The sequence below is a fragment of the Lynx canadensis genome, chromosome B4, assembly GCF_007474595.2.
Source record: "Lynx canadensis isolate LIC74 chromosome B4, mLynCan4.pri.v2, whole genome shotgun sequence".
In the NCBI taxonomy this organism is placed as follows: Eukaryota; Metazoa; Chordata; class Mammalia; order Carnivora; family Felidae; genus Lynx; species Lynx canadensis.
In genome coordinates, this window is record NC_044309.1 from 43,589,324 (window position 1) to 43,720,560 (window position 131,237).

The 131,237-nt window shown below is 37.9% G+C and overlaps 3 protein-coding genes and 2 long non-coding RNA genes across 10 annotated transcripts; 2 read left to right on the forward strand and 3 right to left on the reverse strand.

The window, feature by feature from the left end:
* Positions 1-25,507: 25,507 nt before the first annotated feature.
* On the reverse strand, positions 25,508-33,304 carry CD69 (CD69 molecule). Its single transcript, XM_030321660.1, has 5 exons — positions 33,167-33,304; positions 28,664-28,786; positions 27,190-27,389; positions 26,745-26,848; positions 25,508-25,724 (listed from the first exon to the last, which is right to left on the reverse strand). The coding sequence occupies exons 1-5, from the start codon at positions 33,228-33,230 to the stop codon at positions 25,616-25,618; spliced, it is 600 nt and encodes a 199-aa protein (XP_030177520.1). The 5' UTR covers positions 33,231-33,304; the 3' UTR covers positions 25,508-25,615.
* LOC115518253 lies at positions 32,279-64,876 on the forward strand. Its single transcript, XR_003970204.1, has 4 exons — positions 32,279-32,910; positions 35,979-36,065; positions 42,366-43,206; positions 64,837-64,876. It is a non-coding gene; the product is annotated as an uncharacterized LOC115518253 (long non-coding RNA).
* Positions 64,877-64,896: 20 nt separating this feature from the next.
* LOC115518251 (killer cell lectin-like receptor subfamily F member 1) lies at positions 64,897-88,022 on the forward strand. Of its 4 annotated transcripts, XM_030321656.1 has the most exons (7): positions 64,897-65,115; positions 75,198-75,330; positions 81,844-81,942; positions 83,071-83,226; positions 86,097-86,236; positions 86,820-86,932; positions 87,441-88,022. In XM_030321656.1, the coding sequence occupies exons 2-7, from the start codon at positions 75,246-75,248 to the stop codon at positions 87,547-87,549; spliced, it is 702 nt and encodes a 233-aa protein (XP_030177516.1). In that variant the 5' UTR covers positions 64,897-65,115; positions 75,198-75,245; the 3' UTR covers positions 87,550-88,022. The 4 variants fall into 4 exon arrangements, with proteins under 4 accessions (XP_030177516.1, XP_030177519.1, XP_030177518.1 ...); XM_030321657.1 differs by lacking the exons at positions 64,897-65,115; positions 75,198-75,330 and adding an exon at positions 78,446-78,522; XM_030321659.1 differs by lacking the exons at positions 64,897-65,115; positions 86,097-86,236 and having other exon boundaries at positions 73,945-75,330; positions 87,441-87,544.
* LOC115518254 lies at positions 80,878-83,803 on the reverse strand. Its single transcript, XR_003970205.1, has 2 exons — positions 83,681-83,803; positions 80,878-81,205 (listed from the first exon to the last, which is right to left on the reverse strand). It is a non-coding gene; the product is annotated as an uncharacterized LOC115518254 (long non-coding RNA).
* A 7,716-nt stretch (positions 88,023-95,738) lies between the features above and the next one.
* CLEC2B (C-type lectin domain family 2 member B) lies at positions 95,739-112,656 on the reverse strand. Of its 3 annotated transcripts, XM_030321666.1 has the most exons (6): positions 112,419-112,502; positions 110,005-110,213; positions 105,385-105,486; positions 102,269-102,432; positions 97,942-98,045; positions 95,739-96,459 (listed from the first exon to the last, which is right to left on the reverse strand). In XM_030321666.1, exons 3-6 carry the CDS (start codon positions 105,464-105,466, stop codon positions 96,351-96,353), a joined length of 459 nt encoding a protein of 152 aa, XP_030177526.1. In that variant the 5' UTR covers positions 105,467-105,486; positions 110,005-110,213; positions 112,419-112,502; the 3' UTR covers positions 95,739-96,350. The 3 variants fall into 3 exon arrangements, with proteins under 3 accessions (XP_030177526.1, XP_030177525.1, XP_030177527.1); XM_030321665.1 differs by lacking the exon at positions 110,005-110,213 and having other exon boundaries at positions 112,419-112,656; XM_030321667.1 differs by lacking the exons at positions 105,385-105,486; positions 110,005-110,213 and having other exon boundaries at positions 112,419-112,656.
* Positions 112,657-131,237: the final 18,581 nt, after the last annotated feature.

Sequence of the window (131,237 nt, forward strand, 5' to 3'; positions counted from 1 at the left end):
GTTTTCTGCCTAAATTTGGAATAGTTTTCACTTTTGATATTACCACGGATGACCTCCTGCCATTTTTTCTTCTATAAACTACTTCCTGTTTTAGTTCAGACATATATTCTCTGGCAGAAATTCTGTGACCATTCAGCATTTTCTCCAAAGTGGAATAGCAATTTGGAAGGGAGGACAAAGAAAAAGAATGATTTAAAAAAATGTTTATTTATTTTGAGAGAGAGGGAAAGCATGCAGGGGAGGGGCAGAGAGAGGGGAGAGAGAGAATCGCAAGAAGGCCCCAACGCAGGGCTTGATCTCATGACTGTGAGGTCATGACTTAAGCTGAAATCAGGAGTCAGACACTTAACCGATTGAGCCACCCTGGTACCTGAAAACGAGGGATTTTATAATGGATGTGATAGAAATAACTGATAGACTTCTCATCTTGAAATGCATCGTATTTACCTAGGTAATACCTTTTTCACCTAGGTAAAAATTCCCTTAGACCTATTCCTTCTTTTCTATGTTTTATAATATGAGCATCAAACTGAGTTAAAACATGGATCATGCAGAGGATTTCCAAGCTGATAATTATATTTAAGGCACGGAAATAAATTCTATGTCAAAATAATTCAAGGTTATGCCATTAAAGAAAAAAATCTTATGTTTAAACAAGGTGCATAGAAATTTCCTGTTGAATGCAATGTATAAAACGTAAATTTTGATCTCCTGTTTTTTCTAAAGTTACACTAAAATTACATTAAAGGAATAAAAATGTAAAAGTCTCAAACAATAACAAAAAAGAAGTGAGTTCTAACAGATAAGGAAAAAAAAGTCAATTCGTGGAAGATAGAGATATCATCACTGATGAAACGGAGTAGAAGAAAGTGACGTCTAGAATATTCATAGGGAAATAACTGAGGAGAGAGCCCAACTACCTGTGAAATTCTCATAAGTCTCAGAGGTCAGAAATGCCAGATATGAAAAATGACAGAAAGCTTTAGTTCATAAGCAGTAGATTAAATGGGCTTCTGTACCGGAAGGAACTGGTTTCTTCAATATTCACCCAAATACGTTGCATGGAATTATTTAAACTGTAGTCATCCTTAATCCCTCAGATTCAAGGATTTTACCTATATTAACCAAATAGCTAGAGAACAGATCTTGGTTTTCTGGTATGGAGGGTTTCCCTCATGGCTTCTGACTCACAAGGCTTCTGACCCAGGATGGGCTATAAGTTGACCTCATGACCACTGTGACACTCTCTCTTTCTTGGGATGTTCTAAAACTCTATATGTTGAACTGAATTTTATACATGAAAACCTGACTTTGAGAGGTTATACGAAGATGGTTGCATGACCACAAATTTTTAGAGTGAGGATTTGAACTTACATCAAACAGCCTGAAGTCCATAGTATAATACAATAATGCCTTCTAGATTTTGAGGGTGAGAATGACATTTTATTCTTCTTCTTTGTTATATCCATCACTCAATCTATGCTTGAAAACATAACAGACACTTAATAATTATGTATTGGATTACCAAAACAGTTAAGGCTACACTGAATTTTATTAGCGAACTCTTAACATTTTTCCAGAATGAGAGCAATCGGTTTTGACTAAAAAGTAGACTTCTATTCGTATAAAAATATTATCGGAGATTCAGCCATCTAAAACTAAAAAAAAAATCCTAGCAGGTGGAGAATTTATTATATATAAAATCCTAGCATGTGGAGAATTTATGTAATAAATCCTTGGAATTTACAGTTATATATATATATATAACATATATAAATAAAATAAATATATATGTAATTAATATATATTGTATATATGATTATAAATATATATAAATATATATATTTAATGTTTATTTATTTATGAGAGAGAGAGTGCTCAAATGAGCAGGGAAGGGTCAGAGAGAGAGGGAGACAGAAAATCTCAAGCAGGCTCCTTGCTGTCAGAGCAGAGCCCGAGGCAGGGTTCCAACTCACAAACCACGAGATCATGACCTGAACCAAAACCAAGAGTCTGATGCTTAACCAACTGAGCCATGTAGCAACCCCCACATTTGATATTAATAATCTCTGCCTTCTCTCCTTGCCCAAAGTAAGTCACCAAGGTATGAGTTATGGAGTAATCTCTAAGTTTGTTGAGATTTAACTTTTGATTGTCATGATTCTTGTAGGTATAGGACTCACTTAGCCAGAAAAACCATTTTATAGGTAGTCAACTTATGGACTAATTGAAAAATGGGATATTAAAAGTTGTGGTGTCTTGTGGTGTATGTGATTAAATAATAGAAATATGTCTGGAAACAAAATAGAGCTATTCAGTTAGGTACACTAGACTCATGAAATATTCATCAGTAAAGCCATGAAAGAATAACAGATATTTCGTTATGGCTGCTGTATTTTATAAAGAAAATTATATGCTTACAATGACGTTCTCAAACTTGGTGACAACTTCCCTGGGCTATATTTTTGAATGTTGAGTTGTTCCGTTACCATTGTTATTCAAAAACATTTTTTTTTTGATGTTTATTTATCTTTGAAAGAGAGAGACAGAGCATGAACAAGGGAGGAGCAGAGAGATAGGGAGACACAGAATCCGAAGCAGGCTCCAGGCTCTGAACCGTCAGCACACAGCCCAATGCGGGGCTCGAACTCACAAACCACGAGATCATGACCTGAGCCCAAGTTGGATGCTTAACCGACTGAGCCACCCAGGCGCTCCTTTTGTTACCATTATTGATAGATGCCAGTTCTAAGTAATTAAGTAGTATGCATTTGAAATATGTTTTATTACTGTCCTAACTTTAATCATAATTTTATTAATCATGGCTCCGGGCCTGGATTCCAAGTGGAATCCTCGATCTTGGCCCACTTCCCGGAGTGCAAGTCCTCATTTCCAACTGCCTTCCAATATCTCAAACTCAAAATAATCCAAAGTAATCCAATGTCACCTCTCCTTCCACCGTGTCACCTCTTTCTTTGGTGGCCCCACTACTTTTGCATAAACTCAGACTTAATATCCCCTTTGTATACCTCCTTCTGTCACGTTCCAGTGTGCATGTGTGGGTGAGTGATGGAGAGTCGTATATAATAATTTATTCATTTAAGATGAAAACGTTCTCTTCACCTCAGACAAGCATGGGATTGAGAACATATTCAGAGAAATATAATGCCGTGGGAGGGCAGGGAGATAAATCTGGAGAGTGATTAAAAGCTTACCAGTCAGATAAGTAACTCTTCCTGTGATGGTAAGAGTGAGAAATAGAAAAATGTACATGTTTTCTCTGAATATTTCTGAGGGGAAAAAGGTTTTATTTTGCAGGTTGGCTGGGGCATGGGGACAGGGAAATAATTGTTTGTTCTATGATATACTTGTATCCATTTATATGTGTGTGTGTGTGTGTGTGTGCACATACATTTTTAAGGTCAACTATATATATATATATATATATAAATATATATATTTAATATATATATATATACACTTTATAAAGTGTGTGTGAAAAGATTTTATTTTACATGCAAATGACACTTTTGCCCTTTTTCAGTAATCTATAACATTATCTAATTATCTATTATTCCGGGTTAGTGGTTCTTAACCTTGACTGAACATTGAAAACTTTTGGAAAGCCTTAAAAAATGAGGATGTAGAGAAAGAAAAAGGAACGCTTGTGCACTGTTAGTGGGAATACAAATTGGTGCAATCACTGTAGAAACATATGGAGATTCCTCAAGGAAAGTAAAAATAAAAATGCCATATGATTCCGTAATTCTATGCTGGGTATCACCCAAAGAAAATTGAAAAAAAAATACTTGCAACATTACATGCACCTCTATGTTTATTGCAGCATTTTTTTCAGTAGCCAAGAGATGGAAGCAACCTAAGTGCCGTTGATAGATGAATGGATATAAAGATGCGTATATTATGTATGTATATATTTATCTATTTATAATGGAAATATTCCTGAGCCTAAAAAGAATGAGATCTTGCCTTTTGCAACGTTTACAACAACATGGGTAGACCTAATGGGATTCATGCTAAGTAAAATAAGTCAGAAGGAAAATAAATAGCATATTATTTCAATTATACGTGGAATGTAAAGAATAAAACAAACAAATGAAAAACGGAAACATACCCCAAAGACAGAGAACAAACCGATGGTTGCCTGAGGGGAGGGTGGTAGGGGGGGCAAAATGGGTGGAGGAGAATGGGAGATACAAGCTTCCGGTTATGGAATGATAAATCATGGGGATGAAAGGTGCGGCAGGGGAATACAGTCAGTGTATTGCAATAGTGTTGTGTGGTGACAGATGGTAACTTCCACTGGTAATTACACATCGCAGATAGAGTGTCAAATTACTACGTTGTACACCAAATGTAACCTTGTGTGTTAGCTATACTTCAGTGAAAAATAAATTGAAATAAAAATAAAATTGAAAATGAATGAAAATTATCACCAACACAGCCTTCATCTATCTCACTCCTATTAGTAGAACAAGAAACTTGAAAAAATAAGACATGAAAAAAAATATAAAGAGTCACAGGGATGTATGCACAGCATGGTGACTACAGTGAGAGTACTGTATTGCATATTTGAAAGGTGCTAAGGTAGTCGATCTTGAAAGAGCTTTCGTCGCAAAGAAAAAGAATTTCTGTAACTATTATGCATAGGCAATTATGCTAACTAGACGTAATTGGTCATGATTATTTTCCCATAAATACACAATAGTGAATTATTATGTTGCCACCTGAAAAGGAATATAGAATATATAACCATTATACATTTATCAGAACATATGCATCATTCATTTATTTATTTATTTATTTATTTTTAATGTTTTATTATCTTAGAGAGGGAGAGAGAGAGGAGTGCGAATGGGAGAGGGTCAGAGAAAGAGGGAGACGCAGAAATCCGAAGCAGGCTCCAGGCTCTGAGCTGTCAGCACAGAGCCAAATGCAAGGCTCGAACTCATGAACCCGTGAGATCCTGACCTGAGCTGACCCTTCCCCTTCCCCCTTCCTTCCTTTCTTCATCCCTCATGGGTCAAGTTACCTGCAGATAAGTTTAAACAATTTTGAACCTGTTTTTTCATTGTTGTTAGGTTAGGTACGAACTAATGTCAGGGTTCCTTTATTCCTACCACTAAGATCTGAGGCTTCTGTAGTGATGGCCCTGGTGAATACTAATGACTCTCTAGTTGGGCGAGTAAGAGCTTGAATGTCTCCTCACCCTGTTTGGGCTTGAGAATTGGTTGCAGATAAGCGCTTGGTTGTTTTTTACCCGGATTGGTGCATTTTTATTTTATGTATAAGCGTCGTAGTATTCAGCAGAATCAAGGGAGATTCTTTTTTGAAATTCTGCCTGCAACTTCCAGCTGCCTCAAAGTCCTACTCTGTATCTGTGTGTCCTCAATTTCAGTGACACTGCTAGCTTCCTTTGGATGCTCTTTCCTGTGCCTGCATTATGAAGATTATTCCCAGTGAAATCCGGAGTCATCTTAGTGCCCACCTTACTTCTTCCCTTTTCTGACACGATCTGAGCTATCTGTTGTACGATTTCTGAAAGCGTTTTTGGTATGTTGGCTGAATTTCTACTTGATTACAATGGGAGGTTAAGAATGATTCTTGGTTAATTCCATCATGGTCAGTGGTGTTGTACTTTTTAAACATATTTGCATTCACATTATATTCTATAAGCAAATTTTATTTATTTATTTATTTATTTACGTACTTAATTAGGGGAGGGAGGGGCAGGAAAGAGAGGGAGAGAGAGAATCCCAATCAGGCTCCATGCCATCAGTGCAGAGCCTGATGCAGGGCTCAATCTCACAAACCATGAGATCATGACCTGAGCCAAAATCAAGAGTCAGACGCTTAACCGACTGAGCCACCCAGGGCCCCAATAAACAAATTTTGAAAAGATGACTATCATATTGCTAATCTTTGGTTTTATTTTCTCTATGATTTGTTTTTGAGTTTCCATCATAATCCATTATAAGACTAGGGAGATCGGAATTAAAACACCTGAGCTTGAGTCCTGACTTCAAATTGTTTTAGGTAAACAACTTTGGGGCCAATTTATCTTTTTAATGCCAATGTTCTCATCTATACAGATATATATAAATATTAAGCACTGTGTAGCATATGCGACATTGTAACCGTTAGTGAACTATACAAATATTGTTGTTTTTCTCTTGCTCACTACTATGAGGAAGGAAAAATTTTCCTCTAACCCTTTAAGCTCTTCCAGCTAGTGTAAGAATTACATTGCCATAGGCAGTTTGATAGGAGAAAAAAACCCAGAGTTTAATTAAATGCACACAGAGACCCAATAACAAATTGATACCCAAAGACGATGACCGAGGGCGGGCAGTTTTGAATATATTTCCCGACAAAGAGGCAATACATTGTAAAGAATTGGCAGACAAAGAATGTTATGTTTGTGAACTTCAATTAGTAAGGATCTCTAAACAGAATTTGGCTAAGTTGGTAAATTAGTAAAGAGTTACAAGGTTTATTTTAAATGATAATGATAGCCCTCTACCTCCCGGTACATGGAGAGTACCTTTCACATGAAATATTCCTGTTTTAGCAGGACAAAGGAGGGTCAACATGTCCTTCTTGCACTGGCTGTTTCCTAAATAGCTTTAATTCAAAGTAATCAATATCCCATTGTGGCAAATTGTTGCCTGCCCTGGGTCACACAACTGACTTGTCGGTGAACATTTATTCTAGTAGTTTTAAAGACCTCCCTCAAGCTCTGGTGCTTTATTTCATTTTCCCTCTCTCATTAATCTGATGTTCTCAAAGAGGCATTTTTGTGTTTAGAAAAAAGAAAGAACTGAGCATAGTGACACTTAAGGAAGAATATTTAATAAAAATCGTATTAAAAAATAGTGTTATTCTAACACATCGTAAGAATTTGTAAAGTTCCCTTTCTCTCCCAGTGTCTTTAAAGTACAAGGCAGAAAAATAAGATACAGCATCACGATAAAAGATCCAATGTCAATAGTGCTGAAATGTCAAAAACATCAAAAAATAGTGTGTTAAGTAATTAACCACATTTAGGGGAAGTCTGAGGAAAAGAGAAGTTGTGAAATCAGGAGTGTTAAACAGTTACAAAAAGAGGAAATATGTTCTGAAACAGTAAATTTTAGCTTAAGAGAAACCATAGAATTATTAACTTCGAATGCAGATAAGACGTTAGGTTTAATCATCAGTGGAGGGAGCGATATTGTCTAACGTGATGTTGAAAGTAACTCAAAGACGTTTACCTTACCAGCACAGAAATTTGTTTCACATTAGGGTTAAGAGATGTTTGTCAAGCATGAGATATATATGAGAGAGAGGAGACAGAGAGAGAGAGAGAGAGAGAGAGAGAGATTACAGCTTTCAGTAATTTGGTTTGAAATGGATTTTTGTTATACGTGTGAACTTGAAATACAGTTTAGATACAAAGTTAAGATTAGTAATCACATTTCCCTCTGAATTTTAGTGGCACTTTCTGTCAGATGGCATATCGTTATTAAAAATTACAATTATTGTTCCAATTTCGGAGTCTGTGTCTGTAGCCTAACTTTTCTTTTTTTTAAGTTAATTTCTTTTGACAGAGAGAGAGAGAGAGAGAGCGAGCAGGGGAGGGGACAGAGAGAAAAGCCCAAGTCAAGCGCCACCCTGCTGTCAGCACGGAGCTGGACCAGGACTCAACCCAGAACAGTGAGATCGTGACTGAGCTGAAATCGAGTGGGACACTTAACCAACTGAGCTACCCAGGCACTCCTGTAGCCTAACTTTTTCCATATGGAAACTTTAAGAACCTTATTTTGTCCTTGAATTCTGAAATTCTGTAATGAGGTGCCCTGTCAGCCTATTGTCCCTCTTTCTGTCGGGCATTCAATGGGACGTTTTTAAATGGAAACATGTCCTTCGTTTCTGAGAAAGTTTTCTTTCATATTTCTATTATAATTTTCTTCCAACTTTTCCCTCTGTTCTTTTTCTGGAATTCCTTTTGGTGAGATATTGGTGCTCTTGGGTTGATTTTCTTCTGTCTGTCTTTTTTTTTTTTTTTTTAACATTTATTCATTTTTGAGAGACAGAGAGAGACAGAGCATGAACGGGAAGGTGGCAGAGAGAGGGAGATACACAGAATCCGAAGCAGGCTCCAGGCTCTGAGCTGTCAGCCCAGAGCCCGACGCGGGGCTCGAACTCACGAACGCTGAGATCGGACCTGAGCCGAAGTAGGACGCTTCAACCGACTCAGCCACCTAGGCGCCCTTGATTTTCTAATATCATTAAACTTTTTCCCCATTTTTTAAAATCTGTTTCTCTTTAGATTCTACTAGCTAGGCTAGTTCCTCAAGTTTTTCCTCCACTCTCTTCATAGAATCTCTTTCCTGAATTTATTATAACTTTAATTTCCAAGCATTCTTTCTTATTCTTTAAATGTCCTCTTATGTGATGAGTTTTTTTTCCCCTACTTCCCCACCAAATATATTAATTATAAGAATATTTAGAATTTTTCTTGTTGTTCGCCATCAACTTTTACATGACTTTATCTGATAAGTGCTTGCTTTGGCCTCTTTATGTTGTTTGTTTGTTTTGTTTGTTGTTTGGAGGGGGGAGGGGGCAGAGAGAGAAGCGAGAGATCCCAATCAGGCTTCATGCCCAGCGTGGACTCCCATGCAGGATTCAATTTCACAACTGTGAGATCACGATCTGAGCTGAAATCAAGAGTCATGTGCTTACCGTACTGAGCCATCTAGCTTGCCCCTGGTCTCTGTTCTTTTAAAGGGACTTTCCTAAATATCTAGTGTCCCATAAGTGCCTATTAATATGTGAGGGTGAGATACTAAATAAACAGTAGAACATTATGTATCTGGAAACCCGCGGACATCCTTACGGATGTTAAGGCAGAGACTGTTCATGTCCTTCTTATTCTCAATAGGTTCTTTTGTATTCGTCACTTTTCTCAGAGAGCAATTCTCCTTTAGGCTGAGTGAAATAACCTCAGAAAGAGTAAGACAAATACGATAGGATCTCATTTCTGTGTGGAATCTTTAAAGCAACACAAGAAGAGAACTCACGGATATAGAGAAGAGATTGGTGGTTGCTTTAAGTGAAGGGTTAGAATGGGCGTAGTGGGTGAAGGTGGTCAAAGATACAAACTTCAGTTATTAAATAAAATAAGTCCTGGCAATGTAATTTATATCCTAGTGACTAGAATCAATAATCCTGTATTGTATACTTGAAAGGTGCCAAGATAGTAGAGCTGAAAAATTCTCATCACGAGAAAAAAAAAGCTTGTCCCTACGTGTGGATAAGATGTCAACTAGCAACTTGCAATGATTCACAGTATATACACATATCAAGTCATTATCTTGTACACCTAATGCTAATATAATGTTATCTGTCAATTATACCTCAATTAAAAAACAAAGAAAAGAACAATTCTCTGGTTTGCAGCCTGGTTGTGTTAGCCTGCATCTTAAGGATCTTGAAACCAATGAAAGAGTCTCTGATCTTATTATTCATAATACAGTTAATTTCTCTCTTTTAATAAAATACATCCTCCTTTAGCCTTTCCTAAAGACTCCCAACCTGAATTCAGATTTCTTTTTGGTCAGCTCATTCCAGGCAGCAACTTCCAATCTCCTGCAGCGATCAGATTGAGTTTGGTTGTTCAAGGTGGAAAGGAGCTCAAAGACTGAAACATGCTTATGTAGTATTTTCAACTAATACTCCAGTTTTCCCCCTACGGTATTTGTTTTCTACTTCTGACCAACAAATTACCATAAATTTAGTGGTTTAAAATAATTTCACTATTTATTATCTCATTTTGCTTATGCCAGGAGTCTAGGCTGGCTTAGGCGGTCCTATTCTTCAACCTCTCACAAGGCTGCAATTCAATGTGTTGCTTGGGGGCTGTGGTCTTATCTGAGGCTCAACTGTGGATCTACTTCCAACCTCGTGTGTTGGCAACATTCAGTTCCTTGTAGGCTGTCAGACTAGAGCCTCCATTTCTCATTGACCATAGCCTTCAATTTCTCACCACAAAGACTTTTGCAACATGGTATCTTGCTTTCTCAAAGCCAGCAATAAAGAGAGTCTCCTCCAGCAAGGACAGGCATTAACAATCTTATGTAACATTATTATATTTCATGTATTTTCTTTTATTTTATGGGTAGAGCAAGTCATGGTTCCCACCCACACTTCAGAAGAGGGGATCGCGCAAGGGCACAAAGACCACAACAGAGAGATTGTGGGGCTATCCTACAGTCTGCCACCACATCCAACTTTAGAGGTGCATAGTCTCTCTAATTTCATAGCATTCAGAGTTCTATGACTTAAGTCACTTGACATATTCTAAAATGTATAATATTTATCTTTTGTGTTCATTTCCTCCTAATCCTTTCCAGTCCATTATTTGTTTTTGAATGAATGTTGTTTTAATGGAGTTTTTGAACAAAGCAGAAACAAATACAGCTGTTCAATATTATGAATACACCTGAAAGTCCCCTACTGAATTTTTAAGTAAACTTTGTTCAGCAATTAAAAACAAAAATCCAAAAAAAAAACCAAAAAAAAAACCAAAAACAACAAGAACAACAACAAAAATCCATGATATCTTAAGAATAACATAGACACATTACACTTAATGCTTCATTTAGTTTTATTAAAGGGCAAATAACTTACGATGTTAACTAATTAGGTTTGAATCCTATATGATATCTATATAATATTATAAATTTATATAAGTATAAATACAGACCTTAAATTATATATATATAGGTGGTGTGCATATGCATATATACCAAAACATTTTCTATTCAGGGAAACATTGGGTTTATTTGTATTGATAGATGATTTTCAAAAAATGGTATATAAAGTTTATAGTATTTGTAATGAAATTTGCACAATTTAAGGTAAACATATTTGAAGAAAGGGAGTAACCTAAATTTACATGAAACCTACAAAATACTCTGATGATTTTATTAGCAAAGAGCTAACATTATTAAGATTATTATATACTTCAGATATTAACTTACTTAAACCTCCCAGCATCACAAGAAATATAAGAGCTATGTACTTTGACTGTCCCTATTTACTGATGAGGCACACAAGGCAATTTACCCAAAGTACACAGAAATGTGAAATCCAGGGCTATTTGACATCAAAGCCTATACATTCAATAACTAAACTTAACTGCTTCTCTGAAACTAGAAGCTGAGATTGAATATGGTTCCTCCCTATAAGAAGTCAATTTTCTAGTGAGTGAGACAAATCATTCGCTAACAATTAATATATAAAGCAAAAGAATTCTGCCACAGAGTATGCACAAAGTTCTACTGCCACCTAGAAATACACCAGAAAGGAACTGACACTCACAAGCAGGGGTGAATTTTGAAAGAAAAGAACCTTTCAAAGCTAATGAAGAAACAAAGCTAATGAAGAAGTGCCCTAGTCACGCTGCAACGCGCCATCAAATATTTTCAGCATATGCAGCCTTTTGTGTTAGGATGGTTTCTCGCCACTCCAGGACTTTTTAAAACACTTAGTAAAAGCGGAATCACACAATTGGAGTCTTTTGTGTCAGCTTATTGATCATCGGTTTTTTGGATACATTTGTGTCCTGCCGTTGTGATAAATACAGTGCTTTATGTATAGATGCCACCACAATGTATCTATTCTCAGTAGAGGGACACCTGTGTGTTTCCAGTTCAGGGCTAGTATGGATAAACTGCTCTGAAATTTTTGTATCTTTCATTGCATGCACAGACACGTTATTTGTGCAGCAGATGAATTGGAATGTAATGGGTCATAAGGTTGTCCCATTGGTAGAGACTGCCAACCAAGATAGTAGCTGTCAGTTAATCTCCCTCCACAAGTGCAGTGGGCGCTTGAACTAACACATGGGTTAGGGGGACAGACAACCCTACAGAGTTGAAAAATCTTGTGACAACTTTTGAACGCCCAGAAAACGTAACTCCCAATATCTTACTCTTGACAGAAAGCCTTACCAATAACATAGACGATCAATTAACATATATTTACGTGTTATATGTTATTATATACTGTATTCTTTTTTTTTTTGTCTATTTGGGAGAGAGAGAGAGGTGTGTGGTGTGTGTGTGTGTACGTGAGTGGAGGCAGAGTAGGAGAGAGGGCATCTCAAACACCCAAGTTCAGCATAGAGGCAGACGTGGGGCTCAATTCCACGACCCTGGGATCATACGCTGAGCCGAAATCAAGAGTGGGTCACTCAACTGACTGAGCTGCGCTGGCGCCTCTGTACTGTATTCTTACAGTAAAGCAACACAGATCAGAAAATATTATTAAGAAAACCAAAAGGAAGGAAATACATTTATAATATTGTACTATACTTATTGAAAAAAAATCTGTGTGTAAGTGGACCCACACAGTTGACACCCATGTTGTTTAGAGGTCAACTGTACAGGAGTTCCAACTGATACAAATTCTCACTAATGCTTGGTAGTCTCTGTTTTTGATTCTTTTTCTAAAAAAAAAATTAGACATTGTAGTCGGTCTTACAATAACTCGTTTTAGTTTTAATTTCTATTCGATGACGATTTGATAAGCATATTTGCCATTTCAGTTTGTGTGTGGTCTGTGTGTGTGCGCGCGCGCGCAATGACCTTTCAAGTCTTTTTGCCCATTCAAAAATGTGCGTGTTTTTCCTTCTTGCTGATTTCTCGACTCTTCATCTACAAATCTTTCAGTCTTCGCTGAGGGAGTCTGTGTGCCTGTCGAGACACATCTGCGACACTCGGGCAGGCAGGTTACAACTTTTCTCAGCCTTCCCTTCCTGTTTGTGCAGACTCTTAAGGTCAATCAGAGGTGAAAGCTTAGCCCCCCACCCCCGCCCCTCCAGGCCATTCCTGGGCATGCGTTCCGATTCTGGCCTCATGTGTATCACCTTTTAGGGTCCAGGAATATGTTCAAAGCCCACTTCTCAAAGTCCGCTACAGGTGTTCAAAGCCCACATGCAGCAAAACAAGTATCAAAACTCTACTAATGAACAAAATTTTCGCTTGGATGTTTTGGTCAGCTTTTCATGCCCATTGTGATTATTGTTGCCACTGGAAGCAAAACAATTGCCACTGAAGTTCTGAACAAACACCTGCAGGAAATGGGGAAGGACTAGGCGGTTTTGACGAACTCTCGTTTGAAGATGACTAGGCAAGCTTCGCAGCAGGTGTAACCTTGAGGAAAAGGAGCTGTTTTGTCGGTAGGGGGCCCTAAGTGATTGTGGTTGCCATAAACTTTAACAGCAGTGACCCGTGACGTTCAGCGTGACACATTCTCAATGGCTATGTCCCAAGTGTCAGACGGCCTGGGTATGAATCCTCGATCTGAAATTTTAAGGCCTTGGGCAAAGTACTTACTCTCTATGTAACTCGGTTTCCTTATATACAAAATAAGACATTAATAACACCTAAGGCACGGGGCTATTGGGAAGATTAAATGAATTAATTGTATGGTAAGCGTTTAGTCTCTGGCTGATAGAAGCACGATGTAATGTTGGTTATAATTATTGCTATGTTTTTATTATCCTTATTAATCATCATATCATCATTCAAAACAAATGTTCCTTACTTTTATATTTTTGGGTGCTTTGCATAATGCAGGGAGCGAGTATCGGCACATTTAGCAAAGTAGTAGGGTTTGAAGGCTGTACCACGTGGATGCAGCAAAATGTGACTCTTGGAGAAGCCGGCAACAGCAATTAAGGGTGAGAGGTATTAAGCAACAAGTAACTTTTTGAGCACTGAGTCTGAGAATTTCTCAGAAGATTTCTTAAAAGCAGGAGGAGACTTCCACTACTTTCATTTGGTTATTCAAAAGAAACATGGTGATTTCCTCCCTAGGTAATACCCATCCTCTCTCCACAAAGGAAAACGTGTTGAGCCAGTAAAATATTCTAAACATATTAACGGCGTCAGTGAGATAGCAAATTAGTAAGTAACCCCAGGCAAGTCCAAAAGAAAGTTAAAACCCAGAAAGAAGAGCTGCCTGTCCTGTACAAGATTCTCAAAGACAGAATCAGAGCAGCAGAAGAGGGTTTGGGGCAGTCTAGGAGCTTGGGCAGGTGTAGGGAGATTGAAAAATCAGTATATCTGGTTGGTTCACCAGAAAGCTACACCCCAGGACAAGATTGTCTCGCCTGGATACCACGGACATTTTGAATCAGATTATTCTTTGTTGTCGGGAGCTGTTCAGTGCCTTGTGTAGTTTGGAAGCGTCTCTTACTTCTCCCTTCTAGAGGCCAGTATCAAGCTTTCCCCGGCATTGACTGCCCGCCATGTTGGACAACCAAAAATACCTCTAAACACTGCGCTAGGAGTAAGGCTGAGGAAGAGTGGCTGGTCTTTGAAGGAGATGAAGGTCAACTTCAAACTTTTCAGTCACTAAAATTGAAGGGAAATGATGCCAGATTGCCAGTGTTGAGGAAGGAGAAATTTCCTTTTCTTCCCCACCCCCAGGGTTCTTCTAGCTAGCGAGGAATTAAATTGATATGAGATAGATTAATAGGAGGAAAAAAAAAGACACAAGTTTTATTACATGTCATACTCAATTATGACATTGAGATGCAAAGAAATGACCAAGGCAGACAATGTTTACACATTTTAGAAAAGAGACAATAGGAATTGACCGGATAAAGAAAACATAGGGACACCTGGATAACTGGGTCAGTTAAGTGTCTGACTTTTGATTTCAGCTCGAGTCATGATCTCACAGTCATGGGATCCAGCCCCCTGATGGGCTCCATCCACACTGGGCATGGAGCCTGCTTGGGATTCTCTCTCTCTCCCTCTCTCTCTCTCTCTGCCTCTCTCCTGCTCACGTGCTCTCTCTCAAAAGAAGAAGAAGAAGAAGAAGAAGAAGAAGAAGAAGAAGAAGAAGAAGAAGAAGGAAACAGGTGTTTGGGAGCTTTTTTTTTTAATATGAAATTTATTCTCAAATTGTTTTCCATACAACACCCAGTGTTCATCCCAACAGGTGCCCTCCTCAATACCCATCACCCACCCTCCCCTACCTCCCACCCCCCATCATCCCTCAGTTTATTTTCAGTTTTTAAGAGTCTCTTATGGCTTGGCTCCCTCCCTCTCTTTTTTTTTCCTTCCCCTCCCCCATGGTCTTCTCTTAAGTTTCTCAGGATCCACATAAGAGTGAAAACATATGGTGTCTCTCTTTCTCTGTATGACTTATTTCACTTAGCGTAACACTCTCCAGTTCCATCCACGTTGCTACAAAAGGCCAGATTTCATTCTTTCTCATTGCCAAGTAGTATTCCATTGAGCTTTAATTAGTAGCTTTAATTCTATGTGGAATTTGGGCTGAGGTCATAGATTACAGTAAAAGAGTAATGAGAGGTTTTTTTCTACAAATTTCTCAACTTCAAAGTCTCTGTCTTTGGTGATAAGGAGGTCTTTTTCCTTCCTATTATGGGGAGGGCATTTTTTTCACATGGGGGATTTATTTCCTGCTTTCAGGGGGACAAGGGAGAGTCTGAGTGTCCTTGCGTTGGTTGTTTTCCAAATAGCTTCAATTCAAAACAATCAATATGCCATTGTGGCACATTTGGGATGGCCTGCCCTGGGCCTCTACAGTTCCAGTTCCTGCCCTGGGCCCCTCCAGTTTCCAGCTTCCCTGGAAACTTCCACACTACAAGCTGATCTGGTGACTGTGGAGAGAGAAATGGAATTAGTAAATGCGTGGTAAGAGATCTGCAGAGAGTAGAAAGAACATAGATTAGAATGAAGTTGACAGGGGCGCCTGTCAGGAGCACCCACAGGAGCCTGGGTGACTCAGTCAATTAAGCATCACTCTTGATTTTGGCTCAGGTCATGATCCCAGGGTCATGGGAGGGAGTCCCATGTCTGGTGCTCTCTCTCTCTTTCTCTCTGTCTCTCTCTGAAAAAAAAAAAAAAAGACTGAGGATGAATAAACAGAAAAGAACAAATCAGAGCCCATTTCCCACATCTCATTAAGCCAGTCCAAGCTCCAGAAAAAGATCAGGTCTATAGAATACCTGTACTTCTTTTGTCTGACAAAAAAAGTTTAATTCTTTCTTTTAACAGATTTAAATTAGATATTATTTGTCCTGCTTTGTTTACAGAGAAGCAACATTTTTCACTGATGATGGCATAAGCTCCTCTTTGCACGACAGTGTTGGAGTACCATAAAGGCTGAGCTGTTAACTTCTGAGTATTTATTTTTTTTAATATGAAATTTCTTGTCAAATTGGTTTCCACACAACACCCAGTGCTCATCCCAACAGGTGCCCTCCTCAATGCCCATCACCCACTTTCCCCTAACTTCTGAGTATTTGTAAAGTTCACTTTGTGGTATTGAATTCCAGTTCCATGACCATGGAGAGACTTAGGATTGCTTTTCTGACTGATTATCTCCCAAATTTGACTAATGGGACCTTTAGTGCTGAATAGAATTTGGAATTGTGACATACTAATGGATTTTCTATGATTTCTTGAGGGACACATTTATGTGGCACAATTTTAGGAACAAAGGAGCACAGGTTTGTAATTTGGCAGGCAGTTAGCTGGAGTGCTTACTCACAGAAAGGAACCAGGTATCCAAGATCACATTGTCCTGACCACGTAGTTAGGAACCCCATTTATGCTTTGTTGCCGCATAACATAAGGAGATTTTTATGGACAAGATTAAGTTGAAATTTTGAAAGTCTGGGACATCTCATGACCTCTGCCACCGATAATGTTCACATCCACATGTCTCCATTTCTCCTGTGAGAGCAGAACAGGTTGAGAAACAGCCGACATAAGAAGCCTGTAGTTACCAATCACAACATTATTTAAATAGGAGTAAAGGGATTCAGAGCAAGTCTCTCCAAAATGTGCCACGTGGGCAAGCAGACTGTTGCAAGCTGAAGTCAATCAAGACCCAGCAGACTCAAGAATACCTTTACCTCTCCCTTAAACTATCTAAAAAATATTTAGATACGGGACCTGGCTCAGAAAGAGAGCCATTAACAAGAGATAACATTTTTACGTGAATGACTTATTTGCATGGCAGGTCAAATGTCTGTTTATCAAACATCTCTGTTCTTCTCATTGGTCTGTGAATTATTCTTCTTCCCTTTGAAGCCCCAGGCCTTAGCTTAAGATGACACAGAAGTCTCCATTGCCCGGCTTGCCCTTGGGTCTTACATTTTTATGGGGTCCCTGCACATTTGCAATTAAATTAGTTTTTCTCCTTTTACTCTGTCTAACGTTAATTTGATTGCCAAGGAGGTTAGAAAGGTAGAAAGAAATTCTTTTTCCTCGTCCACAGTAAAAAACAGAAAACAACCCAAATATCAATCAATACCGCCTATTCATACAGGAAACAACATATAAGAATGAAAAGTAATTAACAACAGGTACGCCTAACAGCGTGGATGAAACTCACCCATGTGATGTTGGCTATGAGTTTGACCTTGAGATATACCGAGGGAAACTAGACACAGCGGAACACTTACCATTTCATTCCATTCATACAAAGGTCAAAAAGAAACTGCAAACATCAATTTTATGATGTTATGAAAACAGGTATCTCTGTATTTCTGGGGGAGATGAAAGGAGTAGGGATGAAAAAAGGGCAAGAAGGTGTCATTTGGTGCTAGCAATGTTCTGCTTTTTGATTTGGGTAGAGTTTTCATGGATATTTGTTCTGTAAAAAATTGTGAAACCTACATTTATGTGTTGTACCCTTGTCTGTATGTTGGTTACAAGTTATTAAATATATTTCATTAATATTAATTAATACAGTATTGTGTTCATTGCAAGCTATTAAACACATATAACATGTATAAAATAAGATATTAATATTCACTATAGTATATACTATATTATTAATATCACATTTATATAATATTCATTATTATATTAATATTGATAATTAGTCACATTATATACTAAGAAAAATGTGACTTTCAGGTCTCAAAAACAAGACATTTTGAAGTATGTTTTGGTAATATAGACTTTGGTAATAGAGGCTTTAGCATATACAAAGTACTTTAGCATATTTGCACATATTACATAATAAATAAACATTAAAAAGCTTTTGAAAAGTGAGTTCTTTGGAGAAGTGTCTATTTAAGTCTTTTGCCCCTTTTTTTTTTTTTAATTTTTTTTTCAACGTTTATTTATTTTTGGGACAGAGAGAGACAGAGCATGAACGGGGGAGGGGCAGAGAGAGAGGGAGACACAGAATCGGAAACAGGCTCCAGGCTCTGAGCCATCAGCCCAGAGCCTGACGCGGGGCTCGAACTCACAGACCGCGAGATCGTGACCTGGCTGAAGTCGGACGCCCAACCGACTGCGCCACCCAGGCGCCCCTGCCCCTTTTTAAATCAGGTTATCACTATTATTATTTTTTTGCTATGAATTAAAAAATATTCTTTTATATTTTGCATATAACACTTTATCCAGATGTATGTTTTCCAAAGATTTTTTTCTCATTCAATAGGTTACCTTTTCAAATTTTTTTTTAAGTTTATTTATTTTTGAGAGACACAGACAGCATGAGTGGGGAAGGGGCAGAGAGAGAGGGAGAGGGAGAGAATCCCAAGCAGGCTCTGCACCGTCCACACGGAGCCGACGTGGGGCTTGAACCCACGAACCGTGAGATCACGATCTGAGCCAAAACCGAGTCAGATGCTGAACCAACTGAGCCGCCCAGATTCCCCAGTTACGTTTTTATTCTGCCATTCCCTCTGCTCTGCAGAAGCTTTTAGTTTGATGTAATCCTACTTCTATTTTTGCTTTTGCTGCCTGTGCTTTTGGTGTCATTCAAGAAATCATTGTGGAGACCCATGTCAAGAAGACTTTCCCTTATTTTTTTTTTTTCTGGGATTTATTTTCAGGCCTTCAATCCATTTTGACTCAATTTTTATGTATGGTGACATCAGGTAAGGATCCAATTTCATTCTTGTAGATGTGGAAATCCAGGTTTTTCAACACCATTTATTCAAAAGGCTATTCTTTCTCTACTGTGTTTTCTTGATACCCTTGTCAAAGATCAAATGACTCTATATGCATGCTTCCCCCCACCCCCCGGGCTCTCTAGTTCCACTGATCTCTATGTCAGTGTTTATGCCAGTACCATACTGTTTTGATTACTGTAGCTTTGTAATATATTTTATTATTTAAAAAAAAATTTTTTTCTTAATGTTTTTATTTATTTTTGAGACAGAGAGAGACAGAGCATGAGCAGGGAAGGGGCAGAGAGAGGGGGAGACACAGAATCGGAAGCAGGCTCCAGGCTCTGAGCCATCAGCACAGAGCCCAATGCGGGGCTCGAACTCATAGACTGCGAGATCATGACCTGAGCCAAAGTTGGACGCTCAACTGACTGAGCCACCCAGGCGCCCCTGTAATATATTTTAAAATGAGGATGTATGAAGCCTCTAGCTTTGTTCTTGCTCATGATTGCTTTGCCCATTTGGGGGTCTTTTGTGGTTCCATCTGAATTTTAGGATTGTTTTTTCTTCTATTTCTATACACTATATCTTTGGGATTTTGATAGGGGTTGCACTGAATTTGTATATTGCGCTGAGTGATATGGCCTTTTAATAGTATTAACTCTTCTAATCCGTGGACACAGAATGTCTTTCCAGTTATTTGTATCTGCACTAATTTCTTTTATTAATGCGTTCACCATGTAAGTCATTCACTTTTTTGGTTAGGCTTATTTCTAAGGTTTTTTTAATTCTTTTTGAAGCTATTGAAATGGGATTGTTAATTTCCTAGTGTTTGTTGTTGGCGTATAGAAATGCAAGTGATATTGTATTTTGATTTTGTAACCTGCAACTCTACTGACTTTGTTAAGAGGTTAGATTTCATGCTGTGATTTTTTAAATGTTTATTTATTTATTTTGAAAGAGAGAGAGAGAGGGGGGAAAATGAGTGGGGGGAGGGGCAAAGAGGGAGCAAGGAAGAATCCCAAGCAGTCTCTGTGCTCTCAGCGCAGAGCCTGATGCAGAGCTCAAACTCATGAACGGGGAGATCATGACCTGAGCTGAAACTAAGAGTCAGAGGCTTAACCAACTGAGCCATCCAGACCCCCCCTCATGTTGTGAGTTTGAAACACAAACAAGCAAACAAAGTCCAAAAGAACAACTTTGGGAGGTGATGGATATGTTTATCACCTGGATTGTGGTGATGGTAACATGAGCATATATATATACATGTGACCAAAGTCACTAAATTGTACATATTAATTACGTGCCATTTTCTGGCATACGAATCATACCTCAAATAAATCTAGAAAACAAAACAAACTAAAACAAAGCTACACATTAGGTAGTGTTATTTGTGGTGTAGATCATCTCCTTGGTCTGCACTGTGGAGCAGAAACTAGATGCAATGTCTTTATAATGAAATACGTAAAGCTGATTATACTACCCACGACACTTAAACTGTGTTTAAACTGCGTTTAAAAAGAAAAACAAACCTGCAGTTTCTCTCCCGTTAAATACATCTTCTGAGCCAAGAAACAACCCAACAAAACAAAAGTGCAGTGACTTTGCCCCGCCACTAGGTGACACTGCACCATGCCGTGCCCAGAAGAGTGGGGGAACTTGAGTTAAATTAGGATAGAGGAGATTCTTGAAGCAACCTTATTTTTTTTTTTTTTTCTTTATTGAGGTATAGTTGAGGGATGCCTGGGTGGTTCAGCCAGTTGAGCGTCCAACTTAAGCTCAGGTCATGATCTCCCGGTTCGTGGTTTCGAGCCCCACGTCGGGCTCTGCACTGACAGCACAGAGTCGGCTTGGGAGTTTCTGTTTCCCTCTCTCTCTCTGCCCCTCCCCGACTTGTTCTCTCTATCTCCCTCTTTCTCTCTCTCAAAAATTAATACTAAAAAAAGTATAGTTGACACAGTGTTGCATTAGTTTCAGGTGTACAACAGGGTTATTTCACAAGTCGATCCATTATGCTAGGGTCGTCACAAGTGTAGCTACCATCGGTCACCATACAGGGCTATTGTAGTATCATTGACTATAGTCCCTGTGCTTTCTTTGCCTTTCATGACCAGACTTATCCATTCCATAACTGGAAGCCTGTATCTCCCACGCTCCTTCACCCATTTTCCTCATCCCCTCATTCCCATCCCCTCTGGCAAATATTAGTTTATTCTCTGTATTTATGGGACTGTTTCAAAGCAAACTCATTTTTTAAAAATATTTATTTTTGAGAGAGAGAGAGGAGGAGGAGGGACAGAGACGGGGTGGGGGGAGAGGACCCAAAGGGAGCTCTGCGCTGACAACAGGAGCCTGATGCAAGGCTCAAACTCAGGAACCACGAAATTATGACCTGAGCTGGAAGCCATCCAGGCACCGCAAACAAACTCATTATTACATTTTTTTTAATGTTTATGTATTTTTGACAGAGAGAGAGAGAGAAGGAGAGAAAGGCAGAGCCCAAGGGGGGAAAGGGCAGAGAGCGAGGGAGGCACAGAATACGAAGCAGGCTCCAGGCTCCGAGCACAGAGTTCAACATGGGGCTTGAACTCGTGAACGGTGAGATCATGACTTGAGCCAAAGTTGGATGCTTAACCGACTGAGCCACTCAGGTGCCCCCAAATTCATTTTTAATATTGGTAATTGGTCACATAAATTTCTCATAGAATATCTTGAAACTATGAAGAAACATAAAGAAGAAAACAAATGTTATCTGTACTCCTATTACTCAGGGAAAACCATTGTCTTCACCTTTGTAGTTTTCTCTAAGATATAGAAACACAAAATGTGTGTATTTCTATTTAATATTTAACAGGATAAAATCTTACTGGATATATATTTTACCTGGCTTAACAATAATACTTTGCACATTCCCCCATATACCTAAACATTTTTTTATTATTATTTTTCATTGTTGTCATATTATTTCATCATGTAGTAGAATCATATTTACTTAACTAAATCTTTAATTCTGGACCATTAAGTGGTTTCTAATTTATCATTATTAAAAATAGCTTTTTGATAAACATTTTGTGGTTATACCTTGAACATCAGAGATTATTCCTTTAAAGTCTTCTCTCTTCCCCCCCAAAATGGTCACATCAAAAGAAACATGGAATCTTTTTAGGGTTTTTGATAAGTGTTTTAAAAACTGCATTCCAAAGGTTAAACTATACCAATGTGTATGATCATCAGCAATCTTTCCAATCATATATATTCCAACATTTTCTCTAGAATTTTATTAGCATAAATTTTCATGTGTTAAAATCTAGTCAAATTTATGAAAACTGAGAGCAAGCTTAGAAAGATCATTTCTATATTAGAATTATAAAAATGTTGAATCAGTTCAATACTGACTATAGGATCCAGCATTTCAATGGCATTCTATCATTTTAAAAGTAGTTGTCATTTTATTGAGTCCCTATATTTATGTGAAATAAGCAGGTGAACTGTTATTCCTTTGTCCAGAGGAGGGAATTGAAATTGTGTTGCAAACGCCAAATAAAACACAGATAATTGGTAGGTACCTTCAGCAGGCATTAACATAATTATCCAAGGTGAATATAGCCTGCAAATTCCACATTTTAAAAATTACGTAAAAGCTTGAACACGGGAGCAAATCGAGTATATATATCAGCTCAGGTCATGACCTGGCGGTCCTTGAGTTCAAGCCCCAAGTTGGGGTCTGTGTTGACAGCTCGGAGCCTGGAGCCCGCTTCAGATTCTGTGTCTCCCTCTCTCTCTGCCCCTCCCCTGCTCGTGCTCTGTCTCCCTCCGTCTCAAAAATAAATAAATAAATAAATAAACAAACAAACAAACATTAAAAATTAAAAAAAAACATGCTATAGAAATAAACATATTATGTAGAAATGCTGCTCTATGTCAATACTGGACCTTTCATGACATAGGGTTCCCGTTTATAACAATCATCATTCAAAGTTAATACATCCTGGGGGTTCACTTTGAGGCAGGGACTCTTCTAAGTTCGTTTCCATGTATTAACTAATTTAATTTCTACCCAATTGTAAGTTTCTAACTAGTGCTAACTAAAACAGCTGGACAACTGGTGACGGTGACGGTGCGGGGCGGAGGCAAAACAGTCAATACTTGTCCTGTGCTTTGACCTTTAGCTACACTTTCCGCCTACACATTTCATAACAGGTAAATCACAGGACATTGTTTTCTAACGTGACTCAAGAGTGCTTTGTTATTATTAACGATAGGATATTAGAGTTTGAAAGCCATTTGTTTTATTTTGCAGCTGTGGGAACTGAAGGACACTGAAATTAAGAAACCTCTTTTTTTTTTAATCACTATAGGCAGTGTCTGGAACCCACATTTCTTTTCAATATGGCGTTCTAGTGATAACAGTTTAGAGATATCAGAATGGCATTCAGAGAAGTCTTCAGAGAAGAATATGATGAAATACATTGCAGCTTTCGGAGAAGCATATTGTGAAACGCATTCTTCAAACAATTTTGAAGGTAACAGAATTTTTCCTGACTCGAGTGTCTCGTAGAGATTAACATAGCGCCTTGTTTCTACTTTATGGATTATTTTGTGTAAATGACTAAAATACAGAGCATCAGTTATGAGGGCCAATTATACTTTTATTGGAGAGATGAGCTTTATTTATTTTTAAAAAAATTTTTAATGTTTATTTTTGAGAGAGAGGGAGAGACAGAGCATGAGTAGAGGAGGGGCAGAGAGAGAGAGGGAGACACAGAATCAGAAGCAGGCTCCAGGCTCTGAGCTGTCAGCACGGGGCCTGAGAGAAGATGAGCTTTATAAATAGGCCCTTGCAAAATAACTCTAGATGTCTCCTAATTTCTCTATGTCTCTTTAGTATGAGGGTGATGAATAATAACAGAAAGGAAGAAAATAACAGAGTAAAAAATTTAAATGACCTACATTCCTCTCAAGTCAATTTGAATGTTCACTGCACATCTGCTCTACAGAAAAATAAATAGAGCCCTTTTGGAAGCACATATGAAAACAATTCAAAAAGTACAAACTGGGGGCGCGTGGGTGGCTTAGTCGGTTGAGCATCTGACTCCGGCTCAGGTCATGATCTCGCGCTCTGTGAGTTCGAGCCCACGTCGGGCTCTGTGCTGACAACTCAGAGCCTGGAGCCTGCTTCGGATTCTGTGTCTCCCTCTCTCTCTACCCCTCCCCGGCTCACGCTCTGTCTCTCTCTGTCTTAAAAATAAATGTTAAAAAAAATTCCAAAAACCAAAAGTAGAAACTGTGCTATAAAGCTAAGTTTTTACTGTAGATAAGTTTAAAAAATGTTCTAGTGTTCTGTTTTCTGATACTATGACATATTATTAGTGCATTTTGAAGGAATGAACACTTCTTAGAAACCGTTTTGTGGATTCTACCTTTATTTTAACTTACACAAAATCAGCTTATAATGGCAGTGAATACAAAAGACAAAGAAACACTATTGCACTCAGAAAATACTTCATATGAAGCATTGCACATGGGAGAATTGATTAGGAAAGGTACAAATTTATAGTCAGATAAGACTTGACTATTCCAGGTTTGAAGAATACAGACTTTTTCCCCGATAGAAATTTACCACATCACATATTGCACATTTTCCAACACTTTCATCTGCTTCACAAATATCCGTTATAGTCTTTGCGTTTGTCTGTGTCTCTGTAAAATGCTACATGTAAGATTTTTAAGACAATGAAGTAGGTACCATTGGAAAAGATGAGTTACGTAGAACTAAAAAAAAAACAAGAACAAAACCCAACAAACCATATAAATACATGATTATCCCACTCTTTAGGCAGGAAAATGACAAAGTAACTTGGCAAACTTCTCTATAAAGAGAAAAATATTATGAAGCTTAGTTTCATAAGCATTTGTCCACTTAGAAATGTTGTCTGATTTTTTTTTTTTTTTTCAAAAAAATGCATTTAGACTAAATGTCTGCACTACCGGTTAAAATTTCTTATGTTGACGGGGCGCCTGGGTGGCGCAGTCGGTTAAGCGTCCGACTTCAGCTCAGGTCACGATCTCGCGGTCCGTGAGTTCGAGCCCCGCGTCGGGCTCTGGGCTGATGGCTCGGAGCCTGGAGCCTGTTTCCGATTCTGTGTCTCCCTCTCTCTCTGCCCCTCCCCCGTTCATGCTCTGTCTCTCTCTGTCCCAAAAATAAATAAACGTTGAAAAAAAAATTAAAAAAAAAATTTCTTATGTTGACATTTGGTTTTTAATACCACCAGTTAACATCTTCAAATAGTGCAAATATGAGGAGCACACTCAGTTTCGGCAGTCATTCAACAATAAATAATAACTCTAAGCCTAGTTATTTTACTATTTCTGAATTTTAAAATATAAAGTGCATCCATAAGGCTTAAAGTCATTCTCATTTTTGCGCGTAATGAATGATCAGGCAACCTGTGCCTTTTTCAGCTCATGTCTGGGTAACCTGGAATTTCTTTTCCTTTTTTCCATAGTCTCATTTGGAAGAAAGTTTCCAAAATAATACGAAGGTTTTTTTTCTTCCCCCAAAGTCTTTATGGAAAATTTCTGACCATAAAGCAGCATCCATCAACACAAATTTCCTCGAGTTCCAAGTCACCATAGTCAAGAAGCAAATATGTTTCCTCCTTATTTGAAGGGCTTACTACATATCCAGTATAAATTCTTTTCACATTCTGTGCTGATGACCCCTGTGCTATTCAGAAATGCACAGTTCTCAGATCCTGTAAGGTTGAACCTGGCAAACAATAAAGAAAGTCAGCATTATTTTCAGTTCATTATTTCCATTCAGTTACAGGAGAATGAACTTTGTGAGGGTAGTCTGTGATTTTTTTTTTTTTTTTTCGCTTGGTAGGACCTCATGAAGCATGTCAGCTGGTCAAGTTGACCATAAACTAACTTGTAAAGACAGTAGATAGGGACTGGAAGGAAGACGATGTGGAGGGTAGAAACAGAGCAGAGAGTAAGAGTTCCATTCCTTCGGTTGGCATACCGCCAGAGGAGTGATTCTTGGTTGTTTCTGAGTTAGGTTTATGGCCCCTAAAGCCCATCTGCATGTATAGTCCCATAGGACACATATTAAGAATTCCTTTTCTAGAGATTTAAATTTATTCTCCATATCAGTAATTATCATAAAACTATTTAGATAGCTAGAGATTTATTCAATTCTGAGTTTTCAGATGAAAAGATTAACACTAAACATATAAAATGTCCTTTAAACTTTAAAATGTACATTAATTACAGGTAGTAAAATTAGGCAATATCTTTCATTCTGAGGCAAGTTTTCTCTTAGGTTCACAGAGGCTTCTAATTCGTGATTAGAAATATTGTTCTTTATCTCTGTGGTGATGAGAATTGGGAGAGGGTTAAAGGGAATTATTTTCTAAAAAAAAAAAAAGAAAAAAGAAAAACTCCAGCTTATCAGGAAAATATTTATACGAGATTGGAAATGTTGGATTTTTTTCTTTTTGCAGCATTGTAATTATTTCTGGAAAATTTCTGAGTCTGTTACACTGAAATTTGCTGAGATAAACATACTAGAAGCATTTATTGTATGATTTCCAAGTAGATAAAAAGAGAAAAATGGCAATATTAAAACCTTTCTTTGAAGAATTTGAAAGAGTGTAAGCGTACAAAACAGACTGGTAAAACTCTGCTCATAAAGGGCCCAACCTTTGTATACAACAGTGATTTGAAAGGAAAATGGCTTCCCTGAGCTGCCATTCTGCGGAAGATGAAGAGACATCTTAAAACTTACCTGTTATTGAATACTTTGCCATTTGACCATTTCCATGTCCGACCATCTTCATTTTTCAGCCCAATCCAATGTTCGGCTCTACCCACATATCGTTTTAAAAAGATCTTGAAGAAAGCACAAAAAAGGCATATGTTAAACAACCCCTCTGGTAAGTATGTAATAAATTCCATTTCTCAAAAGCTGCAATTCAAGGCATGATGGCTAAGCTGCTCACTTATTAGCTCTGTTTGGGACCAGCTCGTTTGAACTTTTGGCCATTGAAGCTAAATAATCGAATCAAATTTACAAGGTTAAACGGAACCCTGATTATGACCTCAGACTGATTTCATGCTTTTCTGTAACTAAATTTCCCTACAAGGGAGATAGGTACAGTGTCTTCAAAGAAATCACAGATTATCTCTATCGAAAAATAGCAAATATTTAGGAAATTGTTTTTGAATCTTACCATGTCCTCTTCAGAATCAACGAAGGCAAGAGTAGCCCTGTGTTCAGAGCAAAAGTTTTGTGCTGACTTCCAGTCCTTTGTTACAGTGGAAATAAAGTAGCATTTCCTCCGGTATGCAAGCCAATCATCTGAGCATGAAGAAACAGGGCTATTTGATGGCACTGGGTGTGAACATTGTCCTGGACAGTTGTATTGGCCAACTGTGAACAGGAAAATGGTTTGTTTTAGTAATAAAAGAAACTAGCTAACAATGACAAGGATGAGAGGCAAGAAGTGAATTCTGAGAAGAGCAAGAAGGCAGGTTCTCACTTTATCTAATTTCCTGTTGTGCCTAACTACCACTGTCAGGATGCAAGAAATAAGAGGGTGTCCCTTGGGCCATAATCTCTGAAAGGGGTAGGAAAATAGAAAAATCCTGCCAGTAGTCTTTGGACTAAAAAGGGTAAAAAGGGCATTATAAATTCCAATGCAGCCAACGAAACACTAAATTGGGAGATGGAGAGAATAATTTGTAGGGAAATAATTCAGAATACAGAAAGAACTATGGCTGGGGACGTTTCATAAAATTGTAAGATTTCATGTTTGTAAAAGGCAAATATGTCTTGGTATTGCTATGTTTTGAATACCGTATCCCAATTAATTCTTTGGGAGCTTCTAGATATATATATTTTTTTAATTATGCATAAGCACCCTTCTGTGGCCCTTGAGATAAAAAACAAAAGACTGGTCAATTCCTGATTAATCTATGGCTTAGATATTATTTTTTTCTATCAAAAATAAATGTGAAGCCCACATTTTCCCCCTAATTAAATGTCTATTTAGTTAGACTCTAAATCAGTCCCTTTCACTTCAGATTTAAAAATCTGCTCAAGTGTAATCTTCTCCCACAATAATTTTTAACTTCTTTTTTTTCCTTCCCTTCCCCCATCCCACAATAATTTTTAAGTCATAGACACCTTTAATACTTCTAAAGACGTTCTAGGCAACTGAGAAAGCGTTGCATTGATTATCTAAAGAATATGGAATTATATTTGGGATGTTCAAAGAAATCAGCCATGTATAAAAAATGGGGGTGATTCTAAAAAAGAGAGAGAGAGAGAGAGAGACCATTTCTAGATTCCAAAGTATGAGAGTCCCCCCCTCTTTTTTTCCTTCATGGAGACCATATCCTCCTCTGTGAGGGTTCTGGGGCTAGAGTTGGGCATGTTACACATTTCACTTTCTGTACAATGGCAGCTAACAATTCCTGACCCTCCCCTTGCCTAAAGGCTTTACTGTTAAGATTAAACCAAAGGCTTTTAGATTAAGTTCCATGCAAAAGCAAACAAATAAAACAAAAATGATGCTTTTAAAAAAAAATGGGGGTGATTCTAAATTAATCAGAATTTCAGATTAATTAGTGCCAGTAATCCCTGTTGATTTCAGCTGGACAGGAATGCTAACAGCAGAATGAATTCATGAAGTACAGACCCACCTGATAAAGCGATGAGAGCAATGATTAAACAAGTGATAAAGACCACATTCAATACAGCACATGGGATAGGAACTTGAAGGGACCCTTCATGCTGTGTTGCAAACTGAGGGCTGGCGGTGGTACCTGCAGGGAGAAAGTTCATGATGAATTCAGGTCAACTGTAGAAGTAAGAAAGGGACATTTGATATTCTCCTGAGGCATTTGCATTTCAATACCTCCTTATCTTCTTAGATGAAATTTATAAGTTAATTTCCCCCCAATTTTGAGTGACTTTGGACAGTTTATTTTTGGCTAGAAATGAACCGATCCAGGGATAATGATGAGATCATAAAATATCTGCCTAATATGTGCACTTAGTAGCTACAAAAATTCTAAGTTTATGATAATTTTATTGTTTGAATCACAAGAACATTTATTAAATATCTGATTACCCTAGGAGACATATAAAAAGGACATCCTAAGCATAATCCCTTAACCTCTCTGTAGTTCCTGTTTAAGAAAGTTGACTTAAATGCAATAAATATGGATGCTGAATAAAAAATATTGAATTGATATATAAATATCTACAACCACCATGACTGAAAATTAAAAAAAAAAAAGACAGGTGGTACTTTTTGGTGAAGTCAGTACATATGTGAAGCAATGGAAATTTTCATATATTACTGATGGGGGAGTAAAATGAAAAGATAATTTCATTATCAAAACTGTTTTCCATACAATGAAATATATACCTATCCTCTGATTCAGAATTTGACTTGTACAAAACAAGAATGCTCATAGCAGCTTTATCCTTAACAGCCAAATCTTAGAAAGAATCCACATATCCATCAATAGGAATATGGATAAACAAGGTATGGCATATCTGAATTCTACTCAGCAGAAAAAAAACACAAAAACAAAAAAAACCCCACAAAAACAAACAAACAAAAAACCTCATCAATGCAACAAAATGCATTGGTCTCAAAAAATGTCGAGTGAAAAAAATGCAGCTACAACTATATACTATAGATTTCCATTTATATGACATTCAAGGCTATAAACTATAGATTTCCGTTTATATGACACTCAAGGATAGCTGAACGAAGTCAGACCAAGAAAGACAAATACCATATGATTTCATTTATAGGTGGAGTCTAAAAAACAAAGCAAATGAAGGAACAAACAGAAAGCAGAATCGGACCCATAAATACAGAGAACCAAATGAAGATTGCCAGAGGGGAGGAGAATGGGGGTATGGGCAAAATGGGTGAAGGAGAGTGGGAGATACAGGCTTCCAGCGATGGTATGGAGAATTCACAGGAATGAAAGGCACAGCATAGGAAATATAATCCGTGGTAGTGTAAGAAAGAGCATGGTGTGACAGAGAGTCCTACATTATGGTGAGCATAGCAGAACATAAAGGGGTGTAGAATTACTATGCTGTACACCTGAAAATAATGTAACATTATGTGTTACCTATACTCAAAAAAAAAAAAGTTGAATTAAACTATGGTAACAGAAATCAGAAAAGTAATTGCTTTTATGTGTGTAGGAAAAGTAATTTGGCTGGAAAGAAACACAGGGGAACTTTCTAGGGTGAAATTTCAAATCTTTTTTTTTTTTTTTATTTAAAAAAAATTTTTTTTTCAAAGTTTATTTATTTTTGGGACAGAGAGAGACAGAGCATGAATGGGGGAGGGGCAGAGAGAGAGGGAGACACAGAATCGGAAACAGGCTCCAGGCTCTGAGCGGTCAGCCCAGAACCCGAAGCGGGGCTCGAACTCCCGGACCGCGAGATCGTGACCTGGCTGAAGTCGGACGCTTAACCGACTGCGCCACCCACGCGCCCCTGAAATTTCAAATCTTGATTGGAGTTGTTATGGAACTCATTAAATGGCATACTTTTGATTTGTGCGTCTGTGGCATGTAAATTATGCCTCAATTAAAATGATATTTGAGTGAAGAGCAAAATATTTGAATTTTTCAAGAGAAGTTAGTAGAGGAAACATAACAATATTATACAGCAAATGTTAGGTAGAAGTTGATTTTTTTCATGTACCTTCTGTATAAGGCTGAAACGAAGCAAAAATTTGATTTGATTTCACCAATAAGAAATAATTTTGTGGAATATGAACATGATGTGAATGATGATTCTTAGTTTAAAAAAAACTATAAGAATATCTGCTTTAGAATATAAATAAGTAATCAAGAACGGAGAGAAGAAGATTTTGTGACCAGTGATTGAATTTGATTTTTGCTAGGATGACCCCTCAGGGTTTCTAAAATTTGGCCTCACAAGAGATACATAGCTCCCCATTAGGTTCTCAAAAACTGAAACGTAAAATGGCCACTTGAATGATACTAGAAATTACCGTACAAAATAACATCGAATGCAAACATATCATGTTTTTCTATATGCTATGATTTCCATAATTAAAAGCATACTAAAAGAGGACATATCTTGAGATTCTTGTATTTCTTTTCCTGAAAAACATTTCTCCGAAGTGAAACTGAGCACCGAGGTGTGTTTTCTTTCATTGTTCACTGGTTATCAACATCAGCTTTTGCTTCTGGGGATTGTTCTTTCCCAGCATAGGTCTGCATTGGGGTTTTGCAAGAGAAGCTTTTACTTCACTCCTCTCTAGCTCTATTTCTCTCAGCTTCTCAAAGCAAATCTTCCTTTTTTTTTTTTTTTTTTTTTACCAGCATACAACTATCACCGGAAGCAGCCCTTGGTAGATAGGGTAGCAAGTTCAGAACTGTCTGTCTAGTTTCACTTCTCCCCATGTGAGAGTCAATCATGCTGTTTAGACTCAATGCAGCAAGAGTTGTGGTTCCTCAGCAAACACTAACTCATCCATGTAGCTCCCGGACTCAGAGCCAGCCTAGCTCAGTCTATTGGCTTATCCACAGGCAAACGGTGGAGGTGATTCTCAGACTGTATGTTTCTCCATTAGTGAGGACTATTGTTGCTCACTGTTTGATTTATCACCTAGGCAACAAAACACTCCCCTTACAGGATACTTCTGCTCTGATTATGGGCCCTGTTCATTAATGAAGAAATTGAAGCTAAATCCACAATTAAATACCAAGTCATCCAAAGGTGATGCCCAATGATGGCTTATAGTAATAAAGCAACTACAAGGGCAGCATAAACTAAACACTCAATAGAAAATTGGAGAACTCGGGAAAAGTTGCAGATTCCTGAATTAGGTCCTTTGTTGTTCAACTATGATCTCTACTTACTGGGTGATTTTATTATTATATACGTTATTTCTTTTCAGCAGCTCAACTGGGCCATAACATTATTGTTACCTAGCTCCCAGGAATCTTTGCGGCTTGCACTTCTTATGCACACTTGATTGTGTGTACTTAGTAAAAGATGGGTTTATCAGAAGCGATTGGTGTCTTCCTAACATAAACCAGTCTAGCAGACACAGGCTCAGAAAACAATCCCCCTCTCCAGACTGTTCAGCTCTGCTGTTCATGTTATAACGCACCCCTTTATTACCAGGTAACTTTGCTTAAAAGTAAGTTTGGGGGGCACCTCATTAATTGGAGAGGAAGAAGGCTAAATTAAAAAAAAAACAAACAAGCCTCACAGAAACACATTATAAGAAAAAAAATGGGAGCATTCTGGTAACAGGAAAGAGAAGAAAAGTCTGTGGACAGAATAGGCAAAGAGAAGAGGGGAAAAAGTAAATAGCTAAGATAATCACATTTTGATGTATTTAGATGCAAAACAGAAGAAAGGAAGAACCATGTGTGACTCATGTCGAATCTGAAGCCAGTGATTAGAGGGTGAAGCAGAATGATGAAATAGAGGAAGAGTTCTATGAAGGGTGCAGAAGCAGAAGATTGCCCTTTCAAGAACTTTTCGTGACCTTCTCCTAAGAAACTACCACTGGGCCCGGTAAATGTTCAGATATGCATCCGTCTATCCTCTCAAAGGTTGGAAACCTTCATTGCCAGCAACTGGAGGATGCTGTCACGAGAATACAACGAAGCAAACAGAAAGCCTACAAAGACACAGGTGAAGACAACAAAGAATGTAATTGTTCATGTGGAAGGCCAAGAAAAGTTTTGTAAAGAGAGGCTGTGCTTCCTGAAGTGTCTACAGATGGATATGGAAAAAGGATGGGGAATGCACTGGGCCAGTGAGCTTTCCAGGTAAATCTGAAGAACTGATACGGCGTACATTGAAACAAAGGAACAGGTCTTTAAAGGCCTTCTGAAATCCAACGTTGTGGTCTCCTCTCATGTTTCAGGTAGATAGAGAAATAATTACTTGTTCCCATATTTTCCTTTTCCTGGACTGAAGCAAAATGTAACCAAGTTTTTCTAAAGACAAAGGCTCATTTTTTAAAGTACTGTAATATATAAGCTAGCTAGATAGATGATAGATGATTGATAGATAGATAGATAGATAGATGATAGATAGACAGATAGATGTATGTGTGTGTGAGGGACAGAGAGGGAAAAGGAATTTTGTTACAAGGATATAACAAATAAGGTCTGACTTACTTTGTTGTCCTCTCTCCGGATGCAAGGAGCTGTTCTCTGTTATGGAACAATCTTCAGAATTCATCTTTGCTCTAGTCAAGATTCCCTGGCTGATCCCAGGCCAAACCAACTACAGCAAAAGTCTTTGCTAGACCTCTTGTCCTGTCTCTGAGTCTGTGAGGTATCTCAGCGTTTATATTCAGTTATATTGTCTCCACCCCCTTCCTCTTGCCACCTATAACCGCTCAACTACATCAGTTCTCTTTAATTTATGCTCCAGCGGCCCAGACAATTTACACCGTGTTGTGGTGGTGAGCTGCGGGTTTTCCCTGCTGTCTGAAATGTGCTTTCTCACAACTGTAGGTGTAGCATGAAGAGACAAGCGGGATTTTTCCAGCATCTGAGACATCCTTCAAGTTTGTAAAAAACACAGATAGTTTAGGAGACGGTGTATTTAAGTAAAGAGCGAACGGTTAAGGCTTCTTATCTTTGAGGTGGAAATAATTTGGAGAGTAATATTTCCCCTAGATTCTGATTCATTTAGTTAATGAACGACTAATATTTATTGAGCGTGCACTCTGACCCTGACACTGATTGGGGCTAGAGGGGTCATTGTTAAGTAAGAATTTTAAGATCTCTGTCCTCATGAATCTCTCTCCACTCTGGAAGAATTTTACTTAGGAAGCTGTAAATCGGCTGTCAGAAGGGTATTATTCACGTCTTCCCCAGGGACGAGTTCTTCTACGTTACCATTTCGTACACGCTTGCTTTTAATTCAAGAAATAGAAACCTTGTGGTCTGGAACTTCCGATAGCCTAAAATTGTTTGTCTTAAATTACCTGTTTCATTTACCTCCTGTTAATTTTTTGCCACATTTTACTGTCATCTAGATTGCCCTTATTCCCCCTAGTATCTTATTCTTCTCTAATTTTCTCCTCTTTTACATGATTATTTTTCATGTATTTCTGAGGTGTCAGACATCTGGAGTATGATTGTCATAAATTTTATGTATTTTATTTTTGAGAAGGAGAGAGAAAGCACGAGTGAGGGAGGGGCAGAGAGAGAGAGAGAGGGAAAGAGAAAGAATCTCAAGCAGGCTCTGTGCTGTCATCATGGACCCCCGTGGTCCCCGAGATTATGACCTGAGCTGAAATCAAGAGTCAGAGGCTTAACCGATTGAGCCACCCAGGCTCCCCGAGGAGCATGATTATTATAAAAAATATATTGCCATGGCATCTAATACCATCTAAGCTATTAAGATCGACACAAAATGAAGCCAGAATGTCTGTGCGTGGTGACTTAAAGAGGGGATCAGAATATCACTCTTGTTACCAATCTTGCTGCCACAATTTTTGTCATTAGTACCTCTTCTTTAAAGACAATCTGGTTTCAAAAGAAAGGCTGCGTGAAAGTATTATGCTTAGATGGGTTGGCAATTCTCATCGACTGTGGCTAAGTTAGGCCATTGTATTTATTTGTTAACCTAAGACATTAAGAGTTACGCGTTGGTCTTAAGGGTTCTCTTTGCTTCCACTCTCGGCCCGTTTCCTGGTATGTTTTCCACACGACAGCAAGAAGCATTGTTTAAAATTAAGTCCTATCACTTTGTTGAGATGTTCATCTCCTCCCCACTCCTACCCTCAAAGCCTTCTTATCAAAATCACCATAAAAATCCAAAGACCTTCTTAGAGTTGAGAAGGTCTCTGATCTAGCCCTTGGCTACCTCTCCTGCCATTTTCCCTATTAGTCACTGTCCTCTCCAACTGTAACCTCTGCTATACCACAAAAATGTCAAGCATGCTCCCACTTCAGAATTTGTGCATTTTCTCTGAAAGGTTCTTCTTCCATCTGCTTGCATGTGTCTCTCTTCCTTTAACTCATTTCATTTATTATTCAACTGTGATCTGCCCAGAAAGGTCTTCAATGTGCTTTCTATATGTAAAATAGAACCTCACGCTCTATGCCGCCGTATACCTTTATCTTTCTTTATATCACATGGTGACAGCTGACATTATATCGTTGTTTATCATCTACTTTCCTTTCTAGACTAAGCTACTTGGGGGCAATAACTTTTTCTGGCTTACCCCCTCTGTGGCTCTAACACCTGACATGACAACTGGAACCTAGTATGTGCTTAGTACACAGAGTTGTTGAGTACCTGAATAAATAAATATGAACTAATGAAAGAATATGTATAAAAGCCATAAAAGTTCCACGGGCGCCTGAGTGGCTCGGTCGATTGAGCGTCCGACGCCAGCTCAGGTCACGATCCCACGGTTTGTGAGTTCCAGCCCCATATCGGGCTCGCTTGAGCTCTCTTTCTCTCAAAAGTAGAATACACATTAAAGAACTGTAAAAGTTCCAGAATACAGAGTGCCACTCAGGGAGGTGTGGGGGATTGCAGACCGCCACTGGGTAGCAAGGACACCCTTGAATATTACAGATGAGGGATGGAGGAGGCAAGTTGGGTATTTAAGGGAAACATCTGCTGCGTTCACTAATTTCTTTGTGTTAAAACAATTTAGATCCTCTGTTTATTCTCCTAAAGTTGGGAGACCTGGGTTGATGTCCACACCTTGGCACTGACTATACACATTGTATCATGAAGAATGTATGGGGTCGAGACAGTATAGAGAAAGCAAGAGGGACTTAATTCCTGTGAAACTCCTGGTCTGGGCCAAGGGTTGAAAGTTTCCATACTCTTAGAGACAAATACCTACTTCTGGGAAAGCAGACAAATGAGAGATAACAGCTGTTAGGGAGTAATGGTAGTCTGGGCAAAATTAGAAATAACAATTTAAAACCTGCTTGCACAAGGATTTCTATTTTTCAGGAGCCCTGAAAGGAGGTGGACCATGGAGAAAGTCAGCCTGTGATTGTCTCATGTCCGTTGAAAAGTAAAGACCACAAGATAATGACGGTAGGACTGAAGAATGCTTCCCCACTCCCAGCGCCTCACTCTTTGGAAGAGTACCTCTCTCTATAAGCCTTGCACGCTGCCCCTTTGGGGAGCAGCATTCCTCTTTCTTGTTGAACTCCAGCTGTTTCTTTTCTTGTTAAACTCCAGCTGTTTTCTTTCTCTTAAGTTCAGTGTTCATATCTATGACGTTCTTACTCAAGAACCTGGTCTTGGGGCTCGGGTGACGGGATAATATAACAGTTATAAATCTACAACAGTATTTGAACCCTTCCAAGTCTGTGGGGTATGATGGGGGGGAGAAAGCAAATATTCTTACACACACTAATAATCCTTGCCATGTGTGTTTCCCACCTACAAGCGATTTCTAGCAGTTCGTTGGGCAACCACAGAAATCCTGGTCCACTTTTACCACTTACTAACGTGCCTTTTCCCCTCTGATGACTCCCACGTAAGTGTGAAAATCAATTTTCTTAGTGGAACACCGTTTTTGAAATTTGAATATTCCAGAAAAGTTAGGTTGGTTAGCATTATTTTTAAAAAGTACAGATTTTACAGTCAAATAATCATCTCCTGCGATTTTCTCTCCTACTCCCTATAGGTCAGTTATGGTGACCTTCTTTGTGTTCCTTGAGAAGAGCTAAACTTATTTTGGTTTTATGGAGTGTGTTCTTGCCCTTGTTCTCTCAGATTTTCCATGGTTAACACTTTCTTCTTGTTTATGTTACCTCCCATGTCACTTTCTCAACAAGACCTTCCCCAACCCCTTGTAGAATTTACTTTCCATTGGCCACAATATTACCTCACTCTCTTCTTTTATAAAATCTTTTCTCAGGGGTGCCTGGGTGGCTCAGTCAGTTAAGTATAAGACTTCAGTTCAGGTCATGATCTCACAGTTCATGAGTTTGAGAGCCCCGCATCAGGCTCTGTGTTGACAGCTCGGAGTCTGGAGCCTGCTTGGGATTCTGTGTCTCTCTCTGTCTTTCTGTCCCTCCCCCACTCAAGCTCTGGCTCTCTCAAAAATAACTAAAAACAGTTAAAAAGAAGAAGAATGGTATAAAATATATTCTCATCTGAAATTTTGTAGTTCATTATATATATATATATATATATAACGAATACGCATATAAATGAATAAATAAATAATGTAAATGTATATATATCTAGTTTTGAAAATTCACCGTTATTATTCATTTCCCTTTTTAGAAAATAGCGTCTTTAAGAGCAGGGGCATGGCTGACTTTTTCAACAATGAATCTCTAGTATAAAACAGCACCTAGAACATAGAAAGAGTTCAAAATACTTACTGGGCAGACGCACGACGGAATGTATAAATAATAATGTATATAATAATGTATATATAAATATACATATATTTAATATATATATAATTTATATATATATATAAATAATGTATAATAATAATGTATATATAAATATAGATGTTATATTTATGTAATGCATCTATAAATAGGCCATTGGACAGAGAAAAGAAATGATAACCAGAGATCTTATTTTCAGAAAAGAAATATCTGGGGGCACCTGGGTGGCTCAGTTGGTTACAAATAAATAAATAACTAAACTTAAGAAGGAAGAAAAAGATCATCTGTAAACCTTATAACCATGATCAAGACCTGTGTTATTTCTTTTCTGGAGTCATTTTGCCTCTGTCTTTATGGGAGCAGCCCAAGTATTCTGTTGAATTCAGCACTTAGTATATAGGTGACAGCAGACGGCCTCTGCAAACATGAAAACCAGTCAGATTACTGAGAACGGATGTCATCAGTGGGCCTTCTAGGTATTTACTGGACCTCCTGCTAGGCAAGTCCTTTATTTATTTATTTTTTTTTAATGTTTATTTATTTTTGAGACAGAGAGAGACAGAGCATGAACGGGGGAGGGTCAGAGAGAGAGGGAGACACAGAATCCGAAACAGGCTCCAGGCTCTGAGCTGTCAGCACAGAGCCCGACGCGGGGCTCGAACTCAAGGACCGTGAGATCATGACCTGAGCCGAAGTCGGACGCTTAACCGACAAAGCCACCCAGGCGCCCCGAGTGTTCACTCTTGATTGCAGCTCAGGTCATGACCTCATGGTTCATGGGATCGAGTCCCCCACCAGGCTCTGTGCTGCCAGCGCGAAGCCTTCTTGGGATTCTCTCTCTCCCTCTGTCTCTGCCCCTACTCTGCTCTCTCTCTCTCTCTCTCTGTGTCTCAAAATAAATAAATAAACATTTAAAAAGGCATGCCATTTCACTTGCAAGAGGGTCTTGGTAGACATAATAGATTACATGCTCATATTGCTAATCAGTATTTGGTAAATCCAAGAAAGGCACCTCTGTATGTGGCATTGCAGGAAAGAAGACAAAGCAAAGTGTAGAGGGTCAGGATGAAGTGTGGGAGAGATTCTGGGGTCAGGTTTTTCAGTTACCCCTTACTCATCTAAATATGGAAGCCAGCTTCCTGTGTGGTCAGCCCCGAGGGATTCAACTCTCTAAAGCAAAGCATCGCATAGGAAACTAAAGCAACCAAACTAGCACAACTAAACGTTGTTCAACCTCTTCGTAAAATACACATAACGGTGTATACAAAGCTTTCAATTCGCTCAGAGATGCTGTATGTCTTATTTCATATATAACATGCCGAAGGCAGAGATGGTCATTAATATTTCATAGACTGGGGCTTAGAGAAAGGAGTGCCTGGGCAAAGTTGGAAGAAGCCACTCAGGACACCAGGAGTCAGAGCGGCAGAGCCTCTGTCGTGTTTGACCTTATATGAAGAATCCGGGGCAAGGTCCCCAACAGGAAATGAAGTAATGTGAGCTAGATGCAAAGTGATGCAGAGAAGACAGGATATACAGTCCTTATCAGACAGCAGCTCAGCAGGATGCTTTTGGTAGCACATGGTCACAGAGACCGCAAACTTCCGACCTAAGACAATTTCCGGAGACAGAGTGTTCATCCTTTTTCTTCCTCGTCTTCTTCTTCTTCTTCTTTTTTTTTTTTTTGTCTGAAACATTTTTTTTTTTCTTTCAATGGATGAATTAGGTTTCTGAATGGCTTTTAATCTTCTCAGGAATCAAAAACTTCAGTTTTTACTGTTTGGTCTCAAATTCGTATAAATTATGCAAATTGGTAACATTTATTTTTAAGTCACAGATGTGTGTGTGCCTTCTGATTGCTTACTCTACGGTCAACACAGGTAACCATGAGTAAGTGGGGGAATTTCCCATTCTAAACACTTTCCAACCTTCTGCTCTTCTCTTTGAATTTACTCTTTGAACTTTCTACCTCTCTTCTCTGGTGGAATAACTCCTAAAAACCAGAAATGAGTTGGTTTGGAAAGTATGAGCTGTTGTGTTTCTTCTCCCTGACTTGAGAGAGTGAAGGTAAAATACGGAGTTCATGTATACATAAACCTGGACTATGAAAAATCTGACACTTTTTGAAAGGAAAAGATGTAAAAGAACTATAACAAAGATGAGATCTAGTGCTTCACCATTCCTCGGTACTTTACAGAAATTAATCCCAGGCTTCTGACATGTAGCAAACATTTGGGGGGAATATTCTCAAAGACGATGGTGTGGAAATACCAAATGTAACGTATAGAAATTTTAGGCAGCCCAGAGCCTGAGTCACTGAGTGATTTAAAATGTATCCATTTGCCTTTGAATCTTGATAGATGCGTAAGGAATTTGAACAGAACTGCTTATCCTTCCTCCTATGGCTCTATTTGCACGTACTTATGTACTGAGAGAAGAGCCTCCAGGTAGAAGACGCTCAGGGATTATTACATTCTTCTGCCCAATCAATTTGAAGTTTAAATGCATTAAATATTTCTGAGGCATGTGGATGACTCAGTCCATTGAGCGTCCAACTCTTGATTTCTGCTCCAGGCAAGATCCCAGGGTTGTGGGATCGAGCCCTGTGTTGGGCTCTAGGCTGAACATGAATCCTGCTTAAGATTCTCTCTCTCTTTCTCTCCTACTCTCTCTTCTTCTGCTCCTCTCCTCCACTTGTGCTCTCTCTCTCTCTATATATATAAAGTAATTTTGTTTAAAGTTGAAATATTTATGATGAATTGGATTGGTCTTTACTGAGGCAAGATCTTAGGAAAGGAAAATGGAGCCCCTAAAAGGGAATTTGCCAAGGGTAGGAGAAGTCAAGGCAGACGCGAAAAATCATAATAGTGTATTACGAATAATTTAAGGCCAGCATAGTTGACAATTTAAGTAAAATGGACACCTCCCAGACAAACACCTCTTCCAAACTTGGAGCAAGAAGATATTTTTACCTTGGCATACTTCTGTAACTATTAAATAAATTCAATCCATAACTAAATACATCCTTTTGGGAAATAAATAAATCATGAAAACAAAACCAACAAAAACTCCGTGCCCAGATAATTCTGTGTTCCAATTTACCAAACACATATGAAAGAAAGAAGTTACAAATTCTTCCAAAGAAGATAAAAAGATCAAATCAGGAAAACACTAATCAAAACCTGGCCAGTCAATCTTACTCATGAAAAGAGATGAATAATTTTAAAAAATAAGCTTAGAAAACTGAACTCAAGATACGTAAAAAATAATATACCACAAGAATATTGGTTTTATCCCAGGAAAACAATGCTAGTTTTTCATTCAAAAATCAATCAACTGAATTTACCACATTAACAAATCAAAAGGAAAAAAACTAACTCAAAAAGTATAAAATCAAGTATTTGAAAAATTGAACCACGGGACGCCTGGGTGGCTCCAGTCAGTTAAGCGTCTGACTTTGGCTCAGGTCATGATCTTGCAGTTTGCGAGTTCAAGCCCCACATCAGGGTCTGTGCTGACAGCTCAGAGCCTGAAGCCTGCTTCAGATTCTGTGCCTTTCTCTCTCTCTCTCTCTCTCTCTCTCTGCCCTTTCCCCTGTTTACACTGTTTCTCTCTCTTAAAAATAAACATTAAAAATATATTTAAAAAAGGAAATTTTAACCATAAATTTCTGATTGATGCCTATAATATACTAAGAATTATATGAGCTTCTTTAATGTATAGATTAGAGAGGAATGATATTTATAAATATCATACTAAAGGATAAATAATTAGAAGCTTTCCTGTGAAATCAGAAATGAGACATGATATAATAATGCAGTAATAATAAATAAATATATATAATAAACGTAAAAATTGAAGAGTCAAACATTTTTAATTAGTTTTCTAAAATGTTGAGATAACTTTAGATTCAAATGCTGTTGTAAGCTTTAACCAATTCATACCAATAGCAACATTTTGAAAAACTATAATATAATATCACAACCAAGATGTTGACACCAAATGTAGTTAAGATACAGAACAAATCCATTACCTTATGATTTTTTTGTTTGTTTTTGGTTGTCCTTTTAGAGGCAAATGCATTTCCTTCCTGCCTCTCTCTTATTTCTATCTGCCCTTGCCCTTGTCCATAAGCCCTGGCAATCATTAACCTATTCTTTATCTCCATGTTTTTGTCATTCTAAGAATGTGATAGGAATGAAATCATATGGTACGTAACATTTGGGGGCCGGCCTTTTTTTTTTTTTTTTTTTTGCTCCGCATAATTCTCTGTGAATTGATCCAAGTAGTTGCAAGCATCAATAGTTTCTTCTTTATTGCTAAATAGTATTTCATGGTATGGATGTACCACAGACTAACCATTCACTCTTTGAAAGACATTTGGCGTGTTTTCAGTTTGGGGGCTGTTATGAATAAAATTGTTGCTATGAACATTTGTGTATACAGCCTTGTATGAAGTTAAGGTTTCATTACTCTGGAATAAATGTCCAGAAATGCAATTAATGGATGGTTTGGTAGTTGCATGTTGGCTTATTACGAAATTCTCCAACTCTTTTACTGTGGCTGCACCATTTTATGTTCCCATTAGCGCTGCGTTTTACATTTCCATTAGCCATACTGATCGGTATGCGATGACATCTCATTGTGACTTTAATTTGTATTTCCCTAATGGCTAAGGATGTTGAACATCTTTTCAAGTGCTTAGTTGTCACCTGTATGTCTTCTGCAATGAAATGTCTGTGTCTTTTGCCCAAATTTATTAGATTGTTCGAAACGTGTTTACAAATAGAGTAAAACCTAGGATTGCGAGTAGCTTGTTCTGCGAGTGTTCTGCAAGATGAACAAACATTTCTAATAAATTTTAACTCAATTAGCAAGCCATGTCTTGCAATATGAGTAGCACGGGATGCCGAATGTCACATGCTCACAACCGAGCCACTGATTCTCTCTCTCTCTCTCTCTCTCTCTCTCTCTCTCTCTTCAGGATTGTGGGTGATCCTCTCCCAGTCTTGGATGCTCAGTCAGGCTATGGTGTTTGCCAGAAATCAGTGATATTTCAGAACGTTGGAAGGTGACCCCAAGCGGAACTCGTGTATTTTTTGTCACTTCAAAGCACCTATGGACAGTCCTTTGCTTTACCATACAAGACTAAGCTTAGGAATGTTTTGTTTCATTCGAGGTCAGGCTGCCTGCCTTTCCTCTGAGATATAGACCCTTTCCTCTGCTGCCTTATTGCCAGGTACATTAAATACAGTATATGACAAGAGTTTATTAATACTGTACTGGGGTCAACATCCGTACAAGTTCATACAATGGCCCCCATACAGAAAAAGGTTGAAAAGAAAAGCAGTAAGAAAAAGGATGATTACGGTGGAGGTTAAAAGGATATCAGCAAGAAGTATGAATGAAGTACGCAAGTGGCCGAAATTGCAAGATTTCATAAGGAGTCTGCGTCTGCATCTCGTCTGCACATGAGGAGGAGAAAAAGGCAGAAGACACCCTCACTTCAACTGACATTAGGGAGATGTGTCAAATGTGGGAAACATTGCAAAATTTTATAGACAAGCACCACCCGAATAAAGATGTAGCAGTGCAAGTGATGAATCGGTTTAACGACAATGCAGCGTCACAGTTCCGCGAAATCCTCAAAAGGAGGCAAAAGCAAGTGTCGTTGAATAGGTTCTTGTTAAAGTTGCATGACAAGAAAAAAATTCCCTTGAGCCAATAGATAGCAGTGATTCTACGAGTGATAATGAAAATTGTCCCACACGATAACCCTCCTCCCTTGTCACGAAGGCTCACACCAGCCACGAAGGTTTTCAAAGGTAAGTGCAGTTAACTTGTTTATTTTTCTTTATATTTTGTATTTCCTTTATTATTTTGTATTCTATTCCAGTCTCACAATCATTTTTACATAAATATTTTTGGGTTGTGGAATGGATCATCTGAGTTTCTACTATTTCTTACGGGGAAATCTGCTTTGATATACAAGCGCTTCAGGTTACAAGCACGTTTCTGGAACCAATTATGCTCACAAACCAGTTTTAACACCCTTACTTCCACTCTGCAGTTTGCCTTTTCATATTCTTCATGGAGTCTTTTACAGAGCAAAAGTTTTAATTGCCATTTTTATTGAATGTGTATTATCTTTCTGATTTCAGTTTCATTAATTTTTAAATTTTTTTAAATTATTTTTTTTAGAAAGAGAGAGAAGAGTGCAAGCGGGGGAGAGAGGAAGAATAAGACAGAGTAGGGGGGGAGAGAGAGAGAGAGAGAGAGAGAAAGAGAGAGAGAGATCGAGAGAGAGAGAGAGAGAGAGAGAGAGAATCCCAAGCAGGCTCCATGCTCAATGTGGAGTCCTATGTGGAGCTTGATTCTACAACCCTGGGACCATGACCTGAGCTGAAATAAAGAGTCAAATGGTCAACTGAATGAGCCACCCTGGCACCCCTCAATGTCATTAAATTTTAATCTTACATTTATTATGTCCTTCCTTCTGTTTGCTGTGGGTTTATGTTGCTCTTCTTTTTCTATTTCTTGAGATAGTTTAGGTCATTGATTTCACTCTCTCTGTTTTATCATAAAAGCATTTAGTGCTATAAATCCCCCTCTTACCACTGCCTTAGCTGCATCCCACAGAGACGGATAGATTGTATTTATTCAGTCCAATATCTTTTCCCATTTTCTTTTTCTATTTGATCCAGGGATGATTTGGAAATATGTTGTTTCATTTGTAAGTACCTGGAGGTTTTCTTATCTTCCCATTATCAGCTTCTAGTTTGTTCCATTGAGGTCAGAGCAAATTCTGTGCTGGTTCCATACTTTTCAATTTATTGAAGTTTGTTTACTTGCCCAGGATATAGCGTACCTTGATATATGTTTATCAGGCTTTTGAAAAGGAAGTATATTCTGGTCTTGTTAGGTTGAGTATTATATAAGTGTCTATTAGGTCTTGTTGGTTGATGTGTGGTGTTGAGTGTTTCTATATTATCATTCACTATATGTTTAGTCATTCTACCAATTATTGAAAGAGAAGTGTTAATATCTTCGACTATGATTGCAGATATGCTATTGTCTCCTTTCATGCATGCAAATTTTGCTTCATGTATTTCACAGCTCTGTTTTTGTAACATTGATATTTAAGATTGCTATGTCTTCTTGGTAAATTACTTTTATCTCTAACTTATTTCTGGCAATAATTTTTTCAACTCAGAAGGCTATTTTACCTGTTATTAAATAGCTGCCCTTGCTTTCTTTTTATTAACACTTTTCTTTTTCTCTCAACCGAGGTGTAACATTATAACTAAAAATAATTAACTTTTTACAGCATATTTGGGTCACAGTTTAAAAAAATTTTTTTTTAACATTTATTCATTTTTGAGAGTGAGAGAGACAGAGCATGAGCGGGAGAGGGGCAGAGAGAGAGGGAGACACAGAATCTGAAACAGGTTCCAGGCTCTGAACTGTCAGCACGGGGCCCAACACGGGGCTTGAACTCACAGAGTGAGTCATGGAGTGCAAGATCATGACCTGAGCTGAAGATCAAGACCTGAGCTAGGTGACTGAGCCACCCAGGTGCCCCATTTGTGTCATAGTTTTTAATCCACTCTGTCAATCTCTATTTTCTAAGTGTTTAGACCATGTACATTTAGTGTAGTTGCTGATATGTTAGGGCTTTGTCACTTTATTTTTTGATATGTGTTTGTTCCCTGTTTTATGTTTCTCTGTTTTCTTTTTCTTGTCTTTTTGTAGATGACTTGAACATTCTTTTTAGAATTGCCTTTTGGTTTCTCTATAATATTTTTGAATGCATGTGTTTTTTAGTGATTTCTCGAAGTATTATATGCACAATTTACCACAATCTACTGGTGTTGATATACCAGTTTGAGTGAAGTGTAGAAAACGTACCTCCCTTTATTTCTCTTTGTCCTCCCCTAATTAAATATAATTTAAAAATATTCCCGCTAAATATATTTAGTACCACATCAACCATCAAGTGATTTGGAAAACACAAGATGGGAAGTCAAGTCTATTGCATTTATCCATATTTTTTTCTTATTGTGTTCTTTCTTCCTGCCTTATGATCAAATGTTCCTTCTTGAAGTGTTACCTTTCTATTTAGAGAACTTCCTTTAACTATTATTCCTTTAATTCTTCTTTCTTTATTCTACTTATTTAGGATAGGTCTGTTGGTGACAAATTCAAAGTTTACCTTTAACAGAGGATGTCTAGATTTTTCTTTCTGTCCTGAAGGATATTTTCATTAGGTATAAGATTCTGAATTTTCTGTCCTTTATTTCAGCACTTGGAAAATATAATGGTAGTCCTATTCCTGTCATTCAAGTTTTCTTCCTTATGGGTAGGGTTTTGTTTCTGTCTCATTGCTTTCAAAATTTGTTTTTGTATTAATTTTTAGAAATTTGACTGTGATATGTCTTGCTGTGAATTTCTTTGTATTTGCACTTTTTTAGGGTCTGCCCAGTTTCCTGGATATGAAAGTTTCTATTTTTTGCCAAATTTGAGATTTCAACCTTTAATTTTTAGAATACATTTTTAGCTCTACCCGTTTTCCTTTCCTTCTGGAACTCTAGTGATATGGATGCTACACCATTTGTTATGGCCCAACAGATCTCTAAAGCTTTCCCCCCTGCCCCTGGTCTATTTTCTCTCTGTTGTTCAGTTTAATTTCTCTTTTTCTGTCTTTAAGTTCACTGATTTTTTTCCTCTGTCCTTTGCATTCTGCTGTTGATCCTATTTATTCATTTAAACAAAGCTTTTTTTTTTTTTTTTGGTTATTGTAATATTGAGTTCTAAAATTGTCATTTACTTCTTCTTTGTATCTTATTTACTGAGACATTCCATTTATTCATTTGTTTCAAATGTGTCCATAATCACTGGATGAAGATTTTGTATGGTGGTTACCTTAAACTTCTTGTCAGATAATTCTAGTATCTAACAACTTTAAGATTATTCTCTCTTATCATAGTGATTGTAGCTATTGTCTTTTCTCATGCAAAAATCAATAGGCAAAAATCTATTGCATTTCTCTACACTGATAATGAATTATCAGAAAGAGAAATTAAGAAAACAATCCTATGTACAATGGTATCAAAAATAATGAAATACTTAAAGAATAAATTTAACCACGGAGGTAAAAAGCCTATATATCGAAAACTACAAGAAAAAAACCTGTACGTTGAAAATTACTAGGCATTAATGAAAGAAATTAAAGAAATCATGAATAAACGGAAAGATATTTTATAGCCATGGATCAGAAGAATTAATAACGTGAAAATGTCTTTACCACGTAAAGCAATCTACAGATTCAATGCAATTCCTATCAAGTTACAGACGTTTTTCCCAGGAATAGAACAAACTATCCTAAAATATGTGTGAAACCACAAAAAACCTTGAATAGCCAAAGCAATCTTTAGAAAAACAAAAAACAAGTTTTTGGCCACTTCATTTAAGTTGTTGACTTTGTTGGTTTATTATATGATTATATGCTTTTATTATCCTTTTAATGTTGACATAATAGGTAGTAATAGTTGTTTCAGGATACTGATGATTTCTGTTCTCTCTTCATTTCTTTCTCTCTCCGTTTTTTTTTATTACTCTTATTAGTCTAACTAATTGCCCATCTTTAAAAAAATAAATAGGTTTTTATATTGTCAATTTTCTGTTTTCTGTTTTGCTGATTTCTACTTTTTATTATTTCTTTATTTCTACACACTTAGAGTTAAATTTGCTTTTATTTTTCTAGCTCATTATGGTAGTACTTTTGGTCATTGATTATAGAATTATTTTCTTCCTTTATAATCATACACAAAGTAGAGACTGGCAAGCTGTGGCCTATGGGCCAAATTCCATCTCATACCTCATTTAATAAATGATGTTTTATTGAAGTACTGTTATGCCCTCTTTTTACATATTATCTATGGCTGCTTTTGAGCTAGAAAGGCAAATCTGAATTTTTGTGACAAAGATTATATGTCCTTCAAAATTTAAAATATTTACTATCTGGCTTTTTATACCAAAAAGTTTGTGGATGTTTGATTTAAAATTAGAAATTTGCCTCTAAAAATTGATTTTTATTTATTTTTATTTTTTAAAGTTTATTTTGAGAGAAAGAGAGAATATGAGCAGGGGAGGGGCAGAGAGAGAGGAAGAGGAGAGAATTACAAACAAGTTCTGTAATTCCAGCACAGAGCCTAACATGGGCTCGAACTCATGAACTGTGAGATCATGACCTGAGCTGAAATCCAGAGCCAGAAGTTTAACCAACTGAGCCACCCAGCTGCCCCACCTCTAAAAATTGCTTTAAATCCATCTCCCCAATTTTAATGAAAACTATTTTTTAACTGCTTTATGACGATCTGTTATCCAGAAGAAAGTTGTTAAATTTGCAAATATGGGTTTTTCACTTTGCAGGGGAGATACTGAGACTTGTTTATTGCCCAACATACGACATATCTTGGTGAATGTGCCATGTGCATTAAAAAATAATGAGTGTTCTGGGGTGCCTGGGTGTCTCAGTAGGTTGAACGCCCAGCTTCAGCTCAGGTCATGATCTCACCCCTGGAGAGTTGAAGCCCCGCGGAGAGTTCTGTGCTGACAGCTCAGAGCCTGGAGCCTGCTTCAGATTCTATGTCTCCCTGTCGCTCTGCTTCTCCCCCACTAGCACCCTGTGTGTGTGTGTGTCTCTCTCTCAAAAATAAATAAACATTAAAAGAAAGAAAGAAAGAAAGAAAGAAAGAAAGAAAGAAAGAAAGAAAAAGAGTGTTCTGAAATTGTTAGATGCATGGTTCTATAATTATCAGATCGAGGTGGCTGATAGTTTTGTTCAAATCTCCAATGTTTTATTGATGTTTTGACTAGCTGTTCTATCAATTATTGATAGAAGGAAAGTTGACATTATTTGTGAAGATTATTGAATTGTCTATGTTATTAAGCTCATTCATATTTAAAGTATGTAAACATGTCCTGCGCATGCCAATTTCAGGGACCAGCCTGGGTATTTTATGATGCTTATACATAGATTATGAAAAAGCATTTTCTGGCTTTCTCCTTTCTGGGATTCTCTTCTCCTTCTCCTTCTCCTTCTCCTTCTCCTTCTCTTTCTCCTTCTCCTCCTCCTCCTTCTTCTTCTTCTTTCTTCTTCTTCTTCTTCCTTCTCTCTCTGTCTCTCTCTCTCTCATAGCCACAGTTGTTTTGATTCCTTTCTGTGGCAATCATAAAAGTGGGCCTTTCAAATCTTCATCTTTAGTCATTTGATGACATCATATTTTCCCCTCTGAAATCTATCATCACATTTATACCAAAGCCACACTTCTCACAGGCTTCTCTCAGGCAATGAATGAGTTTAGAGAGATACTGAAAGAAGTGTATTCCCAGGAGATGTGGAATTTCTCTGAGAGACAACTTTGCTTTGAAGAATTCTGGTCAGGGTTGACTTGCTGTTTCATTTTTGTTTTTGTTTTTTTGTGTTTTATTTTTTTGAACTATACTACAGTCTTTAGCTTTTTTCCACTCAACTTTCCTTCCTTCTTTTCTTTACATGGTAGAATATAATGACCCTACTGTCTTTCCCTGGATCTTTCCTGTTTGTCTTTACCTGCATTTTCCCTAACAAACCTATTACATGTCTAGTATTTCCTTAGAATTTGCTTCTAAGAATTTGTTAGCCAAACTAACATACTTTCCCTGGATCTTCTAATCAGAAAAATTCTATAATTTCTATTAGGATTATCACCCATACCGGACAATCTGCTGCATGCCCAGAGACAAAACCATAATAACATTGAGAAGCTCATCTTCATGTTAGTATCTTCTCCAAGCTGCGATTTATTTCCACAGTATGATCGCCACTAATTACTCTAATAGATACTTAGCCTTTTTTTTTAAATTTAGTACAGTTCATATAATTTAATGAGCAAAAGTATGGGTCTGTATGTGTGGGAGGTGGATTGGGTAACACTAACATAATGGAAGCAGAAATGTCTAAATATTCAACCTATCACTTCTTAGACATTGAGATTCCTCTTTAGGATGGTTTTGTGTCTATTTACCCTTCATCTTTAATATCTCTGAACTTACATTCCAAGAAAAACAAAGGTGACTTTAGTTGCAAGAAACAACAAAAACTATGTGTCCATTGACTAAAACAATTAAGAATCAGTGTCTCCTGAAACAAGATAGTCAGAGGTAAGGTTTTGGTATTAAATACAATCATCTGGATGTATATAACAGGGAATTTGACCCAAGATGTCTTAAACATTATCTGGAGGTAGATTCAGAGAGGGTAATTTCAGTAGTTCAAGTATTAAGAGCAGTCTACCTGTTTTGGTATTTTTGTGGATTAGGTTGAATTATTTTCACTAATGGTCACAAGATGGCTGTATCTGTTCCAAGGATCACATACACACATAAAAGCAACCAGTGGAGACGAGGAGTGTATATTCTATAATATGAGATCTTTTGTGTATGCTGTTGGATAAAGTGTGAGTGGCCTGTCAATGAGAGAGTACAAGGATTTATAAGCATTTCTGTTTTCCTGTCTGATCAAATTCTCATACCACTCAGGTTGTTGTTAATACCATAGCTTTTGAAATAACCTTCTTTTCCACGTCTTCCTGTTTCACACTCTTCTTCCTGATTGGAGACACCTCACATTCTAGTTCTTAGCATATTTCCCCTTGAGCTATTTACACAGGTACCAGAACCTTTAGTGATCTCAAAGTTCTAGACTAGATGCTATATGTGTCTGAGAAAGTTTACTTAGATAATCTGCCCAATTCCTCTTTATTAAGGGTTGTCACATCTGAATAATTATCAAGGTATTCTAGCTGTCCCTCAATTATATTACTTACAATGGAAATAATTGTAACTATAATATAAGGTAGTTGCAAAAGTTTAATGAGTCACTACGTGTGAAACACTTAAAATAGTGCATGACTGAAAGTTGGTACTTAACAAATGTTAGCTTTTACAACTCACTGGTTTTCATAACCCACTTGCTGGCAAAGAATTGATGTTACCATGACTATTGAGACCAATTGGGATTCATCTCCTCAGTTAAATGATTGTATTTACTGATCCTTGAAATGCCTTGGCCACATGGAAGAGAGTGAATGCCTGAACAGACTCTTAATTCATATTAGAAAAGTAACAGGAAGCAATTGCCTTCTGGGTAGAAAATCATTATGACCTGCAACAATTATTAAAAAAGATTTGCTAAAAAGAAATCTTTGTTAGTGATCTTAGATTCAAGCTCTGGAACTTTATGTCCCTAGCTTACATTGATCTTAGTCTCCTAACAGGAAATTGAAAACCACAGCAGGTAACTTGAAAAAAAAAAAAAGAATTAAGTGCTATTGTCCAACACCATAGAGGTTTTCTACGATATAGAATTTAAAGAAGTGCGTGGGGAGTAGCAAGATCAGATAAAAAGGAAACAAAATAGATCCGGTGCACATCAGTGGCAAAAACTTGAAATGAAGAGGCTTAACATATCTTGTGATGCGTGTGGTAAAATCCTGGGTTGGAAATCAAAAATAGATGCGATGTGAAGATTGACTGCTCATGATGTGTAAACTTTGGGAAATAGTTCTATTCCAATAATTCATTTATTCATTCACTTATTTAACAAATATTTAATGGACAGCCACTCTATGCCCAACACCGACATAGGTACTGGAGCCACAGAACTGGACAAAACAACCATGATATCTGTGCTTTTAAGGAATGTGCAGTCTAGCAAGGACACCAGACCATTAGCAATTTAGTCTTTTTTCTTTTCTCTTGGTCATTCTAGCTAAAGGTTTAACATTTTGTTGATTACAAAACAAAAACAAAAACAAAAAAGAAAAAACACAAAAAAAGCGACCAAATCTGTGGTATTACTGATTTTCTATACTGATTGTCTATTCTCTATTTTTCTCTCAAATTTTTTATTCCCTTGCCTCTTCTTATTTTAGGTTTAGTTTGCTCCTTTATTTCTAGTTTGTTAAGGTAGAAAGCTAGGTTGTTGATTGGATTTCCTATTTTATTTTTAATTTTTTTTAACGTTTATTTATTTTTGAGACAGAGAGAGACAGAGCATGAACGGGGGAGGGTCAGAGAGAGAGGGAGACACAGAATCTGAAACAGGCTCCAGGCTCTGAGCCATCAGCACAGAGCCTGATGTGGGGCTTGAACTCACGAACCGCGAGATCATGACCTGAGCCGAAGTCGGACACTTAACCGACTGAGCCACCCAGGCGCCCCTGGATTTCCTATTTTAAATTATAGGCTATATGGCAATACATTTTCCTCTAGGAAATTCTTTCATTGCACCCTATAAGGGCTTTTTTTTTCCTTTTGATGTTGTATGTTTATTTTTGTACATATTACGGTATTTTCTAACTCATCACGTGGTTTCTTCTTTGACCCATTGTTATTTAGGAATGTGTTGTTTAGTTTATACGTATTTATGAATTTTCCAAATTTCCTTCTGTTATTAATTGCTAATTTCATCCCATTATGGTCAGACAACATACTTTATATGACTCTAGTCATTTTAAATCAATTAAGACTTGTCTTAATGTGTTTTGACCTAACATATGGTCAATATGGAGAATATGTCCCCTTGAAAATAATTCTTGTCATTAAGTGAAACGTTCTATGGATGTTTGTTAAATCTAACTGGCTTATAGTGTTGTTTAAATCTTCCACCGTCTGGTTGTTATTCTGTTTAGTCTTATTTATTACAGAAATTGAGACACTGAAATCTCCAATTTTTGTCACTGAATTAATATTTTACTGAAACATAATTGACATACAATATGATATTAGTTTCAGGAATATATCATGATTTGATATTTGTAAATATTGCAAAATGATCACCACTATACATCTAGTTAACATTTATCACCACCACACAATTATTAGTTTTCTTATGATGAGAACATTTAAGATTCACTCTCTTAGCAACTTTCAAATATACAATATAGTACTATTAATTAATCCAGCTACATTTAACATAATAACTGGTTTGTTAGGGTTTAGGTCTCCTATTTTGCTATTTGTTTTCTATGTGTCTCAGATCTTATCGTACCTCTGCTTTCCATCACTGTCTTCTTTTGCGTTAAACAGATATTTTTTAGTGTGCAATTTAATTATTTTGATTCACTTTACTGTGCATTTTCCAAGTAATTCTCTTAGTGGTTGCCCTGGGGCTTATTATTCACATCCTGACTAATGACAATCCAGTTCCAGTTAATAAAAACTTACTTTCAATAGGATCCATAAACTTTGCTCTTACATAGCTCTGGTCCCTGTCACTCCCTTTGTAATATTGTCATACAAGTTACATCGCTATGCATTACACGTCTGCACAAATTTACAAATTATACGTATATACAAATCTTTTGTTTCATGCAGTTGTCCTTTAAATCAGATAGGAGAAAATAGAATTATAATAAAAATATATTTATGCCCTGCCTTTTATATTTATCTATATAGTTACCTTTACCAATGGTCTTAATTTTTTTCATGTGAATTCAAATTGCTATCTAGTGTTTTTCATTTTAGCCTGAAGGACTCTCTTCAGTATCCTTGTGTGGCAAGTCTGATAGTAACCAATTCTCTTAGTTTCTATTTATCCGGTAATGTCTTCCTCCTCTCCTTTATTTTTGAAAGATAGTTTTTATGGATATAGAATTCTTGGTTGAAATTTCTTTTAGCACTTTGGATTTTGAATATGTCACACACTGTTTTTCTGGCCACATGTTTTCTCTTCCTTTTTTATTTCTTTTTTAATTTTTTTAATGTTTATTCATTTTTGAGAGACAAAGAGAGACAGAGCATGAGCAGGGGAGAGGCAGAGAGAGAGGGAAACACAGAATCTGAAGCAGGCTCCAGGTTCTGAGCTGTCAGCACAGAGCCCGACATGGGGCTAGAACCCACGAACTGCAAAATCATGACCTGAGCCAAAGTCGGACACTTAACTGACTGAAGCACCCAGGCACCCCTGGCCTCCATGTTTTCTAGTGAGAAACCAGCTAATCAACATTCTTTTATTTCTTTAAATATGTTTGCTTTTGTCCTTTGAAAATATTTAAAACATCTGATCTAAAGTGTTTGCCCTTAATCTCTGCTTTCACAGAGCCTTAAGTTTAGTCAGATGGAAGAATTTAGGGTCTTCTCGGGTCTTTCTTGGGTGTCTTCACAACCCTACACATGTGTACAGAATTCTATGTTTTTAGCAATATGTTTGACCTTTCCAAGACCCTCTATACCCCAAATTTCACTCATAACTTTTTGTCAATCTTTCCTTTGCCCTAACTCTTACTGCCACCTCAGTCAGCAACAATGTTCAGCAACTGAGTTCAATGGTTTTTGACAAATGCCCCTGGAGAATATCTGCTTTCACTAAGCAAGCTCTGTTTGATGATTGCAAGTCAAATAAAGACATGCCCTATAGGCAGGAATTTCCAAAAAAATGCCTGATAGTTCAAAGAATGACTACTCTGAAAGTTTTCTTTTGAGGACTTCCAAATTCTTCCTGTCCCCTCTGGTTCCTGTTAGGCTACTATTTTCTCCAGCTATTGTAGTTGAAAGACTGTTGGTTTTCAAGATTACTCTGAGGCTGAGAAGAAAGAGATGGGAAAAGAACAAATCAAAACACCCCAAATATCGCTGTTCTTTATGAGATTCATCTATTTCCTTGAGTAAATTATTTTAGATTTTTGTCACTCTTTGGTTAATTCCCAGCATCTTGAAAAAATTGGTATTGGTAACAAATTTTGTTATTGGTCTTGTTGATTTTGTGAGGGGATAGCTTTCTGTAGGTCTCAATGCCACCCTCCCTGCTGATATCTGGCCAGACAAATTAAACAAATAATTATGATAAAATATGCTTAGTATTTTGATAGGAAAAAATTTTAAAAAGCTATAGAAGCATATATTGGGGAATGTGCTTTAGTATCAATGTAGCTCTATGAAAAAATTAACATTAATATGAAAAGTAAAAAAATGAGCAGAAAGCTTCCAGGTGAATAAGGCAGGAGAAAGCCTTTTTATTATCATTATTTAAAAAAAATTATTTATTTATTTTTGAGAGAGAAAAAGTGTAAGTGGGGAGGAGCAGGGAGAGAGAGAGAGAGGGAGAGAGAATCGCAAGTATGCTCCACACTGTTAGTGCAGACCCCAATGTGGGACTCAAACCCACAAACTGTGAGATCATGACCTGAGCTGAAGTTGGACACTTAACTGACCAAGCCACCCAGGCATCCTAAAAACTTTTTAGATAGGGGCAGCTGGTACAAGTCTCATAGATGAGAGGAAGGATGGTCCAGTCAAGGAACTGACAAAAATTCAGGAAGCTGGATGAGAGCAGGACTCAAGAGTGAAGCAAGAAACAAAGAACAAAATAAATACTGCTAAATAATCTAGAATCATTCTAACCGTAGTGGGAAGTCTCTAACATGCTATAAACCAGTGACTGAGATCAGATATTCATTTTTAGAAGTATCATTCAGGCAGGCTAACTAATACAGTGTGGTTGGAGTGAGCTGTTACCATAGAGAGATTATTATATTCAAGACTAGTGCAGTGGCAGTAGAAATGAAGGAATGTCATGGAATTAAAGACCTGTTGATAAAAGTAGTCTGATAGATTGGATGAGAGAATTTAAGGAGAGAAGGTACAGAGTCAGAGTCAGGAGCCATCCCCATGTTTTGATTCACAGGGCAGTATTCCTTAAATAGAGTCGAGAATGAAGGTTCAACAAGGACTTTAATAGATATTTGGAAATAGACATCTTACTAAAGTCATACCTTTCTGTACTCACTCTAAATGTACATGGACTAAATGCTCCAACAAAAATGATAATACGGTAGCAGAATTGATAAGCAAACAGGACTCATCTGTACACTACTTACAAGAGAGTCATTTTCGACCTGAAGACACCTGAAGATTGAAAGTAAGGGGATGGAGAAACACCTGTCATGCTAGTGGTCATCCAAAGAAAGCTGGAGTAACCATACGTATATCAGACTAACTAGATTTTCAAACAAAGACTGTAACAAGAGATGAAGAAGGGCATTGTATCATCATTAAGAGGTCTATCCACCAAGAAGATCTAACAGTTGTAAATATTTATGCCCCCTAGGTGGAATACCCAAATATATAAATCAATTAATCACAAACATAAAGAAACTCACTGATAATAATATCATTATAGTAGGGGACTTCAACACCCCCCTTGCAGCAAAGGACAGATCATCTAAGCAGAAAATCAACAAGGAAAAAAGGGCTTTGAAGGACACACTGGGCCAGATGGACTTAACAGATATATTCAGAACATTTCATCTAAAGCAGCAGAATACACATTCTTCTCAAGTGCACATGGAATGTTCTCCATAACAGATCACATACTGGGTCAAAAATCAGCCCTCAATAAGTATAAAAAGACTGAGATAATATCTTGCACACTTTCAGACCACAACACTATGAAACTCAAAATCAACCACGAGAAAAAATGTCGAAAGACCAGGAATACTTGGATATTAAAGAACATCCTACTAAAGAATGAATGGGTTAAGCAAGAAGTTAGGAAATTTAAGAGTACATAGAAAGCCAATGAAAATGAAAACACGACAGCCCAAAACGTCTGGGATATCACAAAGGTGGTCATAAGAGGGAAGTATATAGCAATCCAGGCCTTTCTAAAGAAAGAAGTAAGGTCTCAAATACACAACCTAATTTTACACCTAAAAGAGCTGGAAAAAGAACAGCAAAAAAAGCTCAAAACTGGCAAAAGAAGGCAAATAATGAAGATTAGAGAAGAAATCAGTGATAGAGAAATAAAAAAAAAAAACAGTAGAACAGATCAATGAAACTAGGATCTGGTTCTTTGAAAGAATTAATAAAATTGATAAACTGCTAGCCAGACTGATCAAAAAGTAGAAGGAAAGGACCCAGATAAATAAAACCGTAAATGAAAGAGGAGATCACAACCAACACTGCAGAAGTACATACAAAAATAATAATATGAACAATGATATGCCAACAAATTGGGCAATCTGGAAGAAATGTACAAAATCCTAGAAACATATAAACTATCAAAATGGAAACAGGAAGTAATCGAAAATTTGAACAGACCCGTAACCAGTAAAGAAATTGAATCAGTAGTCACAAATCTCCCTAGAAACAAGAGTCCAGGGCCGGATGGCTTTCCAGGGGAATTCTACCAAACATTTATAGAAGAGTTAACACCTATTCTTTTGAGGCTGTTCCAAAAAATAGAAATGGAAGGAAAACTTCCAAACTCATTCTAAGAGTCCAGCATTACCTTGATTCCAAAACCAGACAAAAAAGGAGAAACCACTAAACCACTAAAAAGGAGAACTACAGACAGATTTCCCTGATGAACAGGGACACAAAATTTCTCTACAAGATACCAGCCAAGTGGATCCAACAATACATTAAAAGAATTATTCACCATGATCAAATGGGATTTATTCATGGGATGCAGAACTGGTTCAATATCTGCAAATCAAACAATGTGATACATCACATCAATAAAAGAAAGGATAAGAATAGCATGATCCTCTCAATAGATGCAGAAAAAGCATTTGACAAAATACAGCATTCGTTCCTGATAAAAACACTCAAGAAAGTAGGGATAGAAGGACCATAACTTAACATCATAAAGGCTATATACAAAAGACCCACAGCTAATATCATCAATGGCGAAAACCTGAGAGCTTTCCCCCTAAAGTCAGGAACATGACAGGGATGTCCACTGTTATTCAACATAGTGTTGGAAGTCCTAGCCTCAGCAATCAGACAACAAAAAGAAGTAAAAGTCATCCAAATTGGCAAGGAGGAAGTCAAACTTTCACTATTTGCAGACATGATACTCTACATGGAAAACCCAAAAGACTCCACCAAAACACCGCTAGAATTGTTACATGACTTCAGAAAAGTTGCAGGGTACAAAATCAATATACAGAAGTTGGTTGCATTTCTATACATAGGTAATGAAGCAGCAGAAAGAGAAATCAAGGAATCGGTCCCATTTACAGTTGCACCAAAAACTATAAAATACTAGGAATAAACCTAACCAAAGAGGTGAAAAATCTATACACTGAAATCTACAGAAAGCTTGTGAAAGAAATTGAAGAAGACACAAAGAAATGGAAAAACATTCCATGCTCATGGATTGGAAAAAAAAATATTGTTAAAATGTTGATACTACCCAAAGCAATCTACATATTCAATGCAATCCCTATCAAAATAACACCAGAATTTTTCACAGAGCTATAACAAACAATCCAAAAATTTGTATGGGACCACAAAACCCCCAAATAGCCAAATAATGTTGAAAAAGAAAACGAAAGCTGGAGGCATCACAATTCTGGACTTCAGGACATATTACAAAGTTGTAATCATCAAGACAGTATGGTACTGACACAGAAACAGACGCATAGAATAGATCAAGGGAACAGAAGAGAAAACCCAGAAACGGACCCACATACATATGGCTAACTAATCTTTGACAAAGCAGAAAAAAATATCCAGTTGAAAAAAGACATTGTCTTCAGCAAATGGTGTTGGGAGAAACTGGACAGCAACATGCAGAAGAATGAACCTGGGCTACTTTCTTACACCATACACAAAAATAAACTCAAAATGGGTGAAAGACCTAAACATAATACAGGAAGCCATCAAAATCCTAGAGGAGTAAAAAGGCAACAACCTCTTTGACCTCAGCCATAGAAACTTCTTAGACATGTCTCCTGCGGCAATGGAAACAAAAACAAAAATGAACTACCAGGACCTCATCAAGATAAAATCTTCTGCACAGCAAAGGAAATGATCAGCAGAACTAAAAGGCAACAGAATGGGAGAAGATATTCACAAATGACATAAGTGATAAAGGGTTAGTATCAAAAATCTATAAATAACTTAATCGAGCTGGTGTAATCACTCTGGAAAACAGTATGGAGGTTCCTCAGAAAATTGAAAATACAACTACCCTATGACCCAGCAATTGTGCTACTAGGTGTTTATCCAAAGGATATAAAAATGCTAATTGAAAGGGGCACAGGCTCCCCAATGTTTATAGCAGCCCTATTGACAATAGTCAAAGTATGGAAAGAGCCCAAATGTCCATCAACAGGTGAATGGATGAAGAAGAAGTGACACACACACACACACACACACACACACACACACTGGAATATTACTCAGCCATGAAAAAGAATGAAATCTTGCTATTTGTAACAACATGGATGGAACTAGAGTGTATTACGCTAAGCGAAATAAGAGAAAGACACATATGATTTAACTCATATATAGAATTTAAGAAACAAAACAAGAATGTATGGGAAAGGAAGCAAAAATAATATAAAAACAGAGAGGGAGACAAAAGGTAACAGACTCTTAAATACAGAAAACAAACTGAGGGTTGCTCGCGGGGTGTTGGTGGGTGGGTGAGCTAAATGGTTGATGGGCGTGAAGGAGGACCCTTGTTGGGTTGAGCACTGAATATTATATGCAAGTGATGAATCACTGAATTGTACTCTTGACAATTATTATGACACTATATATGAAATCATTATTACACTATGTATGCTAACTAACTTGGATTTTAATTTAAAAAAACAAAAGAAAAGAAAAGGAAAGGGCAAGGGCCTGTCTTCTCTAACTTCTGGTTTAGAAAGTGACTTTTCATCCACAGTGAATGCAGTGGTGTATTTTCATTCTGGACTGAGGCACTCATTCCCTCCGCCGCCCAGGAGTTGGCAACTGAAGGCTTTAGCTGAACCTCTGTGGTATGACTTTCAGTCAAAGGGCCCCACCTTCTCAAAGTCATACCCTCTGTCAGGACCGACTGAAGCGAATGACCGGTTCATGTGAGACTACAGATGCTTGGACCTCCCACCTTATGCCGGGACAAATTGAAAGGGGCCTCTCGGCTCCAGAGTTCCCTGTGGTGCCCGCTAAAGCTTTTGTTGGGACTGAATCACAGTTCAAAGGTTTCCTCTGCCCAGACAGAGGTTTTGATTTTGAAACACCTCCCTAATTAACACCCTGCATGCACACCCCTATCTGAGAGTCTGGCTCTTGAGGAACATTACCTACACCACAATCAGAAGAAATAGCAGGAACATATCCTCGCAAAAAAGTAGAGTTCCATCCTTGATCTATTAATTTTTTGAATGATGCATGCAATCTTTACTCCTTAGGAGCTAGTACTACAAAGGAATGAGCAAATGTAGAATTTTTCTGCAGCCCCTATCTTGACAACAGCCGCTTTTCCAACTCCCTCCTTGACTGTGACATTTTGGAGGGATAATTACAACGAACATTTTGGCTCTTCAGTAAACACATGGAAATGAATCTTTTGCATGAAACCTATCATATTTGCAGAAGCCACAAAAATTACTCCTACGAAAGGAAAGCGAAAATGGGTCTGTTTACTGAGATCAGAGTGTGTAGGTTCATATTTCATCTTATCAGCAGTTGCATTTGCCCATTTTTAAGTAGTCACTTTAAACAGGGGAACGGTATACTCTGGCTGACAACCTCCTAAGACCATATTATGTGAGCCAAATATTTTTACAAAGATACAGAAAGGAAGAGGATATGAAGACATAATTTATCAGTATGACTATCATAGCTGAGACTATTTTCATTGACCACATGAGTGATTGATTAAAATGGTAGGTATACCGAATTGAATGTGATTGAATGGTAACGTCAATGAGTACCCAGTATCCACAAGTACAACAAAGCAGATCCAATATTAATTTAATGAATAAAATAGGAAGCATCTTTATTTGTCCAGGCTTTCAACTCCGAAGCACTAGTGTCCTAAGCTTCTCAATAAAAAACAGACAAGTAAGCACCGTAAGCGGAAAAGATGAGTGCCATGATTCCTGCCCTGGAGGTCTACAGTCTAATTTTAGATTATAAGCCTCATATAGAAATCATTTTACCTGTAAAAACGTAATTGTAAAATGATATAATTACACAATATGGTAAAAGGGAGAGATCTAATAATAAGCCTTGCTAGGGGACCGCAGGATAAACTAGTTGTACATAATGAATTTAACAATCTTAGTTTCAGTGTTGAAAGTTTTTCAACCGGCCAGATTTTAGGAAAGCCTACCTTTCTCTTTTCATTAAAGTCTTAGAATTCATTTGCAGCTAAGTAAGGATGTAACGCCCCACATCTGTTTCCTTTACACGTTTCTTTTGATTTGACCACAAAAACTACGTAATTTATGGGAAGTCAATTTAACTTACTTACTTAGAAACAAGAAGTTACAAAATTTCAGGGGTATTTTTTAGGGGTACTGGAAGTTTATAACTTTATTTTGGGTTTAAGAAAAATAATTATTTAATTAAGGTCATGGTTTATGGCTTTTTTTTTTTTTTGGAGGGAGAGAGAGAGGGTGTGAAAATAATTATTTAATTAAGGTCATAGTTTATAACTTATTTTTGGGGGGAGGGAGAGAGAGAGGGTGCGAGTGAATGAGGGGCAGAGAGAGAGAGAGAAGAGAGAAGTGGGGATCACCCAAAGCAGGGCTCATGCTCACCCAAGCTCACCCAATGTGGGACTCACACTTAACAACTGAGCCACCCAGGCGCCCTGTTCTTATTAGTATAAGAGAACCCTGATACAAAATGTATGTCAAACTAGCAAATAACTGAATTAATTTTAAAGAAGATAAAAAATGAGAACATTACCAAAGAGTATACATATAGAACCCCATGTACCTTAAAATTCAGCGGAGCAAAAAATTTCAAGTGGACTGGGATTGCAAAATTCTTTTTGTGACAGCAGGATCGCCTGTGCATCATGTCAGTAGTGAAATCAGTGTCTCCTGTCATAGCTATGTGACTTGACTAATATCATGTGGCTACTCCTTTGCAATTAAATCCACTTTTCTGTTATACTATAGCCAAATAGCACCTGAATAGATCCATTTAGTTGAGGCATAGCATAAAAGCATGTTGAAATGCTTCATTGTGAAGATATATACAATTCTGAACAAGTTTTTATTGCATTCCAACTTACACTGTATCTGTCAGCAAATGACCCTCATGTTGCCAAACCAATGACTGATTCTCTGTTCTTATCTGCTTAACCCATCGGCAGGTGATGACCTTGTAGATTTTCTCTTTCTCTTCCTTCCTCCCTTACCCCTCTCTCTCTAGCCTCTCCTTCTCTCCCCAACCCCATCTCTTTCTTTCTTCCTCTCCCTCATTTTCCTCTATTTGGCTTGCATAAAACTTTCCAAGTCACTGACAATCCCTTCTATTTCTTCTTCAGAACTCTTTCTACCTTCTTTCATTTCCTTACATCCACTCTCCACATCGACTTCTTAGGTGACCCCATCTAGCCCCTTGGCATTAATATTATCCATATTCTTATAACCTATATATTTTTAGCCATGATCTCTTTGCTACATTCCATACTTATCTATCAACTGTATATTCACTCTCTCTGCTTCAATGTCAGATAGACACCATGAACTTAAAATGTTCAAAACTAATATTGAAATTTTGCCTTTCGTACCAAATTATTCTCTAGTTTTTCATATCTCAATGGTGTTTTCATCCTAGTAACTGAGCCTAAAAAATACTCAGTCATTTCTGTCTCTTTTCCTTTTCTTTTTTTAAAAACTAATTATTTATTTTGAGAGAGAGAGAGAGAGAGAGAGAGAGAGTGAACAAGAGGGAACAAGTGAGGGGCAAGAAAGAGGGAGAGAGAGAATCCCAAGCAAGCTCCACACTGCCAGTACAGAGCCTGATACAGGGCTCGACCTCACGGACCATGAGATCATGACCTGAGCCTAAATCAGGAGCCGGATGCTTAACTGACTGAGCCATCGAGGCTCTCTGCTCCTCTTTTCTTTTTCGTAAACTCTACATTGAACCTATCTATGAGTTTTTGGGTCCTTCTTCCATACATACAGAATCCATCCGCAGTTCTGTCACTGCACTGTCACTCTGGCCTGTCACTGTAATAAGGTTTTAATTGGGATCTTTCTGTTTCTGCCCTTGCAGAAATTGCAAAGCAATTCCTTATTTTTATACCTTTTTTTATGCTCTATTTTTCTTCAGGGCACTTGCTCACCATCCGAATTGCTTTGCATTTTTTTTTTTTTTTTTTTTTACTTTATTTCATTCTTATTGCCACCTCCCGCCATTTGAATGTAAGCAGCATGACATTAACAGTTTTGTTATATCCACTGGAACGTTGACGGGCAGACAATTGGCGTTCAAACAGTATTTGTTGAGTTAATGAATAAATCAATGTGTGTGTAGGGTAGGAAGCGACGAAGCGAGTCTATCGCAGTGGTCCTACTAGAAAAACCGTTCATAAAGGACTTCCTTGAATCGTGCGGGAGATTTCTTCCAGGCTTTGCATTTGGACTACAGGAGTGCCCAGGAAAGAATCAGGCACTTCTGAGGTACTGTGCAGATACCAACGCCAAGAAATAATATGCAGAGCCTTATAACTTTGGGGCACCAAGAATTCTTTGGGTTGTACCCTGCTTTGAAAGGTACAGGACATGGTAGTTCTCAAGAGCTTCATTTCCAATGGTTCATTTATATACCCAGCTTGAGCTTGCTGAAAAGTCTCCTGCTCTTCCCCTTCCCCCCCGGCCCAGACAGATGAAATTGGTAGTATCTTGGGAGGGAGTCTAGCCTGAACAATCAAAATGTTTCCTAGAGTTTGTATCATATTGATTCTTCTGGCATCGGTTAACCACCAAACATTTATCATGATTTAAATTTGCATTCTCAAGACTTTCCATGTCTTGTCCAAAAGAGAATAATGGAGAGTCACGGGACAGTGGTATATAGACCACCGAGATACTGTGAAGATGAATCCATTGGACTTTACATGGCTTTTAGGCAGATCTACCTGACCAAAAATGTTGTCTTCACATTCCGTCTTATCATTCAAAAATTTAAAATTCAGCTGAAACCCAGATGGTGATTGTTTTTTAGTTTATGAAAACCTGACTCTACCGCTGTTAATCTTCCCATGTGAAATTTGTGTAAAAGTTCTTGGTTTCATATTGACTTTCTTGGGTTTTTTTTTTTTAATTAGTCATATTTGTAACTATAATAAGTGGTTTTCTATGTGATCTGATTTGACAGTGGAGGATTTATGTAGATTGCTCTTTTCCTAAGCCTGCATCGAAATTTCACACTCACTGGTGAGATTTCTTTTGTTAATTTCCTCCAATAAGTATTTCCATATATATATAAGTAGTCCAGAATTATATCTCAATTCACTGGGTTAGTCCTAATTTTTATATCTTTTTAAACAAACAAACAAGCAAAGAATAGACTAATCCCAGGATACTGAATAAATTAAAACTAGACATAGGTTTGTTTTATTTTTTCACTGCTCCTTCGATCTCAGTTCAAAACAATATAAAACATTCAAATAGTATCTGGACTGGCTGGTTTCAGACCTCGGCTAATAAATTTTCTTTCTTCTTTTGCAAAAATGTTCCACCACACTTTTTGGGTTCGTGGAACTAAATGTTTCAGTTTACAATTAGGCCACTGTTTCAAAAAGCAGGGGGTGGGGAGTGGGTGGGGCAAGTAATCAGTCTTTTGACTATTCTTATATCATGAGCAAAAGTCATCGACTGTAATGAGATGAGCTCTCATGCTAACTTCATTATTTAACTTGAGCTGTGTTAAAAGTTCATGTTCCACTGTTTTCTCGGTAGAATATGACACAGGAAGTCAACATCAGTTAGGACAATGACTTCTCAGAAAAATTTTTAAAATTATATATTTTTATTTATTGCAATTTTTGACATGTTACTTTTTAACAAAAGTTTACACAGATCTTAGTGTGTCTTACTTTGAACACATAATTCAGTAGTTCCACTTTTTAATCCTTATGGAAAGAAAGAATATTAATTAGTTTTACAGGATTGTTAGAGCCTCAGGGCCTGTTGAAGGGTATTTGACATAGAGTGTCCAAAGCAGGTTGGCATTGAGAGTATTTCATCTTGAACTTTTGTAAGTTGTTTCTACTCAGTATTCTCAAGAGGAAATACCTTTAGAAAGCAATAAAATTTGTTTATTTGTGGCATATATATTTCTCATGTAATAAATTTGAAAAAAAGAAACACTAATTTCATTACTGGTTACAGAGAAGTTGTCTTCATTAATGAAATTACCAATCAATAGCATAGATGTTTACTATTTTTAGATGTTACTATTCTCATAACTTGAAATGCATATTCAGATATCTCATGCAGTATTTACTAATACAGAAAACTCCTAAACTTAAATTACTTTATTTTATTTTAATAATTTATGTTTTTGGTTGGGGAAGTTATTCCTAAAAAACTAAATTTTATTTATTTATTTTTTAAAATTTATTTATTTATTTATTTATTTATTTATTTATTTATTTTCAGAGAGACAAAGAGAGAGCATGAAGGAGAGGGAAAGAGAGAGAGGGAAAGAGAGAATCCCAAGCAGGCTCCGCACTGTCAGTGCAGAGCCCGTGGGGGGCTCAAACCCACAAACCATGATATCACGATCAGAACCAAAATTAGGAGTTGGAGGCTGGACCCCCGGAGCTACCCAGGTGCCTCCTAAAAACTGCATTTTAAAAGAATGATTGATGATCCAACAGTGCCGACTTGGTGGACCATGTGGCGGTCCTGAGAGCAACGACCAACAGATCAGTAGAGGTAATTATTAACTACTAAGCAAGCATCACTTGACTGATTGTTTTTTGTATGCCTTAAAAGTTAATTGGATGAATTCGGAAGCCACGAGGCAGTGAGAGCACACACTCATGATTCTGTGTTCTGAATGGTTGCCTAGGCGTTGAGATCCGCAGAGGAATGGCTAACTCTCTAAGAGGCTGCTCTCAGGCTTTCTTTTTCTGTATCCCGCAGGGATTCTCACTGGTCGCCCCCGTTCTGCTTGCCAACTGGTGCCCCCTAGTGGTTGTGTGAGGCCTTAAACAAGATCGGCAACTCTGGGAGCGTGAGATCTGTGTGGAGAGCAGGTGCAAGCCTCTGGCGCCGGTCTTCTTGCAAAAAGCCTCCTTCCCTCACCCCCCACCCCCACCCCGGAACACCGTCACCAAATCCCACTTTCCCATCCAGTCATTCGCCAAACAGTTATCAGGCACAAGCGAGTAGGCCCGTGACTGATGGCTACTGGAAATACAAACATAAAAATTACGGACTTCTTCCTGTTTCACGTGTTTTATAAATTATTATGTCTGCAAAAAAAAAAAAAAAAGGAGAGATTAGCTCAGCATAAATTCTGTTACTGACCTTTGGTATTTACTTTCTCAATTATTGGTTATTACTTTTAATTATTGTACTTTTGAGACCTGGAACATTCTAGATATTAAATTGACGCCGAGCAAATGAATGAATGCATGTATGGTAGAAACTGTTTTAGAGAAAACAGCCTTTAATATTCAGAATTCAGCTACCTGCTCCGTCTATTCAGAGTTTATTGACCAAGAGGAAAGACTTGGATATGCAAGCAAAAACAAGGAAAAGAGAACTTCACAATTTCTTTTCTTTTCTTTAAAATTTTTAATGTTTATTTTTGAAAGAGAGAGGGACAGACAGTGAGGGGGTGGGGGCAGAGAGAGAAGGGGACACAGAATCTGAAGGAGGCTCCAGGCTCTGAGCCATCAGCACAGAGCCCGACGCAGACCTGGAACTCACAGACAGCGAGATCGTGACCCCAGCTGAAGCTGGGCCCTCAACTGACTGAGCCACCCAGGCGCATCTCATTTTCTAAAATATGTCTTCTTTTGACTTCGTGTGAGTGCTCAATCAGATGGTTTCAATATATTTTTAAAAATAATTTGCACTTTTGTATGATGTAAAGTGTTTCAAAGATGATATCATCCATTGCATTTGACTGCATAATATCTACTGTTTCTGGACACATACAAGTACTACAGGGTCTTTCTTCATTTTGGAAGTCACTGTTTACATTTAAAAAAAAAGGCCTGATTTAAGCAAGTATCTGGTTTGTAGAGCAGTGTGTTTGTGGCTGTGGAGGTCTCTGATGAAGGTTTAAGAGGGCATAATATCAGTTGTATTACCTGTTACTGTAGGGAAAGCTAGTGTGGAGGGAAAGACCAAATCTGAGGCCTCTGAGTTCTAGCCTCAAATTATCACCATCCGTGGGCTATCTTGGGAAAATAACACAATCTCTCTTATATCCCTTTTCTTCATTTTCAAAATGAGGCAACAATCTAAGCTGACCCAAAAGTGTGATTGTAAATTCGAATGATATCATGCATGTGGAACACATTTAAAAATCACTTCACATTAGGGGTGCCTGTGTGGTGCCATCAGGGTAAGCGTCCAACTCTCCATTTGGGCTCAGGTCATGATCTCACGGTTCCTGAGTTTGAGCCCCACGTCGGGCTCTGCACTGACGGTGCAGAGCCTGCTTGGGATCTCTCTCTCTCTCTCTCTCTCTCTCTCTCTCTCTCCCTCTAGTTCTACCCCTCCCCCCCCCCACTGTCTCTGTCTCCCTCAAAAATAAGCAAATGTAAAAGATCAGAAAATCTTTTTAAGTTTATTTATTTTGAGAAAGAGAGAGCACAAGTAGGGGAGGGGCAGAGAGAGAAGAAGAGAGAGAATCCCAAGCAGGCTCAATGCTGTCAGCACAGAGCCTGACAAGGGACTTGGTCCCACAAACTGAGATCATGACCTCAGCTGAAATCAAGAGTCAGATACTCAACCAACTCTTGAGCCCTTAAGACACTTTTGCCATTGATGTCCTTAGATAAATGCTATCGAGACAGTAAAACAATAACGGAATTACTCGGGTTTGTGTTGGCAAGGAAGATCTGGAGGAAATGATGCTTAAGGTGACACCTTGCTTATATTAATACAAATTAAATAGGCACATAGAATAAATATGGGTGCGTCCATCAGTGGATACATGGACATTTACAGTACAGTTAATGGATGTCTTTGAGTTCGATGGTAACAAAATCTTTGATTTGATTCCTGTAAAAGAAAAGGTCAGTAGGAAACTTTATGGCATAATGTGGTTCTTTGCATGAGTCACTTCCTTACGGAAGTATACATCAGGGTTTTGGAAATAAAGAAATAAAAGCTACAGGAAATCAGGAAGTAGCTTCTTCCTGCATATTTTAGCTGTGAAATACCGTACTAAAGTATTTAAGGAATTTTATAAATCAAAATGTTGTTTTATTATAGATTCTTTTGAATATTTAATGAAATAGTTCAATTGAAAATAGTTCAATATTTTGCATTTGCATAGACTTTCTCATTCAACTATCATTAACATACAGGGTGTATTCATTTCAGGTGTACAATATAATGATGCAACCATCGGATTCATTTTTCAGTGTTCGTCAAGATAAATGCACTCTTTTTTAAACATTTTTTAAAAACATTTATTCATTTTTGAAAGACAGAGAGAGAGACACAGAGCATGAGTGGGGAGAGAGGGAGACACAGAATCTGAAACAGGCTCCGGGCTCTGAGCTGTCAGCACAGAGCCCAACACGGGGCTTGAACTCACAGACTATGATATCATGACCCGAGGTGAAGTTGGACACTTACCCAACTGAGCCACCCAGGCGCCCCACGATAAATGCACTCTTACTCTTGTTTATTTATTCCACCCGTTACCTCCCCTATCTCCCCTCCTTTTTTCACATATAGATACCCAGATGTACTCTACCATCATTTGTTAAAGTGTCAGTCCTTCCTCCACTGATCTGCAGAGCCACCTTTGTTGTATGTCGTCTGTGTATCCGTGCACCTGTTTCTGGGATCTTTTTCTCTTTTGTTGGTCTGTCATCCTCACACAAATACTACATGGCTTTAATTCATATAGCTTTCCAGTAAATTTGATATCTGGTATGAAAATAGATTGTTATAACTGTAAAACATTTTATGTAAACCTCAAGCCACAACCAAAACCAAATATGTATAGAACTTAAACACACACAAAGAGAAAGAAATCAGAGCATACCAGTGCAAAAAATCAAAAAAAACACAAAGGCAGACATCAGAGAAAAATACGGAGAAAAGAGTAAGACTAACAGAAAAGAACAAAATGGTCACAGTAAATCCTTCTTTATCAATAAGTACTTTAAATGTAAATAATTAAACTCACCAATAAAAAGGCATAGAGTACTTGAGTGGATAAATGTACAAAGCACAAGACCCATCTGTGTGCTTTCTAAAATAAACTCACTTTAGGTTTAAGGACACACATAAACTGAAAGTAAAGAGTTAGAAAAAGATATTTCATGCAAGTGGTAAATAAAAGAGAGAAGGAGAGGGTATATACATATCCGATAAAATCGACTTTCAGTCAAAAACTCTCACAAGGTGGGGGCGCCTGGGTGGCTCCGTTGGTTGAGTGCCCAACTCTTGATTTCAGCTCAAGTCTTGATCCCAGGGTTGTGATATCAAGCCCTACATCAGGCTCTGTGCTGAGTGTGGAGCCTGCTTGAGATTCTCTTTGTCTCTCTCTCTGGGGTGTCTGGGTGGCTCAGTTGGTTTAGTGTCTGACTCTTGCTTTCGGCTCAGGTCATAATCCCAGGGTCATGGAATTGAACCTTGGGTTGGGCTCCATGCTGGGCATAGACACTGCTTCAGTTTCTTGCTCTTGCTCTCGTTCTCGCTCTCGCTCTGTCTCTCTCTCCCTCTGCCCCCCTCCTCTAAAAAAAACGAAAAATAAGACAAGAAACAACAAAAAACCTCTCACAAGAGACAAAGAAGGACATTATCTAGAGATAAAAGGATCAATTAAGTGAGAATATATAACAATTATAAATATATATGCATTCGACATCAGAGCACCTAAATATATAAAACAAACACTGGCAAACAGAAGGCAGAAACAGAACAACAAGGAAACAATAGTAGAGGACTTCACTACCCCACCTTCAGCAACAGATTGAAACATTTAGACAGAGTATCAATAAAGAAAACAACTAACTTGATTAGACCAAATGGACCCAACAGACACACATAGAGCAGAACACACATTCTTCTCAAGCACACATGGAACATTCTCTGGGACGGAGTACATGTTAGGTGACAAACAAGTCTTAAAACATTCACATGTTAGGTGACAAACAAGTCTTAAAACATTTAAGACTGACATCACCCTGTCTTTTCTGACCACAAAGGAATGAAATTACAAATCAATAGCAGAAGGGAAACCAGGAAATTCACAAATATGTAGGCATCAAACAAGGTCTCTGTAGGAAATAAGGCAAAATGTATCAGATAGTTTGGGAGCTGAGAACTTTAGGGCAACAGTGGGCAGAGTGAATTATTACAAATGTAGTTTGCTAAGTCTTAATAAACAGTCATGGGTGTTATACGCATATGGAGACAAGTCATACCATAATGAGATCAGATTCTTGGTATATTTACACTAGTGGGTTTGAAAACTACTCACGATAAAGTATATGTGGTTTCCTTTGAGATATTTGACAAAATCTATCATGATACTAGTCTACATGAAAGCGGTTTTACTCAGATTAGTTGTCATTACTTGAGAGAGAGATCATTTGCTCTATGCCACAGGCATTGTCTTTGGTCCCATCCTCTGTCACATTTATGAATGCTTCAAGTCACATAAATAAATTTGTAGAGGGCACGCAACTTGGATAGCTAATGCACTCAGTGACAGATTCATACATGCCAAGCATTCTTAAATTCAGCAAATGAAGAATCTGACACGATGAACGAAGCTTGTGTTAAAATCTAAACTGAAAAAGTAACACGGTGGGGAGAATTACCTTGATTTATAGAGGCTTACAAAAGCACTAGGGGAAGTTGAGTGACCTTATCAAAATAAGATAAGATAGTGTTCAAGTCACGGAGAAATATTAGATAAAATCAATACACATTGTTATAGCTCAGACTGCTCGGTGAGAACCAGGAATAGGGTGGCTGGGAAGAAATTTGGTGTTTTCAATTGTTCAAGTAAGTATCATGTGAAAAGGATGTTGCAATTGATTTACTGGCCCCAAAAGGTGGAATGGGTGCAAATGCTTAAAAAAAAGGATACTTCAGCAACAGATGATCTTCTTATCACTGGGGGCCTTGCCCAACCTGAGTGTACATCCATTTATGGAGAATTTAGCTTGATTTAAAGTATCGAGGGGAGCCTGGGTGGCGCAGTCGGTTAAGCGTCCGACTCAGCCAGGTCACGATCTAGCGGTCCGTGAGTTCACGCCCCGCGTCGGGCTCTAGGCTGATGGCTCAGAGCCTGGAGCCTGTTTCCGATTCTGTGTCTCCCTCTCTCTCTGCCCCTCCCCCGTTCATGCTCTGTCTCTCTCTGTCCCAAAAATAAATAAACTTTGAAAAAAAAAAAAAAAGGATCTAATTAGTAGGGCCAGTAGGTAAAATCTCCTAGTGTCCCTTGGTCGTTATCAGTGTTTTTGTAGTATACTAAGATGGCTTTTTATTGCTGTTAGAACTCTTTGCGGTTACTTGGATTTAAAGTTAATTTTGAAAAGCTAGATTCAAAAAAAATTGTTAAAGGCTGTATTTTTAGAGCTGTTTTAGGTTCACAGCAAAATCGAGAGACAATTGCGCAGATTTCCTATATCCTCCCGCCCCCACTCATGTACAGCATCTGTCACTATCAATACCTGCCCCGATTGATTTGTTAAAACTGATGAACCTATGCGGTCACATCATTAGCACCCAAGACGGGAGTTTACATGAGGGTTCACTCTTGCTTCTGTACATTCTATGGGTCTGGATAAATATATATGACCTGGATGCAGTGGTATAGTGTTCGTTATACAGAGTAGTTTCACTGCCCTAAAAATCCTCTGTGTTCTGCCTATTAATCCTTCCCTCTACTCCTGCAATTGCTGATCTCATAGCGTGTCAATAGTTTCGCCTTTTCTAGAATGTCCTGGTGGAATCATATAGTGTACCAGTAGGCAGTCTTTTCAGATGGGCTTCTGTTATATAGTAATATGCATTTAGAGTTTCTCCATGCCCTTTCCTGGTTTGATACTTATTTCCTTATTTTACTGGATACTATTTCACAAACTGCCCATACCACAGCTTATGCAGCCATTCATCTACTAAAGGACATCCTGGTTGCCTCGAAGCACTAACGATTATAAACAAAGCTGCTATAGACATCTGCCTGCAGGCTTTTGTGTAGATACATGTTTTTCCGTTCCTTTGAGTAAATGCCAAGGAACATTATTGCGGGGTTGTATGGTAAGAGCATGATTAGTTTTGTAAGGAACTTTCAAACTATTCCCCAACGTGGCTGCACCATTTTGCAATCCTATTAGCCATGTAGGAGAGTTTCTGTGGCTCCACAATTTGGCCAACATTTGGTGTTTCCAGTGTTCCGGATTTGAGCCATTCTAACAGGTGCGAACTGGCATCCCATTGTTTAATGACATTGTCTCCAGGACATATGATGTGGAGCTTTTCATATGCTTGCTAGCCATCTGTATATTATCTTTAGTTAAGGTCTTTGGCTCACTTTTTAATCAGGTTTTTGTTTCTTATTGTTGACCTTTAAGAGTTCTTTGTATCTTTTGGATAACAGCCCTTTATCAAATGTGAAGTGCAAATATTTTCTCCTACTCAATGGCTTGCCTTGTCATTCTTTTGACAAGGTGTCTTTGGTAGAGCCATTTTTAGTTGTAATGAATTCCAGTTTACCAATTATTTCTAAGACCTTTGCGGCAGCTTTAATAAATATTATAGTCATCCTATAATGTGACACTTTAGATTCTGTTACATATTTCCATAATACCAAAAAAAAAAAAACCTACATTTAAATATAAGCTTTGAATGTAAATAACAGAAATTACAGAAATTGTACATTCAGGTTAGCTTGGCGCAGCAAATCCTGAATCGTACAAATTTTCTAATATGCTAGATTCTAATTTAAGTTTAGAAAGCCAGTTATTACAGTAAATCAAAAACCCTTTGTGGAAGCAACAGAAACTTCTCAACTTGCGGTGGATTTGATTTATTTTATCATTACTACCCTAACTCTGAGAGAGGATTTGACAACAGGATTCTGGAACCTAGGAGCAACCTACATCCCGGATGATTTTATTTAAGCCACAAATGGAATTCTCTGGTCCTTTTATATCATTGAGGTCTGTTTCTCAGTCAGCAGACATCCACCACTCCGGGCACTGGAGACAATGTTTAGATTGTTATCCATTTCAGGTTTCTTTTCCTTTATTCTCTGTCAACCTAATTGTACAAAGTGTGCAGCTCATATAATGACCCAGGTTATCATTATTGTAGGATCTAAGTTCTTGGTGGTATTTCTATTGTGTTGGTCCAGTATTTCATTTACCAGAACCATCAGGGGAAATTGTAATAAAACTTGCTTTTATAAATCTCCTGGGTTCAAGGCATAGTTCTGCTAACCACCTTGTATAACAGTAACCTAACTGCAGTGATGCTGTTCTCCGCTTTTTGTTTCAAGGGTTGAGAAGGCACAAATGCAAAAAAGGAAGTCTTAGCTTCTAATTCTTCAGGGCCTTGATCATGTTCCTTATTAGAACAGTCTTCCTGTGGGCATTAGAAGCTCTACACCCAACAAAAACAAGGTCTTGGGCTAAATAGGAGATAAGGATTAAGGAGCGCACTTGAGATGAGCACCGGGTATGAAAGTTTTCGATCACGGTATTGTACACGTGAAACTAATATTACGCTATATGTTAACTAAGTGGAATTTAAGTAAAAACTTTTAAAAATGTAAAAAAACACCCCCAAGATCTGGGGAAAAGGAAGGAATTTTCTTCATATGGGAGAAATAAGGTGTAATAATGGGAGGGGGGGCACTTTGTGAACCCTAACTGCATGCTTTGATTCACAGACCTGTCTATTCTGTCTAGGGCACCAGCTGGTGTCACTAGTGTGCATTCAGGAAGTCATGTCAGCGTCCTGCCCAGCAGGTCACTTATAGATAAGTAACTTCTTCAGGCATGAATGGATTAGCAGACGTTATTTTCTGCAAAATTCCAAATGCAAAATTGTGTGGAAAATCGTAACAACAAATCAGACATTCTGTAACCTTGTGAATGGCGATCCTTGCGGACATTACAGGTGCAGAGGTCAAATCTGCTCCTAAAATCCGTAATCATTCCTACAAACACAAAGCACTATCCAGTCCATGATGGAAGACGCCTAAGTAGAAGATCTGCCATCAGGTCATTAGCTGGTTTCCTTTGAACTTTGTGCTCTTTGGTCTTTGCCCTTGATAGACTGGGCATTCAGCAGAGGTATTAAAAAAAATCGGCCATGAGAAGGGAAGAGGTTATTATCTGAGCATCTATAGCTTCCATCCCTGCTGTCCAGCTAATGTTACAGGTGTCCCTGTAGTAAGTTCCAGCATGTGTGAGGAAAGACGCTGATGGACATGCACTTTTTCCACCCAATTATTGATAAATAAACCAAAAGTTGAAGCCTCTAGGTAGAATACGTATAGCAGGACTATAACATGAATTTTTAGACAAAATAGTCCTACGGTAACTGTGAAAATATCAAGTAAAATAATCATTGAGTCACTAGTAAATTCAAAAGGACAATTGTACAGGTAGCATTAGCTCACCCCTCTCCACCTTCTGCATCTCATTCTTTGCCCCAGGAGAGTGACCTGTGCAGACAACTTTGCCCCGTGGCTTCCACTTGCCTTTAGCCAATTGATTTGGGGGCAGGAAGGCAGAGGAATGAGATAGGAGTCAGGGTTAATGGCCCTGGGCCTCCTCTCGGAGACTAGGACTGACTGTACTCCAGCCAGGGGTGCCTGCTCTACCCAGCTCACCTTCCTCTATCTTCTGCCTCACCAGTGAAGCCTTCCTGTGGAAAGTTCTAGGTTTCTGTTCTCGACTTGCTACAATTGCCAAAGATTTAGGAGTTATGCACCAAAATTTTAAACTTCATCTCAACTTACAAAATGAATGTTTCCACAACTGTATTACTCTTTTTAGATTGGGCTTAAGGGGACTTTTTAGAGGGATAAGAAAGTTCCAAAAGTGCATTTGGGTGATGTTGCACACATCTATTTATTTTCTAAAAGTCATCCAATCATGTAATTACATACCATGTTATGGTATGTAAATTAGACCTCACTAAAGCTAAGAGAAAAAAAAATCTGAAATCTCTGTCCTGCCTCATGAATATTGGGCATTCTGCTCAAATACCAGAAAAGGCCATTGAAAAATATGGTTTCTTTCCTAAATTCTCCCCACATTTTTTTTTTTTTTTTGGTATTTAAGATGTCTTTAGAATGTCAAAAGTTGCCAGTATTTTTTTCTTCAAATTATATTATTAAATTATTAGCATGATTTATAATCAATCTTGTTTTAGGGTCAGGAAATTTAACTGTTAGGTAATTGCAAGCTATTATGTTAAATCAAATATCACTATATCAGCAAGTGTAATTGAAAATTCATGTATTGTAACTAAACTGAAAGGCACCTATGTATCATTTAACTCGACTCTGAAAGGGGTACAATTTCCATTTCCCTGACTTTATGGGATTATCAGGAAACATTTTTCAAAGAACCATATATGATATTAAATTCAATATGTGGTGGACAGTTTAGAAATTATGTGTTATGTAGGTCATGAGAAATAAACTTAAGAAAAAAAAAGAAAACATTTCCTTTGAGGTTTTCACCGATAGATGAAACTGTGTACCCTTGTCTGTACCCTGAGTGAACAATTTGAGGACTAGCTCTGAATAGCAGCAGATTTATTATTTTCTTATTATATATCATACTTAGGAAAACAAAACGTACACATATACACAGATATATTCACCCACATTGAAGATGCAAGATGAAGAAAGATACATGACATTGAATTTACAATGGAAAAAAAGGAGTTCTATGGAAACATCCCAACTTAAATTTAAAGGTATGGTATTCCTTTTTTTTCCCCAATTGGTATGGGTTAATATGAATAAGAATTCAATGTGGGTTAATCTGAATATGAATACGGACGGTAATTTCCAACATTGCAGTCTTTACTGTTCTTGGACTATTTTATTTTTTGGTGCTTTCCTCTCTCTGTCTGCCCCCATCTTGTCTTTCTGTCTCTTGCTCTCATTTATCAAGGTGAGGGCAACAATTGTTTTTAAAGTAAAGTTTTGTGTCATATACTTTCCTAAGGACATTCTCAGGACAAAATACACCCTTACTTGTTATTAAGAAAAATTTTGGGTCATATAATTTCCTAAGGACATTCTCAGGAAAAAAAATACACAAAATTAGTAAAATTGAGATGGATGTTTAGCCCCAATCATCCACCTCCTTCTCACTCATAAAAATGGCATCTTTAGTACTAGTTTTTAATTCAGCTTGTCAAAAACTTTGAGTGTATTTTTCACCAGGTGGATAATTTCAGTTTGGAAAATAGAGATACTGACTTGAAAGACCACAAAATGTAACGGCTCTTCTGTGCAAATTTTTTTTCACAGTTTGTAGATATCACTCTGAAACCAAAATGGGTTTTGGTGCAGAAAAGGAGCTCAGGTGGCTACAAATAATGAATGTGCAACTCCTAGCTATTTAAGTGGCATCTGCTAATATTCATCCTTTACCAATAAATGCATCGTTCGCTAATAGTAAAGTTTGCTAATATTTAGTAAAGCTTGGGGTGTGACATACGTTTGAGTCTAATTGACAGGTTAAGTCCTGTCATTATACACAGGGCTTTTACTTAACTTTGTGATTATATATTTGTGTATTTTTTTCCTCGTATCTTGGTGGTAATGAAAATAAGACATTACATTTTTGCCACTATCTAAAGTTTCAGAATCACTGTAGAAATAGAGTTACTAATAATATAGTTACTTAATATAGATTGAGATGTTTTTGCAGGTTTTTCTTTTCTTGCCCTTAGTGTATATTCCATGCACAGTCCCATTATGTTTTTTTTTTTTTTTTTTTTAATTTTTTTTTTTCAACATTTATTTATTTTTGGGACAGAGAGAGACAGAGCATGAACGGGGGAGGGGCAGAGAGAGAGGGAGACACAGAATCGGAAACAGGCTCCAGGCTCTGAGCCATCAGCCCAGAGCCCGACGCGGGGCTCGAACTCACGGACCGCGAGATCGTGACCTGGCTGAAGTCGGACGCTTAACCGACTGCGCCACCCAGGCGCCCCCCCATTATGTTTTAAAATTGCTTGGGGGCGGCTGGGTGGCTCAGTCAGTTAAGCGTCCGGCTTCGGCTCAGGTCATGATCTCACTGCTCGAGCCCCTGAGTTCGAGCCCCGCGTCGGGCTCTGTGCGGACGGCTCAGAGCCTGGAGCCTGCTTCAGATCCTGTGTCTCCCTCTCTCTCTGCCCCACCCTCTGCTTGCACTCTGTCTCTCAAAAATGAATAAATGTTAAAAAAAAAATTTCTTGAAATAATTCCTCTCCATGGTTAAGCCACTAACTTAATATCCAGTTAGGGCCCTTTACTTCATCTTCCATTTTATTTTTAGGGATCACCTTTTTTTCACCTTGACTTAGTTCATTTTATAATTATGTATAAGTATACACACTGTGCAATTGTAATAATATATACAATGCCTATTATACGATATAATTATAATTATTTTATAATTATTTAAAACATTTATGTATTTTCAAAGTCAAACCTAGATAACAAGGTACTTCCAGAGATCTCCAACTCCCCAAAATCCAGATTCCATCTTTTGCTTTCACCCTGCTCTCTCCTCCCACACATTTCAATCCTACATACAGCCTAACATTTCTCTATTAAGTGGATGTGCCATAGTTTATTCCACTAGTTCCATTATTGGCCATGTAAGATGTTTGCATTGCTTTTCTATTGTATTCCTATTATAAATAGCACTGCAATGCCTTGCACATATGTCTTTTCATGTTTTGCCAACATGTCACTGGGATGGGTTCCTAGAAGAGAGATTGCTGGATACCAATGCAAATGCTCATGTAATTTTGCTCGTTTTCCCCCAAATATCGCTCCACACGATGGTACCATTTTATGCCATGATGAATCTAATAGTGGCAAATATCTTTTTAAAATACTGACTTCAATGGGGCACCTGGGTGTCTCAGTCGGTGAAGCGTCTGACTCTTGCTTTCGGCTCAGGTCACGATCTCATGGTTTGTGAGTTTCGGGCCCCACATTGGATTCTGTGCTGACAGTGCAAAGCTTGTTTGGGATTCTCTCTCTCCCCCGCCCCTTCCTTGCTTGCTCTCTCTCTCTCTCTCTCTCTCAAAATAAATAAACAAAAAAATAAAATAAAATAAAATACTAATTTCAATTTTTTTGGTATACCCAGAAGTGGGATTGCTGAAAGGTTTGGTAGCTCTATTTTTCTTGTTTTGAAGGACTTGTCATACTGTTTCCAATAGTGACTGCATCATTTTATATTCTCACCAACAGTGTGCAAGGGTTCAAAGTTCTCCACACCCTCACCAACACCTGTTATCTCTTTTTGATAGCCATTCTCACAGACGTGAAGTGGTATCTCATTATGGTATTGTTTGCATTTACCCGATGATTAGTGATGTTGAAAGACTTTTCAGGTCCTCAGCCATTTGTATGCCTTCTTTGGAAAACAGTCTATTCAGATCCTCTGCCCCTTTAAAAATAAGATTTTTTTTTTTTGCAATTGATTTGCATAAGTTGTATGAGTTCCTTATATATTTTGAATGTTGGCCCTTTATCAGATAAGATATAGATTTGCAAATGTTTTCTCCCTCTAATTTTTTTTTTTCTCTCGTTCCTTGTGTCTTCAATTTAGGTGGTTTATTTGAGATCTTCCTTTAAAAAAATTGTTTTTACTGTTTCTTTATTTTTGAAAGAGAGAGAGAGAGAGTGTAAGCGGGGTAGGGTCAGAGAAAGAGGGAGAGACACAATCCGAAGCAGGTTCCAGGCTCTGAGCTGTCAGCACAGAGCCCGATGTGGGGCTTGAACCCATGAGCCGCGAGATCACGACCTGAGCCGAAGTCAGGACGAAGTCAGATGCTCAACCTCCTGAGCCAACCAGGCACCCCAGATCTTTCTTTTTATCTCAATGTAGGTATTTATGGCTACAAACATCTCTCTTAGAAGTGCTTTTGCTGCATCCCGTAAGTTTTGTTGTGCTGTATTTTCATGTTTATTTGTCATAAGTTTTGTGCTGTATTTTCAAGTTTGTTTTTTAAAGATTTTAAAAAATTTCCCTTTTGATTTCTTCTTTGACTCATTATTTGTTCAAGAGTGTGTTACTTAATTTGACATATTTGTAAATTTTCCAGTTATCCTGCTGTCTTGATTTCTAGCTTCATACCATTGTCACTGGAAAAAAAATCCTTCATATGATTTCAATCTTCTTAAATTTGCCATGACTTGTTTCATAAACTATCATATGATCTATCCTGGAGAACGTTCTGTGTGCATTTGAGAAGAATGTGTATTCTTCTGTTATTGGATGGAATGTTCTGGGTATGTCTGTTAAGTGCATTTGGTCTAAAGTAATAATTCAAGTTCCACGTTCTTATAGTGATTTTTTGTTTGGATGGTCTATCCATTGTTGACTATGAGGTATTGAAGCCCTCTATTATTATTGCACTGTTGTCTATTTCTCCCTCTCACATCTGTTAATATTTGCTTAATGTATTTATCCACTTTGATGTTGGGTACATATATATTTCTGATTATTATATCCTCTTGATAAATTGACTCCTTTATCATTATATGATGATGACCTTCTTTGTCTCTTGGTACAGTTTTTGACTTAATGTCTATTTTATAGCTACCTCTGCTTTCTTTTAGTCTCCATTTGCATAGAATATCTTTTTCTCTCCCTTCTTTTTGAGCCTATGTGCATCCTTAAGGAAGAAGTGAGTCTTTTGTACATAGCATGCAGTTGTATCCTGTTTTGTTTTTTTTTAATCTATCCAGCCACTCCATGTCTTTTGATTGGAGGAGTTAATCCATTTATAATTAGAATAATTCTTTTTTTTAATTTTTTTTATTTTTGAGACACTATTTATTTATTTTATTTTTATTTTATTATTTTCTAATATGAAATTTATTGTCAAATTGGTTTCCATACCACATGAGAAAGAATGAAATATGGCCTTTTGTAGCAATGTGGATGGAACTGGAGACTGTTATGCTAAGAATAATTCTTGATATGACAAGACTTACTAATGCCATCTTATTACCTGCTATTTAGCTGTTTTGTAATTCCTTTATTCTTTTCTCTTTTTCTTGCTGCCTTCCTTTGTGAGCTGGTTTTTCATAGGGGTATGCTTTGATTCCCTCTGCTTTTAGTGCATGCATCTAATAATGTGTAGGCTTTGTTTTGTGGTTACCATCCACTTCTGTAAAACATCTTATAGATATAACCAGTCTATTTTACACTGATAACAACTTCAATCTCATACAAAAACTCTTCCTTTTTAATGCTTGCCTTTTATGTTTTCGATGTCACAATTTGCCTTTTTGTAGTGTGTATTCAATAACAAATTATTGTTATCTATAGTTAGTTTAAAGACTTTTTTCCCCTTTAACTTTTATATGAGAGTTAATTAATTTTTTCCAAACTTCTGTGGAAAACTTCCAGTGTTTCTCAATTAACTTCATTAGACAAACAAACAAACAAACAAACAAAAACACCTGTTACTGTGTGCATATTGAACAAGTATCCATCAATTCCTGCTTTATTTTCTAGCATAAAGTTGTTGGGTTTTATCAATTGCATTTTTTTACAACTATTGAGATGATCATACATTTCTTTCTAGCTCTATTAATAAGACAAAATGAATTTCTTACTATTGAATAGCATTGGATTCCTAGTATAAATCTGCCATGGTCATTTTATGTTTGGGCTACAATAATATATTTAAGATTTTTGTATGGACACTTAGGAGTGATTGATTTTGGATTTTTAAAATTATTTTTATTTTTATTTTCTGATGCTAAAGTCTTGTAAGTTAAATTCTGTGCAGGAGAATTCTCTACAATTTCTGTACAGGAGAAAACACAAGATAGTGAAAATGTTATTTCCTCCAAAATCGTAAACCTTAATATGGCTCAAATTCATACTGTGGAACTCTTTTAATGATGCTTAAGAGAAATAATTGAGCCTAAGTTTGAAAAAGCTTCTGCACCCTTTCTCCTAATGTTTTCTGATAATCATGTGTTTGATTTTTTTAAATGAATAAATGACATTTTATTACAATTACTTTGAATTTTTTGATAACTTTTAACATATCAACATATTAAAAAACAATCTGGGAAATACAGGGAATCCATTAATTGAATGAATATAACATATCTTATTTTACTGTCTTGTGAATATTATAAGATAAAAGCTATGTACTATTTTTCTGACATACTGTTTTATATGGTTTATGATGCTCTTTCTCGACCAAGTTCAGCATCTTCAAATGTGGTTTTTTTACTCCCACAGATTTAAAGGGTATTTGGAATATGAATTTCAGCATTTATAATTCAATTTATTGACTGAACAATAAGGATGATCATAGTTATGGGGAGTGGCTTCTTATCAATTATTGTGATACATTTGCAAAAATTATCTTTGATGACATAAAATGTGCAAATATAGGTGTTCATTTATTCAACATAAAATAATTGCTCATATAATTCCACAAGCTAATGTCCACCAACCTAAGTCCTTTTTAATGAGGTTGAGAAAAATAACAACGTATATAGTTGAGGCGCTGGATGAGACTATTTACTTTCTGTGTTATGACACCAGTTTGTTGATAACAGCCATCACTGAATGCACATCTTATCTTGAACCTAGCAGTATATGGAAAATAAAATGAGTATTTTCATACATATGAAAAAGAAAATAGTCGTCACTCTTAAAGAATTTACCGTCTAAAGAGAAGCTGAAGCATCATTATTACATGAGTTAGAAAAGATCTTAGGATTTTTTTTTTTTTTGATTAGAATAGCTGGTACCAGGAGTCGTATTTAGCTTTGATTTGTATTGCTTTCTTAGTAAATGAGATGGGTTGAATGACTTGTGAATATTATTACATTAAAGCAAATTTATTAATTAGAAAGTATCTATTTGTGTGAATATAGATGTGTGTATTTGTAAGTGCACATGCACAAATGAGCGTGTGTATGCATGCGTGCTTGGGGAATTATTAGGTGTATACATTAAAATTCTTTATCCCTCTGGTCAGTTATGTCAAATATTAGCAATTTCTTAAGATCTGATATAACATGCATCATAGCTCTAACCATGTAGTGTTACTATTACTGAATAAAATACATATTTATTTTTCTGTTCATTTAGGTTTTAAGCTTTTGATTGCCTGATATCATTTGAAATTCAAAACCAATATTATTTGCAATCCTCGTCTTACAGTTGCTTTCACTTCTTAGAAATTACTTTTCTAAGCTAATTCATTTGATTAATCCCTCAGATTCTTCTGTGATGTTGCCTTGGTGTAAAATCTTACTGGGGATATCTGGAACCATAAATGGTATTCTGGTTTTGACTTTGATTTCCCTGTGTTTACTGGGTAAGTTGAAAGATTTTAAATACAAGTATGGAAATGTTTACGTTCTTACTACTCTTTTCATATTCATTCATTCACTTATCCATTTTCTGTCATGTTAACAAAGGCTTAATTAGAAGCTACTGTGTATAAAGCCATATAGCATTCTCCATTGTAATGTATTTAATCTGTAGTCAAATCAGGTGAGTATCTTGTTCTCAAGTGGCATACATTCTAGCAGGAAGAAAACGTGTGTGTGTGTGTGTGTGTGTGAGAGAGAGAGAGAGAGAGAGAGAGAGAGATGTATTTGGAAACCGTGTTTTGGATTTCTTAGAAAACTGTGAATAAAGAGAATTCCATTATTTTTCTTAAAAATATTTATATGTTTTATCTAAGATTACATTTAGTTTATTTTTTTGTCCAACAAATATTTACTGAACAGCTACTATACCCCAAGCATTACCACAAATTTTCACCCCCCCCCCAAAAAAAGGAATAATCAGGGTCAAGAATCTCTAATGAGAGAAATAGATTTTAAATAAATAATTATGGTAGAATAGGCTAAACACAGTATCATAGGTTTCAGTAGGGCATTAAGAAAGCATGGAGGGGCGCCTGGGTGGCGCAGTCGGTTAAGTGTCCGACTTCAGCCAGGTCACGATCTCGCGGTCCGGGAGTTCGAGCCCCGCGTCAGGCTCTGGGCTGATGGCTCAGAGCCTGGAGCCTGTTTCCGATTCTGTGTCTCCCTCTCTCTCTGCCCCTCCCCCGTTCATGCTCTGTCTCTCTCTGTCCCAAAATAAATAAACGTTGAAAAAAAAAATTTAAAAAAAAAAAAAAAAAAAAAAAGAAAGCATGGAAAGAGGATGTAGGCTCTCTAGAGGAGGAATTTTGCTTTATTTCCTACTGTATCACCAGTTCTTAGGACAATGCCTGGCACAGAATAGATCCGCAGCAAATATGTATTCTAAAAACTAATTAATCGTGTCACCCTTGAAGTTATTTTTCATTAAATGAACATGAAAATAAGAAACTTCCCAGTTACCCCTTCAGATGTTTCTTGTTCGAATCATCAGAATCATTCCAAAGAATTTGACTCTGAAACATTGCACAGAAAAGATATTTACCCTATGTTAAAATAATCCTGTTGTTAAGTTTCTCAGGGAGTATTGCAAAAATGCCAAAAAGGAAATAATTCAAATCTCACCCAACACGATGACATTGGAAACCCAAAAATGAATAATGGCACAAGAGGAAATATAAGTAATAAGGACACAAGCCACTGTGGCTCACAAGCTACGGACCATACAGGTATCTCTCAAGGCTTTGGCTTATATTGAGTTTAATTGTTTGGCTTTCAAAATTTGAAAAATCCTATTTAACAGGTATGCATACATATGCATATACATACATATATATATGTATATATCTTTATGTACATATATATATTGATTATTCTTTTTCCAGTGGGAGGAAAGCTGTAAAAAAAGAACAAAACAGTCTGTTCCCTTCAGGAACTTAAAATCAAATTGAAACACATTAATATGGAAAGTTAACTGCGATTATAAGGCAGTGTATAAATAAGCTGCCAATAACTATTTTTGTCTCTTATTTATTCTGTTTTGGAATTCAAAATGAATAAAAGTGATTATACACAACAAATTATCCATTATGATTTTATGCTTAGAACTTGCAATCATGCAAAATTTTGGAAAACTGTCCCTTCTGCTTCCAATTATTTTCAGTTTAACTTTAGAACACTTACCTTTTTGAGCCTTCAACATTTACTTTATGGTTTATGTGAAAAATGTGTTGATTGGGGCGCCTGGGTGGCGCAGTCAGTTAAGCGTCCGATTTCAGCCAGGTCACGATCTCGCGTCCGGGAGTTCAAGCCCCGCGTCGGACTCTGGGCTGATGGCTCAGAGCCTGGAGCCTGTTTCCGATTCTGTGTCTCCCTCTCTCTCTGCCCCTCTCCCGTTCATGCTCTGTCTCTCTCTGTCCCAAAAATAAATAAACGTTGAAAAAAAAAATTAAAAAAAAAAAAAGAAAAATTTGTTGATTAATTTATTTTATAATTACTTGCCAAAGGGTTTTCTCTACTCCATTAGTTTGTGTTATTCTCTTGATCACATATGAAAATGTCATATATATTATGGTTTACTTATTGGTACTCTTTGCTTTTGGATTATGTATCTGTTTTACACGTATAAGTCTCAAAGTAATTAAGATACTGTAATTTTAACACATATTTTACACTCCGATTAGATGTTAAGAAAGCTTTGATAGGTAAACATGGAATCATATAGACACCATTAAACTTTTATTAAAGTCAGTCTAACTGCTGTATATCCAATTCTGAGATATTAATTTCCTATTACTTTTTTTTTTAATTGAAGAAATACAAACATGAAGTTAACCATTTAAAATAATGCAATTCAATGGCATGAGGACATTTGAATGTGCAACAGCTAATCTATCTAGTTCCCAAACATTCTCATCACCCAGAAGAGAAATTCCTACTCCCGATAAAAAAATCCCCTACTCCTTCACCCCGGCCTTTAGCAACCACTAACCTGTCTTCTGTCTCTGTGGATTTACCTATTCTGCATTTCCATATATGGAATCATACAATATTTGACTTTTTGTGTCTTGCTTCTTTCATTTAGCATAATGTTTTCAAGGTTCATTCGTGTGACATCATGTATCAGCATTTTATTTCCTTTATGACTACTATTCCGCTCTCTGTATATATCTAAAATTTGTTTAAGATGGCAATACCAATCAAAGTGATCTATCAAAATTCCAATGCCCTTTTTTTTTTTTTTTTTGCGGAAATGGACAAAGTGATCCTGAAATTCATATAAAGTTGCAAGAAATCCTGAATAGTAAAAACAGTCTTGAAAAAGAAGAATAAATTTGGCAGATTCACATTTTCCAATGTCAAAACTTAATGGGGATGGAAAGATGAATCCTAGCTGCTTAATATTTATGGGGTTTCTTTTCACGGTGATGAAAATATTTCGGAATTAGATAGTAGCTGTATTTGCACATTGTGGACATGCTAAAAGTTCATGCACATTAAAGTGGTTAAAATGGTGGCTTTTATGTTACATGAATTTTACTTCAATAAAAAAAGGAGATTTTAGGGGCGCCTGGGTGGCTCAGTCGGTTGAGCGTCCGACTTCGGCTCAGGTCACGATCTCGCGGTCCGTGAGTTCGAGCCCCGCGTCAGGCTCTGGCCTGATGGCTCGGAGCCTGGAGCCTGCTTCTGATTCTGTGTCTCCCTCTCTCTCTGACCCTCCCCCCTTCATGCTCTGTCTCTCTCTGTCTCAAAAATAAATAAACGTTAAAAAAAAAAAAAGGAGATTTTAATGGCCATAAGCTTGAATAGATATACTGACCTGCCGTCAATTTACTTTCGTTCATTATTATGCCAAAGTCTTAGGTATTTACAATTTAAGACCTCAGTTTAATTTTAAGAAAATCGAGGAATATAAACTTGTAATTATATAGAGGTTGAAAAAACTAAATTCTCAATATTAGTTAATATCAAAAGGGAATCATTAAGGATTTATGCACATAAAGGAAGTAGAGAAGTCTTAAAGCTTTATTTGGTTAAATTATAAGAAAATGGTATAAATAATATTTAATCTCTCAAGTAGCATTAATGCAATATACAGCTTAAATGGTTCATGTTATTTTAGAAATTACATTAGATCTGGGCATGAAAAACATTCCCCTTTGTCTAAGTTTTGCTTCATCTTAGTAAATTGTTTTTTTTTTTTTTTTTTTTTTTTTTTTTTCGTTTATTTATTTTTGGGACAGAGAGAGACAGAGCATGAACGGGGGAGGGGCAGAGAGAGAGGGAGACACAGAATCGGAAACAGGCTCCAGGCTCCGAGCCATCAGCCCAGAGCCCGACGCGGGGCTCGAACTCCCGGACCGCGAGATCGTGACCTGGCTGAAGTCGGACGCTTAACCGACTGCGCCACCCAGGCGCCCCTAAATTGATTTCTTAATTCCCAAGAATTATCATTTGTGTTTTGGACACCTTGTAAATCTGAACCCCTTGTTGTGAGTGATTTTATCATACAGCTCCACTCTTATACAACACGTAAGTATTCAGTGTCCAGAGATACATATGTAATTTAATTTTCTTTGTTTCCTTTGTGTCACTACAGGATTGTGCCCATCAGAATGGCTCAAATATCATAAAAAGTGTTATTGGTTCTCTAATGAGATGAAAAGTTGGAGTGACAGTTATAGGTATTGTTTGGGAAGAAAATCTCATCTACCAATCATTCAGGACCACATTGAAATGGTTAGTGGTTTAGGGCCAGGGTTATGGCGTTAGTTTCTGTGAAGTTAAAAACAGCCTACCTCAGGGCGCCGGGGTGACTCAGTCTTTTAAACATCGGACTCTTGGTTTTAGCTTAGGTCATAACTTCACGGTTTTGTGGGTTCGAGGCCCACGCCCAGCTCTGCACTGTTAGTGTGCAGCCTGCGTGGCTTCCCCACTCATGCTGTATCTGTTCCTCTCTAAATAAATAAAGAAGTAAATAAATAACTTAAAAAATGACTTACGTCCTATTTCTTCCCACCCTTCCAGTCAGTTATCATTTACCTTGATTACTTTTTGGCACCTTCCTAAATTTTGTGCTCAAAGCCAGTGCCTTACTTGACTCATGCTAGCCCTGGACTGAATACTTGTATTCGATGTACAGGTAGCGTATACGTATATGTATGTTTACAATAAACGTGCAATGTGTGTAAATAAGTTATGAATTGATTATTATCAGAATGCTCATGCAGGATACTAATTGTCCAATAAAATCCTAAATCGTTTTAATATGTCTGAAAACTATTAAAATATTCTGTTCACTTACTCATTCCTCACTTCTTAGGCTTTTATACAGAAAAACCTAAAACAATCAAACTACGTGTGGATTGGGCTCAACTTTACATCCCTGGAAAAGGCATGGACCTGGGTGGATGGTTCTCCATTAGATTCAAAGACGTGAGTCTTTTCAAAAAGACTATCTGATTTACTGTCTATCGTAGAACTTATCTTCATAAAGCACCTCTCGGTCCACCAAAATCAACTCTGAAATAGTTCTCGGTACTAAAACATTTGAAAGGATGAAAATCATGTTAATGTTCCCTGGAGTAATGATGGATACTTTGGTTTTGTTTTCAAAGCAAAAGACTAGAAAAGAATAAAGGTTGTGCATTTATTGTTTAAAAACTACACCATATGCAACAATGGAAAGAAGACTAGACCAAGGATGTGGGCACAAATGTACTCTCAGTTCTGTCACTTCTAAACAGACTCTCTGGGAACTTTCTGCGAAATCACAGACAGCAATATTAAGTAACAGACATACTGTAACTTTTAGTGAATCAAAGGATTTGAAAATGCCCTGAAATCTGAGTTACGTTTTGATTAAGGGAGGGAATTAGCCGAAAACGTAAATGGATGTCGTTAGCAGCGATGATTAACAATGTATTTATCATTTCTTCTACAGATTTGTCATAAAAGGACCAGCTAAAGAAAATAGCTGTGCTGCTACCAAAGAAAACAAAATTTACTCTGAAACTTGCAGCAGTGTTTTCAAATGGATTTGCCAATACTAGAATTAAAAAAAAATTTAGTAGTGAACTAATCAGTGATGAAAGCTTTTGCCTATTAGGTTCTAATATTAACCTTAAGGAGTGAGAATTTAAAACTGAAAACAACAAAATGTCTTCTCCATTTTCTCTCCATCGTCTACATTGGTCCTAATCTCAGAGTAACCCATGTAAATAATCCAAAATATGCCCTTCCCATTTTTTATGTGATTATATAATCCAATGTGAGTCCATGGATTTATACTCAGGACTTTTATTCATTTTTCATGCTATAACAAATGTGACCAAATTTATCTGCTTTTCTGTATTTTGCTTGTTTATGTGTAACAATATTCTGTGTTAATTTCATATCATTCTGTGTTGCATTGTAGTATGGATTTATATATGTTTTACTGCTTTGTTGAGCATTAACTTCATTCTCAGGTTTTTGCTACTGTAAGCTATGTTGCAATAAATATTCTGAATATCTTTTTATTTTATTTTAAAGTTTATTTATTTATTTTGAGAGGGCGGGGGGCAGAGAGAGAGGGGAAAGAGAATTCCAAGCAGGCTCCACACTGTCAGCGCAGAGCCCAATGCAGGGCTTGAACTCAAAACCCTGAGATCATGACCTGAACAGAAATCAAGAGTCAGAGGCTTAACCGACTGAGCCACTCAGATGCCTGTGAATATTTTTTTAAATGGTAGCCCTTTCATTTCTTTTTCTTTGATATAAACCTTAAAAGTGGAAATTCTGACTAAAACATTAAATATGTTTTTTTTGCGTTAGATTTTATACAATTTTAATCTAAATTACAAACTGATAAGATTACAGGTACAGAGCAAAAACACTTTCCTGTTTCGTGAACCTCTTAAGAATTACTTGCCGGAATGATACATTTTATTATATTAAGAAGAATTTTTTAATGTTTTATTTATTTTTGAGAGAGACAGAGAGACAGTGTGAGCAGGGGAGGGGCAAAGAGTGAGAAGGAGACACAGAATCCCAAGCAGGCTCCAGGCTCCGAGCTGTCAGCACAGAACCAGATGCGAGGCTCCAACCCAGGAACAGTGAGATAGTGGCCTGAGCCAAAGTCCCACCCCCAGCTGACTGAACCACCCACGTGAATTTCAAGTACATTGGACACTTTCACGTATATTTTCTACACAAAAAAATTTCCTACTTAATCACAAATTAAATGATCAAAATTCACACACCTCTAACATTGACCCAGCGCTACCATCTAATTCTTGGACTCGCTTTAAGGTTTGCCAATTGTTTAAAAAAAAATGTCCTTTAGAGTAAAATATCTAGCTCAGAATCATTTTCTGCATATAGTTTGTACGTCTCTTTAGTCTCCTTCCATCTAGAAGAGTTCTTTGGACATCCTTATTATTCACAACCTTGATGTTTCTGGATACTATAGCAGGTTCTTCTCTTTTTAAAAAATTTTTTAATGTTTATTTATTTTTTAGAGACAGAGAGAGACAGAGCGCAAGTGGGGGAGGGGCAGAGAGAGAGACACACACAGAATCCGAAGCAGGCTCCAGGCTCTGAGCTGTCAGCACAGAGCTTTGGCGCGGGGCTCGACCCACGAACTGTGAGATCATGACCTGAGCTGAAGTCGAAGGCTTAACTCACTGAGCCACCCAGGCGCCCCTCTAGCTAGTCTGCAAAATGCTATTTAATTTGAATTTGTCTGATTATTCCTCGTGGTAGATTCAAATTCTGACTTGTTGGCAGAAACAGTGAGAAGTTCTCACTGCATCCTTTCAGAGTTATTTGTTCCCTTGTTGATGCTATTCACTTTGTGCACCCAGTTAATGTGATGTCTACCGGACTTCATGTAAAGTGACTCTTCTCCCTTTGTAATTAGTTAATATTTTGTGGAGAGTGACAAAGATGGCCTTAACATTCCCTTCAGCTTCACTAAACTTGACTTTGAGACAAGTTTGGTTCTTCCTATCTATGAGCCCCTGACCACCCCATTTTTAGACCATTTACTTCAAAAAAAAACTTGTAGTTGGAAATATTTCTCGGCTCTTTTGAAATGTAAATCTTTAAAAAAGCTTTTTAAGGTTTCACAACCCAGAAATGTCTTTCTTAGGGAAGGGAGAGTGATTCCTCTAAAGTGTAATCATCAAGAAAGAAATCTTGTCAAGAAAGAAATGTGGGTGGGACCGGAGGTAATTATGCTAAGCGAAATAAGCCAGTCAGAGAAGGACAGATATCAAATGATTTGACTCATATGTGGAATTTGAGAAAGTTGACAGATGAACATAGGGGAAGGGAAGGAAAAATAAGGTAAACACAGAAAGGGAGGAAAACCGTAAGACACAAACACAGAGAACACACTGAGGGTTGATGGGGTGGGGTGGGGGGTGGGTTAAATGGGTGATGCGTATTAGGGAGGGTACTTGTGGGGATGAGCACTGAGTATCCTATGTAAGTGATGAATCACTAGGTTCTGATGTGGAAAACAAAGGCAGAAGGCAATGGCAGATAAAATTAAATTTCCTTATAGCCTGCAGCCCACTGATGATAACTTGAGGCTGGCAGAGTAAAACATTTCTCCAGGAACTCCCTACTGTCTTAATGTGAATGCTTTGCTGGAGAGGAAAACAACCTTAGCTTGACAATAGCTAGGCCTCTAAGGATCCTGGGAGTCTTCTTTAACATATGAAAATCTCCCTGGAAACTTCCCCTGGACTTTACCTCCCCCAGCCCCATAGTATATAACCAGTCTCTCCTCATGGTCCAGGGGCAGCTCTTCCTGCCCATGGGCTCTGTGCTTTAATAAAATCATCTTGTGTGTGTGTGTGTGTGTGTGTGTGCCAGAAATGTCTCAAGAATTCTTTCTTGGAGTTGGCTCTGGATTCCCCCCCATCATTCCAAAACCCCATCAGGTTCTACTCCTGGAGCCAAGACTACACTGAATGTTAACTAACTGGAGAATCAAATAAGTAAGTCAATCAATCAATCAATCAATAAAATAGAAAATAAAATACAACAAAAACAAAAAAAGAAAAGTAGCACCTCTATTTCTTAGATTCTGTGGGAAGGTAGGAGGCTGACTTCAGGGGGCACCTACCTCCAAGTTTTAAAACTATCGCCCATCACGAAGACCTGAAAAGATTTAGTTTCCATCTGGGTACAGCTGTTTAGCAGACGCACATGGTGTAGGACCCCTCCTTCACCCCAGCTCTGCAAAACCCTGTGCGAAATAAGCCCGCTGACCCAATCAAAGGCAAGACGCAGAAACTCTAACACAAAGAAACAAGGTTTTAACCGACGTTCTCGCAAGAGCGTGTGTGATGGAAAGGCACACTAAGGGGCAGGCACAGCGGACAATTTATCTCCTAGGGAGAAGTCCCGCCCCCGGTTCCTCATTGGCTGAGTACTACAGAGGTTACAGCCTTACTGGAAGTTGCCCGTGCCCATGTAAGGCAAAAGTAGTCTGATTGGAACAGATGTACATTCTTTGAGGCGATACAGAGACTTCAGTTCTTTAGCACCTGCTGGTTGCAAAGCCTGGGAAAATAGGTTGTAAACTTACTAACTGAGCAGCACAGGTTTTATTTCGTCTTTCTGAAATGAATCATCTCCCTTATTCCTCACAATCCTACTCTTTTTCTCAGTAGATTTTAGCTCAGGTTGAGTTCTGGCCTATCTCCCTGATGGCAATAACCCTGAATAAAGTCTTTTCCAGTGTTGATATTGTTGAGTGCAATCGTTGCTTTGGCGGGAAGGAGGTGCTTTTAGATTTTGTAAGTGTCCCATTCTTCATAAGAACTTCAATCTGTTCATTTTTGTATTTGTTTCTTGGTGGATTCTCATTTTCATGTTTTGTTCAATTTGTATTCTCTATCTTGGGGGTATTTCTTTGTCCAGACCTAGTCATAAAAGTTAGCTTTGAGGTGACATTTGTATCCTTGATCACCATGATCCTTTTCTGGTTTGCAGTGTTGTTTGTTTTATGGTAATAACACCAACAGAATACCAGTAACCGTTTTTTTTTTTTCCCCATGTTTGAACTGACCCTTATGTTCTAGTCTGATTCATAAACACTAATAAAATAATTAACCAAATAAAACGATATATTTTTTCTTTGTTCAAACAATTTGCTTTTCTTTGTACCTTCTAAAATGTTACTTTATTTTCTGAGCCCTCATCTACAACTTGAGCTCTATGTGCAAGAGTTTTTCCCTATTTGGATTCCTATCATATCTCTATTATTTAAAGCAATGTCTGATACACAGTAGATGCTCAATAAATATTGGTTGAATAACAATTGATAGGTACTGTGGAGAAAAGTTGCATGTCACTTATGAAGATATAACTTAGGGGGATCTGATGTTGTCCCTTAATTTAGCTAAAACATCTTTAAATGTGTGACAAATGAACTGAGATCTAAGTGAGTAGAAATGGGTAGAAGAAGAGGGAAGCTTCCATGAAGTCCCAGATAAAACACCAATAGGAAAAAAAATTTTTTGGATTTATAAGCATGTTATGCTTTTTAAAAATGCAAAGGTAGTGTTACTGGACCCAAGAAAGGATAAACGGGATGTGAAATATGCTGGAAAATAAGAGGTGTCTTATATGTCACACATTTTCACTTTCATTTCAACAGCAATTGGAAGCCAATAAAAAGCTTGAGTTAGCAGTGTAACCAGGTCAGTTTCGAGATTTAGTACCATTACCCCGGCTACCATATGGGAAAAGGAAAATGAAGAAGTGTTCCAGTTATGAATTAATTTAGGTGACTGTTGGGCAACAGATGATGGGCTGGTATTAAAGCTTTGGCAATGCAGTGAATTGAAATATAAACATTAATAGGATTTATTATGAACAGTAAAAATGTAACTTTCTTGAAAGAGAGGTGTACTACTTTAAATTGTGCTTAGGTTTCGAGAATGTACTTCTTTCATTTACTCCTTCAACCATCACTTTACTTCAAGAATTTTCATCTCAGATTCACACCTTCCTCCCCCAGCAATACACACCCAGCAAACAGTTCTGCTCGTGGGTTACCTGCCGAGTATTTCTATTTATTCCTACTAAATTGACTACAAATGGTAGATGAGGAACAAAGCCAATGTTAAGGGTAAAGCCAGGTTTCTGTTTTTATACACTTAGTTGGATGGTGTTTACATTTAGAGGACGGAGGAGAGCTATATTTTGAGGGAAAGATGATAAATTATAGACATATTCAGAGGCAAACCATAAGAGACTCTTAATGGAGAACAAACTGAGGGCTAATGGAGGGAGGTGTGTGTGGAATGGGCTACGTGATGGGTATTAAGGAGGGCACTTGTTGTGATGAGCACTGGGTGTTGTATGTAAGCGACGAATCACTAAATTCTGCTCCTGAAACCAATACTACACTAAATGTTAACTAACTAGAATTTAAATTTTTTTTTTCAACGTTTATCTATTTTTGGGACAGAGAGAGACAGAGCATGAACGGGGGAGGGGCAGAGAGAGAGGGAGACACAGAATCGGAAACAGGCTCCAGGCTCTGAGCCATCAGCCCAGAGCCCGAAGCAGGGCTTGAACTCACGGACCGCAAGATTGTGAACTGGCTGAAGTCGGACGCTTAACCGACTGTGCTACCCAGGCGCCCCATTAACTAACTAGAATTTAAATAAAAGGTTGAGCAAAAGAGATACAATTCAGATGTTAAAATGGAGTCCACAGTTAGATAATATGGAACTCAAAGAAAGTATCACTGTTGAATATGTAAATTTAGGATCCCTTAGAGTAGATGTTGGTCCCTAATGTATAAAGGATCCCTCCTCCCAGGGAGGAGTAGGAAGAGAGAAGATGAAAGGCCTAAAACTATAGGAAGATTAACAAATCTGGCAGAGACAGAAATTGAAAAGAGCAGAGAAATCAGGGGAACATGATGTCACAAAAATTCTTGGAAGACAGTATTTAAAAAAGGAATGAATAGAAAAGAAATGTTACATTCTGCTTGAGGTGACTTGTGAGATGTTAACTGAAGCAGTTTCACTGGGTATGGAAATACAGATTGGCATGATTTGATGAGAATCGCTTTTGCAGAATGGTAGATAAAACCAAATGTGACCAGGCTGAGATGCTGGGAGGACATATTTTCTTTAATTTAAAGAAGTCTCCTGAAACAAGGAAGAGACACCCTAGCTTAGGTGTATATCTGAGAAAGATGGAACATAGAAATGGAGATAAGCTGATCTTGACAATACAAAGTATCAGATTGCTGGGCTGCCGTAACAAAGTGCCACAAATTGTGGGGCTTAAAACAAGAGAATTTTATTGTCTCACAGATGGGGAGACTAAAAGTCCAAGATCAAGGTGTCTACAGGGTCCATGCTCTCCCAGACTGCTCTAGAGGAGAATCCTCTCTTGCCACTTCTGGCTTCTCTTGGTAGCTGGTAATCCTTGGCATTCCTTGTGTTATAGATATATCACTTCAGTCACATGGCCACTTTTTCTCCATGTGTCTTCACATAATCTTCCTTTTGTGAGTGTTCATCACTAAATCCAAATTTTCACTTCTTATAAGGACACCAGTCTTAGAGAGATCTGGGCCCATCCTAATGATTTCATTTTGTATTACATTTTTCATGGCTCTATTTATAAATGAGGTCACATTCTGAGATGCTGAAGGTTAGGACTTCCACTTGGCGGTGTAATTAAAGCCATAACAGAGAGGAAGTAAAATTTTATTAAAACTACACATGACTAAAGTTTATAAATATTACTACTACCATATGGAATAGAATTCACTGTTTTTCATATTAAATATGTATAAATAACTATTAAATAACCGAACAAAATTATGATCTACAGCTGAAAAGAACTTGTGTGATTATTGACTGATAAATATTTGATCTTGTAAAGTCTGACGGATTCTGGGAATTTTGGGGTGGGTGGGGGAGAGCTTCCATTTAAGCCAACAATTTGATTAAAATGTGTTACAGAATTCACGAGCCCACGAAAGGTATTATGACTTATCTATAAATCTTCAAAACAGGGGATAGAGGAGATTGATTATGCATTTGCTTATTGTCCAGTGAGTGTGGAAGCAGGTTTGTAATAGTGTCCACACATCACTTCTTCCCGTCCAGGTCCAAGGACCATCTCTGCCTTCTTTATTGCCAAGTGTGTCTTTCCTGGCTAGTTTCACTCCTCATGAGCAAAAGTTAGCAATGCTGTTATTATTCACACTATCATGGCTCTTAAAAATGTGCTTTCAAACACATTTTTAAAAAAAATTTTTTTTTCTTTCAACGTTTATTTATTTTTGGGACAGAGAGAGACAGAGCATGAACGGGGGAGGGGCAGAGAGAGAGGGAGACACAGAATCGGAAACAGGCTCCAGGCTCTGAGCCATCAGCCCAGAGCCTGACGCGGGGCTCGAACTCCCGGACCACGAGATCGTGACCTGGCTGAAGTCGGACGCTTAACCGACTGTGCCACCCAGGCGCCCCTCAAACACATTTTTAAACAAACAAAAAAAAATTGAAACAACGTGCATCTGCTTGAGTTTGCACATGTCTAGCACCGTCTACTTCATTCTGATTACATCATCATGCCATATTCTTCATAAATATTCTTTTCCAGTGATTCTCTCAAAGGTTGGCACTGTGGTGCATTAACGATCACAAATGTGAATCTAATCTAAGATATGCATAAAATCTGGTCAATAATTTTTTAGATGTATTAAATTTGTCATTTGCAATTTTATACCATAAAGGTAAAGCAACAATCTTCCAATCATGTCTTTGTTGATTTGTTGAAACCTTGATCCCTGCTTATCCAGAGAAAATTTTAGGGCAATCGCATTCATGAATTTAGATATGAGATATTAAAAAATAAATATCAGAATAAATCAATTTAGAATAAATACCATATAGCATTATGACCGATTTAAATTTTATCTAGGAATACAGAGTAGTTATTTAATATTAGAGAACTAGTGTCATTAACCACATTGCAAGATTAAGGAAGAACATCAAAATAAATGCAGGAACAAAAAAACAGGAGAAAATTCAAAATCCCTTTCTATAAAAACTTTTTTTTTTTTTTTTTTTTTAGGAAACAGGAAGAGAAAAGATCTGCCTTCACTTAAAAAAGTGCATTAAAAAAACACTGAACTAAAACACTGGTAATGTTGAAATGTTAGAAGCATTTTCTTTAACATGTGAAACACATCAAAAATGTTCACTGTCAATATTGTCCTGGAAGTCCTACACATTTTAATTAGACAAGAATTAAGTAACAGTTATAAGATAAGAAAAAATAAAAGTGCTGTCTTACAATATTTAAAAGAATCCACCAATTGTTAGAAATTGGACGTTTTCAGAATGTATGTTGAACAGAATAGCCAAAACAGTTACATTTCCATATATAAAGTAACTATTTTAAAAAGTAATAAAATCATACAATTGCAATAACATAAACATCAGATACATTCAATATGGGCACATATAATAAATAACATTCACGACTCATTAGAAAAATTACAGATCACTCAAGAAGACCAACACAATACAAAACATATAAATAAGTAGAAAAATAATACCATAAATACACACAACACTTCTCAAATTGACCTAGCGATCCTGTGAAATTACAAGATTCTTCTAAAATGTTACAGAAAAGCAAAGGTACAGGCCATGTGAAGAGTAGAAAAATAAGTTGGAGGAAATTATTTTAACAACTATCAAGATGTATTATCAGGCTAAAGCAGTAGAGTGTTGAAAATTAACTTACACAGGAGGAGAGAAAACCAGCTACAAAGATCATTGCACCTGTATTGTAATTCCACTATAGAAACCTGAATTTAGTGCATTTGCATCCTGCAAATCCATTTTCTGTCTGTGTAGCATCTAGCTGTTGCCGCACCATCGTTATCGAGGTAAGCACACTTTTCATTTCCTCTCACCGGAAACCTACGATAAAGGGGTTAAACACTATGTGTTAAAAATTCCTGTGACTTGGGGGCCCTTGGGTGGCTCAGTCTGCTGAGTGTCCAACTCTTGCTTTCGGCTCAGGTCATGATCCCAGGGTCGTGGGATCAAGCCCTGCATCTGGCTCTGCACTGAGCATAGAGTCTGCTTAAGATTCTCTCTCTCGGGGCACCTGGGTGGCTCAGTCGGTTAAGCGTCCGACTTCCATTCAGGTCATGATCTTGCAGTTCATGGATTCGAGCCCATGTTGGGCCCTGTGCTGACAGCTTGGAGCCTGGAGCCTGCTTTGGATTCTGTGTCCCCCCCCCCACCAGCCTCCAACCTTTTGCCCCACCCCCCCACTCCCTGCTTCTCCCCCACCTGCACTCTCTCTCTCTCTCTCTCCTTCAAAATAAATAAACATTGGGAAAAAAAAGATTCTCTCTCTTCCCCCCCCTCATCTTCTCCCCCACTTGTGCTCTCTCTAAAATATAAATAAAAACAGTTTTTCTAAAAACTCCTATGATTTCTTCTTGCCCAATGACCCCTTTTTAAAAAATATCTGTCCAGAGTCCTAAAAAAATGTGGTGTGGCACAGACTTCTCTTGCTAAGGGGAAGATATCTGTACCAAATTGGACCGTAACAGTCTCTCTTCCAAGAGTTTATACCTGTTAAACTGCCATTAACACAGTTCTATGTAATCAGTGGAACTATCGGTTTATATAAGCCAATAGTCCTTAAGCCAGGGGGATCTTGCCTTCTGTTCCCCAAACACACAGACACAAGTGACACTTGGCAGCATCTGGAGACACTTCGGGTTGTCACAATAGAGGTTGGGGAGGAATTGCCTAATAAGTAGAAGCCAGAGACACTGCTCATATCCTCAAATGCACAGGACAGTACCCCCTCCCTGCAACAAAGAATTATTCAGTCCAAAATGTCCGTTGTGTTGCTGTTGGGGAATTCAAACATAAACTAAGTGGCTAAGTAGCTGGCAGTCACCATGTGAGTTGTTACACTAAGGTCACGTGTGCAGTAAATTTAGGTCTTTAGATCCAGCTTTCTATATTGCAAAATGGAAGATGTGAAGCCCAAATAAATTCAAGTTAAAATGAACAGTAAGTTGACCTTGAACTGTAAGAGATATCAGCAAACAGGGAGCATGAAGTTTGAAGAATAGATACAATTTGGAGAAGATAGGTTAAAATCAGGCAAAAGATTTTGGGCTTTTTCTTGGTCTGTGTTTATGAATCTCGAAATTCATATTTTCAAAATAACCAGCTAAGACCTTTCCTCTTAGGTCCTGATTTCCAACCTCCCTTATTGACTCTTTGAACTGATCTCAATACATGATACAATTTTCCCGATGCCATTTTCCAACACACACCAAACTCTTGGGTTTTAGAGAAATATAGCTAATGCTGAGGCTCTACAGAGGGTTGTGCTATCTAAATTTAAATAATTCCCCAAAGAAAGAAACTCACCATATTTTAGACATGGTTCCATTTACCCATTGTAGTGTTTGATTTTCTGTTATCTCCAGCCCAATCCAGTGATCAGCAGTGCATTTGTATCGCTTAAGAAAATCCTTTAGAGACAAAATAAATTGTATATATTTTTTTAGTTTTTAGTACAAACTATTGTGCTCCTCTTGCTTTGCAGTTTATGGGGAGCAAGACAATAGATGTCGCCAAAAAATAGCTATGGGATTTTGAAAAATGTATTTTACCCTCTGACCCTTAGGTTTCTTATCTGTAAACAAAGATATGAGATAAATTTTCTTAAGATCCTTTTTTGACTCCAAATTTATAAATATTCAATATGGAAAACTATTCCTCCAGGATTTAAAAATTTTAAACTTCTGGAAAGCCAGAGTTTGCAAGTGATTTCTCACACAGCCTTTCTTTAAAAAAAAAAAAATATATATATATATATATATAAACAGTTTATATATATATATATATATATATATATATATATATACTTCTGATGAGATCATTCAGTAAAAAAATATAATTTTACCCTATTTCTCCTTTTCTCCTTATTCAATGTTGAAATTTCTTGCTACCTTGGAGCATTTTTACCATAGAATTATATATAGAAGGTTATTGAATCTATCGTGCCACTAAATATCTGGGAAACCATAACCTTGACATTGTATCACTCCATGTTTCAATTCTATGATAAATATAAGGGATACGGTTCACAACACTGTGGTCCATTCCCATCTATAACAGTGACACTAATAATCTTTGCATTTTAATATACCATTTTATGCAGGATTTCATAAACTTATTTGAAAAAAAATTTCTCATTGAGCTAAGCTTTGGGTTTATAAAAGAACCAGATTAATCAAACACTGCCCCTGGATTCACAGGGTTTCATTTATGTTGAAGAAATTTATGTAAATATAGAGTTAGAAAATATTTTCTTGGCTAAAGAGAAGATTATGGCTATAACAAAAACAAAGTGAAATTTTATTTTACAAGAAAGAAGTATTTGAATCCTTATGGGGCACTTGCATATAGGATGTGATCTAAGAGGTGTATCTGGAAGAGAATAGAATATTCCATAATAAGTACAGAAGACAAGGAAGAAGAGGACAGTTCATATTTTCGGCTTTGGGAAAAGGTTGTTTAAAGGCAGAAAAAATGCGAGAAAGGATAACTGTATTGACCACCAACAGGATATATGTCATCACCTAATTGGGAAAATTGAGCGGCACCTGGGTTAAACTTCTAACTCTTGATTTTGGTTCAGGTCATGATCCTAGAGTTGTAGGATCGAACCCAGTGATGAGCCCACACTCAGCGTGGAGCCTGCTTGAGAGTCTCTCTCTCCCTGTCCCTCTGCCTCTCCTCCAATGTGCACAAGTTGTCTCTCAACAAAAAAAAAAAAAAAAAAAGAAAGAAAAAAAAAAAAGAGAAAGAAAAAAAAAGAGAACAACAAAAGAAGAAAAATGGAAGAGTTTCGGTAGTTGTGGTCTTAGTGACAGGGAACAGGGAGGTGAGTGTCCTAAAACCTATCCATGAAAAATGTTAATTATTATTTGCTCACTAAAGGAATACCAATGTGGCCTCTTGTTAAAGATGCAAGATAACTCTACATTAGTGGAAATAAATATGAACAATATTTCATGAAACAAGCTTCATCTCATTTTAACTAAAGAAAACATTTTGTAATTTAAGTAAGCATATATAATATTCTAATTAAGCTGTTTTAAAGAAAGAGTCCTTTAAAATTCTTCCATAGATTATTTTTATCACTCCTTCGCAGATTGCTTTACCTCATTTTGTTTGTCACTTAAATTTTGCCCAGATCGTGTAGTACATGGTAGGCATCTACGACCTTCAAAATGTACCAGGAAATTGTAGGATCAAAGTCTCTTTTCTTGATCCAAAAAGTGCAATGATTCTTCAAAGATATGTTTAATGACTTCTCTTAAGTTCAAACCTAATAATTTGGTATGCTTTTGACCCATGATATTCACTATTTTTTTTAGTCTGTGCTGACAAGATTCTTGTGAGTGAAGATTCTAAAAATATTTTGCCTGATACTTCTTTGTCCCTCAAAACTTTTACGAGCACTCGTTATTTTTCCACCTTGCTGCTGATTTAGACATTTTTTCCCCAGGAGGAACTGTAAAGGGAAATTTGAGAATTTCCCAGAACATGCATTGCAAAAGTCTTGCAAAAGTCGTCAGTGAAACTACTGACCAAGGATGCTCTTCCTATTAATTTAAGTCGGCATCTAACTTGTTGATTTGCTGTGTCTGCTCTTAACGTACCTAGTTGTTTTTTTTTATTCAGATTTCTCTACCTTTTGTTGCAAACAAAAGTTGAGGGTCTTCGCATTGATCTGTAAATTGCCCCAGTCTGGTTTGCACCCGTTTGAATTTGAACCAATCTCAGGTAGAGGGCAGAAATATATTTTGTTCCCCACAGAAGTAAGAAAATTCTCTTTTTAACAATTTTAAATGCTGTGCTGTGCTGCTTTACATTGTAAACCCTTTTTAACTGTGTATTATTCAAGTTATATTTCTTCTTATATTGACCCTTATTTTTTTTTTTAATTTGAGGATAGTTGGTATCCATTGTTACATAGTTTCAGGTGTACAACGTAGTGAGTCAATAAGTTTATACATTATGCGATACTCATGACAAGTGTAGCTATTGTCTGTCACCATACAAGGTTATTACAATATCATTGGCTATATTTCCTATGCTGTGCCTCCTATTCCCGTGACTTATTCATGCCGTAGCTGGAAGTCTGTGTCTCCCAGTCTCCTTCACCCATTTTGCCCAGCCCCCCCCCCATCCTCCTCCCCTCTGGCAACCATCAGTTTGTTCTCATATTTCTAGGTCTGCTTCTGCTTTTTGTTTATTCATCTATTTATTTTTTTAAATGTTTATTTATTTATTTTGAGAGAGAGTCAGCATGAACATGGGAGAGGCAGAGAGACAGGGAGAGAGAGAATCCCAAACAGGCTCCATGCCATTAGTGCAGAGCCTCATGGGGGGGCTCGATCCCACGAACTGTGAGATCATGACCTGAGTTGAGATCAAGAGTCAGATGCTTAACTGACTGAACCACCCAGGCGCCCCCCCCCCCATTTTTTTTTTTTAGATTCCACACATGAGTGAAATCATATCTTGACCATTCACTTTTTTTTTAAGTTTATTCATTTATTTTGAGAGAGAGTGAGGAAGAACAGGGGAGGGGCAGAGAGAGAGGGAGAGAGAGAAGCTCAAGCAGGCTTCTTGACAGTGCAGACAGAGTCCTTGGGGCTCGAACTCACCAACTGTGAGATCATGACCTGAGCCAAAATCAAGAGTCTGATACTTGACCCACTGAGCCACCCAGGCGCCCCTTGACCCCTTGGCTTTTAAAAAGACTAAACAGGAGTAAAAGCATTTGCTTATTGCATACATGATTCAGGGAAAGAGTAGATTTCACAAGTGCAGAAGTATGTAGTTTTGCAATCCTTTATTAAAATTCTTGGAGATTTCTTTCCCTCCTGGGATTTTTGCCATGTAAATCAGTATTTATTAAACAAAGATCCATAAAACTTTTAATTTGTACCTGCCTTTGTGGTATAGCAAATGCAACAATTTCAGATAAAACACAGTGTGTGTTCACTGGAAGCCCGTGCTTCAATCTAAGAAAACTTTCCATCACATCTGCTGGTTGTGAGTGCTCCAACAAAAGCTGCTAAGGGATCTCAGAGACAGACAGCAAAGCAAGACTGAGAAGTCAGAGGAAGGTTCCTCAAAGGGGGTAGCCTGGAGAATCCCATCCTTCGTGAAACAATTATGTGTTTGTGGAGTGTTGGCTTTTAAAAGGATCCCAGGGGCATCTGGGTGGGTCAGTTGGTGAAGTGTCGACTCTTGGTTTCGGCTCAGGTCATCATCTCGCGGTTCATGGGTTTGAGCCCCATGTCGGGCTCTGAGGTTGAAGCCTGCTTGGGATTCTCTCTCTCTCTCCCTCTCTTTCTGTCCTTACCCCGCTCATGCACTCTCTCTCTCTTTTTCTCAATAAATAAATAACTTAAAAACAATAAAAGGATTCCAAATTTTGTGAAGTTATTCTATTTATACTCCTTAAAATATAAACATAGCTGTCAACCCTATTGCTTGATGTTAAGTCTTAACCCTATTCAAACCGAACATCAGCAGGTTTTCCAACTTTATCTCACATGGCATGTTCTAAACATCTTCTTCATAGACAGGCATGTGTGAAAAAATTTTACATTATCATATCATTTGAATGCCCCTTCTTAAGAAATTTTGTAAGAATGGTGTGTTAAATTACCATTTCTTTTGTCGTGTCAATGATAGTTAGGTCTGCACCTCGAGTGATACAGTCATGTCTACTTGAATTCCAATCACCTTCTTCTTTAGAGAAATAATAGCATTTTTTTTGGAAGCCAATCCAATCATCTGGGCAGAAATGATGAGTACGCGGACATTGTGTAGCTGGAAATGAGACAGACACATATATCAAAGACCAGATGAAACACTATGCCACCGTATTTTGAGATCAATTGGGGAAGACAAGGTCATGAGGTAAAAGATCATGATCACGACCAGAATTGCACATCTATCACACAACAAGGTGAAAAACAAATGTCACGTTAGTTGAAAAGATAGCAGTTCAGGATTTGACAGGATGCTGATATTCCTTTCAACTCCTACCCCAGTAATGCATCAGCCTTCATGGGGCTACTAGTGTGAGTTTATCTGTGTTAAGTCACCTTTACCGTCTTGGGACAAGTGAAATATAACGAAATCCTGGCATTATCTGGGGTAATAAAAATACTAATTTATATTAGACTGTTATAATGGAGGACACATGTTTTAACCTCTAAGGAAGCAATGAAAATAATAAAACAGAATACAAAATTAACACTATGTGTGTTGACTGCTTATTGTCAACTAGGTATCGCCATCACTCTATGGCTCTGAGTTAACCATTGAAAAGACTCTACGTGAGATTTTAAAGGCGGAAGTAGGGCAGAGCCATTATTCTCAGAGACATAGGGCATAGGAACGTCCCAAGCCTTTTTTATTTTTTTGTAGTACTTTTTGCTTTATTTTATTATTTTTTTTAAATATGAAATTTATTGTCAAGTTGGTTTCCATTCAACACCCAGTGCTCATCCCAACGGGTCATCCCAAGCTTTTTAATGAGTTTGCCTTTGGTACTCTTGACAGCTAGATGTATTTTTAGACTTTCCCCAAATCTCTAGGTTCTCCAAACACATTAATGCTTTAAGCCAAAGTCATCAGTAATTATTCCTCCTCTAGCTACACAGCTTTCCAGATCATCCCTCCCCGGCTCCTTCCACAGCCATGTTATCCCTAATTCTCATATTAAAGTCCTGTTCTAACATTTTCCGAGACTATTTTCTTGAAAGCACCCAGACTGAATCAGTTTTCGGTGCCAAAAATGGGTCTAAAGGAACAAAACCTTAAGGATGAGTATTAATTGTCCATGTGATTCTCTTTAGAGGTATGGATTCAAACACCAGTTGTAAATGGGATGCTGGTGATATATGAAGGTAAAACAATTAAATTATCACCTACAGTCACCTGATGCCAAGCACCTATAGAAGGTGAAAGCTTTAACACCTTTTTCTTTTTTTCTAAAATTTTAATTCCAGTTAGTTAACATACATTCGCTTCAGGTGTACAATATAGTAATTGAATACTTCCATACATCCCCCTGTGCTCATCATGATACGTGCACTCCTTAATCCTTACCACCTATTTAACCCATCCCCCACCTCCCTCCCCTCTGATCACCATCAGTTTATTCTCTATAATTGTCTATTGCTTGGTTTCTCTCTCTCTCTGTCTCTCTCTCTCTCTCTCTCTCTCTCTCTCACCCCCATTTCTTTCCCTTTTTTTGTTTTGTTTCTTAAACACAAGATCATGACCTGAGGTGAAGTCAGACGCTTAACTGACTGAGCTAACCAGGCGTCCAAAGAAAATAAATTTTTAGATTAAAATTGTCTAAAAATTAAGAACTTCCATTCATTGGAAGACATCATACAGAAAATAAACTTAAGCTTCATAGTTAAAGAATATTTTTACTATACTTATATTTACATAGTAGAAGACATTTACAAAATATTTTTATCTACTATACTAAATAACACTATGAATCAAACAAAAACCAAGGAGGTAACTCAACAAAAATATGGACCAAGTATCTGAATATACCCATCACAAAATACTGTGGCTAAGTGAGCAATAAATATGACAAGGAGTTTAACAGTATTGGTCATCAGGAAAATGTCGATTAAAGTCACAATAAAGTATCAACACACACTTATCAGAATGCCAAAAATGGGTAAAATTGGGAACAAAGTGTTGACCAGTATGTTAAAAAAAACTGGCATTCTCTTAGGCTTTGGGCTGGACTATCTACTATCTATGGAAATATTTGCTAAAACTGACCTACGCATATTCCATGGCTTAATAATTCTTCTCATAAGTATATCCCACACAATATCCACTAGTCACTAAAAGGCTAAAAGTGTAAAGATGTTCAAAGCAGCATCATTTGCAGTAGTCAAAATGTGGCCCAACCTGAATGTCCGTCAAAATAGAGTGATTGATATAGAGCATGAAATACTCTATAGCAAGGATCTGAAAAGTACAACCTGAAGCCAAAATCAGAGATGAAAAGGTTTTTATATTTTAAAATAGTCAACAGTAAAAAATAATAGAATAATATTTTGTGACATGTGAAAATTAAAAGAGGAATAATATTTTGTGACATGTGAAAATTATACGCTATTCAAATTTCCATGTCTAATTTCAGTGAAACACAGACAAGCTCAATTGTTTGTGCGTCATGGGCAATGTTTTCATACCACAAATGCAGAATGGAGAACTTACAATACCGATTGTACGGCTAACAAAACCAAATTTATTTACTCTCTGGTTCTTTGCATGAACATTTTTCCAACCCCATTCAATGAGTCAATGAACTTTTGCTACATGTTATATCATGAAAAAATCCTACAAACATGATGTGGAACAAAGGAAACAAGATGCAGAGAATACATAAAAATTGCATGATCTTATTCATAGAAAAATGCTTAAATGGGCAAAACCAACTTATGCAACAGAAATCAAGATAGTGATTGCCATTGGTATGGGAATGTTGGATGGAATGCGAGATTATTCGAGTGAACGATTTCGTCTTCATCATTTTTGTGTCTCCCAATGCTTTATGTAGGTCATGTAATTCATAACAATCCATTCATTGATACTCCTTACGGGTCATGAATAATGGGAAAAGAGTGAGAATAATGAGAAAAGATCATGAATGAGGCAGAAAAGAAAATGATGGTTCAGTAGGAAGCCCTAAGAGAGAAAAAAATAAGTAAAGACATAAAAAAAATGTAATTTACTCACCCATTAAACTAATTAGAAGAAGAAGAAGAAGAAGGATGGTGCTGGATAATATTGTCAATAAAATGCACATTAAACGAGTCATCTTATACTTGTCCTTAATACCTGAAAAAAGTTGTATTTAGACAGGTAAAAGAAATACGAAATTTGTATTCATAATCATAACTAACAAACTTCTTTAGGCAATTTATTCTGATATTTCACAAGATGACACAAACATACTCTTTCTGCGTGTTATGTAGAAAACAACAACAACCTTGGTTTTTTTTTTGAAATGTCTTAGGATCATTACATTCAATCCACGTGTTACCATGCCGTGGATTTTACTGCTACAGTCCAAGGAATCAAATAGGTAGAATTGTTTAGGGTAGAATTTCTTTAGGCCTGGAGCCACCCCCAGGGCCTTCAGTATCTTTCTTCTATGGTGCAATATCAGCACATCCTAACAGTCCTTAAATATTTCTAAGAAGTTCTACTTTCTAACTAATGACAACTTTGCTTTAAAGGATAGATAGTATGTCATACATGAAAGTTCATGAAGATTTGGAATTGAGCTTTCTGCTACAGACAAGCAAAGGGAACTTTGACAAGACAGGTTGTTTTGTTTTGTTTTGTTTTGGTCTGATAGTTCCTCCTCTGCAAAGTCAGGAGAACAGAATAAATATTCAGTGAAGAATTGTTTTTCTTTTATGAGTGCCCATTTGGGGAAAAATGGCGTATAGGTTTTTTGAAGTAAAACACTTGTATCTTGTATTATTTTGTATGATTAGAAAGTATCCGCCCTTATTGTAAAGTTTTATTAAATTCTAAAAATTACAGGAGTTACTTTAATAGACGGGCATACTTATGGAGGGCATTTATCGTTCCTATCTTTTCCACCTAGTGAAGAACTGTTCTGTTGTTGAATGAACTGTTTTTCCTTTGTGGATGAGTGAAAGATATTACATTTAAAGCACATATCAATTTATACTACGTAGAGATAACCAGCATCATCTTTTGGGTTAACATCCTTCTCTCCATAGTTTCACATGTACAACATCTCCCACAAACACACAATTTTAAATGAGTGCCATCGTCATGTACCCACTGTTTTATATTCTAATGTTTTCGGTTAACAATTGGTTCTTCTCATGTGTGGTTGACCATTAAGAATGGCCCCCCAGTGAATCCTGTCCCCCTGTGCCCACCATCACTTTGCCACATTTTGCTGCTCCTGTCATCAAAAGATATACAGTGTTTCCCAACCCTTGAATATGAATTGCCTAATGCTTTGTTTTAACCAAGACGGTGGTAGAAGAGAACTGAAACTTCAGAGCCCAGGGCTTACAGGACTTTAGAATTTCTACTTTCACTGTTCTGGAGTCCAGCATAACAGAGGGGACAGGAGACATTCCTACTGAATGTACCCATATTCCTAAACCATAGAACCACAGGCAATACAAGGATTGTCTTAAACCACGAAAATTTGGGGGTGGTTGCTCATTCAGAGCAATGGCTAAATTTATACGTAAGTAAAAGAATAATTTGACATTATAATTTTATTTATTTATTTTATGGGATTTTTTAAAGGTTTATTTGTTTTTGAGAGAGGGAGACAGCACAGGCAGGGGAGGGGCAGAGAGAGAGGGAGACAGAATCCCAAGCAGGCTCCAGGCTCTGAGCTGTCAGCACAGAGCCCAACACGGGGCTCGAACTCGCAAACCGGAGATCGAGATCTGGGCTGAAGTTAGACACTTAACTGAGCCACCCAGGCGCCCCTTTTAACAGCATAATTTTAATGGCTGATAATACTTTCATGTAGTTATGCTGTTGAAAAAATAAAAGTCTTCTCATGGGTATTTAGGCTGCCCCACCCTTTTCAGTTTTATCCAGAACTAGCATGAGCATAGTTTAAATATCTCACATACTTGTCTACCTTAAGAAAAAGAATTCAACAATAAGCAAACTGGCGTATATCAATTAGATGTTCTTCCACAAGTACTGCAGTAATCTACACCATCATGAGTAACATATGAAGATATTGGTACTCATAGAAATTCATAATAAAGTATTTTTTTAAAGTACCGTAAGGAGGGAGAGGGACTGCAACAAAGAGAAAACTAGCATTGTTTCTGAGCCACCAAAGTGTTATTATTTCAACTGTGAGAAAGATAATGGGGAATTATGTCTAACTTCGTGGATTTCTGCCAAATTTCTGAAAAGTCTGGTCGTTAGCTGTGCATTTCTTCTGAGCATCCGCAATTTCAAAAGCTCTGCAGTCAGCAAGGACTGTAGTATCTGCAATGCATCACTTTTGAACCAGCATTGTGTTTGTTTTTTTGTTCATTCTTTGCCAAATATTTAGTAATCGCCTACGATGTGCTAGTTTCCATAAATTTAATAGTCCACACGAGACATGCATAATCTCTGCCCTCCTAGAATTTATATTTGGTGAAACAGACCCAGGAAACTGATGAAACCGAATTTAAAAGTTGCAAGTTGCAACAAGTGTGGGAAGGCAATAAACGGGATGCTCTGATTGATAAAAGGGAAAATGACAGGGAAAGGTAGCCAGGAGCGCCATTCTGTGGAAATGACATTAACACCTGGACGGAGAACATGAGCAGCGGCCATTTATGTGAAATAAACCAGAAATCGCCTTTTAAGCAAAGAGACCAGCAAATGCGAGGGCCTTGAATCAGGAAAACTTGAAAAGAATGTGGCAAAGTAACACGTGTGATAGAGCCCGAAGTAGCAGAGGATCGCAACTAGGTAGAAGGAAAATGATGCTCAGCTTTGAAACCCTTGCGAAAGAGCTTGAGTTTCTTCAAAGTATAACAGGAAGCCACTGAATTGTTTTAGGTAGGTGTTTGGCGTTGGCCACCTTTATGTTTTTAAAGTTCCCTATGACCCGTGAGCGGAGAGACTATTTAGGGAGCTATAACTCCGACAAATCAAGTTACGATGATCTCTTAAACAGGGGTGGCAGCTGTGGAGATAGAAGCAAAAATAGAACCCTTGGAGGCCACTGGTATCCTTGATAGAGTGGTTTCAGAGTCATACAGAAGAATGTTAGACTGCTGGAAGTAACGAAGTGAAATCAGCAGGTGGATTCCAAAAACTTGTGCTGTGGGAATTAGAGGAAGCCAAGAGGTAGGTAGTCAGAATGAGATGAGTGGTTATTGTAGGATTTAAAAAAAAAAAAAAAAAGATGCACCACTTAAAGTTTCCATGCATTTGGGGATGGTTAACATGGAAGGGATAGGTTGTCAACGCAGGCAGGAGGGAGAGGGAATAATTAAATTAAAAAAAAGAATTCTCAGGGTGCCTGGGTAGCTCGGCCGGTTAAGCGTCCGACTTCGGCTCAGGTCATGATCCCACCATTCGTGGGTCGGGGGTCTCGGCTGACAGCTCAGAGCCTGAAGCCTGCTTCAGGGTCTGTGTCTCCCTCTCTCTCCGCCTCTCCCCCACTCACACTGTCTCTCTGTCTCTCAAAAATAAACAAATAAACATAAAAAAAATTCTCTCAGAGGGCAGAGGGGTTGTGGTCTGAAGTACAAATGGAGAGATTTCTAGGTACGAGAAATGACCCTACATCCAGTGCGGTAAAGGTCCAAAAGAGAAGAAGCAAAACGCACATCTGTCTTTTCAACCTTTTGTTTCTGCATATGCCGTAGTTCAGAACTTGAGTCCACGTTCTTTCTAATGGGGTTGTGATCGCCTTGCAAGTGCCACCTCATGCATTTCCCTGTTTCCTTATTAGTTTTTTTTAAGTGTCAGGTGTCAAGAAAAGAAGTCATTTTCTCCTTTTTCTCTGTTATCAACTAAGTCAACATGTCACCATGCCATTCTGTTTGTCTGGGAATTGGCAGAGTGGACGAAAGAGCCTCAGGTTCAAAATCTTGATCAAAGGTTTCTGGCGTATAAATTTTATTTTCTTACCTATTGTGGGCCTATTATCTCCTCATCCATTAAGTGACACTATCTTTCTTTCTGGCTTTAATTAAAGAATATATATGTTGATATGTTTTCAGAAGGTCAGGCTTATCGTAGTAAGTAACTAAAAGAAAGCTTGTGGTATTTTTTTTTCTCATGTTATAGCTCTCCCATCTTTCCATATTTTATTTATCTTGTGTGTGTGAAGACTATTTACCTCAATATTAAGTGGAATTTTTATTTTTAAAAAAAATTTTTTTTAACGTTTATTTATTTTTGAGACAGAGAGAGACAGAGCATGAACACGGGAGGGGCAGAGAGAGAGGGAGACACAGAATCTGAAACAGGCTCCAGGCTCTGAGCCGTCAGCACAGAGCCCAACGCGGGGCTTGAACTCATGGACCGTGAGATCGTGACCTGAGCTGAAGTCGGACGCTTAACCGACCAAGCCACCCAGGCGCCCCTAAGTGGAATTTTTAAAACGTAATTTATTATTTTAAGTGGGTAGCCAGGCTCTTTGGAATCCTTACCTCCAGAATGATTGCCGGAAAAAACGCGAAGCTGCTTGAAATCAATGACCCTTCAAAAAAAAAAAAAAAAAAAAAAAAAAAAATCTAGCTTTTTAAGTGGCTGAATCCAAGAATCATGGAGGAGTTTTAAAAAGAGGAAATGCCTCTGAAGCCAACACAAAGAAAGAAGGGCACGTACCTCCTGATACTATTAGAAATGCTAATTTGCATTATGACACAAGAGTCCTTTCCAGGGCAGAGTTGGTAGACGATGTAACTTTGTGGTGCATGTGACAACGTCAGATCCCGTGGGCAGACCATATCAGCGTCAATAAAGATGTCGGCGCCATGAATGTGGCAAAGAAACAGTGTGGCTCTTGTTATAGGCCCAGCGCAGAATTAGCAGGGCTAAAATCAAAAGGCTAATCACTGTTGGGATCTATCTGGTCACAAATAATCAGAGAAAAGGAGTGACTCAAGACTCTTGATGCTTCTATGTTGCCTAAAAGCTGGGAAACTTCACATAACCCTGGAAGTACCTCCCTCCCCCCTCCCCCCCCCAACTTTCTCAATACCACCAATTGGCAAAGATTAAATGCCCTGCCAGCTCATCGGATTGGAGACTTGGAGTGGCATTTCGTTTGATGTAAGGCACTAATGAATTGGACATTTATTACACTTCTGAATATGCAGGTACATATTTAAACATGCTACCTGTTTATTCTCTAATTAATCTATCCATTTCCTGAGCCCTAAAATCTAATTTTCTACGTTCAATTTAAATAGCTTTCATTTTATAAGTTCCTTCTCTCTCAAATTATCCAAAAAACAAACAAAAAAAAAAAACCCTGAAAATGTTTCCTTCCTGCTATGAATTTAGTATTGAGAGATGAATTTCAAAGAAATTGCTCAGCCCTCATAATCTGTTCAACAAAGGAATGTAAGAAACAGATAACATCCCAGGGTAACTAGGCAAAAACCTATTTAATTAATAAATGTAACTAAAATAGTTTTACACTCATCCCTATTGTAATCTAAACAGCTAAGGATTCCAATTACTTTCCCCATAGAAAAGTTTCACGGACTCAAGTAATTAGTTTCAGTTTCTGAGCCTGATCTTCAAGCTGTCTTCCGCAGCACATATACTAAAATCATCTCTAATTTTCTCCAAGGAGAGATAAGAGGAAAGATCTAGGGTGACCAATAAATGTAAAACCAAATAAAATTCCCTTTTCGCTAGTTGACAGCTATAGAAAAAAATCATAAATTACCAACAAGCGGAACAAATAAAATAAAAGAAAAATGAAAAAATAAAATATTTAAAAATCAATTGTCTCACGCACTAAATTTAACAAGGGCGTTTTGAAGTTCAAATTATGCATCTATATAGGTTAAATATAATATATATAATATTATTTAGTAAATTACAGAATATACATAATATTTTGTACATATACATAATATATAAAATATACGTAATATATAATATACATAATGTATAAATTATACATATTTATATACATATACATAATATACATAATATATAAAATTTATTTATACATAAAATGTGTAAATTCACACTGTTTGAGATGTAAGATAGAAATTAACACTGATTGGATGAGTGGCTAGAAAGCTTTCTGTAAAACTTTTGGTTCCGATATTTTCATGTGATCAGCTAATATTTGATCCCATTGTCCCCAACCCTCTTTGATCTAACCTTAGACAAAATGATTACATTGTCAAAAAAAGAGGAATAAAGTATTTACGCATTCTACTATGAACTGCAGCACTTTAGATTTCTGCATAAACTAGTAGGTTGGAAGAAATTAAATGGCAAGTGTTCAAAACCCACCATCATCTCGAAACCATCCATTGTTGTATTTACTGCATTTTCGTTTCATTGCCTCTCTTCTTCACCTTTTTTATGACCCCTGTTGAAATAACTTTGAAAGCTTTTTCTGCTAGATTTAGACTTCAGATCTTACATATTCCAAACTTGCTATTTAGTGCATCCAAAGCTCCCAAGTGGTTTCTAGTTCTCGTTTTTTTACGGTACATTTTCTTTTCTTATCTTGTGTAAGGTTGCCAGAGACATCTTCAAGGATGTCCGAGCACTAGCAATTGTTTCAATGAGAGCGGGAGAGGCTACTTTCTGCTCTGAAGCACCCCCAGAGTCCAATTTATCTTGACTCCACTCACTGTTAAAACACGAGAAAAATTGGCCAGACTTTTCCTATTGTGTCTGCATTCTGCATGTTGAATGTGGACATGGATCAAATTTAACATTTTCTCCAGTAGTGGTTTTATTAAATACTTAGTAAAAATAAAATGAAATCTTGAACAGGTTTAAGCTGTGGTTAATCCCTCGCCACTATCAGTTCAGATAAGATAAGTCAATCTCCCTTTAAGAAGTCAAAACAGTCCATGGCAAATCTGTATTTTGTCATCACAATTTTCATTTTATGGAGACGTTAGCCCAAAAAAGGATTTTTCTGCCTTGATGGCGAAAAAAAGCAACAAAATCCACTTCATGCCTTTGAAGGCTTTGTTTAACACTGCATGTCAGAATTTTCATAAATAACCTTCGTTCTGAACAATTGTGAATGTCCTTACCTTGTTTCTTTTTGTCAGTTCCTTGATTGCTGCCAGCAGTCTGGGTAACTACAGGGGAGCTTTGTGTCATCCCATCCAAAACCTGTCTTCAAAGTTTTAAATTTAGTGTAAAAATGTTATTATTTGTCTATTTTCTTTTTATAGCAGCTTCACACTACGGTTACTCTACTTTGGAAAAACAAAATGAAAGTTAACAGCGCATCTATGATTGAGTCAAATTGCTGTCTTCTCACCACAATATCTTCCTGTAAAATGAAAAAAAAAAAATTACTAGAGAAGGAGGAAGTTAACTAAACGGTAAAGAAGTAACAAACTCATAGATTCTGACTTTCTCAACAGGGAGTCCCATCGAAACATTCGAACAAAAAAATATTCCAGAGGCTATTTTTCAATTGTTTCAAGAGCAGCACCTAACTAGCATCCTTCCAGGGCCACGGGAGATAAGAATATTAATTGATTAAAAGGCATGATTTAAGTCATTCTGTCTCGATGATCCTGTGTTTAGAAAGACTGTCTTAAAGGTGATGAAATTAAAGATAAGAAAGCCGTGTTTTATTTTTTTTTAATTTATTTTTTTTTCAACGTTTATTTATTTTTGGGACAGAGAGAGACAGAGCATGAACGGGGGAGGGGCAGAGAGAGAGGGAGACACAGAATCGGAAACAGGCTCCAGGCTCTGAGCCATCAGCCCAGAGCCTGACGCGGGGCTCGAACTCACGGACCGCGAGATCGTGACCTGGCTGAAGTCGGACGCTTAACCGACTGTGCCACCCAGGCACCCCAAGAAAGCTGTGTTTTAAATGGGTTACTGAAACGAGAACAAAAACTGTTTTCTCTCTCAGTGGCAATCATAGTCACAGGCACACCTACACCACCACCCCCCCCCCACACACACACATACACACACTGAACAAAAGAAAAAGAGGAAAATAAAGTTAAAAGGCACTCAGAACGTTATCATCAAAATTGAAGATGGTAATGCTATTATGCTAGTATTAGGGTAGCAGGAAACAGTTTCCTTCTCAAAACTGTCCTCAGCAGAAAATTTTCAAATGATTTCATATTCTCTTTCAGTAAATACGTTAACAAACTACAGAGAAATAGCTGACTTCCTACAAGCTGTTTCAGGATTAACACCACATTCGTTCTGACAGGTACACTGTGAAGGGAAAAGGGATTGAGAACAGAGTGGAAGTAGAGTACAAAGAAATGAAAAGGGGAAAAAAAATGTGAAGAGAATAATCCTGTTTAACACAGGATTAAACTCTTCTGGATGGGCTTAAATATATAGCTCTGGTCCTGTCTATCAGCCCTCAAAACAAAATTATGCAAGATGAAATGCAGGTAACAAAAGGGTTCCTTCCATTTTGGGACAGAAAGAAGACTGAAAGTTTGGGGAGAATTGAACATATTCTATCTATCTCGTCACCAAAATATTCTACCCTTAGGACTATTAGAAATACATACAGAAGAGAATATAGGGACTGCACTATGATGGCTGGTGAAATTTAGGTTTTGCTCCTGAAGAGCGACAGTCAAGATATAAAATTTGACTCAAAATATAAAATATTTCCAACACCATAAAATGTTTGCTGATGTACCTTTGCGGTTCATCCCAAGAACGAGGCAGCCACTAACCTACTATCAACAGAGATGAGTTTTGCTGGTTTTAGAATATTCTGTAAACAGAATCACACAGTGTGCACTTTTGTGAGTCTCGTAACTTTTGCACAGTATAATGTTTTTGAGTTTTATCAATATTATGGCAGACCAGCCGTTCATTCCTTTTCATTGTTGAGGAGAATTTCATTGTGTGAATATAATAATATATATAATATATATATTTATATTATATAATATATATAATATATATAATATATAATTATATAATATATTATATAATATTATATAATATATAATATATAATATTGTATAATATATAATATATAATATTGTATAATATATAATATTGTATAATATATAATATATAATATTATATAATATATAATATAATATATAATATTGTATAATATATAATATATATAATAATTTGCTTATCCATTACTCCATATGGCTATTTCCACATTTTGACTATCATAAATAAAAGCAGCATAAATATTTCTGTTAGTCTTTTTGTGGACATTTATTTTCTAATCTTTCAAGGAAATACCTTAAAAAATTTTGTTAATGTTAATTTATTTATTTTGAGAGAGAGGGGGTGGAGGGGCAAAGAGAGAGGGAGAGACAGAGAGGGAGAGAGAGAATCCCAAGCAGGTTCTGTGCTGTCAGGCCAGAGCCCGATGTGGGGCTTGAACTCACAAAACCGTGAGATCATGATCCCAGGCAAGATCAGGAGTCAGATGCTTAACTGACTGAGCCACCCAGGTGCCCCTCAAGGAAATACCTTGTAGTGGAATTCCTAGGTCGTATAGAAAATTTATTTGTATCTCTCCCTCTTTTTTTGTGATAAGAACACTCAACATGTCATCTGGGAGATGATGGATATGTCTATTTCCTTGATTGTGGTAATGGTATCATGGGTGTTTCCATAGGTCCAAATGCATCAAATTGTACACATTAAATATGTATAGTTTTTTTGTATATAAATTATGCCTCAATAGAGCTGTTCTTAAAAATGAAATATGTGGTTAATTTTGTAAACGTATAATATCTTCCAAGGAGTTTGTACTATTCCCTCGATTAACAGACAACAGTTGCAGTTGCTCTATATCAACAGCAAAAGTTGAGGTGGTTGGTCCGTCTTTTTCATTTTCATCATTCCAGTAGGTATGTGGTGATATCTAAATATAGTTTTAGTTTGCATATCTCTGAAGACCTGTTGAGCATTTTCCCATATGCTTAAGGCAAGTAATATATATATTTTTTGGTGAATTCTCTATTCAAATATTTCGCCAGTTTTACAGGATTATTTGCCTTCTTTTTAGTGAGGTGTAAGATATATATCTTATATCCATTATATCTTACAGCTCACTAAAAAGAAGGCAAATAATCCCAGAAAATAGATATAATGAGTTGTAAAATAGATATAATGAGTTTTAAAATAGTGTTTAAACAATATGGAAATAATTCCTTTGCCACACACACACACACACACACACACACACAAATACTTTCCACCATTTGTAGTGTCTTTTCACAAAATCTTTCTCAAAAACCTTAAAAAAAACTAGAACCCTGTAAATGTTGAGTTCTGTAGACCTTTGAAAGTGGCATATTCTCCATTGTTAAAGTCTAGAGTTTATCCTTGCTTAAATATGATTCTGGATCCTCTGTCATCAAAGAAAATACACACCCTCCTTATGAAGATCCCTTCCTTCCCCTACAGACTGTAAGGCCAATAACTAAGATTAACTGTTACCCTTGATACTCACGAGAAATTCAGACCTAACAATATGTAATGGCAACCTAGAGAGTACACAATGGGGTTGGATTCCAAGGGTGCTAGACCAAGAGAGAAACACAAAGCTGGATGAGGGAGATTTTATCAACAATGGGGTCCTCTCTCAGTCATAAAATTTAATAAGTTGACAACATATTGTGAGACAGTGTTGAGAAACTGCTGAAATAACTCAAAGAAGATTGAAGAAAGTAACAGCTCATGCTAAGCAGAGTAAAATGCCAGAATTGCTATGGGAGTTAGTTGAAGAGAAGATAAAAATACAACAGTACTTAGAGCAGTTGGCATTCCATAGTTGATATGCTCTGGATGGACAGAAAATCCACCAAATGCTCTATGGGATGGTATTATGGGCACCCTATTAAAGCGATAAGAATGTAAGAAGAACATACGCATCAGGAAGAGGCTTACTGAAGCTTTCCTTCCCAGGCCAAGGATTACAATAGTAGATGTCTTCACAGAATTGGATTTATGGACAGCATCGAGACTGATAGGATCTTGGAGTCTTAAAGGTCAGATGGCATAGCTCAACTCTAAAACAAGGTTGTCACAATATTGTAATGAGGGTTGAGTGTGGAGTAGCATCTAGACTACTGACCAAGAGAAAGTTATAGATGCGTTAAATGTTCCTGAGGCAAGACAGATTGATAGCTAAAAAGGATATTTTTACTTATGTGCTGGTCTTTAACCCGGTGCTACAGAGAAGAAAAAAAAAAGATTGTATAATTCTGATTTCTGTGATGTAACACCAAAGTTGAAAAGAGATATGTAGTAGTTTATAGGTATATAGTATTTTTTTTTAACGTTTATTTATTATTTTTGAGACAGAGAGAGACAGAGCATGAACAGAGGAGGGCAGAGAGAGGGAGACACAGAATCTGAAACAGGCTCCAGGCTCTGAGCTGTCAGCACAAAGCCTGATGCGGGGCTCGAACTCACGGACCGTGAGATCATGACCTGAGCCGAAGTCGGACGCTTAACCGATCAAGCCACCCAGGCGCCCCGGTATATAGTATTTCTATTATATAGACATAGGAGACGTAAAAAACTTCGTGTGTAGATAATGGTAAAATACAGTAAAAAAAAATAACCAAAAATTGATTTATGCTAAGTATCTATTACCTTTTTTAAAATATAATTTATTTAATTTTAGGGTTAGATACTGTAACTTATTATTTTATTTTATCTTATTTTATTTTCTTTTATTGAGAGAGTATGAGTGGGAGAAAGAGGAAGCGAGAGAGAGGATCTTTTAAAAATTTTTTTAAGTTAAAAAAATTTTTATGTTTATTTAATGTTTATTTTTGAGAGAGAGAGAGAGAGAGAGAGTGAGCAGGGGAGGAGCATAGAGAGATGGAAACACAAAATCCAAAGCAGGCTCCAGGCTCTGAGCTGTCAGCACAGAGCCCAATGCGGGACTGGAACCCACGAGCTGCAAAATCATGACCTGAGCCGAAACTGGATGCTTAACCGACTGAGCCACCCAGGCACCCCAAAAGACCTAGTGCAAATCCCGATTTGGGCCTCAATACCATGACCCTGGGATCATGACTTAAGCCAGAATCGGGAGTCAGAAGCTCAGCCAACTGAGCCACCTAGACACCTGATAATGTAAGTTTTAATGACAACTATATTTAATGATTGGCTCACAAGATCCTGAAAATTTAGCAATCAGATCTTGCAAGCATACCACTGGGTTTTGCTCAACACCTACAATAAAAATAAATCAAAACTGGGTGATCACTAGGTTAAGGGAAACCATTCCCCCAAAGTTATAAACTATTACCTCGTCCTACTTCTGCTGAGTCAGTTTTCTGACTCAGGACCCAGTTTTTAGAGAAAAAGGCAAGTCCTCAGAGAGAAGACCCCTTCAATACCATGGCTAGTATAAACCATATTGCTTCCCTCAATCCAATCCCAAAGGGATTTATTTATATTAGTCTTCTCAGGCTGCCATTGCAAAATACCACCAGCTCGGTGGTATTTCTAAATAATAGAAATTAATTTTCTCACAGTTTTGGGGTCTGGTAATCCAAGGTCAAACTACCAGAGAATTGATGTCTGATGAAACTTTACTTCCTAGCTTTCTGATGGCTGTATTTTCGCTGTTTCCTCATATTACCTTTTGTCTGCATGCATGCGTTGACAAACAGATCTCATTGGTGTCTCATCCCTTCTTATGAAAACACCAGTCATGGGGCACCTGTGTGACTTTCACTCAGGTCTTGATCTCACGGTTTGTGGGTTTGAGCCCCTCATCGGGCTCTGTGCTGACAGCTCAGAGCCTGGAGCCGGCTTCTGATTTTGTGTCTCCCTCTCTCTTGTCCTTCCCCTGCTCACACTCTGTCTCTCTGTGTCTAAAAAATGAATAAACATTAAAATATTTAAATAAATAAAAAATGAAAACACCGGTCATGTCAGATTAGGTCCCAACTCTTATGGCCTCATTTACCCCTAATTATCTCCTTAAAGGCCGTGTCTCCAAATATAGCACCTTGGGGATTCAATATATGAATCTGTGGAGACAAAATTTAGTTCATAATATTCCATCCTCTGGCCCTTCAAACTGTGTATCTTTCTTGCATGTTAAATACTTTTATCTCATCCCAGTAGCTTCAAGTATCAACCTATCCTGCATCAATTCCAAGTCTAAAGTCTTATCTAAATTATGTCTGGTGAACCTCCAAGTGTGATTCATGCTGAGACACAACAACCCTCTAGCTGTGAAACTGAAACAGGTACGTTGTATACTCACAAGATACAATGGTAGAAAAAGCTTAGGACAGACATTCTTACTCCAAAAGAGAGAAATCAGAAAGCATAAAGGGGTGACAGGTCCCCAGCCAGTCTAAAACTTAGGAAAATTCCACTACTCTTAGGGCTCAAGGGTAATTCTCTTTGGCTGAATGCTCTGCCCTGTGGGCCCCCTGGGACAGCAGTGTCATCCCCAGCCCTAGGTGGTGGCCCTGCTTTCTCAGCTCTGGGGGGCAGTCTTGTCCCTGAGGCCCTGAGTAAGGGCCTCTGAAACTCAGGAGGTGGAGTCACACTCTGAAGTTGAGAAGGAAACAGCTTTGCCCCGCTGCCCCCCTTCCTCCTTTTGCTGTATCTTCTGGGCTTGCAGTCAGAGTGGTGGCCCTGATGATCCCTTATAGTCTTTAGGATTACCCCTCTCTTTTCTTGAAAGATAAAGTGTGTTCATCGTTGAATAGCTCTCCAGAACCCCAGCAGACTGTGAACTTTCTCTTATTTCATCCTGCCTCTTCGCTTAATAATGTCTTCATTAGTGACCAAACATGTTTCCTCCAAAGTGCTCATCGTATTTTAGTTTTATATTCATGGACTCACTGATCCAACAATTCTACCCTTTACTCCGTCCACACCAGCCACGGTGACTTCACGGTCTCATGAACTTTGAGTTTCCTGTTCCTTCTGCCTAGAGATTTATGTCCTCAAACAGCAATGAGGTTCATTGCATCACTTTTTCAAGCATTTGCTTAATGTCACCTTCTCAGTGAAGTTGTTCATGATAATTCTATTTAAATTGCAAACTCAAGCTAACCCCACTTGCTACTCACAGAGGTAAGTCTTAATTCCAGCCAGGAACATGTACATATATATGGTGTGATTACATATTTACTTATTCATTTTGCTGATTGTGTGTCTCCTACATTAACATGGAAGTTCCAAATCAAAAGTTTTTACCTGTTTCATTTATTGGTCTATCTCAGTGCCTAGGACAGCGCCTGGAACTCTATGTGTGTGTGTGCATGTGTGTGTGTGTGTATGTGTGTGTGTATGTGTATGTGTATTCAAAAAGTCTTATTGATGGGGCACCTGGGTGGCGCAGTCGGTTAAGCGTCCGACTTCAGCCAGGTCACGATCTCGCAGTCCGGGAGTTCGAGCCCCGCGTCAGGCTCTGGGCTGATGGCTCAGAGCCTGGAGCCTGTTTCCGATTCTGTGTCTCCCTCTCTCTCTGCCCCTCCCCCGTTCATGCTCTGTCTCTCTCTGTCCCAAAAATAAATAAACATTGAAAAAAAATTAAAAAAAAAGTCTTATTGAATGAATTAATATATGATGAGTGCACACACACACACACACACATATAAATGATGATTAAGAAGTTAGTAACAAACAAGGGTAAAGGAATGAATAGTTTACCCAAATAATGAAAGAAATACAGTCAATAAATGTATCCAAAGGTGTTTCAACACAAGAGATATCCGAGAAATGTAAAGTGGAATAATAAAACAGCTTATCAGACTAAAAAATGTGCCTTTAAGATTAAAGTGATGATTTGGTATGGGTGTGGGGAAACCCTCAATTTCAGTGGGAATATAGTTATAACATTTCTGGAGAGGATAAAGGCTTTCTTCTACTAACTAATTCATAAATGATGACACGAAGTTTGTAAAAGGTGTAAGTTTTCAACAACTTTTTTTTGACAGAGAGAGACAGAGCACAAGCAGGAGTAGGGCAGAGAGAGAGGGGGACACAGGACCCAAAGCAGGTTCTGGGCTCTGAGCTGTCAGCACAGAGCCTGATGCTGGGCTCGAACTCATGCACCGCGAGCTCATGACCTGAGCCGAAGTCGGACGTTCAACCAACTGAGCCACCCAGGAGCCCCTCAGAAACTTATTTTTTACCATCTTTTCTTTGTCATCACATTGATTTGGTATAACATTTAGTGTGGAATGGCTCTGTCTTTTGTTTTGCATGTGTCAACCAGAGGACAGGACCAAGGTAGACTAAATGTTACCATGGAATGGCATATGCATTGACCAAAGTGGACGATGCACTAAAATGACACCTCTTAAGATGGGCAGTGATGAATTGACTAGGGAAATGTGCAGGGGGTTAAACTGACAGGATGTTATGACTAACTGAGTAGAAAACGCTGGATAAATCTAAAGTTTGGGGTAAACATTATGATACAAATTTTAGATATGTTTAAATAGAGATCTCTCTCAATGAGACATCTCTGAGCTATATCAGCATTCAATCCCATTGACTCTTATTATAATCAGACTCGTTGTTAGAGAATTAGATATCAACAGAGCCTGAACAGAGAAGATAAAGGATTTTTTTTTATGAGGTAGGATCACACGACTAGCTAATTTGTATTGCCAAGAGCCTGAGAGCCTACATTAGAGTGAATTCTAAGAATGTCATTGCAATGGGGTAAATAGATGAATTGACAGAGATGAAAATTTTTGACACCGAATTAGGATTTAATGTTTGCCTCATCATCTAGGAGGTGAATTAATGATTAGCTTGGCTGGCTACTAAAAATCCGGATATAGCTAATGACGCTTAAATATTGGAAATTCCAGGGCACAACATAGGATAGGAAAGAATCTTAAGGCTCTGGGAAATTATTATGCTGAAATGAATCTAATCTGTGCAACCTACTCAGCCACTTTTTAGTGATATTCCCCTGGAGGGCTCAGAGGGCATGCAACAACACCTTAAGAACCCATTTGGTGATGGCCTGTTGTGATGACTGTTTTTGGAGACCAGAGATACAGTTGAAGATGCGACAGTGGAATCAGGTTTCTGATCACTGGTAATTAGCTGGTTTTAAAGGTGAGGTGTATTCAATTTCTGCAATAAGCCAGAGAGACTGACTGGTAATCAAGGTGTTGATTCACAGAGATCTGTGACAATGGATAGTTGATTTTGGGGTTGATTCCTAGAAATGGGGTTGGTGGGGAGGACTAAGTAGCTGCTTGATATGCTGAGAAGATGCTAGAAATAGTGGCCAGAATCTAAACTTAAATTTTCAGAGAGAGGACTCCCTGTCCTTTATCCAGTCCCCCACTTACATAGTTACTAGCAGAAGCTCTTTCCAGATCAGGAATCCCTCACTTGGGAAAAAGACAGACTGAGTCCCTTTGTTGGAGGACACTGTAACATGGCCACAGGTATCGTTATGACACTTCTTCCCCCAAACCTAACCCAGCCTGAAAGAAAACCTCCAGCCATTATCTTGGATGATTACATTCTGCAAAAGTGGATTGCTCCCTTTAATTTACAAGCATAAACAACACAAGCACTTCTTTACTGTCTAACCTAAGTATATATTAGCTGTCCTGATCTCTGCCATAAGATATTCCAGAAGGAACTAGATTGTCTTGATATATCTCGACATGATATAGCTCAGAAATTATTGCCAAAATAGATTTGTTTCTTTGATGACGACATTATGCTAATTGTATCCGGTGAACAATAAGCAGCAAACATCCTATAACTTTAATACAGTATATGTTCACCAGCAAGAATCTGATCTAATTTGACCAATTTGACCCAGGGGACCCTAAATTTAGAAATGCACAGCCGTGTTCTATCATAAACTCAACAGGGCTATATCGGAGTCTAGGTCTGAGCAGTTCTAAAAAGGCTCAGTAAACTGCATGAAGAGATGCTTCAGACTCCCATGGTACATCTTGTATTAATTTTCTCTCTTCACTCCAACCATGTATCGGGCTTTGGGGTAGGGTCGGATGTGGTTTTGGAAAAGGTTCCATATGCTCGTATGTGGAGAAGTAAAAAGAAAATCTTTGTCAGTGGAAATGAAAAATACGCCAGCTAGAAATAGATGCCGCACCACAGTCCATTCGGGGGGTGACTTTGAAAGACAAAAGTGAAGTTAAATCTTCACATTCAGTAGAGATTTGGGTGTTATATCTGGTTGCCCATCTGGCGGGAAAGATGAATACCTAGAGATATAAATCTAAACTGGCCCACTGTCAGAGATTGACAGGTTAGATGGCTGGTTGAGAACTCAAAAAGAACAAAATTGGGGCGCCTGGGTGGCGCAGTCGGTTAAGCCTCCGACTTCAGCCAGGTCACGATCTCGTGGTCCGGGAGTTCGAGCCCCGCGTCGGGCTCTGGGCTGATGGCTCAGAGCCTGGAGCCTGCTTCCGATTCTGTGTCTCCCTCTCTCTCTGCCCCTCCCCCGCTCATGCTCTGTCTCTCTCTGTCCCAAAAATAAATAAACGTTGAAAAAAAAAATTAAAAAAAAAAAAAGAACAAAATTGGAAAATTAGGGACGAAGAAATTTGGGAGAGAAGAATATATAAGGATGATTCGAATGGGCACAAATTGTGAAGATACTCATTCCCATGTAACTTCCAACAAGTGATATCCACAATTGAGGAGGACACTCTCAATAATCAGGAAGATAAAATGATATGTGCTGTGGGCATCTAGCAGTTTCTTTCTCCAGACACACTGACAGTTGATCAATGGACGAATATGGAGTGGCCACGCAGCCAAATAGCAGACAATTCATGAAATCAACATGGTCTTCTACTACCCAAGGATGGCCTGCAATTGATGAATGCCTAAGCTACCAAAGACAGAGGCTGAATCTGAGTCTCAGAGAAAATACCAATTCAGGGTGGGACAGCTGGCTAGCCTGGTGGCAGACTGATTACACTGACGCTTTATGATATTGAATGGGGCAACACTATGTTTGGTAAGGTAGACTCATACTCTCCTAACGAATTTGCCTTGGGACCCACAGATCTTCTTCAGGGTTATCATCGACAGATGATAACCATCTCCCTTATAGTCACTCTACCATCATTTCTGCACTGACCATCCCTTGAGAACCTCAGACCATCGTGGCCATACCTCGTTCAGGGATTCTGGACAATTATTTAGACTAATTGTTAGGACAACTGATTCAAAGCATGCCTGAGGTTACCTTTCCTCGTGCCCTCATTATGTACTCCTCACCTCCCAGCCTGTGACTTACCAGTTGCCACGGAAGAGTGACATTTTCCTCCGTGTGCATGCATGCACAGAGCACAAATGTGGTAACGGTAGTACCATGCATGTAAACTTTGTACCAATGTAAGACTACAGCTATGGATAAGTTATCCTCCCTTGTTCTGCTTTCCGCTCCTGAGACAAAGTCGTCTAAATGGCTTTTCTAAAGATGATCCTGAGATAAAAAATCACCCTTGATATCCATTAATGTGCCACTTCTATTTACTCCTTCTTTTGTCCTATCTCATTTCCCTTGCACTCATTCCTGTTGTCCTGTGTTGCACTTCTGCAAAACGCATTACATGCCTTTGACTCAGCATTTTTTTTCTAGGTACCACACTTCTTAGAAAAACTGGTAACTGAGTGGTTTCAAGAAGTGGATTTTCTAAATGGGATTTTGAAATTAAACTGTCAGGGTGAGGACAAGGAAGACTCCATTGAGGAGTCAAAACAATAAGATATTTACTTGTCAGTTTCTGTGAGTGGCGTGGAAGATGAAGAGTTGGGGTATATGGAAGTGTGGCCTGTGGTTGGTATGGAGGTAATGATAGGCATTGTGCTGAGGGCTGGCTAGTAGAAAACTTAGAAAAAGGAAATGAAAGCTTCTAGTCGCTAGCTGAAAATTGGATGAATTATACAAAATCTGCGGTGTCTCTAAGGCAGCTCTGATGAAAATTTTCCTGTTCTGGATCTTTAGGGTAGACTGTGATAAGAATTTGGCTCAAAATCCCATTGGAAAAGTCATGCATGCCTGTCAGTAAAAATTAGCCTTGAGTAGAAAAAATGAATATCGTGTTCCAGAGACCTGACATGGGACTCTTAGGCCAGATGAGTCTGTGAATCTTGGATTCCAAAATTCCTCTGTGCCTTCAGAAACTATAACTTTTTAAAAAATCTGCTGCCAGAGAATAGTAGTCTTTCTACAACTGGAAACCATTTAATAATCTTATCTTTAGCAGGTACCTCGTAGGATGAGTCTTCTCCTTACTGCCAATGCCTCTAGATGATAACTTCCAGATGACAAAGAACATAATCTGAATAGGGAAGAATAATATATGTTTTGAGAGGTAATAATTTACATGATGAAAAAAATTATGGGGCCTGGCAGTAACTGGGATATTATGTATGGAGTCGTGTGGTGTAAGGAGGGAAGAAACATAGGGCTGTACAAGAGACGCTTAAATCATATTGATATGGGGGCCCTCATTCATAACTTGAAACTTTACATGCTCATTAGGGACATTTTTATCTGGTCCTAATAATCTGCTGGGTTGGCTATATGAAACTGGAACATATGGGGATCTGCCCTCAATGAGGTAGAAATGCCAGAATTTTGCGAAGCACACTTTTAAGAAAGCACTCTCGGGTACTAAATACAAAATTCTTAAACTTTCCTAGTTACGGCATTAATCTTCTGGGAAGAAGAAAATTCAAGCCAACTTCATAAATAAATGAGAAAGAGAGAGAGATTGTAAGGGACTGGCCTACATGGTTAGGGAGGCTGAGAAGTCCCACGATCTGTAGTCCGCAAGCCAGATACTGAGAAGAGTCACTGGTGTAAATTACAATCTCAGGGCACATGCCTGAGAATCAGAAAAGCTAGGGATGTAAGTTTCAGTCCAAGGACAGGAAACTTGATGTTACAGCTCAAAGATGAGAGAGAGTGAATTCTCATTCCCTTAGCCCTTTTTATCAGCCCCTCAAGGCTCAGCCACCTTGGTGAAAGCAATCTGCTTCAGTCATCTACCCACTCAAATGCTAATCTTATCCAGAAACACCATCACAGATGCATCCAGAAATCATGCTGATTATTTGGGCAATGCATGGCCTGGTCAAGCTGACACAAAATTAACTTATCACAAGCCCATTTCTTGTCAACTTGGCTGGCACCCATACACATCTTCTTAAACCCTATATTTTTTTTAAAGAATATTTTGACATTGATTTATTTTTGAGAGAGAGACAGAGTGAGAGCAGAGGAGGGGCAGAGAGAGGGAGACAAAGAATCTGAAGCAGGCTCCAGGCTCTGAGCGGTCAGCACTGAGCCCGACACGGGTCTCAAACCCATGAACTGTGAGATCATGACTTGAGCTGAAACCAATAGTCGGAGGTTAAGTGACTGAGCCACCCAGGGCCCCCTCCTTATACCCTGATTAATCTCCAAATAAAGACATTCACAAAGTCATAATTCTGTTTAGCAGTACATAATTATCCTGTATACAACTGAAAATGTACTAACCCCTTTCTCAGAAAAAGAAGTAAAGAGCTTGAGTAAAGTTTACTCTTCTTTTTTTTTTTTTTAAATGTTTCTTTTAATTTTTATTATGTTTGAGGGAGAGAGAAAGACAGAACATGAGCCGGGGAGGAGCAGAGAGAGAGGGAAACACAGAATTCGAAATAGGCTCCAGGCTCTAAGCTGTCAGCACAGAGCCTGATGCAGGGCTCGAACCCACAAACTGTGAGATCATGACCTGAGCTGAAGTTGGACGCTTAACCGACCGAGCCACCCAGGTGCCCTGTAAAGTTTACTCTTCTAATTGATACATCATAACTTAAATATCATGGTGTGAAATTAATGGTACTTAAATACTATAATATAAAGTCAATACATCTTATGTTACATGATAAATAAGAGAAGAAAGAAAATATATTTTTAAGGTATTTAAGGTATCTTAAAGTATTTAAGATATATTTAAGATATTTTTAAAGGTATTTCAATCTATTTATCTATCTATCTATCTATCTATCTATCATCTGTCTATAAATGCATTTACACAAAATAAAAAGAAAGTATGACAATCACAAACTTCATTTCTGTAAATGGTCATCTGGCCATAACTGGTGTTTCCTTCTATCCTTCTACTACCCATTTTGTATTCCCTTCTCATTTAGCAAGCACCTCAGCTGGTCATAAACTCTTTGCCTGGTGGAAAAATTCAAGCCTTCATTCCTGAAGGGTCAGGACCATTAATAGGCCTACCTGGATTAGGTTATTATAGTTTTTCTTTGACCTTTCTCACAGGGCATGATAATACTAAAGGATCTCCTATCTTCCAAATATAATTTCCTTTACTTCCACTGTGGAGTAATAGCACAATTGCCTCCTGGTAGTCAGGATCAATCTTCTAGCCAGTTCAGTAACTTTCTTCCCTGTGGATTCAGAGGCATGAGAAGTCCAAGGTGGCAGTCTTAAATTTCAAGTCAATGAAATCATTGTGTCTCCTGATGGAATCATTCCTCCCTCTGGAACTAACACCTTGAGGCCAGCAGAACATAATGTCATGGGAACCAGAAACAAAAATTTTGCTAATGGATTACGAGGTATAAAAGTGAGTCGTGCCACTCTGATTTCTACATCTTGATTCGTGAACCCATGATTACTGGTTATAGGAGAAACAACCCCTTATACTGAATGCTGATTCAGAGCATATCCAGCCTTCTGGAGAACGTTGTCCCAGCCCTGCAAGGTATTGTCCCTTACTAGTACTGTAACTAAATTTTCAAAAGGTCACCCACCATTCTATCAAGCCAGCTATTTCAGGATGGTGGGGAACATGGTAAGACCAGTGAACTTCCTAAACATGGGCTCACTGCTGCACTTCTTGGGCTCTGAGATAAGTTCCTTGATCAGGAGTCATACCATGATGGTGGATAAGGCATTCTGTAGGTCTGTGGATGGTAGTTTTGGCAGAAGCACTGCATACAGGAAGGTAAGTCTGAGACCAGACTGTGTATTCCAGTAGGAACAAAATACTGCCTCTTCCGTGATGGAAGCGGTCGAATATAACCAGTCAGCTGATCACATGGGGAATGGTGTTCTTTTGGGATTCAGTGTTGGTTTTTGCTGTCAGCAGATTGGGCATGCCCAGTGGTCGTGGCCAGGTTGGCCTCAGTGAGTGGAAGTTCATGTTCTAAGCCCATGCGTTGCCTCCAAATTTGCTAGCATGACACTTTACTCATGAGACTATTAGAAAATGACAGGAATTGTTAAGGAAAGAAGCCCACTGATACCCACAGAACAGGACTTTCTCCCTACCTGATTATTAAACACCTTTTCTGCTGAGGTCACCCTTTGGTGAACATTCATTTCAGATGCATTTCAAATACCTTCACATTTTTTTTTTTTTTTGCCCGTTTAGAAATATCTATCCTCACAGCTCTTCCCCAAATTGCTCTATCACCAGTTTTCTAATTATGTTCCTCGCGTGCCCCTGATTATCCAGCTAAATCACTGGATGCAGCCCATGTTTTGGCATACAATTGCACATCCGGTCATTTCTCCTTCCGAACAAAACGAGTCACCAGATGCACTGCTTCACATTCTGCCCCCTTGGGCGATTTCCCTTTACTGCTGTCTTTGAAGGTAAAGAAAAAGGCTGTAGGGTGACATCTGTCCACTCTCAAGTGCCCTCCTGCATTTCATGAAGAACCATCTGTAAACCAGGCCCACGTCTTCTTTTGCTCTGTCAACCGATGTCTAGGAATTCCCCCCAGCAGGTCGTAGGCACCGGGTGGGAGAAATAACTAGACATAACAGAATTGGGGACCATGAGCACTGGGGCTCCTTCTTCACATAACTTATTTGTGCTTTCGGGGTTTGCTCAGCTCCAATCCAGTAAATACCACTGCCACCTGATGATAGAGTGCGGTCGTGCTCGCCCAAGTTCATGGGTTGGTGGCCCAGTATGCCAAGCGCTGTTTCTCAAAAGGAGAATTACTATGTGCTGAGGATGGCGGTGGTTTTCTCTAAAATACTAAGGTCTGTGCTGTGAGTCACCTATATGGGCCTGCGAAACACTCCCAATGGCAGTCCCATCTGCCACTGCCACTTTAAGTGACAGAGGATCTGCTGAACCGTAAGGCCCAAGTGAGAAAGTGGCCTGTTGCAGAACCTTCCATTGTCCCCCCAGCCCCCGCCCAAAACTACAGTAAATAGGGTAGAGTAACAATCCAAATGAAGAATATGTTGCCTCCAAAATCCAAAGAGGTTGGCTAGGAGCTGTGCTTCTCTCTAGATTGCGGGAAAAGTCACGTGGGACTACTTATCTTTCACCTTATGAGAGATGTCTCAATACGTTCCACATCACTGGAACTCTAGAAATTTTAGCCTGGATTTTACTCAAATTTATTTCCCACCCTCTGGCATGCAAATGTCTCACCAGTAAGTCGAGAGTAGCCGCTATTTCTTGCTCGCTGGGCCCATTTAACACAGTAGCATCAGTGTAATGGACCAGTGTGATATCCTGTGGAAGGTAAAGGTGATTAAAATCTCTGCAGACTGATACATGATATAATAGATACAGCGCTGAGCTAGGCCAGGAAAGATGCCTTGCTGGCATTGCCGGCTGAAAACAAACTGCTTTTGATGGGTCTGTGGACAAATATGGAGAAAAAGACATTTGATTGCTCAGGCGATGGACCCCTATCTGGTGCGTCAGTTGCAGGAGCCCTAGTGGTTGAGATTAGCGTGAACCATTGTCATTCTCCAAGGTCCGTCTATCTTCAGCACAGACCAAATAGGGTAGTTGAATGGGGATGTAGTGAGAATCATCACCCCTACATCTTTAAGTCCTTGGTGATGGCACTAATCTCTGCACTCCCTTGTCCTTGTCCTTTATTATTTTCCAAGGTAGAGGCAGTACTAGTGGCTTCCCATTTGGCATTTCTCACCACAGTAACACCCATTACACAAATCATGGAACCAATGTGCCAGCAGTTGAGTGCATCTATTTCAGTAATGCTTTCCGGAGCTGGAGAAACAGCCACAGCCAAGGGTTCCGGGATCCACTGGGCCCACTGCGAGATGAACCTGAGCTAAAATTTCATGGATCGCCTGACCTCTGTAGGCTCCTGCTCTGACTGGTGGGCCACAATTACGCGTTAGGTGGCCTGAAATTAACGTCAGTTTAGAGGCAGAGTCCACTACTCTCTGAAAGTTCAGACTTTTTTACTGTCCCCCCCATTTATAGTTTACCCTGGCAAAGACCATAAGTCTTTTTGGAGAAGGCTTGGGAGAATAACTTAACACTGGCAATTTTGGGTGGTGGTTTTTGGTCCTCGGGTTTCTTTCTCAGTGAACCTGACCTCCTCTTTAATCAAGGGGTCTGGTCTGTACATTGGTTCACGTCTGGGAATGGATTGAAAGACTGTGACCTCTGTTTTTATGATTGAGGTTGGCTTGTGTTCGCTTGACCTAGAGCTTTTCTACCTATATAGAGCAACAGGAATTTAATAACTTCCTATTATATTTCATTTCGAGGAACGCCGTAATCAACTAGATACCACCATAGGTCTATTAGGGTCAGACTGTTCTGGCTGCTGTCTGGACTCTGCTGTCCATTGCAGTAACCACACCCACCTTGCCTTTTTGTGATTGCTGCCCCGGGGCCCCTGTCACTCAGGGATCAAAGTAGTCCCATTGCATTACATTTCTCAATTCAGTGAGATCACTTCTCACTGTAAAGTCCTTGCCTACAGAAAAGATCAATTACAGAGCTCTTCAAGAGTGCTGGAGCTTACTTCACCAATTTCATTTGGTGAAGTTTTTCGCAGATTCGTGAGAGATATTTTCCGGACCTTCCCAGGGTAGGTGAATAGGTCTTAAAAGGGCAAGGCAAGCTGACATTCCAATCTCTCTAGTACTTTGGGTTCCTTCTTGTACATTATACAAGGCAGGTCCATCATTCCAATGCTCACCTTTCGGTCCATGTTCAGCCAACCAACCAACCTGTTAGAGTCTTTTCTAACTCCTCAAGCTGAAGCATTTGATGCATGATTTCTGCCTAATGAGCCCATGTCAGTGAATTTGGCCTGATCTAACTTTCTGTTTCTTCCACCGTTATCCCATATCCTTAGTTTCCACACATGTCCCCCAGATTTCTGCTTGTGTAAATCAGAAAACGCAAGTAGTTCTTTTGGAGTGTAATGCATCTCCCTCCTCATGGGCCACACTTTGTACCTCACCTTTAGGAGCCTATTGGGACTGAGTCTAGTTATAGTCTAGAAGCAAAAAACATGGTGGTGGGTGGGTTTTGAAGAGAACCAATATTGTCTCGCATGCCAACTTCCTCCATAAAGGCTATTACCACTTCCTCAAGCAATGCAAGTTTAATCCCCTCAGACAGATGTGGAAAAGCCTATACCTTCGTTAGTGGCAAGGCTGATACCATTGTGGGTAGAGAAACCACTTCCATTGGTATTGTAGAGGCCACTCCAGTGGGGGTAGGGAAACTTTTTAACTGGTAAGGAAGACTCATCAGATTTAAAATTTTTTTTTCAACGTTATTTTATTTTTGGGACAGAGAGAGACAGAGCATAGAATGGGGGAGGGGGCAGAGAGAGAAGGAGACACAGAATCGGAAACAGGCTCCAGGCTCTGAGCCATCAGCCCAGAGCCTGACGCGGGCTCGACTCACGGACCCGCGAGATCGTGACCTGGCTGAAGTCGGAACGCTTAACCGACTGCGCCACCCAGGGCGCCCCTCATCAGATTTAGAGGCTCAGTGTGAACCATTGTCATTCTCCAAGATCTGTCTATCTTCAGCACAGGCCAAATAGGTTACCAGATTTACCAAGGTCTTCTCATATGTTCCCATTTCAACTAAGAAGATCTCATTCTCATCCCAGTC

Bases quoted from the DNA above. Each gene is read 5' to 3' on its own strand.
- LOC115518251 (XM_030321656.1), top strand. From the start codon at position 75,246: ATGCAAGATGAAGAAAGATACATGACATTGAATTTACAATGGAAAAAA. The intron at 86,237-86,819 runs GTTAGTGGTTTA...CTCACTTCTTAG, and splicing joins TTCAGGACCACATTGAAATG to GCTTTTATACAGAAAAACCT. The intron at 86,933-87,440 runs GTGAGTCTTTTC...TTTCTTCTACAG, and splicing joins TCTCCATTAGATTCAAAGAC to ATTTGTCATAAAAGGACCAG.
- CLEC2B (XM_030321665.1), bottom strand. From the start codon at position 112,488: ATGACACAAAGCTCCCCTGTAGTTACCCAGACTGCTGGCAGCAATCAA. The intron at 102,433-105,384 runs GTGAGTAAATTA...TCTCATTTCCAG, and splicing joins TCTTCTAATTAGTTTAATGG to CTACACAATGTCCGCGTACT. The intron at 98,046-102,268 runs GTAATTTAACAC...TTGTCTCTAAAG, and splicing joins TTGACACGACAAAAGAAATG to GATTTTCTTAAGCGATACAA.
- CD69 (XM_030321660.1), bottom strand. From the start codon at position 33,230: ATGAATTCTGAAGATTGTTCCATAACAGAGAACAGCTCCTTGCATCCG. The intron at 26,849-27,189 runs GTAAGATTCAAA...GCTTTCTTCAAG, and splicing joins TTGATTCTGAAGAGGACATG to ATCTTTTTAAAACGATATGT. The intron at 25,725-26,744 runs GTAAGTTTTAAG...ATTGTTTGCCAG, and splicing joins GGCAAAGTATTCAATAACAG to GTTCAACCTTACAGGATCTG.